At 41.0% G+C, this 140,870-nt stretch overlaps 10 protein-coding genes and 1 non-coding gene across 16 annotated transcripts; 7 read left to right on the forward strand and 4 right to left on the reverse strand.

The window, feature by feature from the left end:
* Nucleotides 1-1,072: 1,072 nt before the first annotated feature.
* On the reverse strand, nucleotides 1,073-7,866 carry star (steroidogenic acute regulatory protein). Its single transcript, XM_084945362.1, has 7 exons — nucleotides 4,019-7,866; nucleotides 3,756-3,863; nucleotides 3,502-3,629; nucleotides 3,238-3,396; nucleotides 2,923-3,107; nucleotides 2,720-2,813; nucleotides 1,073-2,616 (listed from the first exon to the last, which is right to left on the reverse strand). Exons 1-7 carry the CDS (start codon nucleotides 4,191-4,193, stop codon nucleotides 2,497-2,499), a joined length of 969 nt encoding a protein of 322 aa, XP_084801488.1. The 5' UTR covers nucleotides 4,194-7,866; the 3' UTR covers nucleotides 1,073-2,496.
* A 96-nt stretch (nucleotides 7,867-7,962) lies between these two features.
* grk5l (G protein-coupled receptor kinase 5 like) lies at nucleotides 7,963-40,394 on the reverse strand. Its single transcript, XM_084945361.1, has 16 exons — nucleotides 39,848-40,394; nucleotides 22,772-22,867; nucleotides 22,538-22,650; nucleotides 16,063-16,140; nucleotides 14,495-14,592; nucleotides 14,265-14,357; nucleotides 12,569-12,632; nucleotides 12,335-12,475; nucleotides 12,065-12,255; nucleotides 11,869-11,906; nucleotides 11,593-11,682; nucleotides 11,302-11,510; nucleotides 11,079-11,216; nucleotides 10,671-10,808; nucleotides 10,428-10,559; nucleotides 7,963-10,340 (listed from the first exon to the last, which is right to left on the reverse strand). Exons 1-16 carry the CDS (start codon nucleotides 39,897-39,899, stop codon nucleotides 10,257-10,259), a joined length of 1,755 nt encoding a protein of 584 aa, XP_084801487.1. The 5' UTR covers nucleotides 39,900-40,394; the 3' UTR covers nucleotides 7,963-10,256.
* Nucleotides 40,395-42,013: 1,619 nt separating this feature from the next.
* lsm1 (LSM1, U6 small nuclear RNA associated) lies at nucleotides 42,014-44,603 on the reverse strand. Its single transcript, XM_084947400.1, has 4 exons — nucleotides 44,423-44,603; nucleotides 44,204-44,272; nucleotides 43,932-44,047; nucleotides 42,014-42,546 (listed from the first exon to the last, which is right to left on the reverse strand). The coding sequence occupies exons 1-4, from the start codon at nucleotides 44,466-44,468 to the stop codon at nucleotides 42,376-42,378; spliced, it is 402 nt and encodes a 133-aa protein (XP_084803526.1). The 5' UTR covers nucleotides 44,469-44,603; the 3' UTR covers nucleotides 42,014-42,375.
* A 478-nt stretch (nucleotides 44,604-45,081) lies between these two features.
* Nucleotides 45,082-48,457, forward strand: bag4 (BCL2 associated athanogene 4). The gene is made up of 5 exons (XM_084947011.1): nucleotides 45,082-45,370; nucleotides 45,883-46,002; nucleotides 46,175-46,405; nucleotides 46,594-46,863; nucleotides 47,157-48,457. The coding sequence occupies exons 1-5, from the start codon at nucleotides 45,293-45,295 to the stop codon at nucleotides 47,607-47,609; spliced, it is 1,152 nt and encodes a 383-aa protein (XP_084803137.1). The 5' UTR covers nucleotides 45,082-45,292; the 3' UTR covers nucleotides 47,610-48,457.
* Nucleotides 48,458-49,078: 621 nt separating this feature from the next.
* On the forward strand, nucleotides 49,079-52,064 carry LOC146375875 (dual specificity protein phosphatase 26-like). Of its 2 annotated transcripts, XM_084947013.1 has the most exons (4): nucleotides 49,079-49,390; nucleotides 49,488-49,674; nucleotides 50,173-50,384; nucleotides 50,475-52,064. In XM_084947013.1, the coding sequence occupies exons 2-4, from the start codon at nucleotides 49,496-49,498 to the stop codon at nucleotides 50,669-50,671; spliced, it is 588 nt and encodes a 195-aa protein (XP_084803139.1). In that variant the 5' UTR covers nucleotides 49,079-49,390; nucleotides 49,488-49,495; the 3' UTR covers nucleotides 50,672-52,064. The 2 variants fall into 2 exon arrangements, with proteins under 2 accessions (XP_084803139.1, XP_084803138.1); XM_084947012.1 differs by having other exon boundaries at nucleotides 49,079-49,674.
* A 328-nt stretch (nucleotides 52,065-52,392) lies between these two features.
* LOC146375876 (serine protease inhibitor A3K-like) lies at nucleotides 52,393-55,662 on the forward strand. The gene is made up of 6 exons (XM_084947509.1): nucleotides 52,393-52,464; nucleotides 52,905-53,520; nucleotides 53,632-53,699; nucleotides 53,796-53,989; nucleotides 55,172-55,319; nucleotides 55,399-55,662. Exons 2-6 carry the CDS (start codon nucleotides 52,911-52,913, stop codon nucleotides 55,591-55,593), a joined length of 1,215 nt encoding a protein of 404 aa, XP_084803635.1. The 5' UTR covers nucleotides 52,393-52,464; nucleotides 52,905-52,910; the 3' UTR covers nucleotides 55,594-55,662.
* Nucleotides 55,663-56,399: 737 nt separating this feature from the next.
* On the forward strand, nucleotides 56,400-60,943 carry carnmt1 (carnosine N-methyltransferase 1). 2 transcript variants are annotated; one of them, XM_084947329.1, is made up of 8 exons: nucleotides 56,400-56,553; nucleotides 56,903-57,098; nucleotides 58,413-58,582; nucleotides 58,764-58,904; nucleotides 59,017-59,195; nucleotides 59,551-59,664; nucleotides 60,054-60,157; nucleotides 60,250-60,943. In XM_084947329.1, the coding sequence occupies exons 1-8, from the start codon at nucleotides 56,414-56,416 to the stop codon at nucleotides 60,445-60,447; spliced, it is 1,242 nt and encodes a 413-aa protein (XP_084803455.1). In that variant the 5' UTR covers nucleotides 56,400-56,413; the 3' UTR covers nucleotides 60,448-60,943. The 2 variants fall into 2 exon arrangements, with proteins under 2 accessions (XP_084803455.1, XP_084803456.1); XM_084947330.1 differs by having other exon boundaries at nucleotides 58,416-58,582.
* A 2,725-nt stretch (nucleotides 60,944-63,668) lies between these two features.
* LOC146375878 (uncharacterized) lies at nucleotides 63,669-65,214 on the forward strand. Its single transcript, XM_084945161.1, has 2 exons — nucleotides 63,669-64,181; nucleotides 64,415-65,214. Exons 1-2 carry the CDS (start codon nucleotides 63,810-63,812, stop codon nucleotides 64,574-64,576), a joined length of 534 nt encoding a protein of 177 aa, XP_084801287.1. The 5' UTR covers nucleotides 63,669-63,809; the 3' UTR covers nucleotides 64,577-65,214.
* A 1,637-nt stretch (nucleotides 65,215-66,851) lies between these two features.
* On the forward strand, nucleotides 66,852-86,595 carry trpm6 (transient receptor potential cation channel, subfamily M, member 6). Of its 3 annotated transcripts, none has more exons than XM_084945694.1 (40): nucleotides 66,852-66,951; nucleotides 67,763-67,842; nucleotides 68,033-68,071; nucleotides 68,701-68,956; nucleotides 69,196-69,409; nucleotides 69,666-69,790; nucleotides 69,922-70,093; nucleotides 70,189-70,363; nucleotides 71,697-71,820; nucleotides 71,902-71,974; nucleotides 72,108-72,208; nucleotides 72,860-72,994; nucleotides 73,646-73,699; nucleotides 74,011-74,145; nucleotides 74,265-74,390; nucleotides 74,538-74,806; nucleotides 75,800-76,028; nucleotides 77,205-77,357; nucleotides 77,484-77,639; nucleotides 77,766-77,894; nucleotides 77,995-78,246; nucleotides 78,356-78,530; nucleotides 79,392-79,506; nucleotides 79,585-79,781; nucleotides 79,882-80,014; nucleotides 81,210-81,648; nucleotides 81,966-82,623; nucleotides 82,931-83,022; nucleotides 83,193-83,295; nucleotides 83,542-83,588; nucleotides 83,706-83,770; nucleotides 83,867-83,892; nucleotides 84,009-84,059; nucleotides 84,202-84,267; nucleotides 84,375-84,673; nucleotides 84,796-84,878; nucleotides 84,955-85,160; nucleotides 85,262-85,313; nucleotides 85,432-85,544; nucleotides 86,223-86,595. In XM_084945694.1, exons 1-40 carry the CDS (start codon nucleotides 66,934-66,936, stop codon nucleotides 86,315-86,317), a joined length of 6,030 nt encoding a protein of 2,009 aa, XP_084801820.1. In that variant the 5' UTR covers nucleotides 66,852-66,933; the 3' UTR covers nucleotides 86,318-86,595. The 3 variants fall into 3 exon arrangements, with proteins under 3 accessions (XP_084801820.1, XP_084801822.1, XP_084801821.1); XM_084945696.1 differs by having other exon boundaries at nucleotides 68,701-68,890; XM_084945695.1 differs by lacking the exon at nucleotides 66,852-66,951 and adding an exon at nucleotides 67,562-67,618.
* trnal-cag (transfer RNA leucine (anticodon CAG)) lies at nucleotides 76,661-76,743 on the forward strand. The gene has a single exon. It is a non-coding gene; the product is annotated as a tRNA-Leu (tRNA).
* An 86-nt stretch (nucleotides 86,596-86,681) lies between the features above and the next one.
* Nucleotides 86,682-108,980, reverse strand: rorb (RAR-related orphan receptor B). Of its 2 annotated transcripts, none has more exons than XM_084945698.1 (10): nucleotides 108,621-108,980; nucleotides 94,489-94,574; nucleotides 94,237-94,378; nucleotides 93,612-94,043; nucleotides 93,034-93,155; nucleotides 92,511-92,643; nucleotides 92,255-92,362; nucleotides 92,012-92,122; nucleotides 91,653-91,765; nucleotides 86,682-91,398 (listed from the first exon to the last, which is right to left on the reverse strand). In XM_084945698.1, the coding sequence occupies exons 1-10, from the start codon at nucleotides 108,625-108,627 to the stop codon at nucleotides 91,234-91,236; spliced, it is 1,419 nt and encodes a 472-aa protein (XP_084801824.1). In that variant the 5' UTR covers nucleotides 108,628-108,980; the 3' UTR covers nucleotides 86,682-91,233. The 2 variants fall into 2 exon arrangements, with proteins under 2 accessions (XP_084801824.1, XP_084801823.1); XM_084945697.1 differs by lacking the exon at nucleotides 108,621-108,980 and adding an exon at nucleotides 95,159-95,668.
* Between the last annotated feature and the right edge of the window lie 31,890 nt (nucleotides 108,981-140,870).

Genomic DNA, 140,870 nt, shown 5'->3' on the forward strand with positions numbered 1-140,870 from the left:
TCTCTCTTTCTATAAGATGAAAGAATGCGCCTAAAATTCAGACTTCAATTTAGACCATACGAGGGCACACAGATGGAAATTGGTTTGAAAAAAAAATCAAGGCTGTCAGTGCCAAGGAGATATTTTTTTCTTTTTTTTAGTCTTCCTGGTTACACAGCTTATCTGCACTGGATAATTTCCTCTTTCCTATCCAAGAATCCAAGAATTTTTTCTTTTTAGTGAAAGACTATCTCTAAATAGCTACAACTCACATTACATCTACTTACTCTAGCATTTTGAGCAATTTACTGTTTTCAAACAGATGTCAGTCATTACCCCCGGAACATCCTTTGGTATGCGTTAAACAAGCTGCACTTGGGGATGCTATGCTTTAAAAATTTAAGTGCATGCAGTTATATGCAACCAAACTGGACCCCTGGATTTCTCAAAAAGCCCTATGGGGGAATTTGAAAATGGCTCCCATTTGACCTCACACTCTCGACTAAGGCTTTAGTGGCATGACATAACCGCATCATCCCGAGTAGCACAGGTTAATATATTTATTATTAGAAATGGGAAGTCAGACCTATACTCTGCAACTGCCCTGCCAAGAAAATGAGCAGTTACAAAACATTTTGGATCAACTAAAACTACACAGAATAGGCAAAATGTTACACAACTGGCAGTAATGGAGGAGATATTTCCTGTTTGGGCTGAAATCCACTGTTACTTGATCTTGGGGAATGTGCTGCTGGCTCGCATAGGACTGCTAGCTGCTGGACTCCTTACATTTCGGAGTGGCCAAACACCTGCTCGTTCTGGCAAACGCTCAGCCTGAAAACTCATCAAGGGATAGGAAGACATTTTTCATGAGCTACATTCATCACGGGTTTAAAAAGAGCCTCTAAATCCATCCATCGCCTCCCCGTCAAAGAGGAATAATTCTTATCATTATTGCTGTGCTATTTAAAAGAGGAGTTTTAGTTTCATGCTGAGCTTGGTGTTTTACTTGTGTGTGTTTTTTCCGTCACTGGGATTTGAATTTCTGTCATTTTTTAAAAATCTCTGTGATCAAATAAAAAAGTCAAGCAAATGGCACTTAAAGTGTTTAATGTTATCTGTTTTTTCCCAACAGGAAAGAGCAGAGAAATCATTCATCAACAGCATAATAAAAAGCACAAAAACACACACACCAATGATGCTGCTGTCATTTATTCAACACCGCTTTATGTTACAATAGCTCATAGCCAAATACATCTGCAAAATATCAATAAATAAAACAATGAAATAAAAGTGCAATTTCGCAGCAGAGGCACGGGCAATAAATGACTGTTTTCTGCCAAAGTGGGATGATGATGATGATGATGATGATGTATGAATATGTCAGAAAGCATACACTGACTTTTGCAGAAGGTCTTACCAGGACGGGGAGTCGTTGAGGCCAGTGAAATTGTGACATGATTATTATTTTTCTATTTCCTTTTACATTTTTAAATTGTTTTAATATTTATTTTTTTACATGCTTGCTGATGAGTACCTGAATCAGACTTAAAACATTCTGTTCAAGGGGAAATGACTAAATCGTGTTTTCCCAAAAGAGAATTCCAATCTCTGTGACTTTTCAAATTCAACAGATAAATTCTCCAAGCTTGGCCTGATCAAATTTAGAAAAGAAAACAACAAGGAGTGAACAACACCGGAGCCAAAATCCACTAACTGGAGAAGTGGAGATTTTAATCTTTGCATGTGTTACATTTCACTTCATAATCGGATTTGGACCATAAGCTTCTTGTTAAGTTCAGTTGCTGTTGTTAGCAGTCAAATGGCTCTTCGGTTAAGATAGCTGTGGCACATCCAATGTTGTATAGCCTGTATATTAATATTAAGATTAATCTAACAAGCAAACGATCCTGGGAAGAGGCACAAATTCCCTGGAGTTGTAGACCTTTCACCTGGAGCCACAGGTGAAAGGTCCAACCCAGACTCTTAAGATCAGTAATCCACAAACCCAACATTGCAGTTTATAGTGGTGCTGGATATACATTTTAAATGGCATTCAGTTTGTCTTCACTTTGCAGTTTAGTCTTCACTTTGTGATCAGAACTCTTAAAGGTGTTATTATGTGCTCTAAAACCCCCACAATTTTATTATATGACTGTCGCCTGCCTTTAATCAGTAGCATTATATTTACAGGGCACTTGTTTGAGACTGAATCTCTCTGAAGGATTTTAGCCTAGTTGTTTTAAAACACCCAAACAGGGACCTGAGACACTAAAAGCCAAAGGCGACGATTCCTAACCTGATTAAAAACAATGAAAGCACACAGTCTGTAAGACTGGTGTTAGAGACAATCATGGCAGATTTTCTATTTTTTAGGGAAAGAAAAACACACATTTACCGACTGCAGCAGTTTAAGCAGATAAATATGAGTTTTGTTTTGGGTTTTTTCTTTTGTAAATGAGCAGAGGCTACTTTTCTGCCACGTCTCTGGTGCCAAAGCTCAATAGACATCCAGTGTCACCAGGCAGGAGACATCTCCACGGAAACATTGTTAGCCATCCTTTGCCTGAGGTGGCTGGCAAAGTCCACCTGCGTCTGAGCGAGCACTTTGTTTATGATTGTCTTTGGGATCCAGCCCTGCCAATAACAGAGACAAAACCAGTGTCAGTTTGAATCAAATGACGCTTTTACACAAATCTAATACCAGTGAAAGGGAAGATGCAAACTTGATCATTCATACCTTTAGATCTATACTTAGTAACCAGGTGAATTTGGTCTTATTTGGGTCTTCAGCGCAGGGCTTCATAACTATGCAGGTTGGCCCGTTTTCCGCTCTGAGAAATGTAATGATTAACAGACAGTGTCACTTTAAAATAATCTGCACGCAAACAGTCTGTGCATCCATAAAGTAATGCCCCGGACTGATGGCTCCCCATTGCTTACCTGACAACACCCCTCTGCTCAGGCATTTTTGGGTGCTGAGTGGACATTCCTGCCAGGAAGCAGGTGGAGCCTCGCCGCTTGGCACATCGGACACTGACAAAGTCCCTGGGTCCCACCACATTGCCGGGGGTCTCTGCGGATACCTCATGGGTGATCATCGTGTCCTGGCCGATCTTTTGGAGAATCTGGAGAATTCCGAAGTAAAGCATCATTAATTAACATTTCTGGATATATTTGTGTAACATGTTGTAAGTGTACGCTTTTAAAATAGCAGAATAAAAGAAGCAATAACCATTAATTTTTCAACTTTCTTACTTTGACTTCTTTCACATTTGGGTTCCACTCCCCCATTTGCTCCATATTTCCAACTAGCTCTTTGTAAAGATCATCAGGATGTTGCTCCAGCATCACTTCTAGCTTGAACACCTTTCCGACATCAGGTAGCACTTTGCTCAGGACCTTGTCTCCATTCGCCTGCAGAAGAGAGGGAATGGGGACGAGAAGTGTTAAAATGTAAAGTTTCATAGCGGAGCTAATACAAAAACGCTTGACTTTGATGCCAATAATGTATGCACGCACAGCAACAGTTTCAGTGGTCCAGCCGTCCTGCTCGCTGAGGATTCTGATGGCCTTTTGCAGTGCATCTTCACCTTGTTTCAAATAAGACATCTCCTCCTCATTGTAACCCTCTTCTTCAATCTGAGAACCTTAAAACCAAATTGCAATTATCCGAATTATACCTGTTTATGTCTTATTCTATGATTAAAAAAATCTGATCATGCATGACCTTTTCTTTTCGCATTACAGTGACTGAAACAATCACAACAACTCACTGAGAAGAGAGCTTCGACGGTGGACTTGGCTGATCCAGTTACTGGGGCCTGGACCTGCCAGCCTGTACAGCTCATGATGAATGGCCACCATGGCATTCTTCCTCAAACCTGGAAAGCGCAGACAGAAAATACTCCGTCACTGTACCAGAACTTCCAGAAGGATTATCGAACAACATCTGTCTTCATTTTTTCTTTACTCATCAGGCTGGCATGTAGACTGCAACTTGGAATTTGTGGACGAATTTGTGGATTCGTTCACTCACCTGTCATATTCCTCATGTGCCGATAGGAGATGCCAGCACACAGTTTAAAAGTAGCAGGCAGCATTTTCAGTTTCGAAGAGCGCTGAGAAAAAACTGTATAAAGGCAAGAAGATTGCAGAGATTCAAACTCTCTCTGAGCTGTGAATGTTCTAAATGGCCCAGCTCCTGGGTCCATATATATAGGAGCACTGCCCACAAGGCCGCCTTGCTATCACTGTGTAGATAAACACACACACATTTCACTGTACAAATGGCCATGCCACCAAGGTTGCATCGTGCACGCAACAAGAATGCCCCACACAGACGCAGACATTAGTATATCAGTGGTGACACTGGGAAAAAAACAGCCTTTCGTCAGCAATGAAAACACCCAAAAGAGAGGTCAGTGCGAGAGACCCTGAGTGACTCATGCATCCCTTCATGGCCCATTACATGCTAAACACTCTCTGGAATTTGAGGGCAAAAATTTTCCATTCAGTTAGGCTTGTTTCTTCTCCCAGTATGACTGAACCCTGAATGGTACTTGGAAATATAAGTGAGTGAAATGATCAGACATTAACTTTAATGTTGTGCTTGGAGACTTTGGGCTCCCTTTAACAAAAACAACAGCAAAATGTGTTTGAAGATGGCTTTAAATGGACAATGTTCGTAAGACATCTGCTGTAAAGGGTTTTGCTCGTGTTTGAAGTCTCAGAGACCTTAACTGCAAAGGTTTCAGCTATGGATAAATAGGGTGGATTTTCATAAACTGTCTCAGTGGCTATTTCTGAGAATCTTTTTAAGGTTTTTAGGATTTATTGTTGCATATTTTTTTCTACAGAAAACGTTTATCCCACATTTAGCTATGTCACCATGTGGGGCAGCATTGTTCCTTATCAGTGAGCAAATGAAAGGAAGATGCACAGGCCACGGCCCTGTGTTTCTTCACACTCTACGTTACATATTAAATGATTTCCCTTTGGGAATTTTTATTTACGTTAGGGCAAAAGATAAAAAAAAAAAAAACAACTTTTAAGAACAAAAATGGTTGATTTTGCAACAATATGTGCAAAAAGCAAGCATTAAAAGCACATCTATGCACTGAGCTGTAGTTATCCGGAGCAAAAAGTAACCCTAAGGTCGAAGGAAGTACGTAACTGTGGGTGATTCTGCCAAAAATGCATATTCTGAGTGTTTTGACTGTGAAGAAACAGGGAGAGAGTCAAAATGTTTTGTTTTGTTCAAGTGCAAACTGACAGGAAGTATGAATAACAATTTGCTGCTGAGAACTGAACATCCTTAAACATCTTTTTTACATTTACAGTATTTACCACGGCCGATATTCTGACAACAGCTCATACAAAACAGACGTACAGAAGCGTTCCTTATACTAGGAAAACTGACTTTGTATAACATACTTTAGGATTAAACAATAATAAGAGAGCAATAAAATTTTAATGCAAGCAACCAAACTTCACTATGAATCTTTTGCCGCCTGCCCATTACATCACACTTTTCTTGAAAGTTCTTCCTGAAGGCTTGGTTAATCATCAGATGCTGCACCACCATCTGTGAAAAACATATTTTATCAAGCTGCTCACATGTTTTGTGAACCTTGCTTGCTTCTTCCAAGAAAAACCCTGGCTATCTAACAGAAATATTGCCTCAGTGGGCCCCGCACGTCAAGCACATGCTCAGAGTCACGGGAACAGAAAGCTGTCAAGTGAGTTGCAGGTCATCTGATTAGTGAACAGGAATGCATGCAGAAAAAACCCCCTAAAAAAATCACCACTATCGAATAAATAAATTACCAAAAAAGAGCCTTAACCTACAACCTCGTGTCCCTCTGGCTTGATGACAGGAATCATCTATCAGTCCCTTTGGCCTTCTGCAGGGTGACTTCTTTTATTTACCATGGGAACACACACTCCTAGTGTCTTAACCATTTCTGAGCCACAGTGGACACAGTGCAGATTCTAGGCTGGTAAAGGTTAAGACTCTATGTCTTAAACGAAGGTACATTTCTGTAAGTGAAATGGTAAATGGCCTGTATTTGTATAGCGCTTTACTTAGTCCCTAAGGACCCCAAAGCGCTTTACACTACATTCAGTCATTCACACACTGGTGATGGCAAGCTACATTGTAGCCACAGCTGCCCTGGGATGCACTGACAGAGGCAAGCCTGCTGGACACTGGTGCCACCGGGCCCTCTGACCACCACCAGTAGGCAACAGGTGAAGTGTCTTGCCCAAGGATACAACGACCAAGACTGTCCGAGCCGGGGCTCGAACCGGCAACCTTCCGATTACAAGACGAACTGGCAACTGGCACGATCGCCCCAGTGCTCTAGCTTTTGATCCTGGAACAGGGAGTCATTACTAACTGATGAGATGTAATGCAGTTTTAACATTTCGGCTTAATATCCTCAACATTTGTTTGACTTGACACTAGGACAATTTTTTCTTCCTTTTCTTTAACTTTCATATCATATGGATTGAATACTTCTGCATAAATAAAGGTATGTGAGATACATAAAAGGCTATGCGAAAAGATGTTGTGCTCATTACTCAACCTCCAGCATTACATTTCTGTTCTTGTGAATTCACAATACTGAATAAAATCAGGACCAAAGTGGTGAATAACATAAATATGTGACATGTACTGGATGTACAGTTATTCCCCTAATAGTCTTGGAAAAAATAAAGTTTTCATAGAACATTGTTTATCATTATTACTTGCTTTTATTTAGTTTAATCTCTTTATGCTATTTTAACTTGAATTTTGTTCTTCTAAAGTGTCATATAAATAAACCTTACTTACTCAGTGCTTCTATAGGAATTAAGAGGGAAAGTAACAGCCAGGTGCTGCAAATCAATAAACTTGATTAGCTGGGTATCACAAAGTATGTTACAAGGCTACATCTAAGACTCTGCAGTCCTGAGTAAGCATGTTAAAAATGAAGGTTTATTACAGTACAATTAGAGAAAGATTAAACAAGTATGCTTTTGTCTTGTTTTTTCAGAGGGAAGAACACCGTAGTGTGTAGGGATGGTACCTTGCTCAGGGGTACCTCAGGGTAGCCGTTCAGTGGATTCAAACCCCCGACCACTCTACCTACTGAGATCTCAAGAGAGCTGTGTATAAACAGTTGCCTGCAAACCTCAGTGAACTGAAGCAATTCTTTAAAGATTGAGCCAAAATGCCTCCACAGTGGAAAATGGAGGCATCCACAAGGAAATGAAGCTATGATAGAGTGATATTAACACAATGTACGCACTTAAAAACACAAACTCTGGCTATGGATGAGGCCTCATAATGGTTTACAAAATATATTTTTACACATTTTGCCCCTTCATTTTGTACTCACATTTAAACATCTACATGGCCTATGAGAACTTAGTTACTGCACAATGATTCGCTGCATTTATTTGCCTGTAAAATATTACACTATGGGAATGCAATATTGCAGATCATCTGTTTGTAAAGGAAACATTAAAAACAAACCTCAATCAGGGTTGTCAAGCTCATACAGCTGCTTTTATCTTAAGGGGGGCCAGACCATTGAAACTACACGATGAAAGCATAAAATTACAGTCTTTATTATATTTAATATTTTTGTTTATTTACTGTAGACTCACAAATAGTGGAAGAAAAAACAAGAACTTTCCCAGTATTTGATTGTTTACCTGTTAGTTAATTACTGCGCTGGGCAGTCTTAATAACGCACTAAAGCTATAAAAGTTAAAAATCTATGCACTACTTTCCAGAAGTGTCCAGTTGACCAGGTTTGGAGTCTTCGCCTGGCTGATTCTGACCCCTGGCCTTATATTTGACACTGGTGCCCTAAATGACAACATTCTTACAGCATAGTAAAGTTGTACGAATGCAGTATATGTCACAAAAAGAAAAAGTCTTTGCAACCAGCACAGAGCAGGCAGGGAAATAAATAGACAAACTGTAGAGTATTCAAACTATAATACAGAGTTTATTGGGACTTGAAGGACACAGTGGGTTTGGCTTTCACATGCACTCAGCACTTTGCTGTATATCACATTTAAGAAGGAAAATTCCCTCATTGATTCACTCCTCTCCATCCTTTTGCTCCTCCTTCCCTTCACTTCCAACAAACCATGTGAGTTTGTGTGTATTGGTGTTGACACGTTCCCCCAGCGAAGCAAACAGAGCATGACAGTCAGAGAATAAACAAAGTGCTGATATTTGTGTGGGCATTGTCTGAGAGCTCATGCTAACAAGGAGGCACTTCAGTCTGATTCAGATTTTTTTCTTCATATCAAGTACGCAGAGGGGAAAAAAAAAAGGCTTGTGTGAGATTGGTAAGGACGATTAAAAAGTATTGCATGGACCAGCTTTCACTACCTCAAACAGGGAAAATACTACATTCTTAAATTAACAAGAGCCTGAACTCTTTTAACTGGCGGTGCTGCTGCGAGAAGGCCACTTCTATGCGCGGAGATCCTCTGGTGTCTCCCTCTCCTCCTCCTGGCTCTAGCATGACTGAACTGGACTCATTAAGGGAAAAAAAAATATCAAAAGGCAAACCTTTCACATAGCTGTGTGTCCAACTGTAATCGAAGACACAGGGTATCAAGAGGAAGACCCTTTAGATTTGTGAGGCATTTTTGAAGAGCGTGTTGAGGGTAGGTGTAAGAGGGCTAAAACATAACATAACCTGAACAGCAAATGTCTATGCAGCAGTATCTTTTACATGGACAAACAAAAAGGCATAGGGAGAACAAGAACACTTTAGTTTTGGATGTAGAAAAACAAATGTCATGTGACAATATCACGACAATAATGTGCCTTAATGATCAGAGGTAAAACATTTTCATTTGGTAACAAAACAGCATGACATTATTTGAAATTGTGCAACTTGGTCAGGCTGAGTGCATGTGTTCCTCTCCACTCTGTGGGGACTGTGCAGAAAATCTGAGCAAAACCGAACAAAACAAAAACAACAAAAAGAAAAAAAAAAAGAAAAAGAAGTAGAGTTCTGTTTCTGTACAGCAAGTTAATTAGTTTGTCAAACTCCACATAATCTCAACTATAAAGTGACACTGTAAACCGAGGGAGGGGGGGGGGGCGTCTGCGTGTATATGATGGTAACATCAGTGGAATGAGGTATGCAAAAGCGAAAGGGATATAGCTGTCCATACTTACACTTGTCCATGCAATGAAAACACAACACGAGTCTCACAATTCTGAGGGTGCGCGTCGATCTGATTGTGTATGTACTGTATGCATGTATGTGTGCTTTAAGCGGTATGATATGTCTGCAGGCTCATATTTAGAGAAAAAAAAAAGTGTCGAAAAGGGATCACGCATTCTGATCCTCCAGTTGTTTCAAACAACGGCTAAAAAAAACAAAAAAAAAAACAAAAAAAACAAAAAAAAACAAAAAACACTAAACAAAAAACCTTCAATAAAACCCAAAAATTCAACAATGACAACAGTATCACAAAACTAAACCGTAATCTTTGGCCTGAGTGTACGCAAGGCAATGTACATTTATGTGTTGAGGTTGTTGAGGTGATGTGTTCTGAATGTTTAGGAGTGATCTGAGGTATAGCAAGTGAAATGCAGAAAGAAAAAACATGTTAAAGTTGTGCAGATGGCGACGCCTGGGGAGGCGGGGGGGGCTGCCGATAGATGGAGAGATATCAGTACGAGATACAGGCCAGAAAGACAGTACACGACTGAAAGTGACTGGAAAAAAATATAATCTTTTCTTCTTTTTTTGTCTGGAAAAACAAATAAACAAATAAACTAAAAATTCACCAAGACCCCATCTTCGATTCCCTGTGGTGGTCTTTATTATACAGTGGATCCCCTGAATATTAGCTTGTTTTCTATCCTTTTTTTTTTTTGTTTAATTTCATCACTATCAGTGGCTCTGTTCTACAGTCCAACAATCCTGAGGGTAGGTAAGGTTTGTCTAAATATTTCCAAAAGTCTCTGCAACACTGACCATCCTACTTCAAATGCCCAGGACATTAGGGCATGGTCATCCCCCCTCCCCATCCCACCCCTCCCTCCCTCCCACCAAATGGACTGACCATCAAGGCTTTTTAGACCGGCTGTCTCCGGCTGCTGCTCAGGCCCCAGCAGTGGACCAGTCAGCAGGAGGGAAGCCCTCGGTAGCTCCTTCCCTTTGCACGGTGTGTGTGTGTGTGTGTGTGTGTGTGTGTGTGTGTGTGTTCTGTGTTTGTGTGTGTGGGGCGCCCACACAGCCACGATGCCACTAGGGGGCAGAGTTGGACATGGAGTCCACAGAGTTTACGCTGGAAGACTGCACACGGCTGTTGGAAATAGACACCTCTGGGTGCTGCGGCAGAAAAAGAGAGATAGATTTGCGTGGGTTAATCGAAATTGGCTTTGCCTGCTTTCCAAATGCGCCTGTCCGTTCACTTACATGCCTCCTGAAGATCCTGTCCAGCAGGCTGCGTCGAGGTGGCTCTGGCGGCTGGTTCCAGTCCAAATCTGGAGATCTCATCCCATGTGGCCCAAACACATTCAAATCTCTGAAACACTCGGTTTCTATCATCTGGATAAGATGAGAATAAGAAGCAGAAAGAGGAAAACTTGTGAGCTTTCCCAGCAAGTTACGAGAAGCGCACTGAGCGTTTAAAATGCCGTATGACATGAACGCGCTTACCTCATTCTGCCACGGGATGGAAACGCTGCCTGTAGAGAATTTGGAGTAGAAGTCATTGTCTGTTTGGTCCAAATTGACTCCCTTGACTGTGGAGAACTGCTCTATGTCCAAAACATCCTTACAGTACACTGCCCGAGGCTGAGAGAGGGCAATGACCATGAAAAAGATTGGGTTGAAGGGAAAAACAGAAAACAAGTTTATCTTAATAGATAATTTATCATCATGGAATTTTGCTTGCTGTTTCTGATTTTTTATTTTATTTTTTATGCTGGCTATTTTTGAATATTTCCACTGATATAACAAACTTAAAAAATGTCCTTACTGACGCAGGAAGTGTCAGTAAGGATACTTGGTTTTAGCAGTGAGTTTGATTTAAACCTCCAGTGCAGAACAATATCAACAACTCACATCAGGCACAAAGGGAGGCTCCACCATTCCAGCCTCCATCCTCTTGAAGTTGATGTTTTTGAAGAACGAGTGGGCCTTGACGCCTGCTGCTCCATCCGCCTTGCACCCCAGCCTCTGCTTAGGGTCTTTGGTGAGCAGCTGGGTGAAGTAGAAGCAGAGATGAATCACTCAATTGTTCATCATTCATCTCTCGCTATACAAACATCTCTCCATCAAGCCTCACCATTCTACAGATGGCCTTGGCGTCCTCTGTAAACTTGTCGTTGTACTCCTCCTCTTCGTCCTGCACCCTCCTCTCCACTTCCTCCCGTTTCACTCGCTCTTTGCGGGCGCGGAAGGGCGATCGCCCAGCGGTCATCTCGTAAATGAGGCAGCCCAGTCCCCACCAGTCAGGACTCATGGCGTACTTTTCGTTATTTATCACCTCCGGAGCTGTAGACCCAAGGGAGAAACTTAATGAAACTTGCACATTTTACCCTTCTCCTTTAAAAATGTTGACTACAGTGCTTCTTACCCATGTAGCCTACTGTCCCCACTCTGCCTCTAATGAGTTCTCCATCAGGCACTTTGATAGCCAGCCCCAAGTCAGAAATGCGAATGTGTCCTGCAACACAGAGTGTTAGTGAGGTGAGGTGAGGTAGAACTGCTGATGTTATCCACATGTACCTGACAGGATCTTTGTGCACAACTAGCTGGCTGTAATTTATCATAAGGTAAATGTGCAATTTAACATGCAAAATGCTGCATCGCAATATTTACGAATAAGAACTGCTGAAACTTCAAGACTCACCGTTGTCATCTAATAGGATATTCTCAGGTTTCAAATCCCTAAAGATGACACAGCATGCAAGTGTGTTAAAGCATAAAGTATCAGTTCACAACACACATTATTAAACAAAATTTTTAAAAAAACATTAACATTCAAAGGCTTTTCTCCTCTGACTGAATTACACCTTAAAATGCATTTAAGACTGTGTGACATTTACCTGTAGACGATCGATTCCCTGTGCAAATGTTCGAGACCGCAGCAAATTTGAGCAGCGTAAAACTGGACCCTGTCTTTGTCGAAGCCAGGCGTGCCCATGTTGTAGATGTGAAACTTCAGGTCGCCGCCGTTCATGATGGTCAGCACCAGACACAGGGCGTCTTTGGTCTCGTACGCGTACGCTAAGCTCACCTGGTTGAAGACAAGAACACTCATGCAGAAGCCGCAAGGCATCAATGCTGCACTTTATTCCTCTTAATTTTCTACTTACGACAAATCTACTGTTGACTTTCTCCAAAATCTGCTTCTCGTTGAGAGCCATGGACTCTCCTTTCCTCTTCTTTATCCTCTTCTTCTCAAGCTTCTTGCAGGCGTACATCTTCCCTGTTGCTCGAACCTGGCAGGCACATACCTGAGGATTAAAGACACCGTGTTATCTCACATTTCACTGTGAAATGGCAATACTTTTAATGTCAACATCAAAATTTATCTCCGGGTCTCTCACCTCTCCAAATCCCCCCTTTCCCAGCACTCGGTACTGTCTGAACGTGTCCTTAGTGATTGGTTGCCTGGCAAAACACAGGCACAGCAAAACCCATTAAGAGATGTTCATAGTATTGATTAAGACAGGCATTATGTGCAGAACTCAATACCATCCTGAGTCTGTTTCCTGTATTGATGATGGAACCTCTTGTACATAATTTCACTTTCCAGATACGGCTACAATCAAGGCTGCTCCGAAAGCCTGCTGTTTGCTTCCAACTGCTGTTTATTTACATGCCATCTGCATAAAATATTATACTGTTTAGAATGAGGTGTAATTCTATCCAAGTCATTTCTTATCTGGAAAATTATACCTTCTTAACTTTTTAAATTATGGTTGTTGGGGCTGTCATGACATCTGACTTTCATTTCATGATTATCACAGAAAGTTCTAGATATAATATTATTGCAATATCATTGTATTCAATTCATGTCTCATTTTATTCATTGTGAAATGACTTTAAAGAAAAAAAATAACAACCCCAAAACCCAAAAGGTTGGGATTTTGTGCAAAATGTAAATAAAAACAAAATGCCGCCATTTGGAATTCGGATAAAGCCATGTTTTATTCACAACAGAACACAGAAAACCTATTTGATGGTTAAAATGGAGAAAAAAAAAAAAATGGAGCTCGTTTTCAATTTTACTGCAGCAACATATTTTGCAACTAATTAGGTGACGTGGCAACAGGCCAGTAATATGATTGGGTATAAAAAGAGCATCAGTTTCTCAGTAAGTATATATAGGCAGAGGTTCATTTTTTTGATGATGCTGTTCCCTCATCAGACAATATTCCTCTCTAAAAAGTCCAGCAGCTGCTCTACAGGCTGTTGTTAAAAGAAGAGGTGGTGCCACACAGTGGTGAACACGGCCCTGTCCCAACTACATCAACATCAAAAGGAGCCAATAATTTTTCAGTTACATTCAGTTAGAGTTTTTCATTATTTGATATAATTTCTGTGTTCTATTGTGAATAAATTATGGATTCATGGGATTTGCTAATCATTTTGTTTTATTTAGATTTTACACAGGATCCCAACTTTTCCCGAATGGTTGCTGCAAAAATACAAAGTCCATGAGAGGTGATGACACAGTTATTTCCCAGACTATCAAATGTCCATTACTAAAATAATAATGATATTTCGTTTGCAAATATCACAGTTATAGTCAATACAGACTTTGCATAATGCGGACTTTACTTATGTTGGGTTTTTCCTTATTTACATGTTGCTGGAGTCTATGTTTGTCTCTTTTTAGGTTGTTTCTTTGACTCACTGAATCTTTACCACAACGTGATCTGGAGAACAGACAGCGGCTAATTTTTGTTTTAAAACGGTCAAACTCCACGCCAAAAATAATCAGACAAAAGAAGCACTGAATGAATGTGAGCTTATTTACCGTCATACACATCAACTTTTATCTCGACTTTAATTTTAACCTTGCTGTATTTATAGGACAGTGATCTTTCCTAGTCATTTTACAAATAAATGATATGTAATCCATATTATCTTGATTACTGATTATTCCCCACATTCATATCCCTGACTACAACTACTAAATTACATTTTATAAATGTCTGCATTCAGAATTTCAATGCGTTTTTGTTTTTTTTTTTACACAGATGAGAAATGGATATAAGCAAACAAAACCCAGCCAACCTCTCCAGCATCTTCCACTGTAGAAAGCGGTCAAAGTACATGCTGTTCTGGTAGTCTGCAAACGGAGCTCCACTCAGGTAGTCATGGACAGCCCTGGTGCAGCGCAAAAAAATAAAATAAAAAAATCAGTTACCAAAACGCACGTTGTGGGATGAAAATGCAGAGACAAGGCAGAGACAAATTAGAGAGAGTCCTGCAAACAGGTGAGCGTGAATGAATGAGGAACTCACTTGCGGCAGTTGCTGAAGATCTCCTTACATGGACTCAGCTCGAGGTTCTCTCTGCACTGGTCTGCAAAAACCTCCGCTATGTCTACACGCTGAGGTGACTACATCAACACATGTAAACAGTAGCACACATACAGGAATGCGTCACTCTTTATTACACACACTACAAATTAAAGAGGTAACATAAATATGGGCTCAAAATGTGGTCATAAATATTTTGTACTTGTAAAAAAGATTTGTATGTGTAAAAAAGATTTGTGTGTGCGTAAAAAAGATTTGTGTGTGCGTAAAAAAGATTTGTGTGTGGACTTAAAAAAAAAAAACCCTGCAAGTTACAAGTACGAATTTTGACCCTATTTTTCTTCCTTTCATCTGATTGGTCAATGTCATGTCAATCACAAATGTAACAATCCAATCAGAGAACAGATGGGTTTGGCTGTCGGAGGGGCGCTTTTTTGAACTGCAGGTCCTTGAAGGGTGATACAGTTTGAAGCTGGAGGATCTCTATATAAATATCCGATAGCAGCTAGGTCCCCTAACTTTCAGTAGCTGTTGAAAGGAAAAAGTTGTGGTATATCAGTGGTTAGAAATACCATTATTACTTTAGGATTAGTTTAACACAAAGTCAGGGCTGACCCAGGACCATTGCTGTGAGTCACAGTGCGCAGCATAAAAGTCCTTTCACATCAGACGCAGGATGTGCTGCTAATGCTAACTGCTAACTAAAAGCAAAGGATCCAGAATTTGTTACGCTGGCTGCTGGGCTCTGTGGGTTTTTGCAGCAGCTCTACCTGTACTAGATGCACCTGCTCCTTGTCTTTTCTATCTCTGACTTTATGTCCTCTACAAGAGTTTCTGTTTTTTTTGCTGGTTCTTCAAATGTTCAATAAAAACATGTATGCTAATTCATAACGAAGAAAGCTTTGTAATGAAGACTGTCATTTCCAAAACACTGCCCGCCCCCACCCCGCGGTCCGCAGCGCTGTTGAAAAGGCTGTGGAAGTCCCTATATTAAACACGTAGACCTGTGACACAAAAAATCACCAAACTCGGACGACCACAGACTGTTTTCCTTCGTGGTGATGAAGGAAAACGCTGGGTTGGCATGTAAAAGGGCATTTATTCCCTTCAAAGACCTGCAGTTCAAAAAAAGCGCCCCTCCGACAGCCAAACCCATCTGTTCTCTGATTGGATTGTTACATTTGTGATTGACATGACATTGACCAATCAGATGAAAGGAAGAAAAATAGGGTCAAAATTCGTACTTGTAACTTGCAGGGTTTTTTTTTTCTAAGTCCACACACAAATCTTTTTTACGCACACACAAATCTTTTTTACAAGTACAAAATATTTATGACCACATTTTGAGCCCATACATAAACGCCTGATCTAATTGACGATGAAGTAACAATACATTGACTTTTTAATGCGTACACTTGATTACTAAACCCATGCAGGCATCTTGGCGAACTTTAATTCTGCCATCTGCTTACAAAGTTTTCTTTTGAAGCAAAGTGTGAAAAAAAAGAAGGCTCGAAAATTTTTAAAATGCATCAAATGAGGAAACTTACATTTTCTGATAGAAAGGCCTTGATGATCTGGCACCCTCTGCTTTTTCTTTTTTCATCAGGTGTTACCTCATAGTCTTCCTAAACAAGAGAACAACTCAGTGTTGTTAACAAAACTCCTGTTATAGATTTGTGTTACATACTTTTATAGATGTGACAAAAGTACAGGGAGTGCAGAATTATTAGGCAAATGAGTATTTTGTCCACACCATCCTCTGCATGCATGTTGTCTTACTCCAAGCTGTATAGGCTCGAAAGCCTACTACCAATTAAGCATATTAGGTGATGTGCATCTCTGTAATGAGAAGGGGTGTGGTCTAATGACATCAACACCGTATATCAGGTGTGCATAATTATTAGGCAACGTCCTTTCCTTTGGCAAAATGGGTCAAAAGAAGGACTTGACAGGCTCAGAAAAGTCAAAAATAGTGAGATATCTTGCAGAGGGATGCAGCAGTCTCAAAATTGCAAAGCTTCTGAAGCGTGATCATCGAACAATCAAGCGTTTCATTCAAAATAGTCAACAGGGTCGCAAGAAGCGTGTGGAAAAACCAAGGCGCAAAATAACTGCCCATGAACTGAGAAAAGTCAAGCGTGCAGTTGCCAAGATGCCACTTGCCACCAGTTTGGCCATATTTCAGAGCTGCAACATCACTGGAGTGCCCAAAAGCACAAGGTGTGCAATACTCAGAGACATGGCCAAGGTAAGAAAGGCTGAAAGACGACCACCACTGAACAAGACACACAAGCTGAAACGTCAAGACTGGGCCAAGAAATATCTCAAGACTGATTTTTCTAAGGTTTTATGGACTGATGAAATGAGAGTGAGTCTTGATGGGCCAGATGGATGGGCCCGTGGCTGGATTGGTAAAGGGCAGAGAGCTCCAGTCCGACTCAGACGCCAGCAAGGTGGAGGTGGAGTACTGGTTTGGGCTGGTATCATCAAAGATGAGCTTGTGGGGCCTTTTCGGGTTGAGGATGGAGTCAAGCTCAACTCCCAGTCCTACTGCCAGTTTCTGGAAGACACCTTCTTCAAGCAGTGGTACAGGAAGAAGTCTGCATCCTTCAAGAAAAACATGATTTTCATGCAGGACAATGCTCCATCACACGCGTCCAAGTACTCCACAGCGTGGCTGGCAAGAAAGGGTATAAAAGAAGAAAAACTAATGACATGGCCTCCTTGTTCACCTGATCTGAACCCCATTGAGAACCTGTGGTCCATCATCAAATGTGAGATTTACAAGGAGGGAAAACAGTACACCTCTCTGAACAGTGTCTGGGAGGATGTGGTTACTGCTGCACGCAATGTTGATGGTGAACAGATCAAAATGGTGAACAGATCAAAACACTGACAGAATCCATGGATGGCAGGCTTTTGAGTGTCCTTGCAAAGAAAGGTGGCTATATTGGTCGCTGATTTGTTTTTGTTTTGTTTTTGAATGTCAGAAATGTATATTTGTGAATGTGGAGATGTTATATTTGTTTCACTGGTAAAAATAAATCATTGAAATGGGTATATATTTGTTTTTTGTTAAGTTGCCTAATAATTATGCACAGTAATAGTCACCTGCACACACAGATATCCCCCTAAAATAGCTAAAACTAAAAACTACTTCCAAAAACATTCAGCTTTGATATTAATGAGTTTTGTGGGTTCATTGAGAACATGGTTGTTGTTCAATAATAAAATTATTCCTCAAAAATACAACTTGCCTAATAATTCTGCACTCCCTGTATTAACGTGCACTTGATCGTCTGCAGTCTTTGATCCAAGGACAAGTAGTTATTTATCAGTGCCAATTTCAAACAAGGCAACTTATTTAATGAACATTTTCTAAACTATAAACAGTGGCATTTACATCACTTGATCAATTATTGGCTAATTTCAAAGTTCAGATGTAAAAGATGATCTTTAGTTTGTTGTGAAGTTGTGAAACATTTCTTTAGACTTCTATAGATCTCAAATCTACAACAACAGACAGCATTTAGTAATGCAATGATTTATTGGCTGGGGTGTTGTGAAACTGTCTTTCAATCTGACCTTTTATTAATTACTTCACTGACATTTGTAACAGCTTGATTGTTGACTTTCTGTAGCAGCAAACCATGACTACATGTTTTATTAACCACAAAGTCCCAGTGGACTTGGAAGACACCCACTATTCTTTTGCAGTTGTTGAATAACAGAATTTATTGGAATGAAAATAATAACTTCTCCCTTCCAGTCAAGCCAAGTCAAACCGGTTTTTATCTCAAGCATCCCAAATCCCAAATTTACATCGACGAGATCTATAATCTGCACAGGAGATTTGTTTAAAACAAGGAAATAAATTTCCCCTTAAACAAGTGCAGGAGGAAATGATGATAATAGAAAAACTAAACACAACTAAAGTGTTTTATAATCTTTCAACCAGAGAAAGTCAGCTGTGATAAATGACATGTTACTAAAATCCTTTTAAATTACACTGACGATGATTTAGAACTCGGACTAGAAGGCATTCAAACTGGATGCATAACTCCAATAGTGGAATAAAAAAAAGCCCCCCCCCAAAAAACCCAAATGTCTCTCGAATTCTTCCTGCTTTTTTCCTTTGAAAGACGAAACAGCTGCTGTGCGGTTACAGAAACACACACCTCTCACTCTCTGTATATCTGTGTTTCACTGTCACTCTCACATAAACATATGCTGCTCTTGGCTCCGTGTTTGCACACATGCAGCTGATGACACTAACAGGTTGGGTCGTTACGCGGCGGACAAACTGGACTTCTCGCAGGGGCAGTGACATGAAAAGCTCGCTGACGGATTTGGAAGCCGGCACTTTTAACCTCTCAAAAACGGGAGGGGGAGGGCAACATGGCATCCATGCGGCACGCTGGCATGGCTGTTTCTATTAGTGGGCTTTTTCCAACATGGCCCTGTGTTGCCTGGCAACCACACAGTAAACACGGTGGGATTCCTTGAGGTCCTGCAGTGTCACAGTGTGTCACACCAGCGTCACTAGCTTTCCACTACAACACACATCAACGTATATATGATATGCACCGCAGAAGCACACATGAGCTCGAAGCTTAAGGAAAAAACTGGCTTTAAAAAACCACAGCATCACAGACACTACAGAATGAAACACGAAGAAGCCAACACTGTACATAAACATGTAAGATTATGACTAAAAGTCACAGAGAACAAGAGAGAGCGCTGTGATTGCTGCCAAGTGTTGATTAACTGAGGCTTTGTTATCAGAGGTTTCAGAGAAACACACACACACAGTAAATGAGCTGTCTGACTCCCACCGCTTGCTGGAGGAGCAGGAAAAGGGGGGAGGGGGGTTCAGCCAAAGGGGAAAGAAGACGCCTCCTTAACCTTTTGGAAGCAGAGTAGATCCAACACATACAAACACCTTCTCATGATGTAAGAGGAACCATTGGAACCACTTAAGTTGCACACACCGAAAAAACACATGCACAAACACTCCCTCCTCCTTTTGAACCGCCGTGCTGATACTTTCACATGGCTTACACGTTTAAAAAAAAACCCTGCATACATAAAAGAACAACAATTACTGTAAATTGTAGATCACACTAATTACTGCACACTAGATTACACAATAACACTGTCTAGTAAACCTCATACCAGCAATGGACTGCAATGTTGTTTAATCACTTGTAATGCAACCACCTGCCTGGTTGTAAACACCCTCAGACCTGAGTAATTGTCAAATGGGGTGCATAAAGCTGAGTTTGTCACATGGACTGTAGAATTAGCTCCAACACATGCTTGGCTTGAGTGTAAGTGCTTTCCCCCTACACAGAGTGGGGGTGGCATGGAGGGGGTGATGGTCACTTTTAGGGCCGGGCGGTTAAAAGTGGGCAGAAAAGTGGAGAGACGGGGGTGCGCTGGGACTGGAAGGGGCTGGCGAGGGAAACAATGCGTCCTTTCTGCCCGTCACATATCCGCTAAGATATTCTGGGCATAGATAGATAAAGACTTAAATGTGTCATGTGGGAGGTATTTTGTCTAGACGTGGACATGGGGTGGTAGGAGGCAAAAAGCTGGATAGATTGGGGATCTGGATGGTTGAATAATCACTACTCCATTTAATTGTGTCCTCTTGCTGTGTGACCCAGCAACACCGGCGTTTTTGCAGCCTGCGCTCTAATCAAAGTGAGTACACTAAAAAGTTGATGAGTGTGTTTCCAGGACTGCATTTATCCAGCAATAAACACAATTTTTTTTTACTCCAGATACTCGCATCCGAGAACACGCTGCCCATTACATAACTGATCACACGCAGGTTACAATAAAAGGGACCTGTACAACTTAACATTTTTAGTCTTTTTTTTTAGATGAGCCTTTAATTCCATGCAAAAGAAAATAAATAAAGGGTGGCGACCAGAAATAACCATTGATTTTTTGGGCTGAAAGATGAATTAAAAATTATAGGTGATTATTTACTTGTAATGACAATTTGTAAGCACAAATCGTCATTACAAGGTGATATAAAGTCGAAGTGCAAACTACTTCTCTCAAAACGTCACCTATAAAGTAGATGTAATATAATGCCTTTGAAATCCTTTCATGTTTAATAGAGATCTTCTGATCTTCCAGCTGAGCTTGGACATTTTAAAGAAGCTAACAAAATAAAAATGGCTATCCAGCAATACAGAGCTCAAAGCTAGCCACAAGCTAGCAGCCTCAGCATGAGCAAAAGATTAAAGAAGTTACTGGGAAGATTATAGAGACAAGTGAAAAAGGGAAAAAGGTCATTCTCCTGTTATTTGGTGAAGTTAAAAACACACTGGAGAATTATATAAGCAACTGACATTGGTTTTGTTGCACCTGCTTTTGTTTGGTAAGGTAAAATATATCAGGTAAAGGTGGATGTACAACATCTGATTTTTGTTTATTTGTACATCTGTCCAGTAGCAGAGAACTTTACTTTCAGTTGTTTCAGTTTAAGATGATCCTGCAGCAGACCGTGGATTGGGTTATATTGTAAAGTTCAATGATTTCTTCACACTTTCTTCACGATATTGCAATCCGTGCATTTGTAGTTTATGTTTCTGAAAACTTTGTTTTACCTTTACCCATGAAAAGGATGTGACTGATTAGTTTGTCAAATCTAAAATGATCTGAAATGCAGAGACACTTTTCTTATTCTACTCTAATATGAGCTTCCACAAGACTGACTTTTGAGGGCCAGAGTGGATTATTCAAATGTAATTTCATGAAATAACGTAGCGCACTAACATTTTACATTATGCTGTTTATTCAGTTCTGTGCAAATTCACACTTTTGAAAAGTTTAAAACTTCCTGTTTAAGAATCCCTCTAGTAAGCACTCCACTCCTAGAAAACTCAAACAACAAAATCATTATTAACATCGTCTGTAGGTGTCATGATGCATGCTTCTGCCTGGGAAAAAAACAACCAAACAAAACTTGGATTTAACTAGGCAAATAAGTAAGAGCCCTCCATTGGACAACTGGCTACAGGCTGTTTAACCCTAACTGCTGTAGTGAGTAGCTTCTCATTCCTTAAACAGCCTTGTTGGAAGACATGGTATTCCGTGGTCGTGGTAAAGACGTTACACTGTCTCAGAAGGGCTAAATTATTGGTCTGCATCTAGCAAAGAAAACAACTAACAACTGTAACTACTAAAACTGTTTTAATAAGTTTCATTAAAACTTGGTGAACCATCATCTCATAGAAAGAAATGTGGTCGGAAAAAAAAAATCATGATAATTTTGGTGAAATAAAATGACAACAAATCAAAAGCAAAAATCACAGCTATTTCTGACTGTGAAAGTAAAAGTATTTCCACAAGCTCACTGAACTCAAGGGACTGGAACTAAACAACTGTGTAGCCTAAAGAAAACCACTTATGAGTGAGGCTAAATAGACAGAAAGATCGGAGTAACGGAAAAAGGTCACACGGTCTGATGAATGATTCAATGTGATGGGCAAATCACGATGAGATGAACCCATAATGCCTAGTGCCTACCATACTACCCTGTGGGGAGCAGTGTTATGATCTGGGGAAGCACTGCTGCTACACGAGCAAGGTGCTTGTGGGTTCAAACCTGCCAACTAGCTGGAGCCTTTCTGTGTTTATCAGTATTAATGCTTAACATTTTAAAAAAGGGTATAAAAAAAAATATTTCTAGGTGGGATCCTAGTGTTGGAATTCAGATCCCAACTGTATCAATGCAATGACACTGGATGTGTAAGTCAAAGCTTTAAATTGTGTTTCAAAGACACTCTGTGGAGCGGTAAGATGACAAAAACAACAAAAGTACACGTCAGCCCGAAATCCTGTTGCGATCAGGTTCAGTTACAATCACTGCTTGAGGGTTGGTGTGATCTGTCACAAGGAGTTGATGGTTGACTTTTCTATTCCTTAGTTTAAAAAAAAAAAAGATATTTTTAATGCAAATATAAAAAAGAGGTCGATGTAAGTCGTGTGTGCGTGCATGTTTACCATCGCATCCAGCAGCTGGATGCATCGCTGGAGTTTCGGTCTGGTCTCGCAGAAAAGACGGAAGAGAAGTCGTCCGATAGGCTGTTTCTCACAGATGCTGAAATATTCCCTGTCTGCAAAAGAAAAACAAACAAACAAAAAAAACATAAAATGAACACAGACTTTAAATCGCAGCCTTTCCAACAAACAGTCAAACACACTCTCTTTAGATGAAGGAAGTGCACAAACACGTACCGATGCTGTTTCCCAGTTCAGTACACTGGCTTATATGGGGAAAACGAAGGATCTCCTTCCATTTTTTGCTCCTTCCTTTCCTTTTCCCTCCTCCACCTGTGGTGACAGGTAAAACAAGAGGTAAAAATATTCAACTGAAAGAAATTAATAAAGTTGTCCACATTTATTTTCGTCAGTGAGGAGAAAATGAAGGCCCAATGGCTAAAAGAGAGGGGGAAGAGGGGGGTTGTGTGTGGGCTCTCCCCTGAATGAAATCATAGTCTCAGCGTGTATATATAATTCATAGATTACGTCTCACTTCCTCGGTAACGCTCTCCTCTCTCCACTGACTTTCCTGCTCACTTTTCATGTGAGTGGCTTCGCTGGAAGTGGAACAGTGTGTGTGTGTGTGTGTGTTTAATATGAGTGTGTGTGTTTTTGTGTCCACACAGACAGAAAGCCCATTCTGACCGGCTCAGTTCCCATCAGAACCCAGACTGGATTCCACTGCACTGAATAATCATGCATCAGCTTCCTGCAGCTACGTAACGCCATCACGAACAAAAACCACTTAGATCTACATCGCCTACTTAGATTTCTGAAGAAATTTTACTGTGCAGTCATCGACGGAGCTGATTATTTTGCCTCTTAACTTTGACCGCTTTCCCGTTATTCATCAAAGCCATGTCTAAATCACCTTTGGCGTTTTCTCACAGTATCCACCAGATGCGATTAAACGCAACTTTTAACCTCGTACTTCTACCGCAGCCCGCTTTGCCCTTACACCATGTTCGTCTCAAAGTTATTTTTTCTTAATATGTTACGACTGCTCTAATGAAATGACAGGGATTTCCTTTAACCGCTCTGTGCAGTGGAAATTTGCTGCAAGCAGCTCACCCAATGTGAGAGGCATTGAGAGCAATGACAAGCAGACATCTTTAAGTAATAACCCAGGAATGCGAGAGGCCCTACGTCATTGTGGAGGCTCTGAGTGAAAGCTTTTAGCAGTTTTCCCATCAATCCTGCTGCATTACTGTCTCATCCTTTCCTCCTGCTCTGCAGTCTGTTCTGCGTCTCACTGTTGCCTTTGTAATATTATATGATTTACTTGCCAAGAAAATTTAATTGCACTCAACAAGGTGAAGATTAGTCTCAAATTAGCATGTTTTGGTGTGATATTAGACCATAGCTGGGAAACTTTCTTCCCCAGAAAGCCATAAACTGACTAAGATAAAGTAAGCCAACGGTCAAACAAGTGAACCATAGCAGTGCTGACTGCTGAATTACGTTACACATGAATGTTGGTATAGACAGAACATACATATATATACATACATCACTGACTAAGGAAATGTTTACTCTATATTTACTATATGTAATATTTAATCTAACAGCAAATACATTATCTTATACATGAATACATTCATTCATGTTTTTGTCACTCTCTCTGCAAGATCATAAAAGTGTGCTACAATGTCTGATACTGAAATATCCTGCACCCAGAATGGATGTTCTGCTCTATATTAGTGTGCAAAAGTCTTAATCCATGCCTCAGTTCTTTTCCATTTTGCTGGGAAAACAGGAAATAGATGCAGTCATCTGCTGAAACATTTGCAAATATATACGGAAACACAGCATATAATTACCGTACCATTCTTCTTGCCCTTTAGATGGATCAACTGAGGGACAAGATACATCTCTCGGGTCCTGTATGAGGTCTACTCAAATTTTTCACATGACTTTCAGATACTCTCCACGTGCTGGAAGCCTGCTACTTTTTCCCCCTCCGCTTGTCCGGTTTCCTCAGGTTTTTAAGGACACTCTGCACAACATGCTGAGATATGAAGTTTTGAGCTCATAGGTTTTTGGGAACCACTTTGTTGGTGGAAAAATTTATGCCTGTCAGACTGTGTAATCTTTGATAACTTTTAACTATTTTTTGTTGTGAAGCTCTTTGTGATATTTATCTTAAAATGTGCTCTATGAATATTTAAAAAAAACAAAAACGTATTTACTTAATTTACTTACTTTTCACATATTGAACTAAAGAAATGGGAACAAATTATATGTTTTTGTGACAGGCTGCTGATAACAAAGAGTCTAAAGACTCAATTCCAGATTTGTTCTTTGCTAAATTGTCTGTTGTGTGTATGGACAACAGCGTTAGGTACAATTTTACAGCATGAATGATTCATAGGTCAGTGTTAAGTGGCTTAAGAAAAATCATCAGGCTCAAAGACTGGACTAAAAATGATTAACAAACTGGCCAATGTTGAAAGAAACACTTTGAAAGACCTTCACAAAGCCTGGAGAACTATTGCTTAAGACCAGTTTCCACTTTTTAAAAAATTACAACAAAATATGAAGAAATGAGGGGTGGCTCAAGACTTTTGCATGGTACGGGTTATTTTGCCCACATAGTACAAAAGCCTCATTTTACACACTTATGCTTATTATTCACTTACCAAGTATGACCCTCATGTGTCATACTTTCAGGATTACATTGCAACAGCCAGCCATAACCATACATTATACAGGCACAAAGGGATTTAATTAGAGATAATTTCCATCATTACAAGCTGACATAACATTTTTGAACAGATGATTTCACAGCAAAGTATACAAAAGTATTTCAATCCACTTCTTACATATTTGAGTCATAAAAAGTTTTACTGGGTTGTACTGACTCTTATTAGAACTGCAGTATTTTTCTTTTTAGGAGGAGGGGTGTTAAAGATAAGGGACCCTACGTCAGCAAAGCTCACATATTCAGAATGATACTCGTATCACCAAAGACAAACACGAAGCATGAATGTATTAATAACCCGAATAAAAATATCCCCAAAGACAATCATTAACTTCGAGCACCTGCGCCTCATTAACATTACTGTAGACGAAACTATGCTATAAACAGGCGCACTTCCTTATTTGATCGCTTCTGTAAACAGTTCATATGTAAACTTATGCTCCCCACACAAAAATCCAGTGCGTTGCTGTGTGCTCCAGTTTTTGAATCTCCTTTAATGAAAACATGACATCTGCCAAAAAGGCAAAAGAATACAGCGAATGAAGGTCATTGCCCATGGGAGGGACGCCATGCTAAAAATGTATGCACTTGTGCTAGTGTGAGGCATTTGTGGATACAAGCGTCCAACCAAATGGCATAAATTTCCTGTGAAGGGTCAACGCCATGTCAAATAATTGTACCAAACATGGGTGCTCCACCCAGGCATTCAACTTCTACACAATGCTGAGACAACCACAAATAATGCAGTTCCTTCTTTTTCTTTCTGTGTCCTGTTTTCTTTGCCTCTCATTGCTCTCCAAGCCTATTTATTTTTCATTCTCTCTCCCTCCCTGCCTCCCCCCCTTTCCTGCTTTTTGGAACTCCTGGCATCACCTTCTGCTCTTCTGCTGCTTCCCTGTGATCCAGTATCTTTTTCCCTTTTCTTCTGACACACTGCTGAAGATTTCCTGTCATCATCACATCACTGTCACCAAGTTTGCTGCCAGCCAATCACTGACCTCATTTGCTGTTTCAAGTCTATCAACCCCCTTTTGTTTTAGGACTTTTTTTAAGGACGTCTACAGCTCCTTGGCCATAAAAATAGAACAGTGCTATAGATTAGTGGTTTGCCTCCTTTTTGGGCTTTTCTACGTGTGGTCTCTTGTCACGCTGTTCACGTTATTTTTATAACCCCTCGATTTCTCTCATTCATCACTGCAAATAAAGCTGCTCGAAAGCATATTTATAATTTGTCCCACTGTAACATTCGAGGCCCGTGTGGTGCAAAGACCAGAACACAGAGCACACCCAAACACTCCCACAAACATGCAAATATAACGAATCAATTATTCCTCATCTGAATGTAACAACAACAAATAAAGTTCTGTTTAGCCTTAGTGCCCTTTGGCCTCTTTTGTCTGTGGGCTCAAGAAAGCACAGCCTAACAGAGGTTAAAAAAATTGTCTGACACGTTGCTGTTACACAGCTTTACGAAATGTTCTGGCAGGATTTGAGCAAAGTTTACAACAGTATTAGATATACAAAGATGAAAGCAAGTGCTAAGTTTTTGAAATCATGTTTTGAAGAAGAGAAAAACATTCACATGTTTCGTTTTACGTCCAGATTTGTAACTCTAGGTTCCTGTTTAACAAAACTTGGCTCTTAAAAGTATGAATATGCTCGGAAATATCCTCCATAAACCATCTTGTTCACGGCCGTCTGTTTATTTCTTTCGCTATTAAAGCGTTCTCACTCTTATGTGGTCTGTCACTTACACACGAGCTGAAATATGTGCTGTGGCGTGGATTTGCTGCACACAGGAACTTGTCAGTCTAATTTGTTCCATGTGGGCAGTGTGGTCGCCACCCTTTATTTATGCTCATGCTTAGGAGCTCTGACATCATCAAGGCATGTCAAGTAAAGCAAAAAGAAGGTCAGAGATGAAACGTCAACCGTCTGGCGTAACACCAGGGGGTTACCCGAATCCCAAACATCTCTGTGTGTGTGTGTGTGTGTGTGCACGCACAATGTCACTACTGTGACCTCTCTCTAGTGTTGTCCTCATGCTCAATTTAATCAACTCGTGGCAATCCTGCAGGGCCCATCCATCCACACCTTCGAAAACAACCCTGCTTAGATTTGAGGTTATACGCACAAAGTGCTGACACTCAAAAGAACCCAAGCCATTAACATCTAGTGCCTGACACACACACACGTGCACACACATCATCTCTGAGGTCTTGAACACCTCCACTTACAATCTCACTCCAAACATGAAGTTAGATGTGCTGTGGACAACCAGCTGAAACCACATCCTGACTGTCACACTGTGCATCTGGCATATATGCAATAACATCTGCAACAGAATGTGATGTTAAGAGCACGAGCGTGAGCAGAGCCGAGCGCTCTGAATATGTGCTATTTTCTACACCTACACTGTGTAAAAAAGTGTGCAAGATTTGAGTAGGTTTCAGTGACTCTTCACTCTCATCTCCTGGCTGCACTGACCCTCTTTGTTCACAAACAACTCACTATCCCTTTCTGATTATCTAACTCTCGCTTATTCCCACATCACCTCCTTTGTCTGATCTGTTAAATGTCGGCCTCGCGGTTGAGTCATACTGTGGTGGTCAGCGAGTTACAAATACACTGTGGCCGACCAGCACCAGACTATGATGCAAATGCCTTTGTTCCCCTCGGTCCATCCCTCCCGGCACATCCAACCGTTCGGTGATCGAGATTTATTTGCATGAGAGCTCCAGGTAAGGGCCAATGGTCTTGTGCATGCAAAACACAAGTGGTAAACACCCAGCAAGCATATTATTGAAGGAAGACGGGAGCTTTGCATTTGCAAAACATCCTCTTTGTGCTTCTTCGAGCGCTGTAAAGTGATTCGTAGCAATGTACGGGTTTGCTTTATCACGGGAAATGTGATTAAATCGTACTAGATATCTATCTGCTGCAAAGACAGAAGAGGAGCAAAGAGAACAAAAAACATACCTTGGCACACTGCTTTTTTTTTGGGGGGGGGGGCATCACGCCATGTGTGAATGTTGCTCCTATATATGCAGTATAAACAGGAATGTAGACATAAATAAAGATTTAAGGTACTACACTGCATACCAGTTTATTAAAAATATAAGCATATATGCATGCGCATGCCTATCAGGTCAAGCCAGCAGCACTGAAAGCAAACCAAAACAAGATGTGAAAGACTCATTATTGAAGATTTAATCCACATATTAAAAGTGCGTGTGTGTGTGTGTGTATGCCACAGGAAGGCAGGGGAAACACTGCCCAGACCTGAGCAGCAGGGGTGGACTATAGCAGGAAGACGGTCTTTGTTGGTCTGTTCCACCATGATGTCATGTCAGTGCCTCTGTTCTTATTACCATCCTAAATGAGCTCCCGTGTCCACATATATCACAATAATAACAACTGGATGGTCCGCCTGTAACATCTGCTGAAATAAACATTGATGACGTGCACCTTTTTACCTGGCAACACACTCGGCTTCTTTTGGCTGCTGTGAGGGTCACATGTTGAACCGCTTAATGAGGGGTCATAAACTCAAAATCAGTCATAGACAATAAAACAGAGATCTTATCAGCAACAGTATTGGCGTTCTATTCAGCTGTGTCCCAACAACCTAGCGAGCTGTGTGCTGAAAACAACAACCAAATCTAGCTTGACCTAAGGAAGTAGCCGCATTCGACACGCGTTTAAGATTGAGACATAAATTCCAGGTTTAACCTTTTGCCAACAGCTACTTTTGCACAAAGAGTTGAGGGAGAGAAAAAAACACACAACACTGCCCATTTCCCCGTCTTTATGTCCTTGTAAACATTACTGCTATTAATAGAGACCAGCCCAAGGGCAGCAGCAATGTGTTAATACAAACTGAGGTGGTCAAACCAGTCCATGACCTCAGAGCTAGGGCGCTGTGGCAGTTGTCACTAGAGAAGCGGCGCCTGTTAAAGTTCATGTGTTCACGAGCAAAACAGCCACGGTGTAGGAAGACACTCAGTGTCAAAACTTGCATGCAAGGACAGAAATCTGACAAGCGCAGCAGAAGGCAGGGTACATATCCTGTCTGGGAACAGTCAGGTGCCACAAGTTTCCTGTTCTATAAATATATAAAGTATGGAATGTGACGGGGGGGAAAAAGCACGAAAAAACCCTGAAATTATATAACCCACCGTGCTGTCCGATCAAAGGACCACACACAGCGCAGGGCACGCTGGGTAATACTTGCTGTTTGCTCATCCATAAAGATCCAAGAGGACAGAGCATAGTCCACATGAAGCTAGCCGTAACAGGATGCTCCTGTGCTCTGACGAGGTATTATAGCATCTGTTTACCTCGATAAATGTTTTGGTAGTGTGAACAGTGTTGCGATACAGTCCTACATCTCTACGAGGAATGATTTTTAGTTTATTCAGAGTGAAAATCAGCAGTTAAGTGAGCAAACACTGAGGAAAGTGCTTGAAAGGCACAGAGCCGACTCATCAGTGTGATAGAACTCATGGGGCACTGTGGACTGACATTACTGGGTGGGTTCTTTCTTTCCTTCTGCATGAAACACACAGTCTCTTCATAAAGATATTTGTTCCTTGTCCTGCTCCTGTGATGTCCTGCCACGAAAACATGCCTCGATTGGAAAAAAAAGAGTCTTTAAAATCTGCTTTGGCCTTAAATGAGCCAAACTCCTTAATGAACTCTTTCAACCTCATTTATAACTCTCTGGAACTTTACTCAAGATTTATGTTTTTACAATATTATACAAATAAATTAGCTGATTTTACTCTAATGCACTCTAAAGAATCCCCGTGTCATAGGTTCCTATAAATAACAATATGTTATGTATAAAAACAAAGCCACACCTCATTTCTTAATATTTTGCTGCCAAGCAGCCAGATTGTTTTGTATTGTTTTTTAAAGTGGTCTTGAGCAATAGTTCTCCAGGCTTTCATTGGACACTGGATGCCTTTTCACTCCAGTCCTTCTACCTGACCATTTTTGTTTGTTTGTTAAGCCACTGACCTATGAATCATTCAAGCATAAAAAAGGCAACTAACTCAAGGGACGAACCTATGGAAGCCCGTTTCCGCCACTAAATAAAAACAAAACAGCTAGTATCCATGACTCGAAATTTCGAGTTATTTTCTCGAAATTTCGACTTATTAACTCGAAATTTCGAGAAAAGTAACTCGAAATTTCGAGAAATATAACTCAAAATTTCGAGTTACTTTTCTCAAAATTTCGAGTTAGCTCTGCCAATCAAAAATATACGTGAATGAGGTCGCTTTCTTGTTACCCGGAAGCATATGGCGCAGAGGACCGCGCACTCAAAAACGGATCCCAACAAATTGGCGCTTTCGCGAGTACGTTTGCTGATAGTAACACCATGTGTTTCAGCTAATAACACAGGGATTTCATCATTTGTGAAGCCAGGCTGAAAACACTCAGCAATCTGTGCATTCACGACTGGATGTAATACCGGTAGCTTAGCTGTAGCATTTGTAGCTGAGGGCTTCAGCTTCCGGGTAACAAGGAAATGACGTCATTCACGTAGATTACTGATTGGCAGCGCTAACTCGAAATTTTGAGTTGCTTTTCTCAAAATTTTGAGTTAATAAATCGAAATTTCGAGTTAATATGTCGAAATTTCGAGAAAGTAACTCGAAATTTCGAGAAAATAACTCAGAATTTTGAGAAAATAACTCGGAATTTTGAGTTATGGATCCTTTTTTTTTTTTTTAGTGGCGGAAACGGGCTTCCATACGAACCAGTGTTGTGTCCACACATAACAGACAACTTTGCAAAGAACCAGTTTTAAATTGCAGGCACTTTGTTACTAGCAGCCTATACACACATCATTTGCTCCCATGTCTTTAATTTAATCTGGGAAAAATGCCAAAATACTATTTTAACACCAACAAACTGATTCCTAAAAGGCTACTAGTGGGAAACCTGGCATGGTGTACCGTGTGTCCTTAAAAATTATAAAGAAACTGGACAAGTCAAGAAAGAAGTGTTAGCACAGATCCATCTGCTGTTCACTGTTCAGAGACATTGATCAGTGAGTCTCTGCAGCCATCCGTAAAACACAGTGGAGGCTCTGTCATGGTTTGGAGTTGCATTTGGAGATTTTGTCAAAATTGATTAAATTACGAATGTAGAACAGTACTGTTAGATTTTGATCTATCACGCACTCCCATCTGGAAATCATCTGATTGGCAACAGCTTCAGCATGTCAATAATTTCAAACATGCTGCCAATGCAGTAAAAACATGGATCAGTCATGATCGGCCTCCACAGAGCCCGGACCTCAACATCCTCACCGACATCCAAAAACATGTTTTAATAAATCCCTGTGCCTTTTTTTTTTCAATTTTTTTTGGATCCGAAGGCTGGATCAGCACTTTTTTACAGTTGTGTATTTCCTCAAACATAAAAGATCCCTCATTTCTTCTTTATGTTTAATTGTCCTGACATTAAAGGAAATAAACAGCCTCATTTAACATCATGTAGGTTCTGAGTGTGTTTGCATTGACGTATACAGTCTGGCATTTAGCTCTTCATCCAGCAGGAGATATCAGAGAGAAAGGTTCAGAAGTTACTGTATAGATTATTGGATTAATGCACATCAAAAATTCATCAGCTGTTCCATTAAAGCAATATGGCAGCAGTGCAGAGCGCAGGAAGCACATGGAGACACGATGAAACAGTACTTAAGTAATCACCTGTGTGTCTGAGAGGCTTCTGACTGCATTCCTGGAGTACTTTAATGACAAGCGCTTAAAATTCACATTTTTTCCTCCATCCACTTTCACTCGGCTTACCGAGTCTACTTTTACTTTAGAAAATCATCTCCTGTATTTCCCAGAATTCCACTCGACAACCCCTGGAGAACAGGCGTGAACTTGTTGCATCCAGCTGAGTTACGTATACTGTATGTGTGGGTAGAGGCAGCAATAACAATAGAGATAGTAGGAGCCAGAGAGCTGAATTTTTTTCTACTCAAGAAAAAATGAGTCACACTCCTACTCAAAACACAGCGAGCCTTGTGGCGTGTTGTCGGTGGAGATATGGGTATCTCTGCTTCGTCTTTGCTTTATAATCTCAGTGCAAAACTGCTGTTAGAGAATGAAGAGCCAATAAAGGAACCCCTATTCTTGAATTTACAGCCAAAAAAAAAAAATTAAACAGCAAAAACGTTCCAATAATATTAATTGAAATGGTGTGAGCTGTACATGCAGGGTCATATATAATACCCCAAATGTAAATGAAGACATGCCGTGCAAGCAGCTCTGCCAGGCTAACAGTGATCTAACTGTGGGTATGTCTGGGAATTTACAGACAAATGAAAATGAAAAAAACAAATGAAAAATTCCTCCTTTAAAATACCTAATGTATCATATTTGACACATGAGGTTTTGTGAGTTGTTGTGACTACATCATCAGTGTGATTTTCACCCCTTGGAAAAACCTGGATAAACTGAGCAATGCATTTTAAAGTAATAAATTACAAAATAATAATATTAATATGCTGGATGTAGCAAATATTGTATAAATTAAGACTCATATATGCAAATGGATATTTAATTACTTTTAAAATATTGTCACATGGTTTAGTTAATACTCAATTTAAACAATTGTTTTGTGGTTCAGGCTTTAAAGGGTTCAAATCTGCACACCTGGAGGGCAACAAAAAGTTTTCAAAAGATTTCAAAGAGCTCAAAAAATCACAATTCCCAGCCTGGCACGGCACTAAAGAATAACTAGAGTCAGCAGGCTCCATCTTATGAGGACCGAGAATTTTTTCAAGTTATCTGTAATATACTTTTAACAACATTAGCAGTGATCTCACTTCCAGAAAACACATGATGGGATTCAATGGGATAGTCGGGCATTGCCAGTGTGGTCCCATCCATGTCGTATTCAAATGAATCACCTTTTGTTAATAACACCATAAACAGTCCTGCATGTATACGCGATATATTCTTTTCAGGTCCTCTTTTAAAAAAAAAATCTTTTACTTCTTTCCTGTCAGGAGGACCCGATGAGGAAATGAGAGGCTGGTTTCCCTCCAATAAGAGTCTCTACTAAATAAAAGCTGACAGTTTTATTCCTCTGTTCCGTCCTTTCAGACAGGTCCTGAGAGAGGAGTACTCCAGGCAAATGTTTTTGTTTATATGAAAACGGGGCAGAAAGTTTGTGCGTAACAGAGACTACAGAGTCTGCAATATAGTGCTCATACTCAGATTACCATTAGCTGGCAGGTGCAAACAACAAAGATCAGTGTTGTGCATTTGATAGTGGAGGGCGCAGCTCATTTCACTACATTTTGCGAGTTGTAACGACAGCAGCTGGACTTGCTTGGGTTTGCTGTTCTATGGAACGCTGAAGCACCCACCCCCGACATCCCTCCAACCTCTTCTCCCACACACACAACCCTCTGTAAATCTCTTGCAAAGACAATAGGCTAACTGTAACTCTCCTAGCAGCAATGACTAATCAGTTCTTATCAGCCAGTAATCTATGTAGAAATAAAATGTCTTCTTAAGAGAACAACTGCAGCAAAAAAACATAAAAAATGTGTAGGACTGGTTTCAAACGCAATATGCTCCAATCAGAGCTTAGTGCAGGCTGAATCCGGGACTCTGACAAACTTTTGGAGACTTCCAGATATTTAAGACACAGCCATGTTGAGTTAATAATCAAAATAATCAGCGACTGTATATTTAGGGCAATGCAATTTCATACCTGGAATGGTAATTTACACTATATTTTTCTGCTGCTATTATTACTATGCAATATAGTCATTTTTCCTAATATATATATAACAGTTTTTTCCTAACAGCAGTGAATACACACAAATCTCTCTTATATTCTTACGTGTACATATCCTAGATTCCTTTTTTATACCTTTAGATTTATATTGTACAGTCTGACGGCGAGTAAATGCACAGAAATTTCGTTGTGATGTGCACTAAACTGGATGACACTTAAGTGGCTATTCTATATCTATCTACACACGCAGTAAATGCTTATTTTTGGTTTAGTTAAGACGATTGTTCTAATGTTTCTTTTTGTAGATTCATTGAGTAAATCTAAAAAAAAAAGCAATTTTTTTGGTGTATGCCTAAAAATGTCACAAAAGATTAAATAATTATGTAAATAGCTGATAATGGTAAATGGTCTGTTGTGGTCCTAAGGACCCTACAGCGCTTTACACTATACACAATCATCCACCCATTCACACACTGGTGATGGCAAGCTACAGTGTAGCCACAGCCACCCTGGGGCGCACTGACAGAGGCGAGGCTGCCGGACACTGGCCAGTAGGCAGCGGGTGAAGTGTCTTGCCCAAGGACACAACGACCGAGACTGTCGGAGCCGGGGCTCGAACCGGCAACCTTCCGATTACAAGACGAACGCCCAACTCTTGAGCCACGATCGCCCGATAATATCATAACCCTTTTCCTTTCACTCCACCGATTACATATTATTTACTGGCAATTATACAGTAAATTCTAGTGTATTCTAGGGTAATTACCACTGATGATCAGTAGGTAAATACTGAACACTGAAACACTAAGAAAAAAGAAAAGGTATTACTAACTTTAACTATGATGTATTTGTGACTGTGTTTTCTTTGTAATAAGTCATGTATAATTAGGTACTGTGTAAAAAAGGAGGTCCTCTGACAGACGTCCATTCAAATTACAGCTGTAAATATCCAAATTTTGTCCAACCCAAATTTAACTGTGTACTATCTAGGAATGAAAACAGTACTTTCCAATGAACTGCTTTTTTGTTATGTTGTTTTTCATGGTTATACTTCCTTACAAAAACGTTTCAAACATTTACATTTTTGACAAGGGACTTTTTTTTATACTTAGGTTGAAAAATAACATCAGCACATCTGGTAACACTCTTCAGGAAGTTTTGTGTTACCGGCAGTAGGTCCCCGGGACTGTTTCACAATCTACTCAGTAAAGCTGTTTTCACACGTGAAATCTAGAAAATTTGAGGTGAATCATGTTTGTCTACTCACTTATGCACAAGCACGATCTATTTTAACCTGCTTATCAAAGTAGGGTCGTGGGAGGGGGCTGGAGCCTATGCCAGCTGACACTGGGCAAGAGGCACAGTACACCACAATCACACACCAGTCCATCACAGGCCTAACACCGACAAACGACAACACGCTCTCTCACATCCACACCTGCAGCCAATTGAGAATGGCCTGTTAACCTAACAAGCGTGTCTCTCAACAGCGGGAGGAAGCCAGAGTACCCGGAGAACCCACACAGGCATATGGGAGAACATGTAAACTCCACACAGAAAGCTCCCAGCTGGCCGACAGTTTCAAACCAGAAACTGTCTTGGAGAGAGGTGACATTGCTAACCACTGCACCCCTATTCTGCCCTCAACGGCTGCCTTCTCACTACTATAATAACCTGTTTTAGTTATGCGAGGAAGCCGTCTCAGCAGAATGACAAGCGCTTACTAGCCGTGTTTAATGTGCGTTTGCATATGTACATACACCTCGTTTGGGTAATGTTTCGAAAAGTTACCAGTAACCTGAAACTGTGCAATTGCTTGCACTATTATCATGTTCATAACCTTTGCAATAGAACATGCCATCGCCTATTTAACCACAACAAAGTAACTCAGTAAAAAGATGACAATCTACCTAGTGACTAAGCTGAAACTGGACTGTAAAAGTTTTCCGTGGTATTACTTCGCTGTCTTGTCTCAGATGGTGATAGACTGTCCCCTTTTCTATGCAACCAGCATGAACTTGCACCACAGCATGCATGAGATCACACATGAATTTATTGTAAAAGTCAAGTAATGTTGTGGAAAAACTGGGGCTTGTTTTTACTGCAGTTGGGTCGGTAAAGAAATGAGTTTTTCTTCATATTTCAGCTGTAGTTTCTCTGGGTTTACGTAGTAGCTGTTCCTTAGTTATTACCAATGGTAACTTCATAACAATACAAAACATTTACCAGTTCAATTAAGAGGCTACAGAAAGGAGGCTTACTGAGAATTCAGTTCAGTGATGATTAAATAATAAATCCTCGCCTGCTGTATTTCTATCACTTTTAGTCGTCCACAGCACCTCAGCTGCTTTTATTTTTTATATAACGGGAGTTTTACTTATGTAACTACAACATTCAAAAAACGCTGCAGCTCGAATGAGAAAGCCCACAGGCAGCGGAGTGGAATTCTGTCTAGTCGCCCAAACTAAATGCCCGGGCTCTGTTACCACAATTCAAGAAAGGCATCTGGATGCAGCAATGCAGTTTTTCCCCTGCTCTCATTCACTTAAACAACCGATGACGTTCACTCGCCTGGCTTGGAATCTGCGACTGCTGCCAGCAAGAGTTGTGAATGGGGAGGCAGGCAGACAGAGGCTTGTGAACACACACACACACACAATAAGCAAAGGGTCTACTGCACCGATGCTGCTCGCGTCACAGTGGCTAAGTTCAGGTTACATTTAAACAAAGGAATTTGCCCCACACCCCTCATCGGCTATCGCACACATAAATCTACAGTATGTTCTGATATTATACCTGCTCGCTCGCTCTGACTGTATGTCAGCTATATGTATAACATTAAAGGCCACAGTGTAACAGATCCCACTGAAACAAAGAGCCCTGTCAGGCCTAAGTGCCTTTGTTCTTTTTGATCTGTTGTAAAGCCCCAATTTCCTCAGCTGACAAACTCACACAGACATCACAGCTTTTAAGGCCAGCGCACCAGCGTTTCCCCCTGCTGCTCAGACACAGTAAGCAGTGCTGTCGCTGTCAGATGATACTCAGATGACCATCGAAGTGTTTCATTTCACCGCATACTCATCATCCATAAAGTATCTTCCGCAGAGACCGGAGAGGAGCTCTACAGGAAGATGGAGCTCGGATGGCAGTAGCCCACTCAGTTTGTTATGTAACAATCAATTTGATTAAATAGCTTATGGGCTGCATCAAACTGATAGCGTATTATACCATTGAGCTTTATGTAAGACAGCGGTCACTTAACAAAATGGTCCAATATGGTCAGAGCCCCTCTCTTTAAAAAAAAGAAAAAAATTCCTCTTGTGGAAATCAAGTTAGGTTTTTTACTGTGATTAAACGGAGCACTCTTTTGATTAGAAATCCTCCATTTCTAAAGTGTTTCCAATCTTCCAGCTAATTACTAATCTCAAAATTATCTCTGAATACTCATAAGCGACGATGAGCCTTCACCAAACTTGGCGGCAAATGCCAGACCAGCACCGTCAGAGCAGCCATCGCTGACACTGAAGAGTCAAAGAGCAACCAGAGGCTGGCACGAGGCCTGTTTTGCCACTCTTGGCCCGGGGATATCAATAGCTTTCTTATTTCTCCTCTTTTCTCCAACTTGCACAGTTTTACTGATCTGGGAGGTGTGAGGATGCTGGCATAAACAAGCCAAAGACTGCAGTGTAAACTGGGCCTTCCTGTTGTCCGTAGCTGGAGAAGTTTAGACAGAGGATGCTTGCCTCTCAGTTCAGGCATGGCTGGAGATATGCTCGCATAAACAAACAGGAAAAAACACTCTTCACTTTGCTCCACTCGCATTCTCTCGCTGTTGCTAGTGCATGATCTAAAATGAGTCTCTGTGTGTACAGTACTGTGCCTTGCTTAAATGCATGCATGCACAGAAAGCAGCAGCATTAACAGCAGCAGACATGGATGTGCATAGCCTTTGGCACTGCATCACGTAATACAAAACCTCTAATGATTTAGACCATTAGAGGATACAACAAATAATGCAACCTGTGAAACTGTTCAGTGTGTGCACTGCAGCCGGCTCCAATTCAACTGTTGAATCAGTCCCACACAGCTACATTTATAGAGGCATTGATCAAGCTGCTGAGAAAGTCGTGCTTCAGCTATTAACTCAAAGATCCATCTCATCCAATAATTGTATAAGGCCTTATTCTCTCCTCCACACACACACGCACACACAGTCAGGGCAGATGCACACCATTGGAGCAGCTGGGACAAGCGAGATCTGTCATGGGTCATTAACTGCTCTTATTAATTCATGAAGCTTGATTCATTCGGCCCAGTCGTGTTCTGCTGCCATAAAACAAACGTCCAGTCCAACCCACGGGCGAAGGCATTCTTCGTGTGGATTTTGACAGCATGTCGCCATCCTGGTTCATTTTATTACTCTATTAGTGCCTATGAAACACTTCCAGCTCTATGTGCAAGAAGCCCATTTATTTTAAAAACGTGCCAACGTTGTAACACGCGTGGAAGGAGCTGCGAGAGAACCAAAGTCTTTTCCTGCGTCATCTTGCAACTCTGCAGAGGCTTTTGCCACATCAAACTATGAGCTTCCCTGCAACCAGACCTGTGTACACTTGCACTTGTACATACACCGAGTCATTTTAAACTGAAGCAAAAGATTTGATGCATTTACAGAAAGACAGAAAAATGTTGCAACCAGTTCCAAAAAACAAAACAAAAAAAGAATAATCATGACAATAAAGTGGGATGAGTGTGAGTGGTGGTTTTTAAACCCTGCTGATTCCCAAAACAGGTTTGGGATTACTGAGGAGGGTTCAAAGGGCATCCCAAAGGGACCCAGGTACACTCAGGACAAAATGTAATCCGTTTTCATTTTGTTTAAGTTTCTGGACATTACCCAGACTGAATAAGGGAAAAGGCTGGCTATTTCTCTCAGGATTTACCAAAACACTCCCTAATTTTGGCTTATGAGGCGAAACCTAATGAATTTTGTTTTGTAACTTCCCACAGGCCCCAAACCTGAAATAAAAGTGCCCACATGATCCCAACGACCAAAACGGTCAATGCATCACACAGTGCGCGGCGTTTACCTCCAGGCCTTCCTCGTGCCCTCAGCGCAACCCTGTCTTCCTCAGAATGAACTATTAATGACACCGTGCGCCTTCATATTTCAGACCGTGCTGTCGGGCTGCAACTGGCCTTTTCAGACATTTGACTCTTTCTACACAGATAACCAGAGTCCGTCTCTCCGCAGGGGCCCTTTACACAGATTTCAACACCGGTCACGTCATCGGATCACCGTTCAAATGTCAGACAGCCTAAGCTCATTTTATTCCCCCTCTAGAAAGGAGTTATTCCCCGTGTCAGTGTTTGCTCCAGGATGCGTAACGTTGCGAAAGAGCCGCTTTCATATGCACAGACAGCGAAAGCGGATGTGGGAGGCAGACCACCCTCCCATCCTCCCTCCCCTGCCACCCCCGTCCCCCAACATATATATATTTTATATATATAATTTGGGGGGGGGGCATACAATCTGTCAAAATGTGCAAGGATTTTGGTTGACTCGAGTCTATCACTGATTACAAGACGAGCAGTTTCGCGGTGTTCCGTTGATGTTGTCTGCACTGTCTGCACAGCACCCCCCTCCCGATTTTTTTTCTGTTGCATCTTTAGGATTTACCTGCCGTAATGAGCCACACAGTCTGCAGGCTGCCGTCATCCTTACGATTATTTTTTTTTCTGCACAGCTCAAAATATGACAAAAGCAGGCCCGCTTACTATTTGTGTCAACTTACCCTCTCTGGCTTTTAGCAGTACAGTGTTGGCTACTATGTTCTCCAGCTCCATCAAAAAGAAAAAAAAAGAGAAAAAGAAAAAAAAATCCTAAACGTAGAGGTTTCTCGGCACACAAACGTCTGCGGCGAATACAGCGTCCTTCAGCTCTGTGCGATGCGTTTCTTTTTCTTCACTCCTGGTGACTATCCAAGTAAAATTCACTCATATCAAAGTCGTAAAGGATAAAACAGGATGTCATAAATTTGCTTGCAGTGTAAGCTGGGCATGGTTCTTGTTGTGGGCTGGAAGTGCGGCGCTGCATTTCTACTCCAATCCCCCCAAAACCATTCCATGCGTAATTTGGGTAGGAAATCTCCCCGACGCATAAAATAATTATTTCTGGAAGATCCGATGTCTGCAAACCGGGTTCTTTCGGCGGCGGATCCTTAACAAGGGTACACTAGGATACCGCCAGCTTTACCTTACAACAGCAGCAGCAGCAGGGGTTGGCTGAGTGCACGAGAGAGGACATCAGCGGGCCCCCTCCTCCCCTGTTGGTGCGTAATCAAAATAGGCTGGGCCTCTCAGTTAAGCGGCGTCACACAGTGAGCCTCTACCAGAAGTTAGGCCACGGTGTCTGCAAAATAAAAGCACACTACAACTGCCTGGCTCGCTGGAGGAAGCGACACATTTTATAAAATGCTTTTTGTGGATTCTACATTCACATTTTATTTGGTCCCGCACGTTTCACCTCGAGTAGCCATGAATCTCATACCCAAGAGTTTCTACAACTAGTGAGCTTCTTTCCGCCAAAGTGATTCCATTTCTGCCCCAGTAACGCAAGCACAGGTGCTCCGACTGTAGTGGCAGTAAAGATTAAAAGGGTAAGAGGTAAAGTCGCCCTCTGGTGTTCAATTTTAAACTACATACGAGAACTGGTGTGCATAACGTTATGGATCACTTTCGCGAATCAACAAAGCTAAACAAGCATTTAACCTTTGAAAATATATAAATACATAACGACTGAATGCCAGGTGATTGGCCGTTTCGCGAGGAATCCAGTAATTTTGTAAGGTAAGGATTTTCAAAGGATTTATAACAGCAAGGAGCAAATCCACATTTTAGAAGGGCTATCTTTGTAATTAAACTGTAATTCTCTCTAAACATCTCCACAGATGAGCTTCTGGCAAATACACTGCCATTTACTGCTCCAAAATAAACGAAAAAGGCCCATTTTAAATCTCATTTTTACTTAAAATAATAACAAATCTGTCAAAGATTTTAAAGCAATGTCCGACAGGACATTGAATCAGAAATATTATTCAAACCGTTAACTTATACAGCTCTGTTCATTTCTTACAAATGACTCGCTTCTTCATATTTTAAAAAAATTGTTTACATCATCATAAGCGCGCTGTTGCTGTATTATTGTGTTTTTACAACTTTATGAGTGTTTGCTGGTGAAATGGAGGCAGGAGTGTATAACGAAAAAAAAAGATCTAGTGAAGAAATCAGGTCGAGTCAGTCCAAGTGTCCACTGTAGCGTTTGCTTCGAGATTAACGTTACCGACAAACCTTCATGTGGGGTCCTCTGCCCTCCTCCTGAAGACAAGCACTTTACGCTGAAGCTTCACCGGAAACTGCACTTTATATAATAAGACTTGATATGTGGAAACTTTTTTATGGCTTGCAGGCTGTCAGGCTCTGGGTTCATAGTATAAAATAAAACGAAAGGAAGAAAAATACATTAAACTGCCACCGGAAGTGCTTAATCATGTGGCACGAGGATAACTCGTTTAGGAGTGAGTACAATCTCGCGGCTGCCCCGTTTCACAGAAGCCACGATGGATCAGTCAAAACGATTAACAAGCTTATTATTGACCGCTGAAGGCAGATAGGATCGATTTCTCAGTGTGCGGACGGGCTCTCATTTATATAAACAGGACGTGGGGCAGCCTGATGCACCGATATGCCGCCTGCCTAAGTGCAATTACCACAATGAATTATGGCATTTCCCCACATAACAAATGCACAAGTGCCCGGTTTGATGTCACATTGCAGCGGCTTGGTGGTGTCTGTGGCGCCATCATAAAAGAGGGCACCAGGCCCTGATTGACCCAAAGTGACGAGCTCCACATCCCTTTAATGCATGACACCCCTCCCACCCAAGTAGAGCTTCCATCATGAAAAATTAAACTCTTTAATGGGACAAAGCACATAGTCTCCCCCCCTCTCAATAGCAGTTCCACATTATTTAAACATTCACCACATGATGAAAGAATACAAAGTGCTATTGATTCTTAATTGTCAACATAGTGATTTCAGAGAAAAAAAAAAAAAAGATTTTTTTTTAACTTTCTTGACTTCACCCCCCCACTTACAAAACTCAAATTAAATCGATACAGTACATCACAGTAGATTGACTCCGTATAATGGTATGTTCTCCCCACTTAAAAACAAAAAGTCAGGCTCCCATGCGCTCTCAGGTTCAACTTCAAACTTGTCAGTCCAATGCCAACTGAGAAAGAGGCCCACGGCAACTAGGCTGCTAGTATTCATCTAGGTTGTCAGCTTTGGGTATGGACAGGCCTCTGTCCTTCAGGACCTGCATTTTGACTTTCTCTGTCTCCTGTTTGGCTTGCTGCTGCAGCCGCTGCTCCTCCAAGATCTCTTCAATGGAGACTTGCTGCAGCACCGTGTCACAGGGCTTATCCATGTCCTGCAAAGACAAGAGACCGTGTCACATCTTGCACAGGCCTGAAACACTCAGATAATACTACTGAACACATTTTAATTGGAATTACTGGGTGTTCTGTAACTTTGAATTGTTACTAATAAAATACCTGATCAAAAATTTGATTATTGACAAACAATCTGATTACACTAATGAAGCAAACAAGTGTCTTTATCAAACACAAATAATGTGGAAGAATAAAGTGAACCTCTGTGCTAATGATTTCTCCAAAAGCCATTTTCTTTTTCCAGTTAAGGAGGACAGGTTGCACACCTGCCACTTCCTAGAACTAAAGGCATGAAACATCTGCAAATCTTCAAGAATACTGCATGGTTCATGCCAACCATCAATCAAACTGCTTTCCGATAATAAGCAGCATGAACATAAATGCTGTTTATTCATGCTTGACAAACATTTTCTTAAAACTATACATAAATGAATGCGTGCAGAAGATGTCGTATGCTGAGACTATGTGCCTTTTTGTGCATCAATATCATTTCTGATATGACACAGGATTTGATGTCAGCTTACTGTCATCGTTTGCCAGATGCAAGCTCACCAAAAGGCACCAAGTAGTTAATCACTGCCGTTCCATTTACATCAGCATTCCAGAACAGAAATAAATTAACAATCAAATGAACCTAATCATCAGGCAAATGTCACAAAAGGCAGCAACATCTTCTAAAGCGCTGAGAAGCAGATCAGAGTACAGGTGCTGTCGAGCCTCTGCTATGACTGAAGCAGTTTTACATCATGACATGCTGTACTGTTACAGCATGATGTGGATCCCTTTAACAGCAGAGTACTGCTGTCAAGCATTAGGTAGGAATAACAGTAAGAAGAGTTCATGAATCACTTTTGCTCAGTGTACTGGCCTTGAAGGTCCTGTGTCACAGCAGTGTCCCTGTAATGAGTCACCTTGGCTGTTGACGTACATCAGACAAGCATGATTAAGGAGAGTCAGATGTTAAGGATGCATCAGCAGCTTGCACTGTTGCCTCTTAGGAAGGAGTTTCTGAGCCCGCCAGTCTTTCTGGCATCTGTTTGTGCCAGAAAGACTGGCGAGGGTTCTCCGGCTTCCTATCACAGTCCAAAGATAAGCATGTTAGGTTAATCGGTGATTCTAAATTGGCCCACGAATGGCTGCGCGTCTCTCTGTGAGAAAGGCCAGATCTCACTCTGTGTCAACCGGGATAGGCTCCAGCCCGAGGACCCTTAGCCACCATTTATGTCAACCCCTACTCTCACATCTGTATCAATGCAGTGTGTGAAGGACATAAGGAAATGTAAGTAACAATGTCTACTGAGCCTTACTTTGCATCCTTCTGACCATTTCAAAAACCAAAGTGAAAACGAGATTATCTACTTACTATCTCTCCAAGCAGCACCACATTTTCTCCTCTCACGATGAATATTCCTCTGGGGATGTCACCAAACTTTTTTCCCACGTGGATGCGCTCAACTGTCTGGTGAAAAACTAAATTGGCTGGAGGACAAAAGAACCGGGGTAAATAAAGAGCAGAAAAGAAGAGACCCGATCATGGGAATCATAATGACAGATAAACTGAGCCTGCTGTAACCAATGCAGTGACCCGACTCAGAAAAACAATACTAAAGGTGGATATAATTAAAAGAGTTTTACCAAACTGATCAATGCTTCTCAGGTAACCAATCAATGTTCTTCCATCTCGGAGCAGCACCAGGTGCTTCTCTGCGGGATACAAACAAGAGGAGCAAGTTAAATGACAATTTAAACCCGCTCCAGATGATCCAGATTACGTCGGACACGATGCTGCACATCTTGAAACGATTGTTTCTTTTTAAACCAAATCAGCTCCATCAAATCACTCCTCCAACTTACTATCGATGTCGTCAATGAGGCTTGCCGTCCCTGGTACGTAGTTCATCTTGTGGTGCTGCTGCTGCTGCTGCTGCTTATTTGAGTCTTGTATCTGTATATGCCGTCAAGCCATTAATGTTTCAATACATGTTTCTCACAAAATTAGCACAGGAAGCGTCTTTATACACACCAGGGATGAACTTCCTGTAAGCATTTAACCCTTCGTGTTCTGGCGATTCACTACATTTCTAACACGCAGAAACGGCCCTTTAAAAAATACATCTTTAAATAAATATAACTTCAGGCATCGGTGGGTTTTGAAGATTAAAATAGCAGTTAATGTTTTTAAAATGTTATTTTTATGACCTTTCCCCCCATTGGCTAATAACGTCTACTGGCGCGCATGCGTCGGCAAAGATCGTATTTACACAACAATGGTCACAGAGCCGGAACAATTCAAAACGCCGTACATTATGTAAATAAATGTATATTTTTGTTGAAATACGGCCAGAAAATAGACGTTTAACGTCTTAAAATCATATCATAAATTTATAGCTAGTGTAATGAGGGTAGACTCTGGCGTTACTTTCTCCGTCCAAACGTTGGTTGTGCCAGAAAAAATCTGGCGGAGTGAGACCTCTGTAAGTTTAGCAGCGCTCGCTATTAAAGGCGCAGCACGGGGGCGCTCACGTCATTCAGTCGTTTCCCGACTTCAACCGAGGGGTCCGCACTTGTATAGGAAAACGACAACATTGCTGCTGGCGTTTCAGACGACCTGACACATCCGATAAGTAACGCGAGGCTCGCTGCCGATTTGTTTCCCCCCCCACAATGATAGATGACAGGGCGGCTGCCGGTAAGAGCGCTTAGTCCAAGTATCATCATTATCAAATGCAGTCCAATCTGAAACCCGGCTGGCCCTCGACTTGCAACTCGGGAAATAATCACGGGAACTGGAATAACAGTATGGTAAGTAAGTGGACACAGCTCAGACATATTCTCGTGGTATTCACACTCTCTTTTAGTGTCTTTAAACCTTAGAGAAAAGCGTGAATTTGTGGCCGAGGTCATTTTCAGCCAGTTCGCACAAAGCTCTGTCTATGCTAGCTGCGTGGCTAACTGAGCTAACTAGCATTATGTAATAGTAACGGCTAAGGACAGAGTTCAGCTGTTTTCCGGGACTTTTACGTTAATCTTGACGTGACGGCACTGTTAATAAGACTCCACGTGTTTGAAAGAATGAGTCAGTATTTCGTGTCTTTCTTGTGACACGTTGGGCCCTTTTATTTCCGGTTAGTTTTTCTTAAGGATTTTGCATAACTGGTTCCGCAGGCAGATGAATCAATGTCCCTGTTTGCACAGTTATTGTTTGTCCTGGGATTGGTTGTGACGTTGAAGGCGTAGTTTTAAAGTTTTTTGTCATACCAATGTCTACTTGTAAGTACTCTGGTGCCAACCATGCTTTGTGACTGTATTTGCAGGATGCTCCTCAGTATCCAGGCTACCCTCCACACTACTGGTATCCTCAGTCTCATTCCACAGGGCACTATGCAAATACCTATCCCTCTGGATCAGATGTTCAACCACAGTACAATCCACAGGTATGGCTATACAGATGCAGCATAACCAGTACCTCTAACTCTAAGGTTGGGTTAGTGGATTTATACTTACATTTTCATATTAACATCTATCTTGTCAAAGTTGTTGTATCTCTGATGGATTTATACTTTTTATTTTAAATAACTAGTTCCCCTTCTTGTGTCTTTCACATAGGTAATGCCTGGTGGTTATCCAAACGGCCATGGAGTCTACAGTCCAGCGCAGAGTCAGTATTCAACAAGTGGTTTCCACCCATCCAACCCTTTCTACTGTGCTGACCGTCAAAGACCGGCTCCGGGTTCTTATCCTAACCAAGGCTGCCATGCAGAGCAAAGCAGTGGGTCTTCTGGACAGCCTCATTCTCAACACCAACATCATCACTATCCTGGGCCACACTGCCAAGGGGTTGGTGCATTTAAGCGCACACAGTGTTCAAATATAACAATAGTTTAAATAAAGTCTTACAAATGAGGTATATTATACAGTGTAATTTTATTTTTATTTATTTTTTTAATCTAAAAACAGATGCCTTTTTTTAAACACAAAAGAAACTTTTTCTGAATGTGAGACATTTGTCTTATTTCTGCTCTCAGGGTCCTGGATATCCTCCCGGACCGTACCCTCACTACAATGAGAGTGGCCATGCATTGCCTCCAAATCCCCCATACCCAACTGGCCAGTCACTTCATCCCAGCCAGCAGGCTGACGCATGGGGACACTCTGGTCCATATGTACCCTCACAGCAGCCATGGCCGCCGGGGCAACAGCCTCCACAAAACCATTATGGGAATCCAGTCCGTCCACCACATCCTCCAGCGTGGCCAGGAACTGGAACAGGTGCTCCTCCACCGTACCAGCCCAAGGTAAGCATCTTAAGAGATTTTGTTTTGTTTTTTTGTGAAACACAGATGTGCACACAATGTAGTACAACTGTCATGATGAACTGTAAAACTAGAACCGCCATTGCACTTTGTTTTCTGTAATCACGCATCTATTCTGGGTGGATAGCATCTGTTTTGGGGGGGATTAGACTTTCTAAAAATTAAATACCAAATTTTTGCTAAGGTATATTTATTTGAGTCAGTTTACAGCCTGTATCCTTATATTATCAAACATTTTAAACACAATATTTTTAAAAACTCTTGTGTTACTGTAGGACCAACAGCACCAACGCGCCCCACTGGTGGGACCTAAACCGAAGCCAGCACCATCCTCGAATCCCCCCAGTGGTAATCCTACTGAAATAAGTTCTCCTCCACAAATGTATAAAACTGGGAGAGGTGATCCTGCTTCGCAAGCTGAGGCCCCGCCTTCGGTTCCAGCATCAACTCCAAGTCAGGCTGCACCTCAGCCCCTGAGCGATAACCCCAGTCTGGCTAAGGTCCAGCAGGTCATGGCCAGAGTACTGCTGCTTCAGGAAGACGTTGATGAGTTTGTTGGCAAAAAAACAGACAAGAGCTATCGTTGTCTGGAGGAACTGCTTACCAAAGAGCTGCTGGTGCTAGACTCTGTGGAGACTCAGGGACAGGAGAGTGTCCGGCAAGCCCGAAAGGAGGCTGTACAGAGAATCCAGGCCATTCTGGACCAGCTGGAAAAGAAAGCTTTCTGAGCTGGACTTGTTCTGCTTGTGGGTCACTTTGTTTTCATCTTCCTGAGCTTCCATGGACATGTTCAGGTTCTTGTCGTCTTTTGCTGACCAGTGTTGTAGGGATTTTTTTTTCTCCCCACCACCATGTTACTATAGAACACCTGTGAAAGGTGGCATGGACCAAAGAAAAAGACACAGCAGTTACTGGCACGTGGAATTAAACTTTAAAGCCTAATAATGCTGGTATAAAAGGTATGGTGGTATTAGACGTGAAAGCTCATGGTTATCTGCGTCAGCCTCAGTGAGTGACTCTATCAGCTGCAAAAGCAGGAGCGAGTCACTGGAAGATGAACTTGTGTAGTGCCACATTGCAGCTCTCTGTTGTCTCTGACTCATGACGCAGATTATCATCACGCTGTCCCTCAGGAATGTGGGTCAGTTTCAGTCTGATCCAAAGTGTATCAGCTCTTGCACTTCTTTAGCAGGCTGTCGTTTCATCTCACGGTCCCTTTGCATGATCAGGAAATTGTGCTTTCACCTAATAGAGTAAATGCATTTTGTCCATAGCCACGTACCTCTCCATGCCTCCGCCTTTGTAGGTGCAGTGATTTCTTTTGTCTTTTCTTTTTTTTTTTTTTCTCACTCAGTTTAAGCCCTGCATGCACTGTAATGTCAGATAGGCACTTGATACAATCATGATATCTCAGAACTGGGCCTTGAGTGTAGCAGATTAGTGAAAATCCCCCAGAAGATTGCTGTTCCCAATTATTTCATCTTTTTTGATGAAGACCTAGAATCAGACCTACATATGAATGCCATGTGTTTCACTTCACTCACTGATAAAGACTTGATTAAGTATGACTGGACAAGCTGTTCCTTTTCTCCATCTTTGAACATTCAAATATATATAAAACTGAAATCTCTACTTGAACATTTTCAGTCATGTTTTACGCTGAAGGACAAGGTTGGATTAAATGTTTTTCTTTCTGTCCTTTTGATAATGAGGACAAAAATCTATGTTTATATCAAACGGATTTTTGTGTGCGCATCACTGTCCATTATCTTGTGTATGTATGTTTTGTTTTGTTTTTCCCTCCTCAGACATTCTTGATGTGTTTTAGCAAAAAGTGCCATATTTAAGAGGATGGTTTTATATAATTAGGAGAAAAAAAATATAAAAATATCACAAGGTTTGCATGGAAAAGAAAATCATTTTCTGTGTGTTTATTTCCCCTTCTGCTCAAATGCAGCTCGCTGTGTAGTTTTAGATGTAATGCATGTTTCCAACATAGGATGGGGAATTTTGCCTGATAAATGGTGAAAAGATCACAAGTGAAATGTGGGAGGGGGGGGGCAGAAAAATGATTAAATGTCAGTATATTTTTTAACTCTTGATCAAATTAGTTTTTGCCTTGCCTTTACCAAACACACATGAATATCAGACGGTTTAGGTATCAGTCATACAACATTTCTAAATGTTGTTCTGTTTTAAAAATGGGAAGACTGCTTATTTTTCTCAAGTAGAAACTGGTGCTTGGAGGTCACACTGCCTTCAGCTGCAGGCCTGCATTGAGCTCTTTAAATAGACAGCTATTTGGACGCAAAAGCATTAATGTCCGCCCATGAAGGCTCCAAGTGCAGTCTAATTTAATTCAAGGGTCAAATGGCCTGACAACACACAGGACACCCTCCGGTGAGTGAATCTGAGCCAAACAAGCCTGCTCCACTTGAGTCGCTGGTTACAGACGACCAACTGTGGAATAATCTGTTTGCAGTTTTCTTCATCAGCGAAGCTGTAAAAGGTAGTCTCTGCAAACTCTTCCATAACCTTTTCACCTTTTAAACTTTTTGCCTACCCTTAACAAACCATTACAAAAGATAAAATTGCCATGTCGACAGAAAAAGCGATGTCCTATACATCAAAACTTCCTGTGTGGTGGAATGCAGAGCTGCCTCCGCGGAAATTGGAAATTGACCTGAGTTCACCTGGATTAGCTGTGTTTGAGTTGGAAAAACTCTTGTATACTGGCAAAGCCATAATCAGTCATGCAGATGAAGTGTGGCCTAGGCTGTACATTGGTGACCAGTAAGTAACTCCTCTTTATTTCTTTTGATGAACTCTGACATAATCTAACTGCACCTATTCCTCTAGCGTTAGTATTTACTTATATACAGCAGATTCAAATTGAGATTATGACTCTGAGGAAACTTCCTGACTTCTAAATCTCCAAATGTTTTTCTTGTGTTGAGAGAGTCATCTGATACTTTTAGTAAAAATACTCAAATAAATCAATAAAAGTCCTGGATTCACTCCACATACGTGAAAGAGGAGCTGATCATAAATCTGATTCAAATGCAGAATGAGTAACGTGACACTTGTCCTGCTGCGTTCCACAGTGGGAACTTGCATAAACTACAACAACGCCATGTAAGCGTTTGCACTGATGCCTTGGCATGAAAGCACGTCTCGAATGTTCGAACTCGCATGCTTAAAGTGTTTTTCTAAGGATCAGTTTATCACGATGAAATATTGCATACATGCCGTATAACCTACTGTCTGAATACAGAGTGGTGTGTTTTCCAGACACAGTGCAGAGAACCAGGCTGATTTGCACAAGAATCACATCACTCACATCCTGAACGCAGCTCACAGTAATCGTAAGGGACAACCAGATATCTATGAGGGAATGAAGATCACCTACATGGGCGTAGAGGCTCGTGACTCCTGTGACTATGACATGAGTGTCAACTTCCAGGCAGCAGCAGAGTTTATCCATAGAGGTCTGAGCAGAGGAGGTAAGAGGAGAAGGTTAAAAATGATATAAATACAGTTCAAAGGCAAATGGATTTGATGTGTGGAATTGAATCTAATATTTCTCTGTGAAGGCAAAGTGCTGGTCCACTGTCATGTAGGAGTGAGCCGCTCTGCCACCCTGGTCCTGGCTTACCTGATGCTGAAGCAGAACCTCACTCTCGTCGAGGCTATTTGTGCTGTGAAAGAGAGCCGTGGTGTGATTCCTAACCGAGGTTTCCTTCGACAGCTCATCAAACTGGACGAGCAGCTCTTTGGCAAACATCGCTGAAACCCGTCTAACAGCATTACTAGTCACCTTTCACGGGTCCAGAAGATTGATCTTTAATGTCAAGATGATGTGTTGCATGAAAGATTTCTTGCATTTTACTTTGGGGTCTTACAGCATGTGATCCTTTCTTTGGTCTTTATTGTTATGAACGTTAAGATAAAAACATTAAATTTGTACATGTAAATGGACTGATGTTTTACAAGATGTTTAGCAGTCAGCTTAATTTACATAAATATTGTGGAAAAGTTTTGAGCCACCACTGATTTCTTTATATGCCGCTTTCGAGGAACCAAACCTTTTTCGTAATTTTTAAACGTGGTCTTGATCAATAGTTCTGTAGGCTTTCTGAAGCTCTTTCTTTGGACATTGGCCGCTTCTACCTGACCATTTTCAGAGGAATGTGTTGTTGTTGTTGTTTTTTTCTAATGTTGTTAAGCCATTTAACACTGACTCCTGGATCACTTCAGTATAAAAAAGGCACCTAACTCAATGAATGGACCAGTGTGAGAACTAAAGGAGAAGTGCCAGGCCAAAAATACAAAAAGCTATCTACAGCAGATGCAGCATCTGAAAGTCATTGTCCGTGGAAAAAGGAACAAATCCTGACCCGATTTATGTTTTGGGCACTTCAGGTGATCCATCTACTATTCGCTGAAGCCTCATCAGAAATGTTCTCATTGGAAGGCTGAGATCTGTTAAGATGCCATTTTTAATTCTTGCCAAATTACTCAAGAGCTGTACTGAATATCAGTGGCAGCAAGTCTTATGGAATGAATCCAAACTTGAAATTTTGGGTTCAAATTGTTGCCAGTATGTATGAGGAAGGTCAGGAGAGAGGCACACTAGAGAGCTGAGAAAAACGATGGAGTTGCTGTCATGGTTTGGACATTCATTTAGGACAGTGGTGTTGATGATCTTGTCGAAACCAATGAACACAGAAAAGTGACATCAGATTTTGACCCACTATGTAATATCATCTGGACCTCAACTTTATTGAAGCAGTCTGGGATCATCTTGACAGAGAACAGAACAAAGAAGGTCTTTCAAGAAGCATGAAGAGCTATTCCTGAAGACTACTTACAGAAAACGCAAGAAAGCAGCCTAAGACAGTTCAGGCTGTGTTGAAGAGTAAAGGTAGTCATACCGAATATTAGCATTCAAGCTTTGTTAAGCTCTGTTTTTGCCTTATATAGTGTATTAACATGTATTTTTGCATTTGTTTCAATAACTGTTTTCCCGTTTTCCCAACAAAATACTAAGAAATAATGGGCACCTCAAGACCTTTGCACAGTAATGTGGCTCCATGGTGCCTCCTAATGGCCAAATATTAAATGTGTTTTTCAGCACTGCACTGAAATCAATGCCCGTTTTTAACTCGACCAATAGCTGTTGCATAAATAAAGAAATTAACTTTTCAAAAGTGTTTTAGTGTTTCATTGCACAACAGATAAACATTTCTCTCTGACATCAGTGTTGACAGGGTGATATCAAAGTTCAACTGCTATACTGTACAGCACAGCTGGTGATTAGTGATCACCTATGGCATTTTTTGTACCCCTGCATTAACAAACAATGGCTTTTCTGTGCATTTTGTGTAAACTCAATTTGATGCCATGATTACAGGGGAGTCATTGCACAGAACAAATGCAGAGGTTGAGCAAGTAAGAGGCTGAGACAAAGAGCAAACAAAGTCAAAGTTCGGCCTGATCGTCCTCATAAATAGAAGGTCTCCCTCTGTCCAGCTTCACTCTCTGTGGCTGATAATACATACAGTGAGCTCCAACCAGAAGAAGGTAAGCGATATGTTTTTTTAATAGCATGTTTAACTGTCCCACCATCAGATGCACGGTTATCTTTAATATGTAACATCTGTAGACTGTAAGTTGTAACTTTGATTTTAAGCTCTTCTTAATGACGCTGAATATTTGCAGCTAATTATCATGACGTCTATAAACAGATTTAACCAGCCCATACACAAAACAGCCAATTTGGATTTTAATGTAAGTAAATTCTGATAGGCAACATTAGGGATTAAATCTGGCCCCTCTGCTTCAAATGAGTGAGGAGATAAAGAAACACAGAAATTTGTTGGGAATTTAGCAAAAACTGTTGCAGCATAGCGTGTTGGTCAGAAACTCAGTTCACAGTACAAAAGAGCAAAACTGACTGTTTTCAGGAGCAAATATTGCATAACCCACATGAACAAACAATCGATTCTGAACTTTTGTCTCAGTTGACCATGATGCATGCAGCCTTGGCTATCTGGATCTTATCAGCAGTGTTCTGCATGGGTAGAGGCCATCACCATTTGGGCCATGCCAATCAAGACCAAGAAACTGACAGCAGCCTCTCACAGGTGTCCACAGCAAACAAAGAGTTTGCCTTCCGTCTGTACAGAAAGTTAGCAGCTCATCCCGACTTTCAAGGCAAAAACATCTTCTTCTCACCAGTCAGTATTTCTACTGCCTTGGCTGCCTTGTCCGTAGGAGCTCGGGGGGAGACCCACCAGCAGCTTTTCAGTGGTCTAGGTTTCAACAGTTCCCAGCTCATGCAAGCAGATGTAGATCAGTCCTTCCGTACGCTCCTGCAAAACGCAAAGAGTGGTGACACCAGTGAGGGGACTGCCGTGTTCGTGGACAACCGCTTTAAGCCGCAACCCGAGTTCCTGGAGGTGTTGAAGCAGTCCTATTTTGCCGAAGGGTTTAATGTTGACTTCACCCAAGCCACGGAGAGTGTCAATACCATCAACAAGTATGTGGAGACCAAGACCAATGGGAAGATTAACAAGCTGGTTGAGAGCCTGGATGTAACCACAGTCATGTATCTTATCAGCTACATATACTTTAAAGGTAAGAGGTCAACTGAGATGAGATTTGGCTGGTCTCTCTTTTATTCCAAGGTTTAAGTTTGATGTGTCATCTGTAACGTGTGATTTATTTCTGCTTATAACCGCAAAACAGGAAAGTGGGAGACTCCGTTCGATCCTCAGGACACCACAGACGACCATTTCCATGCGGAGAACATTCAGGTTCAAACAGCTGATTCAGAACGGAGATGAGTTGCAATAATTATACATCACTGCGCCTAATTCAGCCTGTTTTCCAATAAACTGTCACATTTCCAGGTTCCAGTCCAGATGATGAATATGGAAGAGGATGTTGATATTTATGATGACAAGCCCATTAACACAACAGTCCTCCACCTCCCCTTCAACGGCACCCACTCCATGCTGCTGATGTTGCCTGATAATATGGCAACGCTGGAGAACGCCATTAGCCCGGGCCATGTCAACAAATGGCTGAAATGGAAGAAGCAGAGGTTGGGTAGAATTTCAAATCATGCTTAATTTCTTGGTTTAGACACGTTCATCATATTTACATATACTTAAATTTTTTAAGATTAAGCATAGAGTAAAAATGAAATGCAGTTTCTAAATGATGATTTCATTTATTAAGTGGAAAAAACTACCGATTCCCACCCATCCCTATGTGAAAACATAATTCCCCTCTAAACCTAATAACTGCTTGGGCCACCCTTGGCAGCACAAGGTGCAGTCAGGCGTTTGCAGGGATTCTGGCCCACTCTCAAACACATTGGATGTTTTTTTTTAAAACATGAAATCCTTACTTCAACTTGACCACTCCAAAACCTTTATGTTGTTTTGTTTTTTTGGAGCCAATCAGAGGTGGATTTGAGTTGGTGTGTTTCAGATGATCGTCTGCTGCATAACTCTTCAGGGTGCAAAACATTGTCCCCCAGACTTTTCTGGTAGAGAGCAGAACTCATGGTTCGACCAATTACAGGAAGTCTCCCAGATGCTGAAACAGGAGAGCAGCTTCAGACCATCACACTGCCACCACCATGTTTCATTGTTGCTATGATATTCTTTTCATGGACACTGTCTTAGTTTTACGCCAGACGTAACAGGACTCAAACCTTCCAAAAACTTCAGCTTTGTCATGTCAGTCCACATACTGAAATACTTGGGGATCATCAAGATTTATTTACTTTTTGGAAAAACTTTGTAACTATTTCCAGACTGATAGGTGTCACTGACTTAGTTTTCCAGCAGTTACTTTAGATGATGTATTGCTTTTTGAGATCTTCACTTTGTCAGACTGTTTTTATTTTAGTGATTTCTTGATTCAACAGGTCTGGCAGTAATCGGGCCTGGGTGTGGCTTATGAAATTGTGTTTAATCGTGTGGTTAATCACAGTAAATTCATGCTTTAACAAGGAGGGGCAGTTTATGACACAGGGGCAGGCAGGTTTGGGTAGCTTTTTTTCTGTTAATAAAAGAAATTATCCGTTAATAACTGCATTTTGCATTCACTCAGGTTATCTTTGTCTGATGTTAAAATTTGTTTGATAATCTGAAACATAGAAGTGTGACAAACATGCAAAAACTAAGAATTCAAGAAGAGTAAAAATACTTTGTCATACCCTGAATATGCTTGCCGGATGAATATCAATACTCTTGATTCTTTTCACAATTTTTAGGAGATACAACATATATGTGCCAAAGTTCTCCATCAAGACTTCCTACAAACTGAACAAAGTGCTGACTGAAATGGGAATGGCAGACATGTTTCGTGATAGTGCAAATCTGACCGGTATTTCAGAGGGGCATAAACTGGCAGTCTCAGAGGTAAGGACAGTGTTATTAAACACACATTTCTCCCTTTTATTCAATCCTCTCACATGTTTCTCACTCCACTGCGCTGTAGGTGGTACACCAAGCCACCCTGGATGTTGATGAGGCTGGAGCCACAGCAGCAGCTGCTACAGGCATCGGTATCATGCCCATGGCCCTCTGGATTTTCCCGGTCTTGAAGTTTAACCGCCCATTTATGGTCATCATCACTGAGCGTAACACAGAAAACATTGTTTTCATGGGAAAGATTATTAACCCAAACATCTGATGGAGGAAATGCTTTGTGTTGTTCCATGGTTGTTGCAGTAAACATAAAATACTCAGAAAAACAAAAACAAAAAACACTCACTTGTCATGTCTCTTCTTTTATGACTGCATGGTTTTAGTATTGTTCTACCTGTTTTTGACAAGTAGAAGATAAAATACAAACAACAGGATTCCCAGCATCAACTTTTCTCAGGGGTAAACAATAATATAGCATGTTTTCAATCATCTTTATTAATAATGATGCGTTATTGTGTGACATGCATAGATTTTGCACTAACACACTTGGAAACCTCTGGGCCAGGCACATGGAAAACCAAAAAAGGCGTGAGATAAAGATGCATACATCTTAAACTATCAAGTCATGCACTATTGCACTTTATGTCAAAAAAGACTGAAAAGACTAAATAGTCATTTCAATATTTCACATTTAATTTGACTGTGAGTACAAATAGCGTTTATTACATGTTATTACATTAAATACATTTTATTTATTCTCTTGAAAGGTGCATGCCAGCAGGGATTAGGCTCTTACCAACAGAGTAAGTTTTCTGAGTTGAGTTCAGAATGCTTTTACTGAGCTGAGTTGCATTATTGTCTCTATTTATTTTATATTTGTATAATATTGTATTTATTTATTGTATTTATGTAAAATAAATTGTTAATTTATAGATTTTTTAAAAACAAAGTAGTGTAGTTTAGTTACCTGACGCTACGTGGCAGCACTGCGCCTCGTAGAGTCTGCTGCGCTGAAAACCAATCTGAAGAAGAAGAAGTTTGCCTCGCTTTGATTGGATGTGAAGGTTTTTTTTTTTTTTCAAGATATGGCTGAAACAACAGGACAAGAAGGAGCTAAAGGTGGACCACATTATATAAAAGAAAGAATAAAATACAGCCCGGAGGAGGAGGCCAGGCTGGAAAGGAAACATTTCTGGAGAATAATTGATGCTTTTAGATATTACAGGTATGAAAAGGTTTTTTGAAATAAAGACAGGCCGCGGGTGTTTTGTGTCAATACATGGCAGTGTTAGCAAATAATAGCATAGAGAAGAACACCAAGTCTAAAGAGAAAAAAAAAAGGCTTACTGATGTGTTTAAACTGTATTTAAACGTTAAATTGCGACACCTACTTTTGAACCAACTCTGCTCGCTGCATTTGACCTCTTTTGATCAGCCCTTTCTGCCTTTCACACTGCTCACAACACACTTAAATACAGTGAAAGAGAAAAAAAAGTGAACCTTGTGCACAGTATGGTTATGGTGATCAGTGTAGCTGGTGAAGCCTGAGTCTCAGCTCTGTGTCTTCCTGCCAGGATCCATGTTCAGGAGCAGGTCAAACGCGCGGAGCGTCAGTTTCAGAGTCTTCCGCAGCACCACCAGGATCTGCTGCCACACGTTTTGTCCAACCTGGCCCGGATCGGCCAGTGTGCGGACCACAACCAGGAGGTGCTGCAGGCCATCGTCCACCACAGCCTCCACATGTTTGAGAACATGGAATACGGAGAGAGGGTATGACTTAAATCTGCTGTATGAACTGTAGTCACAGATCCAGAGCTGGCTATTTCTACTTTTTTTTTTTAAAAAAGAGTTTTGTCTTTTTCCTGTGATTAGTAAGGCGAAAGTGAGGACAACTATGAAAGAGATGAAGAATAGAAAGGCAGTTTGAGCTGGATGACTTACCTTGGGTGGTATAGAGATGTCTGCAGGAGAGGGCAGTGCACTTTTTAACTCAATCGTTTGAGTGAGAGGATGCCTGAGGAATGAAGAAGTCTACTGCTTCTGATTTTCAAGAACAAGCTATGCAGAGCTGTAGCAACTACAGAGAGATAAAGCCGATGAGCCAGGATATTGGAAAGAGTTGTTGAAGCTAGGTGTGAAGAGATGTGATGATCTGTGAGCAGCAGTATGTCTTCACGGTGAGAAAGTGCACTATGGGTACAATGTTTACTTTGAGAGTGATTATGGAGAAGGTCAGAAGGAGTTGCACTGTGTCTTTGTGGATCTGGAGAAAGCATATGATAGGGTGCCAAGATGGGAGCTGTGACGAGTAGCAGACAGGTATGTGAGCCTGGTGCAGGACATGTACGAGGACAGCAAGACAGTAGTGAGGTTGAGTTAATGATGGGTTGGAGTTAGGTGTGCCTTTTCTTGTTTGCAGTGATGATGAATAGATGAGGTCAACCAGAAGTTTCCATGAGTTATGATTTATTGCAGACTTCACTGTGATCTGTAGTGAGAGTAGAGAGCAGGAGGAGGAGAGCCTGGAGAGGTGGAGGTATGCTCTGGAGAAAAGAGGAATGAAAGTCAGTAGAAAAGCAAGGCCAACTACATGTGTGTATGAGAGGGAGTTACCTGGAAAGGTGAATCTGAAAGGAGTGGAGGTAGTGAAGGTGGATAAGTTCAAATACCTGGGGTCAACCATCCAAAGCACTGGAAAGTGCAAAAGATACATGGAGAAGAGAGTGCAGGCGGGGTGGAGTGGGTGGAGATGAGGGTCAGGGGTGATTTGTGACCGTAGAACAGCAGCTTGAGTGAAAAGGAAGGCTTACAAGATGGTAGTGAGTCCTGCTGTTATGTATGGTTTGAGCACGGTGGCACTGACAAAAAGACCGGAGGCCAAGCTGGAGATGTTAAGATTTTCATTGAGTGTGACCAGAATGGATAGGATTCATGGATGTAGTGAAGGAGACCATGCAGATGGTTGGTGTGACAGAGGAGGATGCTTGGAATGGGTTGAGATGGAGGCACATAATCTTCTGTAGTGACCCCTAAAGGGAGCAGATGAAAAAAGACTGTGACTTAATTATGTCTCCATTCTTTTAGCAGGAGGATCCAAGGAAGATTCGTCCATCCTCTACATTTGACATGGACAAACTTAAGTCCACCATAAAACAGTTTGTGAGAGACTGGAGTGAGTCAGGCCAGGCTGAGAGGGACTCCTGCTATAAGCCCATCATCCAAGAGATCCAAAGACTTTTCCCAAGTGATCAATAGTAAGGAGCTTACATGGTAAATTGGACACACACATGCATGCCAATAAAGAGAAAGTCAGTGTTGCTGAATATGTGCATTCAGCTTTTTGTGTGCTATAGTTTCAACATCTTGGTGTGATTATGTGACTTACACAGTTTTTTTCTATGTGATATGTGCATTTTGTGCATTTTATTATATCAGTGATGTGTCTAAGGTGAGCGTGCTGGTTCCGGGTGCTGGGCTTGGCCGTCTAGCCTGGGAGATAGCTCGGCTGGGTTACATGTGCCAGGGAAACGAATGGAGCTTCTTCATGCTCTTCTCCTCAAACTTTGTTCTCAATAGGTAACACTTACACAGAAATGCACAGGCTGAACAGACACCTTAACTAATATTTTCTTTTGCGTCTGTAATCGCTACTCTTACTATCCTTGTCAATCTTCACTGCTCTATTCAGGTGTGAAAATGTGAATGCTCTGACACTCTACCCCTGGATCCACCAGTTTAGCAACAACAAGCGATCCTCTGACCAAACACGACCAATCAGATTCCCTGATGTCAACCCTCAGAGCTTGTCACTAAATGCAGACTTCTCCATGGTAGCAGGGGACTTTGTGGAGGTCTACAATGAGCCAGGTAAATAAAATGTATCTTTAACCTATGAGATATTTCTAAAAAAGGGACCAAACTTTACTCATGTAGGTCGAAAGTATACATTTTTACATCTACAAAAAGCACAATATAATTGACTCAAACTTTTCAATGTGGATGTACTATAAAATATGCTCACTGGTCACTTCATTAGGTACATTTTGCTTCTGCTGGTTTGGATTCCCTTTGCCTTCATAACTGCTTTAGTTCTTGATGGCACAGATTTAACAAGGTGCTGGAAACGATGAATACATCTCACTCATGTCCACCTTAGTAATATTAGTAATAAAAAATGCATAAAAGTATTAATAAAGATTATTATATTGTGTGTTTCTGGCAGAGTCCTGGGACTGTGTGGCTACCTGCTTCTTCATCGACACGGCTCATAATGTGTTGGAGTATGTGGAAACTATCTGGAAGATTCTTAAGCCTGGTGGAGTGTGGATCAACCTGGGTGAGTGTCCGTATTCAAACTATTAATAACTACTGCAGGTCCTCATTAAGCTAAGCTAGTTATAGTTGCTGCATCTTATCATCCCCCCATTAAGGCCCTATTAGATCTTCTTCACTCACTCTGTAATATCTTTTTATAGGGCTGGATTTTGTTCACATTAGTAATTATTTATGTTGACTATTTTTTTTTTGGTTTGTTTAGAAAAAATGAGCCATAATAATAAATAGAGGGGATCTTTATATTTCAGGTTTTTTTTTCTTTTTCAGTTTTAAAACAAAATTGTTTTGATTGAATAGAAAGGAAACACGAGTCTTACTTTCACATGGATGAGATTTTCTCCTCTTAAGTCGGTGAACTTAACAGTGTAAACATTCTTTAATATTTTCAAGGTCCACTGCTGTATCACTTTGAGAACATGGCCAACGAGCTCTCAGTTGAGCTTAGCTACGAAGACATTAGGACAGCGATGGTCAGATTTGGCTTCCACATCGAGGTAACCCGAAGATCTAAATATTACCGCCTCAGCCATACGCTTGTCCGAAGCCTTGCTCGAGAAGTAAAATCAAATTAAACTTCCTCCCGCAGGTGGAGAAGGAGTCAATGCAGACCACCTACACAGAGAACGACCGGTCGATGCTGAGATACGTTTACGACTGTGCCTACTTTGTTGTGCGGAAGCCTGCAGAGCTGCAGTACTTTAACGGTCAAAACGAAGACCAGCTACAAAACTCTCCACCGGCTGCTAAGTCGCCACGCCGAGAGGGTCCCGACAGCCCGACGTGACAAGATGTCCTTTGACAAAACCAAGTGAAAGCATAAGAGCACAATCCTTGGCTGAAATATGACAACAAAGGAAAAGAAACATTTTCCTTTTGGCCAGATATATTTTTAAAAATGTCTGCCCGAATCCACAAGACCTTGAAGTGGCTCAAAATGGGGAATGTAATATGAAGTAAGGTGATGTGATATGAAGTAAAGTGATCTGTACCATCTGAACAAAAGTCAAAATACTGGGTCTGAGATGAATCACTTACCATTGGCTGCTACTTTGTGTTTGTGGTTTGTGTGTCAGCTGCTGGCCACGAAGACCATCATTTTGTTTTCAGGCCCCGTGTGTGCATGTGATAGGAGAATGTGACAGGAGAATGTGATGTGAATGCCTGCTTTTCCTTTTTTCCTTTTTTTTCTTTTATGTGCCAATAACTACATCTAATATTTTTTTATATTGTTTGTTTTGGACTGTCATCACACTTTGAAATAAAGCCGCACATTTTAAAAATGTGATTCTCCAGTTTTACTTAAACACATTTTCAAATACGTTAACACCAACATAACAGAAAAGACGGCAACAGGTCGACGATATCTAGAATCTCTATATACAAGTATCATCTTGTGAATGTTGCCAATAAAAACAAAGGTAGTAGAATTTGAAGAATCATTTTTTAAAATGAAAGTTTGACCTTATTTGAGGTCAAACATAGTTTTAAATAGCTCTATATAGCACTATTTTAACCTTCAGATCAATCTATTGACCTTAAAGGAGAGGTCAGAGGTCAAATGTGACATTCTATTTATAATCTTTATAAAGTGTCCCAAAAAGTTGATTCTGTTTATCTCGGTGTAGTATTTTCAGTGTGAGAAAGGTTTTTGTCATTAATCCAAGTGACTTCTTTAGTTCAGCTGACTGCAGGTTTCCCCAACCTTTAAACAGTACATCTCTATAATGACTGAAATTAGCACCAATGACTAACAATATGGTGCATGCTTTCTATATGTTGACAACACACATGACACTTGTCATGTAAAAGGCTTTTCTGTCAGTTTTCGACCAATAAATCATTGAGCTGACCTTGAAGACGTTGGTGGTTGTAAGCAAGATTTTAATGGATTGTTATCGTCAAAACTTTTTGAGTTATTGTTTTTACAGACAGAATGACACACGCATGCAAACGCTACCAACAACATAACCTCCTTGGCGGACGTAATCAATACTAGTGACCTGGATCCACTGGCATCCATACATGCCCATGGCATACCATTGGCTCCACCATGACAGATGATGTGGTATGCTTCAGGGCTCGTTCTCCATACTTTTCTCAAGATTATAAGTAAATCTTGGTTTCATGTGTCCAGATATTTTTTCCAGAACCACACAGGCTCTTTTAGATGTTTTCTGGCAAAGTCTAATCTGGCCTTCCTGTTCTTGAGTGTAACCAGTGATTTGCATGTTGTATTAAAGTCTTGGTATTTTCCATTCACAAAGGCATCTCTTGATTAGTAGTAGCATTTGACAATGACATTCCTACCTCCTTGACAATGTTCTTCACTAGGATGGATGTTGTGAAGGAAAACATTCTGTGATCAACTTAGTTGTGTTTGGCAGGCTTCCATGTCTGGCCTGTGCGTGTTTTTGTGTTGCTGATTTTAACGCTCATAAAGTGTCTCTCAGAGGTTTATTTCGGTTTGTCAGCCTAATGTACTCTTTCTCTTTGGGCTTTATATTGAGAGTTCCAGTGAACAGCTCCCAAATGCAAGTCCAAAACTTGGAATCACCTCCAGATAATTTATCTCTTTAATTTATCATGTAATAACAAGGGAACCAACCTCACCTTGCCATAAGACTGCATCATAAAAAATTGTCCAATCAGTTTTCAGCCTCTAAAAAATGGAGGACTGTATAAAAACAACAGGCTCTCCTAAATTATTAATGCTGAACTTTTACCAAACCCCGTGAATCTGAAGGCCTGCACTTCAGTCACATCTCAAGTGTTTCAGCTGAAAGATGTTGAAGGACAAAGATCATGAGGTCAAAACAGAGCAGAGATATATGCAAAAAGCACAAATGTTCGGTGACAGTTAAATATCAAATAATTAATAATCTGAAATTAATAATAATAATAATAATAATAATAAACTGAATCAATTATGTTTTTCTTTACGTGACTTGAAATGATGGATACATTTTAGGTGTCTAAATAAGTTACACCAGGCACAGTGCTGATAGTATTTCATAGGCTTGAAGATAGTTACAAATAGAAAGCTATGGATTTTGTTTTTTATATCAGCCTTGCAGACCCAGCTAGGAAAGCAGTGCATTAAGAGAGGTTGTAATGAGAAATGAGACAGAATGTGAGCACATTTAGACCTAATTTGTGTGACTGGTCAATACTTTTTCTCTGCTTACTTGGGAGCTTAGGTTGTTCTTTGCAATCAGTGGTTAGAAATAGGGGTCTGATGTTTAAGGAGTAGCATGGGTCAGATAGCAGGCCAGTGAAAGGCTCTATCCCGTTCGTCACGCTCTTTGAGGTGTGTTCATACTCTTCAAATAAATAAATAAATAAATAAATGAATAAATAATTTTTTTTATTTATACAGCACCTTTCAAGACAGAATCACAAAGTGCTGCACATAAGATTACAAGTCATAAAAAGATTTAAAAAAGAGAAAATAAAACAGGCAAAAAAATGAACCAAATGCAGTTTTAAAAAGGTGAGTTTTGAGTTGTTTTTTAAAAAAACAGCAGTTCTTAATGTTTGGGGGAGAGAGTTCCACAGTCTAGGGGCCACAGTGGCAAAAGCTCTATCACCCTTAGTCCTCCTCTTAGTATTTTTTAAAGCAAGTAAGCCCTGATCAGATGACCTCAAAGACCTGCTAGGGACATAGGGCTGTAGCAGATCAGGTAGGCTGGTGCCAGTCCGTGCACAGCTCTGTAGGTCAAGACCAGGATCTTAAAATTGACTCTAAATTTAACAGGAAGCCAGTGTAACTGAGATAACAACGGTGTCACATGTGAGTACTTGGAGGATTTTGTCAAAAGCTTAGCTTTCCTCACCCGGCGTGGTCTGTGTTTTTGTGTCAGTGCACATATTTTCCTGAGCCCTGATGTACACAAACCAATGAGTATCAGGCAGTGCTGTAAATTGCAGGAAGTAGATGAAAGTTAAGTGATTGGAGACTGTGTGCTCTGGGCGGGGCTAGAAAGCAGTGCTCTATTCTGATTGGTTCTTTGCAATAATTCTACTACCGGTGCTCCTCGTTTCGAGATCGTGCATCACTAAACACGCTCCTGCGCACTTTCTGTGTTATCCAGCAATCACAGGGATTTCAGGTTTTCTGTGCACATCGGTGGCGTACCGGCAGACTGCATGGCAAAGAGGCGCGCCGAGGACACTCTGCTGCACAACTCTCCCTCCAAGAGGTGTTACCGCTCCCTTTGCGCTGTTGACATACAGACGGAGAGCATGGCTCCGTCCGGGGGCGTGAGTCCGCCGTCCCTCCTGGCTTTGCTGGGCACCCGCTGCAGAAAGAGGCCGCAATATTTCGATGAAGAAGAGACCGCTTCTTATCGCAAGACTTCACACTGCGATGCCAGGAAGCGTGCAGTAAATGTTTTGGCGGTGCAGACGTCTGGAAGTTTCCAGGACCGTCGCAGCTCCAGCTCAGTCACGAGCTCCCAGAAACGACCACGAGAGGACAGCGAGGAGCCAGATACCGCTGTTCCCAAATCTAATGATAAAGTAAGTTATTGAGAATATAACAGAAGTCGGGGATGTTCACGGCAGTTTTAGCGACCTTGCAATACAACTGAATTTGGTGTGATTACAGTGCGTGTCCACTAGATGTCACAATTTACACATTCTAGACTTGTTTTTAGTGTACCAGTGAAAAAGGGGACTGGTCAGCAGGTAACAAAATGTTGCCACGTAGTTGCGTTTGGACGTTACATTTCTATCTGTCTGTTCCCTTTCAGGCTGATGAGGACGCAAACACTGAAGACTGCACTTACAACTCCTTCCAGTATTGGAGGGTGCCTTTACCTGAGCTTGACCTTTCACTGCTAGAAGATGCAAGCGACCACTCAAAAGAAAAAGACAAGTCAAAAGCATCTTCTTCTGACGCCATGGAGACTTGAAGATGATTGGTACAGCGAGGCCTATTGAAAGCTGCCTCTTCCCGTTTAAAGCATGGGAACATGATGAGGACAATGTGATGTTCTTCAGCAAATAGAGGCATCAAGAACAGGTTACTTGAAATGCATCAAGGTGAGATGCGATAACCGAAACCTGCCAAGGCTGCCCCTGTAGAGCAATACAGGCTTTATTTATTTTATTTTTTTCCCCTTAAATGGAAAACAGTCTAATGCAAGATTTCACAGACCTAAGTGGAACTTTTTTCAAACTTTTTATAGATCCAGCAGCTTTGTGTGACCAGCATTTAGACAGCCTGATAACAGCAGTGACTGATCTCCCGTGTTCAATGCTGAGTCCTTACTTTGCAAACCTACAGTTGAGTAGGATTATATAAATATGTGTCTAACTAATTAGAGATCTAATTAAAGATGTATGCTTGGTCTGCAGATAATAGTTGCCTTTCAGAACAAATTTGGTCCAGTTGTGTAGGGTTGCACTTTTTAAATTGTGTGACTGAACTGTAGATGTTTGTTGGTTGTACATTTATTTAGTACACATCTGATTGCCAGTTAGAGCTGGTTGTTACATGACTTTGTATTCATTGGCAATAAAAAATATATATTTGTGACTTTTCTTTTAATTGTTTGGTTTTATTTATGGTTTTATCAACAATAATGCTGACCACCCTCTACACCACATACTGGACAGGAAGCGGAGAACCATCTGTAACACATTCATACCACATGTATTCACATTTTATTAGGTCTGAAATATTGTGGCCAAAATGATAATCATGATTATTTGTCACGATTATTCAAAGAGTGACAAAAAAAATGTTTTATTGCACTGTATTGCTTTCACATCTGTTAAGGTTTTTGTGTTAACATTCAGCTGGTCCTCAGCTCTCTTTGCATACCATTTCTGTTTGGTTAACATCAGTTGTGCAGGGAACAGCTGTGGTTGGCGTATCCAGGCAGGTGGTCAGATGCTGCATTATAAAGCACTTTGGTTTTAAATTTAAAACAGTGGACCGGGCATCGGATAATTGTGCAGCCATAGGCTGATGTATGCACAATTACAAGAACTGAGCTGAAAATCAGCTGCAATGGCTCTGATGCAGTGATGAATCTTCAGTTGACTGCTCCCTCAAGAGGCCACCACAGTGAAACATCTGCTTCTATCTGACCCCATCAAGAGCATCCTCTTCTGTCGCACCAACCCTGCATGTGCTCCTTCACTACGTCCATGGATCTTCATGGTCTTCTTATGTCTTGCTGCTCCTCTTTCCACATCCTTTGTCCAATGGAGTGAAAAATCAAAATTTGAAATTTTCTGTAGAAATTGCCATGAGAATGCAAAGAGGAGGGCAGGAGAGGGGTGTAAAACATGACCGAGGCTGTGTCATGTTTTGAGCTGCAGTTTAGCCAATGGTGTTGTGGAGGTTGTCAAAACTAATGCAATTATGAAAGCACAACAGATTTTGATTCACCATATATCACCATTTGGAAAGCATCTGATTGGCAGTGGGTTCATTCTTGCATGATGATAATCTCAAACACATGTCAGTACGGTATAAATATACCTGAAAAGAAACCCACACTGGAACACTGTCTTTCGTGGATTGGCCTCCTTAGACCCCAGACCTCAACAATACTGAAGCAGTGTGGGATCCTGGTGATAGAGAACAGATCAAAAGGCAGAAACACCTAAAGACCAACTTTGAATGTGCTTCAAGAACCCTGAAGAACTGTTTCTGAAGACTACTTGAAGAAATTACAAGAAAGTTTGCCTAAGAGAGTTTGACTTTGTGTGTTTGGACGTTTCAATAAAACTGAACCTGCACCTATTTCTAAATTTCCTAGCTAAATATAAATATTTGAGGGGTAGCTCAAGATTTATCTATCTGACAGACATCTGCCATATATTATTATTGTTATTATTAATATTAATATTATTATTGCAATGGAAAACTTGCTCTTCTGTCCTGCCCAAGTGTACAACCCTGTTTATTTCACTGCCAGGTGTTTTGAGCCTCACTGCCAAGTGTGAAACTTTGCTTGAGTCAGAGCTGATGACGACACTTTAGTATGATTTTTGACTCACCAGTGTCCACTGTCACCAGTCACCACATTCCTTCATGAGAAAAGGGGGGAGACCCTTATTGCCTCAACCATTTCCTAACTGACAACTTAAGGAGGTGAAAAACTCCTAACCGAGCTGGAGGGAGGAGGCCATGAACTCCCCAAGGCTTCCTGGAAACCTGCCCTTTGGACCAGCGACTGATTAAAGGGCGCTCAGTCCTTGTCGGGAGAGTAATGATGAAGCGGAGTGTCTTTGCTAGCCTCGAACATGTTTATAAATGAAGTTTGCAGCCATGGTAAGATATATGCTAATATTATATATATATATATATATATATATATATATATATATATATATATATATATATATATATATATATACTAAGTAGGTCAGCTTATTTCCAACAAGTGTACTTTTTACGAAATGTGAACTTGAACTCATGAGAAATTTGAACAATAGTTCTCTGTTACCGGTTTGCTAACAGTGATATTAGCAGCGCTTAGCGGTGATTTTAAGTTAGATAAAACGAGTAATAGTAATAAACTTTTAATGAACTAGTGTAGTAACATAACACGGGTGTTCATTGTGCATAAAACGTGTTAAACTGTTGGTCCTGCTGCTGCACAATGGGCGGTTTTATTTAGTGCATATAAAACTGTAACAGCTCCATTTCGGCACTGTTTACTTCGCTAACCGTGTAGACTAATCAGAGGAAGAGGATGTGTAGGTCTTTGTATGTGCTCATGTTTCCTGAAAGCAGTTCTCTCCCTGCAGTGAGGCCATTGTTAAATATTCCTGGGAAACATGAAGGAAAGTTTACTGTGAAGGGGAAGGAGGGGCTGAGTGCTGCAGCTCAGGGTTTTGGTGTTTGCATTTCAGCTTTCTGTGATGGGGAGGGATCTACACTTACTACACTGTTTGCTCAGCATGTGATCGACACTAAAATGAGCTTCACTGAGAAGGTCACTGATAAACGCGCTTTTTATTTCAGGACTAATGTGCTTCCACTTCCTAGAATATGAGTCAATAAAGAAGACAATATAGTGCTTAACAGCTCCAGTATCTGTGTGCTGTAAGTAAATATTTTCTGCTTTTCTTTTTTTTAGTCCAGAAAGTGTTGGATTGAGGAAACCTTCTTCAGGAGAGAGTGTGTGAAGTTCATCCCTTCCTCTTGGGATCAGCACAGGTAAACTGGGATCTGATTGCACTGATTAGCTTTTATGATTCTGAGAAGAAACACACAGATTGTAGTATAACATTAACAGCAGCTATTTGAAATAACATTTTTCTGAGAGCAGAACTATTTGGCATGTAGCCCTTACTTCCAGGAATAGCAGCCATGTGGATATTTTGATAACGCTTCCTGTCTCTTTCAGATGTATTCCAGTATGCCACGTTTGCCAAAATTTGATAAGGTATCACTGATGAATTGTGTGCTGAAGATGCTGTCCTACCAAAAGTCTTTCTTATTTTCTTACTACATACTTCTGTATTGTTTTCTCCACCCTCATTCTTTCAGCATTTCATCATGTCCTTTTCTGCCTTTTTTCTCCTACATTTGCACTGCACCGTTATGGGGAAATGGCTGGAAATGTGTGATTTTCATGGTCTGTTAAATGATAACAACAGCCAGACATAGAAATGTGTACTCAAGGGCAAAGGGAGGTGGAGAGGAAGTGTGGGATTTAGAAAATAAATGGAAGAATCACTGAAGGCTGGTTTAAAAAGTCCAGATGGATTTCTTTCATCTTTTAGGGCTTGTCATGCGCCTGCATATTATTATTGCTTATTAACAACCCTGCCTCTATTTTGAGGAGCTAACATGTAGTCAAGTGTCACTGATAATTTTGTTACTGTTTTTTGGCCTCTTCCCTATTATCTAAAAGCAGACTATCAGAAATAGCTACTTAATTTAATTTATTTAAAATCAACAACATTATGCTAAAGTGTTGTAAAAGTATGATTGAAGTTAATCATTCTAAAAAATTAATTACCTTACGATGCTTCTTCCTATGCATCTATGCAATGTCGTTCTATTTGCTAGATGTTGCTGCGGCCGCCTGATAGGGGAACACTCTTGGCAAGACTCCCTTCCTCCATTGTCCCTCTGTCCTGGTCCTGGACAGGATGTGGAAGAGGAGTGGTCCATGGAGCGCCACACCAGGGCCAGTCCCACAAATGCCTATGGCACCGTAGACTTTGAAGATACTGCCACACGTGTCTGTCGAGCCAAGGTCTGTGAGTTTACCAGCTCTGTGCGTGTCTCTAGGCCAAAGGAACATTTTTTCAAAAGTAAAATGGTAAATGTACACACGCTCAAGAGACTGCTTCAAATATAGCAGCAAATGCTTGCACTCTGTTAATAAGACCTAGATTTTGATGGTTGCGTAAAGTTTGCTTTGCTATGATGTAAGCAGGCTTGGTCGCGATGCATGAAAGCAGAGATGCTATCTAATGTAGTGACAAAACAATCGGCTCAGCAGCACCTCAGAAAAGTACAAAGAGCTTCTCAGTTGGAAACACTTTCATGTTTTTCCAGTATGTTCGTGTTGCTGTCGACTCTAAGCCAGAAGCATTACTCCAGCTGATGTTGAGGGAATGGCAGATGGAAAGACCCAAGCTACTGCTGAGTGTCCACGGAGGCTCCGAAAATTTTACCTTGCCACCTAAAGTCAACCAGGCCTTTAGCAAAGGGCTGATCACTGCTGCCCTCAGCACAGGGGCATGGATTTTCACCGATGGCATTAATACAGGTAAGTTTTACAATTTTTTGTGGAGTATTATTTTCTGCCTATCTCCAGTTAGTGACTGGCAGCAATCTCATTACTTACATCTGAAAAAAAACTATGTTGATCTGTGTTCTGTTTCTAGAAGGTTCAGTTTTGGTTAGTTTCTGTTAGGTTACATTTCTGTATGGCGTGCTGTTGTAAAAGTACCCCTTGGATTTTAGTGCTTTTGTTCTTATTGTGTATTTGCTGTGCATTCAGCTACTATTTGCATGCCCTCCAGGTGTGTCTAAATATGTAGGTGATGCAGTTAAATCCTTTGGAAGCCATGACCTGAGGAAGAGAAACACAGTTGGCATCACACCCTGGGGAGTGATTGACAACAACATGGACCTTATAGGCAGAGATGTCAGTACTGAAACTGTGTTTTTGCACGTTACTTCATTCCTCACCACATTTTTTTGATATATGCAGAGTACCATATCCCACTGCGCTGCTTTACTTTGTCTTTGACTCACACTGATTCAACATCGCTTCAGGTTTTCAGGCCTTACCAGCCTCTGGGAAACCCTTTGAGCAAGAGAGCCTGTCTCAATGGTTTCCACTCCCACTTCCTGTTGGTGGATGATGGAACGCTGGGCAAGCATGGCTGTCAGCAAGGCCTCAGGAGGAAGCTGGAGAAGCACATACAACTACAGAAGATACATCCCCGTGGGTGTTTTTGCGCAAAAACTAACAAAAGAAACAAAATAGGAAGCACACAGATTTGACTGAAGTCTTATCATCATCTCTTCTCTTTTTTCCAGGACTGAACCAAGGAGTGCCTGTGGTGTGTGTGGTGGTGGAGGGAGGTCCTTCTGTGGTGTCTACAGTGTTGGACTACGTCAGCACTGTGCCCCCTGTGCCAGTGTTTGTGTTTGAGGGATCAGGCAGGGCTGCTGACCTACTCGCCTTCTTACACAAGCAGACTGCTGTTGACAGGTACAGTACGTAGGTTGGTATAGGCCTGTAGTGGATGCATAGCAGGGTCTTTTTGAGCCAGCTGGTTTAATAAGCAAGCATAATTTATACTTACGGCAAAGTGGAAGTTATAACACCTTCTTCATGAGTATTGGGGCATATTTTAAGGTGAAAAAGAGAAAAACGGGCAAAGGGAGAATCTCCCCTTTACCGTTATATCATTAGAGTGAATAACTGTAAACAGATTTAGCACTTTTTTAATCAATTTGAGCACTCCAAAGTACTTTCCTTACAACAAGCCTCATTCACACTCCAGTAGATGGATCGCAGAGTTCAGTATCTTGCTCAAGGATACTTCAGTGTGAAGGCTAGGGGAGTCAGGGATTGAACCACTGACCTTCCAATTAGCAGATACCTCACACTACTGCCGAGCCGCATATGCCAACTATTTGAAAAGGCAGTTAGACCCCAGCCACATTCTTTGTTTTTTCCTCATCTCAGATGAACCCAAACACACAGTTACTAATATGATCCTGTCCTGCTAACTATATTTGAGTGACGTTTATATTTTAGGAAGGGTTACCCAATAGGTGTATATAAAAACTTGAAGATGATGATGCAATTAATTGATTGTAAAATGAGATAGAAAGTAGAAACTAGATAGCAGTGTCCTCTTAGTGCAAAAAAAGCAAAAGGCTGCTCTGGTAAGCTCATAAATTAGTTTGTTAGACTCTTATTTTGACTCATTTAACATTTACCAAAAAGACACAGGATTACAAATATTAAATTGTTTCAAATGTACAGTATCCTTCCATACATGTACTTAGCCTTTCGCCAATTCAGTCTCATGGGGAGCGGAAGCCTAGCTATCATAGGGTGAGAGGTGGGGTACACCCTGGACAGGTCGCCAGTCTGATGCAGGACTAACATAGAGGAACAGGCAACCATTTGCCCTCATATTCATACCTGTGCGAAATTTAGAATCACCAATTGACACAACTCCACTAATTGCATGTCTTTAGCCTATGGGAGGAAGCCGGAGAACCTGCGCAAACACGGTGAGAACATGACTCCACCTTCTGCGACCTTCTCAGGACCTTCTTGTTGTGAAGCAAAAGCGCTAACATTGTGCTGCCCGGGAGTACACGTTGAACAGCATATTGCAGGCAACAATTTGCGATCACATTCACACCTACTGCCAATTTAGGTGGATGACCTAACAAGCTTTGGACTGTAGGAGGAAGCCAGAGCACCATACAGGGAGAACATGCAATTCCACATGGAAAGGGTCGAGCCGGCCCAAATGTACACTGATTGTGTTTTTATGTTTGTTTGTTTGTTTGTTTGTTTTCAGACCGTTGGAAGCTGACATTAAAGAGAACTTCCTCACCACAATTGGAGATGTGTTTGGAATGGAGAGGACTGAAGCCACTGACCTCTATACTCTCCTGCTGCAGTGTATGGATCATAGACAGTCTGTGAGTAAAGCAGCCTCTGGGGCATGTGTGTGTTGTGACTGAGGACACTGACTACTAAATCAGTGTTTCTTTGAACAACAGATAACCATCTTTGACTCAGAGTCAGATGACCAGATGGCACCAGATGCTGCCATTTTGACCGCTACTCTCAAGGGTACTTGTTTCCTTCTTAATTATCAAACATTTTCTCTCAAGTGACTTTGATTCATTAACGTGGGACTGGAGCGTTTCTCTTAGTAAGTCAGAAAATCTGAGTTATGTTGTATGTTTTGTTGAATCAAAAACAGGCACAAAGGCCAGTCCGTCAGAGCAGCTGAGTATGACTCTGGCGTGGGACAGGGCTGACATTGCACAGAAAGACGTCCTTGTATATGGACAGCATTGGCAGGTGAGAAAGTCAAAAACAAAGGGAGTTGTTAAGAGATATATTCTAAAACACTTCTTCAGCTGAGAATCAGAGAGGAGAAACACACAGTTTTACTTGTTGCTTAGCAAGGGCAGCTCGGAGCTCTCGCACGAGAGTGAGGGCTCAGGGACTCGCAGCTCTGAGACTGCCCTGATCTTTATTTATACATCAGTGGGTGTTTGACATTGGAATGTGGAGGTGTGTGTGTGTGTGTGTGTGTGTGTGTGTGTGTGTGCGTGTGTGTGTCAGAGTGTGACCCCATAAATGACTTCCCTAAACCTGCTGGTCTGGAAAATCCAACAGTTCATCTATATGTAAAAAAGGCACTTAGACTAAAACTGACATAGCTACGTTTATCCTACCGTAAAACAATAAAAGAAGGTACAACCTTTCCCATGCTCCCAGGATGTGGGTGTGAATGCCAGAGCACTCTGGAATGCACACAAAGCCTTTGCAGACTATTAAGGATCGCACATCCTATCACTACCATATGTAAACTTATATTATTAAAAGATTATACTGACTACTAAGTACAATTTTCTATTGACAGGAGTCATTAATGCAAAACTGTAGTGCAATTGTTTTCCATTAAAGAAAAAAAGGAGATATGTAAATTATTTTTTACTTGTGTAGGTGGGCTCCTTGGAGCAAGCCATGCTGGATGCTCTGGTGATGGACCGTGTCAGTTTTGTCAAAATGCTGATTGATAACGGCATGACTATGAGCCGCTTCCTCACAGTCGATCGCCTTGAAGAGCTCTACAACATGGTTACTATAATATCTTAATATATCTGCTTTAAATATTTAAGACACTTCTTTTTTCTTATTTGTTATTCATCATTTTATTAATCAAGGAGAACAGTACAATTAATTCCGTGAAATATATTTTTCAGAAAATAACATTTACTCACTGGAGTACTTTTGATTATCTTGGGGTATTTCCTCTTGCGTTTGGCTTTCACTTTGCTGTGCAAACATACAAAATCCCTTTATGTTTGTTTCTCTTTCTCTTGAATTTCTCTCACAATTCCCATAGCTGCTTTGATCCAAATCTCAGTCACTGTAAGTGTTTTTGCACCAGGATCTCTTGTGTTTTGTGGTCAGTTGCATCCAAAATATTTTCCCAGTAGTTGGTTTAGGATGCTTCTAAAATCACAGAGCTCTTTGCCATACATTCACCCTCAGCTTTCTCTATGTTGTCTTTATATTTGTGTATAAAAGCCTTTTCACTTATTCATAACGCTGGGATAAGTAGTTCCTTAAAGAAACAATTTGATATTTGTGGAGCTGTGATTGCATGTGCATTATGCAGCCGTTAAAAGTAACTAGTAAATTTGGTTTGCTTTGATTTTGCGCTTTGCATTTTCTCTTAACTGTCATTTTCTTTTTTTATATAATTTTACAAAATCCTCCCTGCAGGCACAAGGGCCAACAGCCCGCTTCTTGCACCACCTCGTTGAAGATGCAAAACAGGTGAGTTTTGATATTGAGAGTAGCTGTAGGTGCACGTCTAGCTTCCCTTTCCCTCCCGAAAAAAGCATTGTCAGCATATGTTGCTCCAAGACCTGTTCAGCATTAAAGAGGCCTTTACAGATGTGCAAGTTTCCCATGTGCACTAATGTTCCTCCATAGCATTGCAAATGCCAGCTTTGGAACTGTGCACTGACAGCAACCTGGGTGGTCCCTCACCTTTTCTGTGTTATAAATACTGATTACTGTAGCAGCCACATTTACATGTACACAGTATATGTTTATTTATCGTGTTTGTATGTGTTTGTGGGGAGACATCCCTTCCTGCAGGTTATCGTCTTTCGATCATTGACATGGGCTTGGTGATAGAATATCTCATAGGAGGAGCATACCGCAGCACCTACACACGCAAACAATTCAGAGCTGCGTACAGCCGATTGCACGAAAAAGTGAGCAATGATTGTATTCTTTTTCTTTGCCCGCTGCACCCTGATAAAAGCCATTTAAAAATCCTTTGGTTTAATGACTTTTACAGTTTTCATACAAATGCCTGTTTTGATGCCTGTAGAATGGTAGACGAGACAGTTCAGCCACCTTTTCTAAACTCAGACATGGACTGATGCCAAGCTCTACGAGGAACAGGAGCCTCCAGGACCTGCATTTCTTTAGGACCGCCCAGCCTTACAAACGCAAGGTTGGTTTAGAGTTATTTTTTTAAGATTTAGATTAACAGTTTCTAATTTTTCTATCTGTTTTATGACAAAAAATCTCACATTCCCATCTATTGTTTTTTCATTTCCTTGTCCCTTATTTTTTTCATACATCTAACTTTTTCTTCTAGGAGCAAGATGTGTCACCCAGTACCAGTGGGGAGGTGTCTAGTCCAGGCCTTGATGATGCTCCACTGCTGGTTCCTTTCAACTTCAATGACTTGTTTGTGTGGGCAGTCCTTCAGCAAAGGCAGCAAATGGCACTGTTCCTGTGGCAACATGGAGAAGAAGCGCTGGCACGTGCAACAGTGGCCTGCAAGCTTTACCGCTCCATGGCCTTTGAAGCACGTCAAAGCAGCCTGGATGATAACATTATAGAGCGATTCAAGACGTATTCACTGTGAGTGTCATTGAACTGTATGACTTATTTTAAACAAGCAGTGATCCATTGCTTATTAATAGCAGTGATACACTCTGAAAAAGTGGCACATAATGGAATACCTTTTGAATTTCCATCTAAGCTCTGGTTTTCTCTCTTCTGCTGAAATATGTGATGTCATCGTGTTAAGATTTAAGTAGCTCTCTAAGCCTGTGTTGTGAGTCTAGCAAGGGATTTAAAATGTCTCCAACTTAGTTGAAATAAATCACTCGAGTATAAGACAGTGGCACCAATTTTAAATGAATGCTAATTTATCCAGGACTGACTGCCCAAGCAAATTCAAGGGTATACTGCATGATGCAAAAATAAATCTCCAACAACTCAAAATGTCATCACAGTGACTGCAGGTAACTCTGGTGTCAAAGTGCCTGCGTCTACAGTCGGATAGATTTTGACATATTTGACCTGCATTTAAGGTGCTGTCTAAGAAGAACATTAGGCAGAACTACAGTTTCCCAGTGAACACAGAGACAGAAGCAACACGTTTGACATAATGTGCTCTGGACATACAAATCAAAGATGGAGTTATTTTTATTGAATTAGAATTTCTTGCGGCCTTTGAAGCGTGGTGGAAAGGTTATGCTTTGGGGACTGCCTCGGTCTCACAGCAACTGGGCAGCTTGCAGTCATTGATTCAGCTATGAAGGATATATTAAGGATAAGGTGTGTCTGAAACTTTGGTTTAATTTGAAGCTGACCTTGAATGGAACAGCCTAGGCAATATCCAGACTGGAGTCTCATTGAAATGTTCTTGGAAGATTTGAAATGCAAGAAACCTCCAAACCTTTTATAGCTGTGAAGCACTGTTACCATGCAGTACACTTTTTTCCCCTCAGGACTTCATGTTACTTTGTATATGTGAAGATATGGGTACAATTTTTTTTTTGTTCTTTCATATTTTTATAATTATCACAGAGTTGACATGCACATATCTCTTCTGTCTTTGTGTGTCAGTGAGTTTGGTAAGCTGGCGGTGGATGTGTTAGATTGTGCGTTTCGTCAGAACGAGCAGATGGCCATGAAGCTGTTGACTTATGAGATGGAGGCATGGAGCCACTTCACCTGTCTGCAGATGGCTGTCTCCTCATGTCACAGACCATTCGTCTCACACTCCTGCACCCAGACTCTCCTCACTGATCTCTGGACCGGTCCACTTAACATGAGAAAAAACTCATTCTTGAAGGTAAACCTTGCAGATAAACCAGATAAAATTCATATTTCAGTGTCATTTAATTGCATCACTGCAAAAAGAAAAATAAAGATAGAAGGGTACAGGGTAGGGGTGGGCGATATAGCTTCAAAATTATACAAAAATATTTCAGCAGAATTATAGAAAAAAATAGTGAATATGTCTTATCAGCAATTGCAGCTCACAGGATGCAGCATTTTTAGTCCATGAAGGGCATGTTCCATCTTTCTTTTCCTATTACCTGCTATCATTGATGACTGACTAGCTAATTCAAAGTTTGAATCTCTTGCTACAAGCTGGTAGCAGCAGCAGTATTATAATGTCATAGTGCTGACACAGCATTGTATATAATGACACAGCACAAGTCAAATGTAAGCACAAAACTATCCGAAATTAAGTAGTGCTTATAGCACAACTGCTTAACACTTAAGTTTAACAAAAAAGTAACTTAACCTGTTAACTTGACAGGAGCCTGCACAGTATTGTTGTAAGATTCCACAAAAGCAATTAAATGTGACTGTCTCTGCAAAAGCTTGCCATTATTTCTAATATATTTATTGCAATGTTTCAGTCCTGTTGACCTTCATCAGGTCCCAGATTCTAATTTAGAATCCATTAGTCAGGAAGCCAGGATGGCCGAGCGGTCTAAGGCGCTGCGTTCAGGTCGCAGTCTCCCCTGGAGGCGTGGGTTCGAATCCCACTTCTGACATTGCCTGTTTGCATAATTTCCTTAGGGATAGTATTCTGGATTAAACATATTAGCAATAAATGAGGTAGGGTGCTGCAGTTACATTTAACTGTTGTCGATTTTGAATTAGCATTTTGTCACATAATGAAGTTCTGCCTGGGATTTGATATCTAGGGTCGAACTTAAAGCCATGTTTTTCCACTCCAAAACCACATCGGTAATTTTCATTCATTGTTACATCTTCCTGTCACGTAGAGTGTAGCTAGGGAGCGCTTCAGCCATTATTTGCTGTTTTCTTTTGGTTCACAAATCACCAGGTGCTTTCATCACCCCCATTAAAGCCTGGTTGTGCTAAACGATTGTGTTTTTACCTCAAGTGTTGTTTTATTTTTTTCATAGTTTGCAAAGCAGTATGTTTTGTTGGAGGATGTTTAAGTAGTCAGACATGCTCTCCTTTTTTTTTTTTTTTTTTTTTTTTTTAGATCATTTTGAGCCTTCTTTTGCCTCCTGCCATCCTACTTCTGGAGTTTAAAAGCAAAGCTGAAATGTGTCACGTACCACAGACACACGAGGCAATGCTGTTTGGACTCGACTCAGTCAAGCCAGCACCAGGCACCAAGGGCTCTGATCACATGGTACAGTAGGAGTGCAATACTTTCAAATTTCAACTGGCTAATATCTTACAGTATTTCATAGTATTTCACCTCACTTGTATGGTTTTCTTTTTTTCTTTTTTTTTTTCATTTACTCTACCCATGCAGGGTAGTCGTGATGCAGAGCAAGGACTCTCTTTCCAAGACAAACGTGTTGGTCCTGTGTCAGAAACCATGTCCTCTATAACTGTGCGCTGTGTTTCCTGGATCACAACACTCTATGATTTCTACACAGCTCCTGTTGTCAAGTTTTGGTTTCACACGGTAGGTTTTTTATGTTAGTTAACACACGATAAAACATTTCTCTTTCTCAAAGTGCATCATGCAAATGATTATTATACATTGTTCTCATCCTTCTGTCTGAATGTCTTTTCTCTGATTCAACTGTAGATGTCCTACTTGGCCTTTCTGATGTTATTCTCCTATGTTGTCCTGGTGAAGATGGAGGATCAACCCAGTGTTCAGGAGTGGCTGGTTATAGCATACATCTTGTCAACTGCAGCAGAGAAAACCAGAGAGGTCAGAGGTTCAGTTCTTAGCAGAATATATTAAAAAGTGTTACAGGAGAACATAAAATCACAAGTCAGTAGTAATGTAAGTTTCTATCTTTTGTAATTAGATATTAATGTCTGAGGCAACAAAACTGAGCCAGAAGCTGAAGATTTGGTTCTCAGAATACTGGAACATATCAGATTTCATCGCCATCCTGCTTTTCGTGGCCGGACTGGCAATGCGTTGGCACTCTGATCCCTACCGGACAGCAGGGCGCCTCACATACTGCCTGGACATCATCTTCTGGTTTATCAGGGTGATGGATCTGCTGGCCGTTAATCAGCATGCTGGCCCTTACCTCACCATGATCACTAAGATGGTGTGTACAGACTGCACAGCACTCACTGGAAACATAAAAAGTTGAGAAGTGTGTGTGTGTTTTTTATTTTTTTTATTTTTTAGTAACCTCTCCCTCTCTCTGTGCCCAGACCAGAAACATGTTTTACATTGTGGTGATGATGGCAATAGTGCTGCTGACCTACGGAGTATCCAGGAAGGCTGTCCTGTCACCAGACGAGGAGCCATCATGGAGCCTGGCTCGAGACATAGTCTTCCAGCCCTACTGGATGATCTATGGAGAGGTCTATGCATCAGAGATAGACCGTTAGTGGCCCAATAACACTAGATACTTATTAACCAAAGGGTTTTTTTTTAAGCAGTAGAATTTAACCTTTATGATTTTTGCATTGCCCTGAGTTCTTGGAAATACTGACTCGAAGATTGCTGCAAGGCTAATTTGTCACTTATCCTATTCCACTTGAATTAAGGTCATTCAAACAGTCTTACCTCACAAGGTGAGCTTTGCTTGACTCACCTTTGTATTGCAGTGCTTGTTATTGACTGCAGCTGAAAGGAGTTCTTTGTTTCAGAATTTAGACAACTTCACTTATTACAGGGGCTGATTCTTCGTGCATAAAAAATATGCTGCAAATAACAAAATCACTTAAAATGTAATTGGTATAAATGACTAAGGGAGTTACAGTACATGCAGGTCCTTTTGCTGCTTTTAGTTGAAGGTGTAACTTAGATTGTTCAAAAAATAAAGTTTGGATGCTTCCAAAGAGCTATGTCTGTGTCTTCCATAAGAAGAGCAGTAAACAAATCAGTGCAAGGTCTGTCACACTTTACCCTGTAAACAGTGCCAATTCTCTTACTTTAAGATTTTTTTTAATGTACTCTGCTCCAGCGTGGATTTAGGCGATCTCGGTTGCTTCTGATGTCTCAGACCGACTGAGTGATGTTAAAATCTGAGCTCTGTGTCGGCTGTACCATATGTTGCAAGACTCTGTGCCCTTTTCTTGTCCCTGTAGTTTTCTATGAATCTGGTTCTAATTTAGCATTCATGATGCAGAAGGAGATTCATACCAAGTCTCTGCTAGTTTTTGTATGATGAATAAGAATAAAAAAAACCCAAAAAAACTATTGCACTGTGTGTAAGATCTGCGTATTTTTGTGTGTCAACAGCATGTGAGAAAGATGATTCATGTCCTCCTGCATCCTTTCTTGCACCATTTCTCCAGGCTGTGTATATGTTTGTCCAGTATATCATCATGGTCAACATCCTCATCGCATTTTTCAAGTAAGCATATTGAAAAATCTTAGTTTATAGTAATTGTTTGAGGGGCTACCCTTCAATAAACCAAACTCTTGTTAACAGCAACGTCTACTTTGACATGGCATCAACATCCAACAAGCTGTGGAAGTACAACCGGTACCGCTACATTATGACCTATCAAGTGAGACCGTGGCTGCCACCGCCCCTAAACCTCCTCAGTCACATGGACCTGGGTTTGAGAGCTATTTACAAGAAATTTAGTGGCGACGCTGAGCGGGAAGAGAGAGCCTCTGGACTTAGTAAGTACCACAGCATGTTTTCTGGAAAGGAAGAAAATGGTGATAGTTTAGCAGCTATCTCTACACTTGTCACTTCTTCCATCTCACTTGTTTTTACTAGAGCTCTATCTGGGCCACGAGGATCGCAAGAAGCTGCATGAGTTTGAGGAGAAATGTGTGCAGGCCTATTTTCATGAGAAGAGTGAATGCCCGCTCAGCAGTCAAAAGAACAGGATCAAAGTCACAGCTGAGAGGTAGGACTGCAAACAAGGGGCTTCTCATTTCTTTTGTTTTGTCCGATTATTTAAGATGAGCTACCAGCGCTTGTGTGTTTCTGCTGGATCTGTGTCTTGCTCTCCAACCTGCCATATCACTATGGCTGGAAACTTTGTAGCCTTGTAAATTTGTCTTGTTTGGGAGCCATGCACAGGATCATTGCTTTGATGTAGAGTTCCTTTTGTGTCCGATGCAAGAGCCAATAGATTATTTCTTCTATAACACGAACAATCGCTCTGTCTGTCATCACATTGTTAAGTTTAATATTGATAAGTTTGATAAGTATAATAAATAATGAGGTATACATACTGTGCCAAGATGAAAGCAGTTAACTCATGTAACTAGATTTAAATGAAGTATTAGAGGCGCATTAAGATAAAATATTATTGTTCATTTTCACAATAAAGCCAAACTTTTGAGATTAAACTTATTATTATTTTGAGAATATGTGGAGATTAAAGTTGTCATTTTAAGTCAAACAACTGCGATGGCTGCTGCACCCATTGCAAACATTGCAAATTGCCTTGTGTAGAAGAGTTACTGAAATACCTTGATCAGTTTTCATATCATGTCTTGTGATACAACATAAACCCTCTTTACTGCAAAAGGGTGTAACCATTGATTTTCTTGCATCTGTCATTGCCAGCTGTTTCATTTTTGCATAAATCGGGGCTTAAACTCTGGTTTTTCCTTCTGACCAGATGCAGCTTTCTGCGTTAAAACTGCATTTCTGTGCTTATCACCACACCGTGTTTATGTATTTAAAAATAAATAATTTCCTTGTTACTAAAACCAACTCTGAAGTATGATTTCACTAACTCATCTACACAAGACATTATGTAGAGGGTTTAGCAGCCGTGGCAGTTGTTTGACTTGAAACGATAACTTTAATCTCCATGTTTCAAAGTACTTTTTTAATGTGCCTCCAGTGCTCCTTCTTACAAACAAGTAAGTAGGTAGATTCTTAAATGTTTATTTACTTTGTCTCACATACCAGCTTATATATAGCTTGTGCTTGTATTGTGATCCTACTAACACAGGCTTCCTTTGCCTTTTGTGGTGTGAATTTACAGCTGAACATGTGGCTGTGTTTAGTGTACAAAAAGCATTTAACGTCAGTAAATAAATCGTAAAAACGTCATTCACCATTTTTGCTCATATTTGTTCCATCAGAACAGAAGAGATGTGCATGATGGTGGGGGAGGTTTCAGAGAAGGTCAACTTCATTCAGGATAGCCTGTCAGACTTAGACTCTCAGCTCGGTCATCTCCAGGACCTCTCTGCTCTGGCTGTGGACACCCTCACTCTTCTTTCTGCATCCAACAACCTGCATCAGGAGGAGACACGCCTGGCTCAGTGTCGGCTCATTACAGCATCCCAGCACGCCATCCCTCACAGCTGGACCCTTCCATACAGAAGTGGAGCAGACGGTGATGCGGCTAATATACAACGATTGGTGGCCAAGCCGTATAAAAGTACCCCGCCTTCATTGCTAAAGGGCTACACCTTAGCAGGAAATAGACGGGAATCACAGGAGTGCCATGTAGGAGTTAGGGGAAGCAGGGGAGGAAGATATGGACACACAGAAGAACCAGAAGAAAGGGCAAGAGAGGTGCTTACTGTTGTCTTCTAGTAATGTTGTTTCACAAGAAGGAAAGAGAATGCACTACTCCCTCACACTTAATTGGAAATACAATGTTTTGATCCTTAAACGTTTGTCATGTTAGACTCTTTGAAAGGAGAGGTAGTTGTTGCAAACCTGAACATGGCCTTTAGGGGGAGACAAGCTAAAAGAGATCCATAAAGTATCCATAAAGTCCTTATTTTAATGTGATGTATTCTCTTCACAGCTTTGTGACATTAAAACTAAATAACCACTGACTTAAAGAATTTAAAATACTTTGTTAATCACTTATTTTTTTCCCATAGGATCATCCATGTGAGAATCAGCAGGGAGCTTCTGACCCAGGGTCTTGTGCGTCCCTCTCCCACTTTAACAGTGGAGGATTTTCTTCGGTCAGAGATCAGACACCCTGTGAGTCCTGTGAACCATCCCAGTGTGGGTCTCCTCTTTCTCCCAGAGGCTTGGAGTCACTCCATTTTAAATTCTGGACTTGTGAGCCATATTTGTTTACCAGTCAGGAAGAAACATCCATGGAAGAGGAGGATGAAGTAGAGGAAGAAGGAGAAGAGAAAGAGGAGGAAAAGACACAGGAAGAACCACCTAACATAGACGTGCACCGAGCCTCCAGCAGTGCTTTTCTGTTCGACCCACAAGACATCTCAGAGGGTTTGACAAATCCTGCCTTTTCTTGTGATGATATTCAGCCAACTTCTCGGTCCAGAAATTCCAACCAGTGGAGAAAACCCATAAAATCCCCAAGGTGGGCATGTTTGTCGAGGGACCGTCCGTATGGCTACTGCAGATCTTTGTCATCCAGCATGGAGAATATGACTTTCGCTGGAGCACCCCTCAGCCCAACCAGGGGATCCTTTCCTTCTCTCAATGAATCAATGAACAATGAGAGTTTGCTTGGTAGGAGGGGTTTAAAGAACAATACATCACTAAGATGCAGCAGGAGCCAAGGTATGATAACGCATGGGTTTGAAAATCAAGTTAATCTTTGGACGCTGATGGTTTAAAGCAATGAGTTTGCATGAAGAGCTTTGTGATATGTAGCACATGCAAATCTTAACAATTTTGCAAGTCAGAACCAACAATGTCATAAAAGAACTTTAAGGGTCATTCAGGTCATAAGCAGTCATTTTCTCTGTATCTTGCCCCTGATGAAAATGATCAAAAGGAAATTTTGAAAATCTGTGTGTACCTTGTCTATTTTTTTTATCATGCATTTACACACAATAACAGATAATGTACTTCTGTGTTTCTGCAGAGTGGTCCAAATCATCTGACTTTACTCAGGTCTTGGACAGCAAAGGCAAAAACAAAAAGACCGTGAAGATACGAGAGAGCAATCTAGATTTGGTAATATGAAAAAAGTTGTGCTCCTCATAGCAGAGGATCAGTCAGATGCAAAACATGGCACAAAGTCATAAAACTAAATCCCTGCTATCTTTGTGAATGGGTTTTTCATTTTCGTTTGGTGGTTCTTTACAGAGAAGCTTTTCCATCTCTTTATTTGTTTTGGAAAATAGAGAGCCATGCATTCCCAGTTGTCTGATGTCAGCTGGGGAAGGCGCCGGAGGTTGATAGGAGAACCCACAAGTCGGTCGGCTTCAACCAGCCTCAGTCAGCTCAGTAAGACCTGCATTTAGATAGAGTACATGTTGTATTTGTACCCAGAGCTTTCAGAGAGCATCTGCTAGTATGCATCACTCTGCTTCCTCTGCATGTATGTACAGTAGAACAAGAAGAACGACAAGGGTTGTTTTTTCATATTAAAAGAAACAAAGTTTGATATGTATATGTGCGATGTTTAAATTATCAACCACTTGAAGTTTCTCATGTTTTACTTAAAAACTGTTAATATCAATATTTTTTCAGATTTTGAACAACTGGATTTGCTGCAGAAACAGGTCTTTTTGCATCAGGTAAAGATGTGGTAAAGTGTGGTAACAATATTTTGTAATTTGTGGTAACATTAGCGATAGTAATGCTAAAATAATTAGTGTAAAATATGTCAGTGTTCTTGCTTTGATTACTGGTAGGATGTATGGAGCCCCACGCACTCAGCTTGGAACAGCTGGGCCAGGTCCATGAGCCGCAGGTCTTCGTAAGTCTCCTTTCTTTTTTAGCCTTCCAGATTTACCCTGAATTTATCGAAACTTTTTGCTTAAACGTAACAATGTCTTCTTGATGCCTGTTGCAGAATACAGAGTGGCATTTCAGCTGAAGGTATTTCTGGACGTACAGATTGAATACATTTTCTGTAACATGTGGTCATGTAGTGTCTGTTATAGTGAGATGTATTTGTTTTGTTTTTTAATGCCCTGTAATCTTACCTGCTGCAGCCAAGAACTCCTCATTCCAGTCCACTGACAGTTTGTATCCACACTACTCAGGTATTTACACGATCTGCAGAAAATTATCTAAATTAAATAATAGATCCTGAAAGGATCATCTATTGTGCATCTATTGTTTTTGTGATTTCCCGTACATTAGCTCATCTGTAGTTTTGCCTGTATCGTGCCTGTGTGTTAACAGCTGTGGAGAGAAACAATTTGATGAGACTGGCTCAGACCATCCCTTTCACTCCTGTCTCAATCATGGGTAACTTGCTTGTTTGATTTAGGATTTATTTATTTTTTCATTACTGTTGTTTTACCCCCAAAATCCATTTCTGTGTACTTAATCAAGTTTTTGAACATTCTCTGTAGGAGGTGAAGAGGTGAGCATTTACTCTCTGGAGGAAGTAGCCTCTGATGCTGACCCTGAATCCATCTCAGTCTCTTCCTGGTCATCACGAGGCCTGTCTGCAATCCTTCAGCCCCTCTTGAGCGAAGAAGGCTCTTTGGATGGGGGCCTCCGGCAGGGCCGCCGGGTTCTCTGTACATGGGCAGAACAGGATGTGCTCAGACCCGGTCTGGTATACGTGGTGAAATCTTTCAGACCAGAGGTGGTTCGTGTCTGTAAGAAGTACTTCCATGGTAGCACAGCACTGCAGCTTTGTTTAAGGGTAAATCTTTAAAGTAATCAAGGATTCGTCTACATTTGCTGGTTAGCAAATCTTTTACTTTTCACAGTTTTGAATTGCGTTTCAAGTACTTCTAACACTATGATCAATTTTTGTTTGTGAAGGAGATACAGCAGCAGAGAGCGGCCCAGAAGATGATGCAAGTGTTTAACCAAGTCAAACCTGATGATTTGCACCACTCACCAAGGTCACTATTTTATCTTTCCTATGTGTGTGTGTTAGGTGTGTCCGTGCATTTAATAACTGTCCCTTCTATCCACCAGATTTCTTGACGTGTCACTGGTCCTCTGGCATTCTAATGGTCAGTGGCTGACGATTGAAAGGAACATGTCTGGTGACTTCATGAAATACAACAACAACACGGGAGAAGAGATCACCCCCTGCTGTTCACTGGAAGAAATGCTTCTAGCCTTTTCCCACTGGACCTACGAGTACTCACGCAGAGAGCTGCTGGTGCTCGACATACAAGGCAGATACTTTTACTTTACTTTGCATGTTTGTAGTCGCACACGTGAGATGTTGAGTCTTTTTTTTTTTTTTTTAAATCTGTTCCTTTATTCCTTTTGACAGGAGTGGGAGAGGAGCTGACTGATCCGACAGTCATTATGGCAGAGGACCAGAGGTGCAGTAACCATTTCTGCTATGCGTATAAGTGATATTTATATTCTCTGATTTTAGAAATTCACATTTTATCCCATATGTACTGATGAAAGTCTGCACTCTGACTGACTCTGTTGCAGTGTTAGCAGGGGTGAGATGCTTTTTGGACCTGATAATCTTGGAGATGCTGGCATCAATGGTTTCCTGCAGAAACACTCTTGCAGCACCTGGTGCCACAGAGTAGGTCTAAAAGGTCAGAAACATACAAAACCTTGTCTACTGTTTTTTTCTGATCCAGTGTGTGACATGTGGATTAGCATTTCATTGTATGTACCTGTTTTTGCACATGTGTGCATACATGCCTTTGTATGTCACCTCGGTGTCGTCACTCAGGAGGCCAGCTTGGCTCAGAGAGAAATCCCCAGCAACTTCAAATAAAGACGGCACACACGAACAGCCAGCTAATTAAGCTGCGAGTGTTCGTTTATTTCTATAACAACAGTAGTGTTTGAGGCATGAGGGAGGGCCCGTCTTTGTGCTGAGCGGCCTTTGATTATGTATTAATCATGTCTTTGTGCTGGCGATGTGCTGCTGAGACATTAGCTTTGATTAGCTATTAATTAACGTCTCTGGGTAGACATGATACCGGCATCTAGAGGATAACTGCGCGGAAAGAAACTGTGCTCACAAACAAACAAGCCCAGCAAACAAACACGCAAACACTCAGACACAGTTGTTTTGATATTTCAAAGGTACGTTGTGTTTCCTCTTCCTCTTCTTGTGTCCTCTCCAAGATTTCACCAACAAATCAAACCAAATTATTTATGCTGGATGCGTGGATTTCCTCCCAGGCCTGTCAGTATTCTCTTTCTTGTGGTAATGACTGTGTTATTGGAGCGACATGTCACTAACTGATGTTTCTGTTGTTCAGATTTAAGAAACCATCCGGACAGCTGCGAGAACAGCACTGATGCGGAGCCAACGTCGGGGACAGAAGAGCAAGAAGACGATGAAACCAGGAAGTGACCTTTGACTCAGGAAGTAGGGAAAAGAAAGCATGGGAACTTTTATAGGTGTCTTCCGTAAACACAAGTTCTGCCTCTTCACAAAAGATCCTTGATAATACCAAAGATTTTGCACTAAGGATGTTTATAGATTTTCAGGGTTAATGAAGGAAAAGCGGTAATCAGAAAACTTTATATAAAAAGATAAAAATATAACTTGTTATTTAACTGTATGTGATAGAAAAAACTGTAAAATAAAATGCAGTTTTTGTACTATTTTTAGTTCAGTATATAACTAATAGCTGTATTTTCTCAGGAGACATTATGGATTAATCTGATATATAATATTATGATTTGTATGTGAGTTAGAAAAATGAAGCAGAATCTCACCCATAAAATTTCTTTTTATTTTTTTTCTTCCCACAACAAAATGTCTACAAAAGCGATAAAATATAGAATTTAACAAAAAAAAAATCACTTCAGACCTTCACATTGTATATACATCTCAAAGGAGAACTCACTAAGGCCCCTGCATGGCTCTGAACTTCGACCCAGTCTGATCCATCGTTTATGGGCATGACTCACTTTATTGCAGATGCATGCTTTTACACACACAGTCACTCTTTCGTTCTCGTCTGAAAATGAAGCGTTGGACAGTAGAGCTCGTGGATTTATGGCAGAGTCAGAGTTCAGAGTCAAGCAGAGTCCTCACCAAATGAAAAAGCATAAAATGTAAAAACGGTTCATCAGCGTAATCACATACAGGTTTTTCCTCAGAGTTCCCCTTTTTTGATTGGTTTCTCAAGTAAACTCACACCGTAAAGCATCTACGCCCCACTCTGCCAATCCTTCCACTCCTCGCTAGCTATGGCACTTTGAAAACAAACAAATGTCTCTTTTTTTTGTATTTTTTCTGTTTTTGTCCTTGTTGTTGTTGTTTTGTTAGTCCTGTGTAAAAGAGGTTCTGTAGCCTAAGTACCTTTTAGGTTTTGGTTACAGATTGCTACATTTTGTTTTATTTGCTCTTGCTGGGATGCAAAGACATTCTAAACAATAAATTAACAAATTTTCAACACTACTCCAATTGCACAAATGTGTAATGCATCAAGAAAGTTTACAAAGCATTGGTAGAGCAGAACATCATCTCACATCTCGTTTTCTTCCTCACACGCACACATTCACGCGCACACAGGTTTTTCTCAGGAAAGGGAGAAGAAGGTTTGGATTGTGTTCGACTAAGTGTAGGAAACATTTCAAACTCAGCATGTTTTAAAAAATTGTCTGCGCAATTTGTCCGAGTCACGTCGAAGAGCCGACGACTGCTCGTTTGTGCGCTCCGTGATGTCATTCTGTGTTGATGGAGTGGTAAAGGCGCATGATGCGTTCAGCCCCTCACACTGAACAAACTACTCCATAACATTCAGAATCGATTATTCTCCCACAGCAGGTTCAAGGGTTATCCGATTCAGTAAGGCCAGTTCAGAAAGGGCCGTTCAACGCACACATTCAGAGGTTGAGAACAAAAAACTCCCCAAAACATTTCAAATCCAGCAACAAATTAAAATTGGTCACGTATAAATTAGAGCATTTATTTAAAAATCCTTTCAGTATGTGAAAAAATTGCTTTGAACCGACTAAATTGATGTGGAATTTGCCCACAACCCATTCCCCACCCTGCCAAAAAAAACCAAAACAAAAGAAAAAAATCCTCTCCCACGAAACCCACATTATCATGAGAAGAGAAAACACAATAAGCCCCAAATGTTTCATTGCTCTGAAACATCATGCAAATAGAACAGAACAACAATAGGCTAATAGTAATAGAAGAATAGTAGTCATAATAAGAACAATAATAATAGTAAATAGTAATAAAATAAAAAATAATCTTACAATGCAAACATGACAGTAGTAAATGCCTCCAGTTCTTATTGCTACAGTATCTTACTTACAGTGTTGCGTTGCCACTCGTTCTTGCCGGCACATCCCCACCCCACCTCCCCTTACAGCCCCATCCCAGCCCTCTGATTCACAGTCTAACAAGGGATAATAAAAACGTCACACACAAAAACTTCATAGTCAGAGTTGGAATTCACTGTCCCTGCGGTGTTGTGATGCCGCTTGTGTCACAGCTTACTACTGGACTTCCCTCACTGTCCCAAAAGCAGCAAAAAGAATCAGTAAACATGAGCGTACAGTGGTGAAAAGAGCACACTGATATACAAGTTGTTGTTTTTTTAGTGCTATGTTATTATGATTTTTGCTATATAATCTGGAGTCTAAAGATATTTGGACAGTGAATTCATGCTCTGTACACACACATACACACAGACATACATCTGTCAAAGCCTTGTCTGGGCAGATTTCATTTCTGGCATACACTGGTGGCGTATGCCTTTTTTTAATCCTAAAAAGTTATTCTTTTATAATTAATCTTTTTTTTTGTAAATTTGCAAAAATATTAAACCCTCTTAATGCAAAATCTGAAAAAGAGCTGCTCCCTGAGAGATGCTTTGTAGTGCATCAAGCCTTAATGAGCAAGTGATTGTCTTTTAAAGAGTCACTGGCCTATGATCTGTGGTCGGGTCAGGGGTCGGAGGAAAGATGCTGGACTTTCGGGGAACCTTTAAATAGATGCAGCGTGGAACAGATCAGTATAAGCTGATTTTCTAACGTTAACATTGGTACTTGCTCCCTCATTGTTGTTCTCCACATGGGGGGAAAAAAAAGATGGAAGGATAATAAATGTTAGGCATACCAGCGGGCTTAAGGGGTACATAACTTTGATGGAAAGTCAAAGATTTGGCCGCTGTGCATTTGCAAAAATCAGAAAAGCTTAATGTTTTAAAATTGCCTAAATAACACTAGATCAGAGTCCATTATTCATAGCATTCAAAACTGAGGTAAAAGTGCGATTTTTAGTCGCTAGTCAGTCCAACATGTCTTCAGGTAATGAAAGTATCATCATCATGCGCTAATGTTCTGTCAAGTGTCTCTTTTTTAGGCTCATTTTGAAAGAGAGCTCTTTAGCTGCGCTGCTGAGATTTCACAGCACTTATAACTTTACAGGAGAGATTCACAGAGCATCTTCTAGTTCTAGTGTGTAGAAACCACTGAAACATGTCTACGCAATGAGATTTCAAATTATTCCTTCACCAGAAAAGACCAATTACAACATGCCTGGATAAATACCCAGTGGAGCCAATGTGATTTTTAAAAAGTGGCCAACAAACAACAAAACATAGAAACTAAGACAAAATGTAAGTGCTAAAAATTATGGAATGACTACATAAAAAGCAAAAATTGATTGTCTATCACACTTTCCTTTTTTCAAATTGTTAATGCCATATTGCAGCTTTAAATGGTATTTAGATGATTGGAGGCTATTCTGGATTAATTTATAACTCTAAGTCAATGCTCTCTTACTGAAAACACTGCAGAGTCTGTGGTGGTGGAATGAGTACCGCCGATGGAAATGACTGTTAGGCATAACCATTAAGTGAAATATAGTGCATTTTAGTTAAAACAGCTACCTTGATCTGAACAACTGAAAGCATGACGAGGAGGAAAGGAATAAGATCAGAAAGGCAGTGTGAAAATTATTGCTCTTTAGACAAAGGGTCCTACATATTCACAGCCCACGGGGTCTTTGTCACCCATGGACTGTAATGATTGTGCAAATAGTGATTGTAGGGATGAGGCATACAGCACTCATACATGTTTGAGTGACTGGAAATTTGTGAATCCAATTCAGGTTTGTTTCATTTTTCGTTGCCTTTATTTTGGTGGACAGCTATACATGCCTTCACCGTGATTTCTATCCACTTATATCTGCCAGAATTTTACGGACAGGTCCTAATACATGAGAGATAAAGGTCTGGGTACATGGGGAATTTGGGAAGAGATTTGGGGTTCATTGCAAGGTCCTAGTCTCCGATTAGGTGTGTGTGGCTGATTGTTCGAAAGCAGTCCAGCTTTTATTGGACGTAATTATTGCAGCGAGAAATAAACGATTGATAAGATGGCAAATCTGCCAGATTCTTTTTCTTGCAAAATAGAATATTTCTGTATATATCTCCAGCTTGAAAAGTAGCAGTAACCATTATTATTATTTTTAAATCCTTCATATGCTCTCTTTACATTACTATAGGTTCAGAAGGATGCAGTACCTTCTTTACATATGAACAAAATCCAGACAAGGCTTCTATATATCAACAAACCCAAATTGAATCCCGGTTTTTAGCCAGTGTTGTTTTACAAGTCTCAACTTTACAAATTCTGTACACAAGAAACTATCAAATAAAATAAAAACACGTAGACACGGTATAGTCAGCCACAGTGGACTGCTGTATATTTAAATTAAGACTAACTTATTTTAACAGAACAAGAAGTAATACTGGAATCCGCTCTCCACTAGAAGAATATCTACAATAGCTTCTCTAAATCCACAGTTCCCTCCCCCATCCAGCTTCACCATCTTCACATGGAAAATAATTCAAATGATTTTTTCAAAGTTAAATCATTTTAACTTACCAATTTCTTTTTCTTTTTTTTTGTTTAAAGATTGACAGCTTAAAATTGTTCCTAGATATTTTAAAGTCTGTACATTACTGGTCAGTCAGTTCAGTTCAGGAGAAAGGTGGAAGCCCCGCTCAGGTTGTGGCCTGGGGCACGTTTCATTTGTATATACATTCTTCAGACTGTATCGGTGAACAGAATGGGATAAGTGCTGGACATTCCTAGTATTGTTGGCGGGAACTCTAAGCTGCTAGCAGATGACTCCTCACCCACCAGCTTGAAATGTGCCTGGGGGGACTCGGAAATATGTGGTTGCCACGATGATGACGTAGTCGACATAGCTGCTTTCGTCTCGTTGGATGCGGCTGTCTTACTTTCTTGGTCCTCTGCTGGCGTCATTTGTTGCATGTGGACCACAGGCAGTCACTTGGGCATGGCCATGGCAGAGTTTGGGTCTGGGTTGAAGAGTTCTTTGTAGAGTGGAGGAAACAGGACATTGACTGTTTCTGGGTGGAGTTGCTGGAAGGCCTGAAGCTCTTCAGTGTGGAGTGTGCACAGGGCTGACAACGTTGGGATTCGGCTGATCAGCTGCCGGACAAGAGAGAGAGATGATCAAGGATGAGGAAATTTAAGGAATGACAAAGTGCAGATGAGGACAAGGCTATAAGTCAGTCTTTGTTCTGCTACTTCTGTTGTGTTTTTTCCCATTGAATCACCCGTCCTTCCTACCAAAGGAGATCCTGTCTTCATGTTTGATTTCCCTTTTGGTCTTAGCCTATAGATTCATGCATTTTAGGCCTCTATGCCATTCTAAGTTCTCTCACCATAAGTTCCAGCCCTACCTTGGCCAGTGCATCTTCATCCATGTGGTTCTTCTGCATAATGTGCTGCAGAGAAAAGTAGATCTTCTCCTGGAGCTTTTGAACTTTCCGAGGCTCCATCAGCCACGGTCGATCTGAAAGAAGAATAGACTTTTTTAATGCCGACAGAGTTGATTGAAGGGCAAAATGTAAAATTGATACGGCTGTGAGGCCACTGTATAAAATGTTACGTGGTCAGGACTGATTATGCTGCTTGATACAGAATAATGTAAAGAGAGTCACTACCTTATTTTAAAGTGTTTTTAATTCAAGTCCATGCACATTGCATCCTGCATTATTATAATATTATAATATATTATTATAAGCAGATTCACACTGACCTGTGGAAATTAGTACAGCTGCTGAGAACAGTGCAATCTCCTCCTCTGTTAGCTGCAGTGAGCACATACTCTTCGCAAAGTCAAACACTGCACTCACTAAGTCATCACAACCTTGAAGGGACGCACAGGGAACGGCAGACAGTAAGAAAAAAAAATTAAATTATCTCTCACTTCTTTTTTAATAATATTTGGCTGTACTCCTCGTTCATACCAAGACAAAATGTTTAGCTAGTAATATCTTACCTAGGGCTTTGAACATCTGCATGCCTCCATACTTCCCTTCAAAGAGTACTGTGTTGTTGAGAGGGTTGAATGCCCTGCACATCCGCACCAAGACTACCTCCAAACAACCTGGAGAGAGAGAGTGATAAATTTGAAGTTGATATACTCACTAAAAGCCAACCAGAGTAAGAAGCCACAGTATATTTACTGTCTGCTGACTGACAGTTTGACCTCTGCTTACATAAAGAGATAGGCCTGAACTGCTCACGTGGCTCACCTGACTTTAGAAGAAGGATCTGGTCATTCTGGCACAGTTCCATAAACCCTGAGATGCGCTTGGCGAACTCCACCACGTACTGGATCGCATGGGTGATCTGGATGGCACACTGCTGCCACAGCACGTCACGGGGCTAGAACCAAAGACCCAGGTTATGTTTGTGTACTTTTGTACCTAGTTATTTCATGTGAGGAAATAAAATAAACGACATTTTTATTTCTATGACTGACATGCTCTGTGATTTCAAATGTGTTTCATTTCTATTACTAGTAAAAGAAACCCCACTAACTCAGTAAACTGAGTTTGAATGAAAGTTGAAAGCATTACGGCATTGAAAACTATATATATATATATATATATGTGTGTGTGTTCTTAATCCTTTTCAGTACTTTAATTTAATTAACAGCTACTTCTAATGTAACTAGAAAGGAAAAAAGACCCAAATATAGGGAGAGTATAAGATATAAGGTACTTTGTAATTGTAAATGTCATGTTTCGATAGCGCCATAAAATCAAACCTCACCTTGCTCTGGTACATCTTGACCTCTTCATAGGAATGTGTCTGCCAGGCTAGCTGCTGCAGCTCATCTGTTGTGTACTGACATGTCTCCAAGTGGGACTTGATGATATTTTGAGCAATACGGTCTGGAAAAGAAGATTATTCATTCATGTTGATTATTCACGTATTCTTTCCCTACACAATGTTACTATATATATAGCATATAGGACTATATGGAGTGTGTTAGTTTAGGTACAAGCAGACCTGCACATTAATCTGAAGCATTGTGCACATTGGGTGGCAAGTACTATGGGCAATCTATCGTCCTTTTATATTGCTGTACATTTTCTGCTTGATTTTATATTCTCTAGAATCAGCCTGAAGTGCTTAATCTTAAATAAATCTTAACTTGTGCTAGCAGCCTTAGCTGTGCATACGGTAGTATGACACCTTGTCAGCTGTAAATTTAAGCCTGTCTGATCTCCTCTGCGGCTCTCAGATTAGGACCCTGACTCATGCTGCTGAAAGGACTACTTTGTGAGCAGACATGCAGATTTCCACGTGGCTAAGTCAGGTAGCTTTGAATGATTTTGCTTTCTTACCCAGCTCTCCCATGCTGACATTATTGGGCCCAAGCTGACTCTCCTGGTAGCCTCCATAGCTGAACAGGTTGGGTACTGGCGTCAGGTCGTACACTGGCTCCTGCTTAATGTGCTTCATGCCCGACATGTCCAAACCTGACTGGTCTGGAGACGGCTGGGTGGAATCCATCCCATAGTAACCCCCGGGGACTCCTGCTCCGTTACCATGGCCACCTTTGGGTAGCTCAATGACGTGACCATTGGCATAGGTGCCCCCAATTTCATGGTTAAGGGTGGAAAGTCCGTTGGTTAGGCTGGATGAGTAAACGCGTGCCAGAGCTTCTGCTTCGCCTGTCTGCTGTTGCCGCTGCTCCTGCAGCCGTGCCTGGTGCTTCTGCACCTCTGCATACAGGCTGTCACGCTGCTTCTTGGACATGCGGCCAAACTTGACCGCTTTATGGGGACAAAAAATAAAATGAAGGATGAAAAGAAATTGCTCCACTAGCTCAGACTGCATCAGAGAAGATTGCATATGATCCTATTTTTGGCTGTTCTGCACAGAGAGGGTTGCACATGTATTTGTTTGCATATATTTGCCTGCACACTCATGCACCATAGATATAAATATGTATTTACTGGACCTCACCATCTCTGGACATTCCTAGGGCAAGACATTTCTGCAGGCGGCAGTGTTGGCAACGGTTGCGGTTTGTTCTGTCGATGAGGCAGTTCCTCTGGCGGGGGCAGGAGTAGGAGGCGTTGTTCTGCTGACTACGTCTGAAGAAACCCTGGTTACATGTCAGCAGAGAATACAGGCTTCAGGTACCCGTCGAGCATAGACTATATGATGTTTCTGAGCAAATGAATCAGACTTTGATTCAGCCACATAGAGTCTCACCTTACATCCCTCACATGTAATGACGCCATAGTGGATTCCTGATGATTTGTCTCCGCAGATTTTGCATGGTATAACTTCGATTTGGGCTGTAAGAAAAAAGCGAGAACAAGAAAGACTTGCATTACTAATCAGATGGATACGGCCTAGTTTGGAGTTTCGTGAACACCTTGTTGAGTCATCTCACAGATGTCAGACCTCGGCTGGTGGTCTAATTTGATGGTAAATGTACATAACCCAGTTGGGTGTACGACCTCATTGAGATAACAGTGTGCCTGCATACTGCATTTGTGTCACGTTAACTTCAAATTCACAAGGGCACAGTGACATTTGGGCAATTATTATGTGCTTCTAGGAGTTTTCTAATGAATGGGACACCAAGGACTGCATACACACGGTTACACGCACAAAGTAACAAGATTGTGCATGTGTATTCTTTGTGTTACGCTTAAAGGACAGACCCCTGCGGGTTAGAAAGGTTGCCCATAATGAGAAAACACCAAAGGATCACACTTACTCTTCAACCTTTATCTTTTCTCTCTTTCAAACACACACTCACACGCATATACAAACACATTTGGTCCACCAACTCAAATGCTGTTAGTGTTTAGCAGCCCTTAATCTACATGTGCACTAACTGAACTACGTTTTGTTCATTTTAGGTTTTACTCACTGTGTATAGGCAGCTCCATGTACAGTCACAATCAAAGGCACTGAATATAAACAACAAAAACTATTTCAACACACACGAGCACCTGTCATGGGTGCCTTTGAACTTAGCGTCCATACTGTATGGAAAGTGAAAGCTGCAGTTCCTGTTAAGAGATATGACATAGGTGTAGAGGTAGGCAGGTATGCTGCTGAGATGGCACAGTCTCTATAAAGAGATTAGACAGCCTATCTAATCCTAAATTTTTTCCCGACGAGCTCCTTCCCCTCCTCTGCTGAGCGCTGGCTTAGCCACAGCTGAAATAGCCATTCACATGTAATCTCCTTGCATACTCCCACCTGTGGGAAATCCTGTACATTTTAGGAATCTCCTGAGAAGTTCAGATATAACGTATGTTCGTGTTTGTAAATTTGATTCCTCTCGTGCGTGCCACCAAACCTTTCGTACAACATCGATGGATGTATGTCTAAAGTATGTGTGTGCACACTGAAGGGCAACCTTACAAGTTTTGGATTTGTGTAGTATTAATTTTGTATTTCATTGATCTTGTGTAGGTGCTTTGGTTTGGCAGAGTTGATTGTGGGTATATATATATATATATATATATATATACACATACACATATATGCATGCAAGTGTCTGGCAGAATGAGTTTGCATATCCATACATAATTGGATAATCTCTTGTCAGGATCAATGGAAGCAGTTTTCTGTCTAGCAACTGCGCAGGTACAATCACTTCAATGTAATCCCCCTGCCCTTCAGTGTTACTTCTTGTACGGGGCGACCGTGGCTCAGGGGGTTCGATCCCCGGGCTCTCTGTCCTGGTCGTTGTGTCCTTGGGCAAGACACTTTACCCTACCGCCTACTGGTGTTGGATGGCGCAATATGACAGCCTCGCTTCTGTCAGTCTACCCCAGGGCAGTGTGTGAATGAATAGTGGTATTGTAAAGTGCTTTGGGTGCCTTTAAAAGCGCTATATAAATCCAATCCATTATTATTATCTGTTTCAGGAGCACTAAAAAAAAAAAAGCTTTCAAATGTTTTAAAAATTTCCAGAAAGTGAAACGTTACTCTATGCTTTCTCTCAGTTTTAGGTGTGGAAAGCTGTGGAAAACAGAGCCAGGATTAAACGCTGACATCTGAAATTGCTATAAAAAAAGCAAAAAAAACCCAAACATATTTGCATATTCATAGTAATTTTTTTAACAGGGCATAGGAGTAGATCTACCCAGGTAATTGATTTTTTTCTCTTTAATTAGAATGAAACAGCATCTTTATATATGTATAAATAAATATCTAAATTTATATATTCATTTTTGCCTATCCGCCCCCTGGTGGCCACTGAGAGACATGAAACGTGTTTTACATGCTGCTGTGATCCTGGACTATGTACTCTGATTCAAGCTGTATTGTTACACATATCTCCATAGTTATAACTGATGATGTAAAAGGGCCTTTAATCCCCTTATCTATCCCTAGTAGCTCCTGATCTGTCTCAGGAGACCACCCATGACAGCCCTAGCAACAAAATGACACACTGTTTGAATGTGTGCTTAAGGTATCACAGGTATACTCTGAGTTCTGGTGCAGCCCAAGATGTGACCCATTTCCACCAATTCTCAGCCACCTCGCCAAACTGGGTCACAGAAAGGCACTGGACTGGGATGACACACAGACTACATACACAGAGCTGTCAATGAACGCGGCCTGTGTGCCCCTATTTTTAGTCTGTAAAACAGGTCAGTTGCACCCAGGACATGGCCGGTATCAGCAGACCACATTTTGCGTATAACCAGAAGACAGTACAACAGTGCATCAGCCATGCTTCTAATCATTCTTTGCGCTCGCAATCCTCTTATTCTTTCCGGTTGGCACTGTTAGTCCCATACTTTTAGTCAAACTCTTTGATCAAAATGTTAATCGTGAAGCAAGTTAATCTCCGTGGGTTTAGACAATCTGAATGCATTCAGCCCACACCTGCTGCTGTCTGATGTGGATATACGGCGTTATTATTTCTGTTGATTTCTCAGAACAAGTGCTTTACATTTTTTCCTCGTCCTCTACACTGATTACATTATATCTTGACTGAATTCCTTTTACCCCATGGGAGATTGTATTTGTCTTTGTATCAAATCATTATGCCCAAAAGAGCATGGGCGTGTGGGCATGTGCATTGTTTCTGTGTGTGTTTCAGGGATGGTTTGAGTGAGCATTTCACTTATAAAAAAAAAAGACTCAGAAAGATAAAGTATGTGCACATGTCTGTGTGTGTTTGGTAAATTGTGTGTGTGTGTGAGTGTATGTGTGGGTGTGTGCATTGTTTACTGTGTCTATGTGTGTGTGTTGTGCTCATTGCCAATGGGGACTGACTGTCAGGTAGGATATAGGGAGACGGTCATGACAGCATAGCTGTTGCCAGGGTGACCACCCACTCGCTGCACTCGTCTGGCTGTCACCGCGATGATGTGCTAAGCTGTCACAATCTTAAAGGAAATGATGTCATTGGTGTTTGGAGCCAACTCGGTGTATCATCACCGTTCGTCCTGTCGCCCTCCCTAAGCGGAGGTTTTTTGAATTGTTCACTTAAGGACTCCCACTTCCACATCCAGTCAACAATACAGACTATACTGTAGCTGCAGCAGTGGATTATACATGTAGCAGAATTAAAGACGCGTTTATCTGTTGGCTGTTTAGAAAAAGCTGCGTTCTTATTGTTTTCAAAGTTGGAATGTATGATAATACTTCTTGGGCGTTGGATTTCATGATTTTCCATTACAGAAGCAAACTTAAACCTTAAAAGAAGCGGTGGAAATAAATTTCTAAAGATGAAAGCTTAACATGAACAAGTCTATTGCAGTTCTTCCACTAGCCACTCTTAGAGGAACAAGCCACTCATTTCTGTTTTTGGAGATTGTTTTGCTCCTAGCCACATGCCTTTCTTGAGGGTGGGTGGGACTTTTTTCCAACCGGAGCTGACCCAGTGAGTGACAAGGTCCTCAGCCAGCCGGAGCACGAGCGTTATCCTGAGGTTATTATGTAAGAACGGGACTGCAGCGCTGGCGATTCCTCAGCTAAGAGGAGGATCAGGCCTGCACAATCTCTTGAGGGAGAAAAAGATGGAGCGAACCAACTAGAGATGAATTTCGCTTAAGAATCTGGGAAGGCAAAGATAGTTGCTGTAATGTGAGTCACGCACGTGTGTGAGTGTGTGTTGCTGAGGGTTGTACTGCACCAGCACGTGTGTTGTGATAATTGATTTTTAATGAAGTGAGGATCTCCTGTGAATTTCCTGGGCTGGCCCTTTCCCTAAATAGAGTCCTAATTATCCATATTGCACTACAGGAAAAAAAAAGCAGCAGCCTTGCACCAATATCTTAGCAATACTTATTTCTAAAGCACATAAGTAGCTCACACACAGGGCTTGCTGAGAGTTAATGCACACGTAGATGCACAGAGAATGAAGCGGCTATCTGAAAGGAGCTTGTTTATATTGACAATGTAACAGCAAAGTGAGGCCACTAGGTGTTGCTAGACAAGTCTGAGTTGTGTGTATGTGTGTGCAAGTATGGGTGTGTGTTTCCAAAAGGGCAGAATGGACATGCATGTTTCATTCATTTAGCCTGCAGGATGGGTCTACAAGAGAAACATATTGAAGCAGCACACAATATCACGCAGTTTACAGCGACACAGTGCACACCAGAGACTGGTGTTCACTTTCCTGCCGTAACTTTTGCCAGTGTAAGCCACTTCAGAAATGCAAACATGACTCCTACTGTAGTCCCAGGGGTTGATTTGTTGGGGATGAATGTGGGTGGTATCTCCACTTCATTAAAAAATATGCATAGCTTCTTCCCAGTTAACATGATATCTTCTGGGAAAATGAAGGAGCTCAGCACTTTACCCCCCCACCAACACCCCTCCTTGTTAAATCTGAACAGCTCCGGCGCTGGTCTTAGATGTCTATATACTGTGAATTATGCTATCACTTTTCACCATCCACTCCACTTCAGTCTGTTTGACTTTTTCATTCGTGTGTTCCTCCTCGCTGTAAGTGGCTATGTGACTGGGAAATCATTTCAGTTTCTGTATTTCATGATCTATTTCCATCTCTCAGTGAAACTCTGTCTCCCTGTCTCACAGAACTTAGAGGAACAAGCGGAGGTTTTTCTCCTCTCTCTCCTTCTCTGCCAATGATGAAAAACACTGAGGAAACTTTTTGGTGGCGTGATCACTGAGCGGATTAATGCACACAGCTGGGAATAGTTTATAGCAGTGCTTCTTGGGTTATCTCCCCTGTGTTTCCTGTCATGTTTCCACATCATACTGTCCCATTAAAATCAATGAAACACTGCCACGGCATATGGTTTCAAACGGACCTTTGCGCTCGTGTGTGCTGTCACACTTTCCCTCTTTCCTGTTTTACTGTCTGAAACATTAAAATACACACACACACACGTATATATATATATATATACGTGTGTGTGTGTGTATATATATGTATATATATATATATGTGTATATATACGTATGTGTGTGTGTGTGTGTGTGTGTGTGTGTGTGTGTGTGTGTATATATATGTGTATATATACGTATGTGTGTGTATATATATATATATATACATATATATATATATATACATATATATATATGTATATATATATATATATATATATATATATATGTATATGAAGGACTGATGGACTTTCCGCTCCGTTTTTCAGCCTTGAGTACTTACCACAAATTAATTTTTTAGGAGCCCTGTGGCCCGGCTAGATGCACACACTCCTCAGTCATCGCTGTCTGTATTGTCTATTCTCTCCTTAATCCTGACCTTCGAAGTTTAACAATGCTTAGTGCTGTTTTCGCTGGCTTCTGTTTGTTTCTTTGGGACAAAACATATTTAAGGTTCAATACCCAGCTGGGTCTGCTTTTTCTATTCATTTTAAAATAATGTTTATATCTTAGGTGAAGTTTCACTGATTTTGAGTCAGCTCTGGTGCTTGTAACACTAATTTAGGAACAACTTGCAAAAATCAGAACTGAAACAATTATCCAGCTTCAGCCTTCTAGATGCAAACTGACCTCAGACCTGACCTGAACTAATAAAGATAATGCTGACATGAAACAGCCTCATTAAAATACTGTAAGTTGGCACAGCCGTGCACCGGTCCCTTCTTTTCCACAGTCTGCTGTGCATTGAGTTTTGGTGATAGATATTGTCGCCAAACATGTCTTTGTCCATTTTGTAGTACTTACAGTCATACTGTTGCTGCAAAAGCATACATTAAATACCCCCCGCCTCTGCTTTTCCCATTGGTATATCGTCATCAACCCCCTTCCTGACCTAATACATAGACACACGCATAAAAGTGTCAGAAAAAAACAGTGCCGCTCTCGCCCTCCCCCATGCTGTATGTCAGAGGGCATGAGCTTGTCCAGCTTGCCGTGCGGCCCCAAAGCACTCTGGGTAATTGCTCAGATAGCAGGTCTGGGATCAGCTGCAGTTTGCTCATAGAATATTGTGCCGTGGTGTGATTGGACGCCGCGGAGAGGGAACAGAAGGGGGCCACTGGCTGTAATCCAGAGCATCGATTCACATGCACAGGCATGAACACACACACACACACACACATGCACCCCAACATGCTCCCAGAGACACATTCAGACAGACAGAGACGCACATTGAGACATGCTTGAAAGAACACATTACTGCATACCACTTTCAAAAAAAGCAGACTTTACAGTATGATTTTTATGGTCACACTGCTCCCATCCTAAATCCAATACACGCACAGAAATGCACGCACATGCACGCACATGCACACACACACACACACACACATACACACAGTCTCCCATCCAGTGCAGCATGTGTCCTCAAATAGATAAGAAGGAGACAGAGGTGTGGGAAAAGAATCCACAGGGTAAACTGAACCCCTCTCATGGTCACTGTACACAGGCGTGCACACTCCAACCACCCGGGTGACCTATGAGGCCCTGATAGCCTCTGACCTTTCCTTAAAGACTCAGAAATCAGAGTGGAAGGAACAAGTCCAAGTGTGAGAGGCCTGCATCTGGTCATTACCATTCTAAAATCAGACAGTGATAATATATGCATACACACAGGAAAACACAAGCAAAAAGACTCTTTAGAGTTCAGTCTCTCTCTCTTTTTTCCATTTCATCTCGCACCTTTGCCCTCATGCTAGCAGACACCTATGACGCACACTGAGCTGTGAAACACTGAGCAGTGTTCAAGCTTTGTTTGGGTGAAGCGAGTCGGTGCGAGGAAGAATATGTTTGCACAAACACTGACTAAGAAACCATCGCTTTATTCCTGAGATGAGAAAATAACACTATGTTAGCATCGGCCATTCTTGCTTAACCTCACGCTCCTCCTACTATGGTGTTTCTCTTGAGTCTAATTGTAGATGACAGTGTGCGTGTGTGTGTGTGTCTGAGGGGGAAGGGAGAGAAAAGGTGGCTATCACAGTGTAAGAGAGAAATGGAAAGAGAGGGACATCCATGGAGAGATGGGCAGAAATTGCTCTCACTTCTTACATAAGGCAGAGAAAAATTTTCCCTCAGTTTTGTCAGAGTCGCATCCTTTCTAGTGAGAATCAGTTGACGAGCAGATAAAATCAGGGAAACGGCAGTGTCAAGATGAGAGAGGCTGAATGGACTTTAAAGCATTGACGAGAAGGGGATCACTTAATGTGACTAGCTAACAATTAGAGTACGGAGAAGAGGATGGAAAACCCGTCTGTGGGACTGTTTTAAATTCAGTTAACAAGGCTTACTTCTGCATCTGATACACTTGTACAGCTTTAATACAGCTTTAATAACTGCATACACATATTCGTCCTACTGTTGAGTAGGGGTGAACAGAAGCTAACAGCATTTATTTAAGCATATGCCTTTAATATAAAGTCTCTGCTATTCTAGAAAATGTGATTTTTAACTTCATTAAATAATCTGACCCTTAAAAGAAGGGTGTACATGGTAAGACGTTCTTCCATAAGCTAAAATAAAAATACCTGACATTATGTAAAGAGAGACGATGTGATTTAAAACTATGTTTACCCATTATCTTATTAATAATAATGATCAAACAAAAAATAAATGCTTTCTTAAAGGACCACTCTGGTTTCTGCTCAACATTTCCCAAAGCATTCAACCAAAATGTCCTTTTTTTTTTCAATTTAAATGTTGCAGTGATACCTCCAGCTATTACTTGCTGCTTTTTTTTTCTTTCTCTTTTTGCATAACACCTTCCAAGACCAGAGAGCCAAAGTGTTGAGTTAGAGATTCTTGCCCTGCTGCTTGTGAGTTCATGAAACCCCTGGTAGTGAAACAGGCTGTCAGCTCGAGTGTGAACACGAGCATATGAACGAGTTCTCTTTGAGTTTACGCGTGTACTAAAAAGGTTTCAATGTACTTGTGTTTCAGTGCTTCTGTTTAAGCGAGTGTGTGAGCATGCACATGTGTGCCTATATGTGTGTGTGTCCTCTCCCAGGGATGGCCGCTAATAGCTCGCCTCGGGCAACAATTTAACTCAGCCTAACAAGGTTCTCCCCAAAGTGGCCCCAGGGGCATCTCTCATAGAGGCAAATTGATCACAAAGACTATCACACAACTCAGCTCGGCTCGACCCAGCCTGCTCTGCTCTTTACCTGCTCTCTTTCTCTCGCTCTCTCTCTCTCTTTGTCTCTAGCGGGATGATTTAACAGAATGCGTTATGAACATTAAATCTGAGTTAAGTGAGCAAAAGCAGCAACAGTGGCAGCCGTCTTGGTTTCGGAATTGCATTCTCTTTGTGAATGGCAAGATCCCTCACATCAACAGCAAGTGCTGTGGACACACACACACACACACACATATGTGAGCACTCTCACGCACAGAGTTAAGAGAAGTATCTCATGACTTGGACACAGTAACTGAGAGATAGAGATAGAGAGAGGGAAGAAAGGCAGACCTAATAAGAGTCCCTTCAATGAGATTACAAGCACTAAAACAGGCTAATCTTTGTCATTAAGAAAAGATGCCGCAGTAGGCTAAGTCATATTATAGGCTTGTTGCAGCTTTCTGCAGAGAACACCTTCACAGTATAGGGATATAATGTGCCACTTCCTCTGTCATCTTCACATCTTGTCTATAACTTTGGAGAGCCAGAGTCCACTTTTTGTGCAAAACCTCTTAAAAGTAAGGGCCTTGCAGCACTTCCAAGTAATCAGTGCTGTGCATAATCAAATCATATACGTATATGATTATGCGTAGCGTAGAGGGTAAGCTGACACACACCTTCAGTTTATGGACTAATCTGCTTTGAATGTTAGCTGAAGTCTGATAGGTGGTTAGCAAGCGTGGACTTTGGATACCTCTATAACAGGTACTGCATGTTATTCATTGCTTCAGGCAGCTAGAATGTGCAAGTGCAATGAGAACAGGATAGCTTGTATCTGTGTGAATTTGCACCAGTATGCATGCAAGAAAATTTAGTTTTGCACCCTAACTCACCATTTCATACAAGCACACACTAACTTGCTTAGGCAAACGCACACAAACGTCCACACTTGCACTATTATATAACTCTTAAGTCTCTCTCTCTCTCATACTTGCCCTCTTTTTTTCTTATCTCACTCATTCACTTGCTCATAGTCTCCCTTCTCTCATTCTGTTTGTCTCGCCTTTCGTTTTCTGTGTATTCGCCCTATAGATTCTTAGCTCGATTCATGGTCTTTAAGCAGATAGAAAAAAGGAAACTTCCTAAAAATGAAATGAATTGATTCATAAAGTGACTAAACTTGAATAAATGACCAAACCTCTACATTGTTCTAGAGTAGCGGAAATCAGAATTTACTGTTTTTGTGTGTGTGCAATGCTCACTGACTTTGGACTATCAGTTGGTGCACTCGATGTCCCTCTCCCCAGAACCTGATTTGTTATGATGATATGATAATTCCCGCTTTTGATGTGAGCATATTTTTCCTATAAAAGGAACCCCTCCAATGATATCTTTGTCATATTTTACTGGCTTTCTGTGTTTTAATAAGCGCAGTCACCCTCTTCCCCCGGTTTTTACTTCAGTGTAAATCAGAGGAAAATGTGAATATTGAATATCATTGTGCGTCCACTGAGACACGCTGCCTTCATGGATGAGTAAAACTGACAAAACAGAAGGAGCTGTCAGAGGACTCTATGACTTCAAGGCAGATTTAGAGTTTAGGAGTGGTTCAGGCAGAAATCCCTCCCGGCTAAGATAAAGTGGAGACACAAACTGAAGCGTGCCGAGTAGCCCACGCTTTGTGTGTGGAAAGATTTAAGAAAGAGGGAGAATTGACTGAGGAGGAAAAACAGTTTGCCTAGGCTCCCCTAGACGGCCGCGGAGGGATAAAACCAACACTGGGTGCATGCTGAGCGCATGCAAAACAAACACAGGCTATGATAGTGGCTCAGTGGGACCGCAGAAGTGCTATCCAGGCAGCACACGCACACACAAAGCATGGTGGGATGTTTTAAGTAGATGGCTTGAAAAAAAAATCTAAAGGTCAGGTAAGACACACTAGGTGAAGAGTAGACGGTGAGTCTTGAATGCAAAATGAGTGTGTAAGTGTGTGTGTCGCAACAACACTCTGGTGCCGGTACCCGATTCAGTCAGTGGGGCTGTGTTGAGGGATTAACAGTGTGGCCTGCATGAGCTTGGGGTAATCTCTCCTCTCTTCTTACATAACACTAGACCATTACTCAGCACAAACACACAATAAACAACACAATCAACAACACCGAGCTGGACAACAGACCACACATGCAGTGATAACAGTGCAAAGCAAAGATTCACCCAGGCCGGGTGCACAAAAAGAGGTTTCATGGCGACAATGGAAAGCAGTGATTTGGTGTAAATTAAGTTTTGGGCTCAGTTTCTAAATCAGTACGAATAATGGTAACTTATATTTTCCATGTTGTTACTCATAGTTGGTACTGAAAGTGAAACACAGGCACAACTTAGCGCCACTGATCTTTAACCTTTTACTTTATCCCCCTTAATGGCACATGATACAAATACTGGCAGTTAAATGTAATCACAGTGTAGCTGTGAACATCTGTGTTTATTATTCTGCATCATTTCTATGTATTCACATGAGTCTTCCTGTGTTGTCATCCATGTGCTTGTACATCGGCCTTCTGCTTGTTTGTGCTCAGGAGAAAAACAACAGTAAACACTGAACACTGACAGCCACAACACTTAAAGCACTAAATGGTGGAGGTGCTTCTTTAATAGTTTCTACTGTTATAAAAAAAAGAAATCATAGAAACAAACATGAAAAAATACAAAAAAAAAAGAAAAGATAGAGATGTTTAGACTCCAGTGTAAACTAAAGCCATTTCAGTTGTGTGCCACGGATTTATCTAAACAGACTGCTTCCATTGTCTTTGACTAAAAATTGATCCCGGGATGCTTTCGAACTGGACAAATCAATTCGCAAACGAGTCTCTAAAGCAAAGCAGGATGGGACTAATTCTATTGGCATGAGGCCGTCATGCGTAGTACTGCAGCTGTTTGTGTCAGTGTGCGTTTTCAGAGCTTTCGGATTTTTAATGTGTGCACATGCTGCCTTTCAAGGTAACATAAATAATGCCAGAAATGGAAATGACCATTAATTCTTGTAGATTTGAGATAAATATTTTTAATGACCCCCACACTCCCACCCACACATTATTCTGGATCTCCTGCCATTATCTTACTACTTTATTGTGCTCTCATACTCTTCCACTTCCTGTCATCCCATCTTATCCCACAGTGTTAGGAGAATGAGAGATGGTGATTGGCGCATACTGCTAACAGAGGAGAAGTGGCCCTGCGAGCCCCTCCTCCACTGTTGCTCCCTCCATCGCTGAACTTGTGGACCTGCCTGACCCGGGTGCATTTGGAAGCTCTTAGGCTTATAACAGTAATAAAAAGGATACACATCCACAGGATAATGTAGACTGTGGGGATCACTGAGTAACACAGGAAGCTACTCACTTGCAGAATACATGTCAGTTCATGCTTGTGTGATGCTGTGTATGTTTCCAAGCACGCATATGCTAATCTCACAGAAGGGCTCTGATCTCTTATTGATTATACCATTAATAAATGATTTGGTAGGAGGTTGCTGTTGATTAGCTCAGACATTCTTTAGGTTAAACTAATTTCTGCAAAAAATTACTTTAAAAAATCAAACATTCATTTACAATAACTAAAACGATTCATCCAAATAAATAGGGCATAATTACTTAAATATATTTCATTTATTGTCTTATTATAAAGACGTAAAAACTAAAACTCTGTTGCCACTTAAACACATATATATGGCCACTTGCCACTGTTTCTAATGTCATTTGATGGGTTTTAACGGAACACCTCTTACAGCAGAGCTTCACCACATTGCTGTTGAAAATACAGAGATAATGAGCCTGTTTACAACATCCTACACAGCACTGAGCCAGCTTCGTTTTCAGAGAAGCAGAAAAGGCCTCTTATGATTATATTATATGTTATTTCTCTGGCTTTTCCAGGCCGGGCGATGGCGTGACATCATCTTCGGTCAGGGCTTCAGGAGCTGTGGCTATTGTTAAATGATAATTACCACGGTTCATGAGGGGCCTCTATTTTTTTTAAAACCTTGTGGTTGTGAGCACGTTTCTGTGCAAGGGCAGCCGAGACTCCACACACACAGACGCGCGCACACACAGGTTGGGAGTGGGGGCCGCACGGCCCACACTGATTTAATTCTATCTGACAAAACCCTTTGGGGCGTGCAGAGGGAGAGAGGAAGATGGAGAGCGAGGGAGAAAGAGAGAGATAGACATGGTAAAAAAGGGGTGAGAGAGACGCTTCAGGGGCCTCTTCTGCCAACCATGGCTATTAAGTGAAAGCAGGAGCTTTTGGTATACCCCTCCAAAGCCTCCCATGCACGAGAGTAGTCGCAAGGCCCATTAAAATGTGGATAAAATACAAGGTGTGTGACAGAGGAGTTTGCCATGGGATTGCAGAAAGAGTTTTTTCTTTTTTTTTCTTGCCTAAGGTTTGATGGCCTGGAGTTGAGGCAGCAGATAGCTTTACATCTTTACATGACATGGACACATGAATAGATTGATGTTTGACCTTTTTTCTCTAAGTAATAACTGCAATAAAATAATCCGATTACAGAGTATTGTTGTTTATCGTCATAACTAATAAGCAGGTTAAAATAACGGTAACGCAAGTTTGCTTAATAATTATTCTGACCGAACATACATACAGTGCAAAATATGATAACAATATTGTTCCATGTAAAGAAAAGTAACGAGTATTTTATTTTTAAGCTAAAAGCTATAAGATATAATTTGACAAATCACAGGCCGTGGATTTCTGTGCCATGCCTTTACTTTGAAGGCGACTTTGTACCCTTGGATCAAAATTTTCCAATAATTTCTCACCTCCAATATAGGAACATTCAGGCATCATAAAGGCCACCTCATAAACGAATTAACTTATTTCTGAGGCCAGTAAGAAGCGGTCCGGCCAGTTAAAACAGATTGTCTTATAAATTAGAGTTCAAATCATCCAGCTGAACGAGTGTTGCAACTTTAGCGCCAGCGGTAATTGCACAACGTCGAGAGTAAATAAAGCGAATTCCAAAACACTAAGCTGATAATAATAAGGTTAAATATTAAAGCCTTCGCGCTGGACTTTTAATGAACTGCAAATAGTCATGAAGGAGAAACGAAAAACGCGCATTTTCTGCTGTTAACGGAATTTAAACGTCGAGCAAAAGGCTAAGGGCAAAATGACCTGTGCGCGAGAGTGTCCCTCTGTATCACCGTGCGCGAGACAGGTCTTGCTTATTGCGTGCGCGTGAGTGTCCAGAGGACGGCATTGATAATGAATTTCAACATTCTCAGCGCGGCGCAGAGAGTCGGGAAAATGGGTTAGTGGAGCGCTTGAAAGTGCACATCCCTGAAGCATTCAATAAAGTTTACCATCAGAACATAACGGAATAAAGTTATTTTTTCTCCCTTTTTTCTTCTGCACATGGGCTAATCTAATCCGATCTACCACCCTATCCGCAATTTCCACCGGTGTGGAGTGGAGCTCAAATGATTAAGCTAAATATAATGCGGCACTTTTAATTTCCAATCCCAGACTCCAGTAAAATTTGCAGGAACGCGCGCCTGTTCCACACACACGCTCCTGAGTCAAAACACACACGGAGAGGGATCCAAATAAACTTTACAGACTACTTAAGGTGGCTGTTGAGATTGCAGAGAACCCCAAACACACTGCCTTGAGCTTAACATTGAAAAAAAAGAGACAAATTCAGATTTTCGCCTAAACCTCCCAGAATAAACTTTCAAAGCTAAATGAGTGATAAAAGCTCGCCGTGCCGCGTGTGACTGCGTGTTAAGTGGGAGAAAGTGCGAGCACAGTGGGATGGTCTTACCTCGCATCGTGTCGGTGTTGCTGGAGCTGGTGCTGAGGCTCGCTTCCCAAAGCAGCAGTCATGAAGAAACAAACACTTAAAATAAAAGAAGGGGCTGCGGGTGGTGGTGGTGGTGAAAGATCCTCGGTTAAAAACAACAATGATAGGAGTGTAGATGATGTGCGTCGACGTCCACTGGCTGCCCTGAGTGGAAGCGTCTCTGCGCTAAAAGCATCCCAGAGCGGGGCGCAGGGAGGCGGGCTGAGGTCGGTTGGTGCGTCGGTCTGTGCGCTCTGGTTGTGTGGCCGCTTTTCTCATGATATCTGCGCTCTCACCTCTATGGGAGGGTTTCACTATTTTCTGCGGGCTGAGGGAGGGAAGAGCGTATAGGAGAGCTTTACCCGGCGGCCCGGATTGGACTGGAGCACTTTCCGCTCCTCCCACTCTCTCCTTCTCAGCCTGCAGCCTGGAACCTGCACACACAAACACGCGCACACACATGCACAGCCCGAACCCACTCTTAGTGCGAGACACAGGCAGTCTCCGCGAAGTTTTTAACCTCACCTTCCAATTACAACAATCTTATACGATTTAGGCACTTTTCATCTATACACATAAACAGTTAGTCTTTGATCTGGTCTCGTATTTATAGAGATCTAACATTCTGCCCAGCAAGAATAGATCCACTGGTGCTATTTCGTTTTTACTGATTTAATAAAATCCATAGAAACACACACTAACAAAAACACTTTCTCATTATCGGTTGACTAAAGTAATTTACAAGTCAAGGCTTTATAATTCTGCAGAATCTTTCATATGGCTGCAGAGTAGATTTCATGAATAAAGGTTACTTTTGGCATGCAAAGCAAAAGTTTAAAAAAACATTAAATTTGGTTTAAAAAAAGAAGTACAATTTGCTACTAAATGAGAGATATGCATTTGCCTGATAATGACAAACAATAAAGAAACACGTGATTGCACTTAAGTTTAAACCAAATTCTCAAAAAATTCCTTTAAAAATGTTTAAAAGAATTTCTAAATATGAACACACACACATACACACACACACACACACACACACACACACTGTCCCTATTGAACTATTGAATGGAAGCTTTTCTTTTTCCTTTTTTTAATTTATTGAATTGTTGAAACTTTAACAGTTTTTGCATATGTGCATGGATCACTGCACCCAGCAGGATACTTTGTCACTTCAACCTCTGCAGATGTTCACACTGAATCATAGTGATTGCACTAAATAACACAGCTACGATTCTTATATCAGTTATATTGAAGGTAATTATGTTTAAAACGACGATAAAACATTTTGTTTCTCTCCAGGGTACTCATAGAAAGGTGAAAATAGCTTATGCAACAAAAGAAGTGCAGCTCAAATCACAGTAGGCATCTCAGGTGTCTCGGGGATGATTTTCAGGGTGGGGTGCTGTCCTTCCTCAGAGAATCACTGAAATGCTGAACTGGACAATGAAAGAGAAGGTCTGTGTTCTGTGACCATCGCTGCACTGTGTGTTGACTAAGCAGGTGTATGCTGCAAGGTATTAAAATGTCTGCGTGTGTGATCAAAATTTCAGCCAGGTGCTCTGAATTTCTAATCATGTTGATAACTGCGTTAACTAATTTTGCAGGATTATTTTAAATATGCAAACTTACAATTTAAGATGTTTTTTTTAACCAGCAGGATTTTACTTTGAGGGAAAATTCAAAAGTTCACGACCCAGTCACGACAATCAAAACTTGAGTATCACAATGATGGATTAAATAAATATATCAAGCAGGTGATTGACTGGTTTGTAAAGCCATTGTAGCCAGTGCTTTATACACTTACAAAACACCGGTGTCAGTTGCTTTGTCGTCAGATGGCAAAGCTTTAACACAGTAAAAAGGGTGAAAGAGTGTTAGTAGGACATGAGATAATGCTTCTAAAAACTTTTTATAAAGTCATTTAAGGTAACATATGATGTTTCCTGGTGAATTTTCAACTATAAAGGGATAATTAAGCCATCTGTCTCCTTTTTTATGTTTCAGTGTTTGCCAGCTGATTTACAACCTCAGCACACTCTCAAACTCATAGAGGAAAAACCTGCCCCCCACCCTCCCAAAGCTAATCTTTGACCCTGGACTGACTCATGGTGACCTCTGGTGCTGTGCTTCGTAAAATATTAACAAAATGTGAATAAATGAAATAAAACTAAAAAAAAACCCAAAACAAAACCCAACAACCCAAAATGCCAAGATAATAAAGAAGTGAGTGTCTTTCCACTCAATGCTGAAAAGAGCCACCCTTGTCAGTCACAGTTAGCATCACACTCAGTCATAGGCATCTGCCATCAGAGTGGTTTTCTAAAAGGTAACGCTGTTACTGTCAGTGTGTGCAAGATGGAACGGAGGCAGGTGTGTGTGTGTGTGTGTGTGTGAGAGAGAGAGAGAGGCACTTTCACCCCTGGTCTTTTTTAGCCTCTTTAGCTCTGGCCCTGGGAGAGACACACAGAGAGAGAAACTGCCCCAAGCACATCTCCACTGACCTACATTTCATCTGTCGCTTTTTTCCACTCTTCTTTTTTTTCCATCTCTTATTTCTCCCGTACCAACAGCTCCATAATTGTGATGTAATGACCAAAGCAAGCATGATAAAATCGCAGACTGGTCAGGGTGAAACACTCTAGAAGACAGGCAGACAGGAGAACGAGATGAGGGCAAGATGAGATAGAGAAAGATAGACGGGGCGGGGGAGAGGAGGGTTCAAAAAACGATTGAGGGGGGTGGGGTGTGTGTTAAGAATACAATAAAGGTTTCTCCCCATTTTGTCAATGCAATAAAATGTGTCTTTATGTGATCTGTGTGCTGTGTGGACTTGAATCCATCTGAGGGCTGGGGACTCCATTAAGAAGGATTACCCCTCATTGCCAACCATTCACTGTCCTCCCAAAGCCACAGAGATAGCAGAAAAATGACTTTAAACATGAACATAAACTACGTCGTCTGCCGGGCGAGAAATTGTGAACAAGAACATAAAGGTTGCATTTGATGAGATATAATGGCTGCTCTGCCCATATGGTGGTAAAGAGGGAAGAAGGGAGCAGACCGGGCCATGCCTAAGGGCCGAACTTGGAGAAAGAAGCACTCTCCTCTGAGATGGGATCTCGGGTCCTTCTGCCATTTATGTTTCGCTGTCTGGTTCTGTTGGCTGCAAGATCCCGTTGCTACATCTCTGTCTGTCTGTTCACCCATCTATGGTCCTCCTGCCTTGAAGGATGTCAGGTCGAACTGCTTGGTTGATTGATTGTGGATCTGTTTTGAGATGATCGTGTCTGTCATTATCCTTTCATGCTTGCACCCAGTTGTTTTTTATACTTTTAATGTCTCAGCTTGTCACTGCCATCCTTCTCTGCTAGGATTTGTGGTTTTTAGAGATACATTTCAATAGTTATTAGATGGACTACAATGAAATAACCTCAGAGTAAAGCTGGCATTATGCCTCAATCAGTCGTTACAGCAGAGATACCCTCGAAACAAATAGCACTGCCATCAGCCTCAGCTGTGTTTAGTGCTAATTAGCAAATATTAGCCCTGTAATGCCAAGAGTGTCATATTTTATACATTAGTTTGAGAGACATCAGTGTGATTTGTTACCCTAACCCACTTATATATTTTATTTTGTTTCCTATATGCCAATTGATATTTAATTTATTTTTTAAATGTATTTGTCAGAAGGTTCAATTAATACTCCAGTTTAAAAAAAAAATGTAAATTTTATGGCAATTATTTCATGGTTCAGGCTGTTGGTGGGCTAACATGGTAAACTAACACAGAACGTCGCTTAAGTTCAGCCTCATGGAGCACTTAGCAGCAGATTTCATTCCTGTTTGACTTTTTCAATCTGCATCATTAAAGTAACACGCAAATCCTACTTAAGCTTTTTATACCTCCTTCACAAAATGTCACTAAATGCATCGCAGTGGTTAACCGTCATCAGAGGATTTTAACACGCTGCCTCCTGTGCTGAGGTGATGTTGTCGGTGTCTATGCACACGCGCAACGACACCAAAACAGAGCACATCATGTGTGAACAAGACACCGGTGGAGAAATACGAGAGAAAACGACCAGCCAGGAAACAGCTAGAGGTGATATCCTTCTTTCTGTTAAGGCTGTTCATTCAGTGCTGCCCTTGAATCGACCACTAGGAAGTTAACTTATATATAATTAGATAAGTTTCCTCTTGAAAATAAGAAATTAGGCCACAGGTCTCTGAGGAATCTCCCTCTCAATCTGACGACATGTTCCACACTGCCTCTTATTTTCCCCTGAAACAAGCAGGTGATTTTTTTTTCCCTGTAAAACTATATATGCATGTGCATGTATGAGCATGTGGGTCTGCAGCTTGAGTGAGTGTGCGCAGCTACACTAGCAGTGCACTCCTAAGTGTCTTGTTTTATTATAACACATCCTTCTTTGCAGGGACTCACACAGATACACACATCTGCACTATGTGATCATAAATGTATACTGTCATGCGAGGCTGTTTTGCTGGTGCAAAATAAAGAGCTTGTTCGTTTTTTTTCCCATTAGCCCATGCACGAAATTGTTTCACACATATTTCCTCAGTGTAATGTGACATTGACACATTGACATGTCAAGTGAGAGCTCGGAGAAAAGAGAAGGAAAGCCAAAGGAAAAAGGGAGAGATGAGAGATGGAAGAAGAGGACAGAGAGAGAGGGAGAGATTGAAAATACACTTGAGAAATTTGCCGAGAGATACCACAAGTGACATAGGCAATTTCTGTAGAAAAATTACTTCATCATAATTTCAATCCCAAAAAGAATTGAAAGGAAAGCCCTGAAGGAGGAAGGCCAAGTCACCTTGAGAGGCATTAGGGGAAACGCTTACCCACTGCGCACACAGACACACACACTCCTGCAGACACACACTCTGGATACGGTACAGTACAATTTTGAGTCTTCATGCAAATCTGAAACTTTACGCTCACGTCGTTCTGTAATGAGTTACTCCACTGTTCAGCCACTTTGCCTGCTTCCCTCTTTTTTTTTCTTTTTTAATACTAGTGTTATATATCTGTGTTAAGTGTTCAGAGCCTGTGGTATATCAGCGTTAAAAATATACAACCTATTAGTCTGGCTGCTACTATTACGAGCATCATCTAATCAAAGCTTTATATAGAGCCAGTGGTTCAGACAAACAGTTTCATGTCTCTACCTCACAGTGCCAATCATCTGATTTTAATTGGATTTCTCTATTATCTGTTTTTTTTTCCACACAAAGCCATTAAGATATTAAATCTAGTTTTACTTTGAGTCACTCATTTCCCCCTTCTCTCCTCTATCCTTGTTCCTCTTAATATACATATATATTTAAATATATATTTTTTTTCGTTAGGCATATCGAATATGCCTCTGTAGCCCGAGGCTCTCTCTCAAAATAATTTAGTCGTCGTTGATTTCTCTGGGAGAGCTTAATAAATGTTGACGTTGAAATGGGGAGGAAATTGCAAACGGGGACTGTGTGAGGCTTTCATGTTCAAGGCTACTTGATAGTTATGTTGATTTTCTGAAGCAGTATGTAATGATACAAACCAGCCGAGGATACAGAAACAGCTTTCCAAATCAGCCTCTCCGGTTAATATTCACAGATGGTTTGTGAAAGACGGGTCGGCCTAAAGAGGAACACTCCCCGACATTAGTCTTTATTGAAGAGGACCAAGTCAAATGTGCGTGTCAGATTTTAGCGAGCGTGTGCAAATGACACCTTCCAGAACAATCAAAGATCACGTCGTGTGCTGTTTCATATGTGTGTGTGTGTGTGTGTGTGTGACGCTGCATTATAATCAGATTTCATACCCTTTCTCCTGACATGTCATGCTTTAGTGAATTTGAAGCTTTTCTTTTTCTACCTTGCTCTCATGAGACATCACTGGATTGATTTACAGTAATCCCACTCATCAAAACAAACAGATGTATCTTTTATAACCACCTCATTTTAAACCTTTCCAACTCCTACTCCTTGACCTCTGAACCCTTTCCTGTCTATAGGTGTCCAATCCACGGGGGGCTCTTCCAGAAGACCAATAACGGAGCCCAGAGGGACGCCATCCAGAGATCCTCTTACTGTCTGTCGCACAGGGGCAGCACTAAGCATAATATAATCTGAAGGGGAGGGGGAATGATTATGTGTGTGTGTGTGTATGTGCGCGATGATGTGGTTGGGGTAGGAGTGGGTCTGGCCGGCATGTTTTTAACCCCTCTCTTGCCCACATCCCCATTCCCTCCTGTTAATCTGGAGTCTAGCATGTGGATTAGTGGATACTCTGCAGCACCACTGTTTGACAGAACGCACCGTGTCCCACAGGGTATATACGATTACGTCTTTAAGCAGTTTACATTCATGGCTCTGTGAGAATATTGGAGTTAGCACATTGGCTAATGACATCCTATGCAATCTGAGTGCTGGCACACGCTTCGGGACTGCGGCCTGATGCGTGTGGACGCATTTTGCCGTGTTGTGTTTCAGTGTGGAAAAACAGAAACCGACAATGTGTCTGAATAAGATCATGAACGTTCACAACAGTAGTTGTGATTTTCACCCTTTCCCTTTTTTTCCCCCCTAGTAGTAATAAAGACCAGATAACTCCCTGCCACCACACCCTACCCCCTACCAACATACACGAGTACACACACGCAGCTTCATCATGTTAATACAGTCGTCACCTTTAGCGTTGGGTGGATGATTTGACATCTCTCTTTGTTTGGGCTGAGGTAAAATGAGTCTGTTAGTCTTTTAATCCGCCAGGATTAAGAAACAACAACAATCCCCCATGGAGTGCATCCTGTGTGTGTGCGTTTATGTGTGTGTGACAGGGAGAGTACAGTACAGTGGGCTTCCATGCCTGAATGTTCATCTCTGAATTTTGAATCCTTCATTTAAGATAAAAAACAAATCATATTTGTAAATATTATTTTAAATGGTTTAATGTAGCGGCACAGTATGGTGATGACGGTGATGATGCTGATGATGAGTAGGAGGAGGAGAAGAATGGATGTTGAGGGAGGGGTAAAGGGTAGAAGAGTGTAGGGATTAGTTGATATTTCCCTGGCATTACGCACGCTTTGGCGAACATCTACTTAAGTCCTGCCTTATGCGCCGCTGTCTGGAACACACACACAAAAAGCCCTCTGTCCCATTCACACACACAAAGACTATTAGTACAGTCCAGCTCATCCTCTCAATGCGCAGAAGAAAAGAGAGAAAAACATGTTAAGTCTTTGTCCTCTTCTGTCTGGGCCTATTCAGTCTCTCATTCTGGGAGGAAGAGTAATGGGAAAAAGAGAAAGAAAAAAATTGGAAGGACATAGATGATGAGTTGTCCATTGAGCTTCATGGTTGAGATGGTAAACACTGAGTTACTTCAGTATGGCTTTACTGAATCTCAATGTGTACATGTGTACTGTAACAAAAGGACGACTGCTGCAGCTCAAATGACAGGATTGTGTATATCAAATCACTGATGCTACTGGAAACTTTGAGAGCTTTAACAATAGAACTGTAAGTCATACATGTACACCGCGCTGCAATTTAATAACACATTAATTGAGTTTAAGGTGCAATGGCAAATTTTTGAAAAATGTTATTTTGATTCTAAAGACTAGGAGTCATATTGAAGATGGGCTGGGACAATATCCCAGTGCAGGTTTTGTATCTTTTCAGTGCTGATATCATGGTGATGGTTTAATGTGGTTGGTGTCCATCTCTTGGGATTTTTTCAGTGCTCTCTCCTCTGTTTCTTTTGCTTTACATGCTGTACTTAGCCGTCGCTCTCTCTTTGCTTTAGTGGCTGCCACTTCCAATCTCTCCTCTCCTCCTATCTCTTCTCCCTTTTAACTCATTCTGAATTATCCATAGACGCATCGCTCCCTCGCTCTTCCTCTTTCCCCCCTCTCCATCCCCCTTTTTCCTGTCTGCATCTTTGCTTGCTCGCTGTCTCGCGTGCTCCTCATTCCACCCCCCCTCTCTTCTGAATTTGCTCTCTCACTTTATTGCACCCTTTCACTTTCTACATCCTCTCTCCTTGTCTCCCATCATCCCTCTCCCTCTCTCTCTCTACTCCCCTGCACTTCGCCTCTCTCCCTCTCCCTCTCTCTCTCTCCCCGTTTCCCTATGTCTCTCACTTTGTGTAACTGTAGGATATAGGTCAGCAGGGCGGCTTGGCTGACTCGTGTCTAGACTCAGCCTCAGTCTTGGGGGCATGCAGTCACACAGCGGAGCACATTGACCAGCATAATCACCGCACCACGCTGGAGCTCCATTGACTGCCTCACTGTGGAATGTGTGTTTCCATATCTGTGGAAAAGCACACGGAAACACAAACGCAGGGAAAAAGCTGAGGGGCAAAGTTCTTACAGAGAAGCTTCGTAGCACGCCGGGCATTACTAAAGACATTAATGCCATCTGTGAAGTAGAAGAAGAAGAAAAAAAGCAGAGTGGTAGAAATGTCATTGTAAATGCCATTAGCTGGGAGTTGATATTTACAACAGGGCAAACATGACCACGGGGCGCTCCTTTAAATTGATCTAAAATTTTCAGCTGTGCACAGATGCAAATGTAGCGCTGATGAAAGAGCGTGTTAATGTGGTGTTCTGTGACGTTCTCCTTTGTTGAGTTGGATTGGTGTTAAATCTCCAAAATAATGAATGGAAATAAAATTGGTTACGGTGTGCGTATGGCTGAGTGTCTATGTGAGGGGAAAACACTGCAACTATGTCGGTGTTAGATTGTTTTAAAAAGCAGAAGGGGGTTGTGGGGGAGGCAGCTGTACAGCAGTGGATGCTGCAGGGTGAAACATGCAGCATCCGGGGAAGGGCATGTGTATTACTCATGTTGTAGGTGAGTAAAGCTGTTTACACAGCCACAGCGTTGGGACCTGCCTCTCTTTTGGGATAAAAAGCGAGCCCTCATAATTTAAACTGTTAAATGTAACAGTGAACGTCTGATTTAAAGGTTACATCTAGATTAATGGGTAAGGGTTTGGAAAGCAGTAGTTATGCTCGCGCTTAGGAAAAGTCTCCGGGGAGTGCATTTAAGTCCGTGTCCTCTGAAGTGGTGGAAACACGACTGCATGTGTGTTTGTTAGGGCAGTGATTCATTAAGCTGAGTCTATGTTCCACCCCTCCTCCTCCTCATCCTGCTCTTCCTCTTGCTCAGTCTGTGGTCCAGATGTGACCCCCCCCACCTCCCACCCTTTCTCCCTGGATACCGATTGAGTCCCTCCACCCAGCCCTGCCAGCCCTCTATCTCCCGATGCCAGACCAATGGGGGCGATGGGTGCAGTGGTGGTACAAGCGACACGACTCCACTGAAACATGTTATCCCTCCTCTTCTCAGTTTTTCTTGTAACTTGTAATTTCTTGCTGATTCTCATCATTTTACTTGTGATTATTTTTCAGTCTGCTTGGTAACAATCGTGTCCGTCCTCTGCCACGCTGAAATATTGATAGATGAATGGGATTAAAGGTGCGTGCGTGGGCTGTGCTTGTGCATTGTCAGCATTCATGAGTGTTTGGAGAAACTTAGAGTGGGAGAAAAAGCGAACCTTCACATGGCTTTTTAGAAGACATCTTCAGTCTGTGAAGTAGCTTCATGTTCACCTTACTCCCAGCCCATAAATAATGTTATGCCTCTTGTCTGCGCTGTCTGCCTGCCTTTGGCTCGACCTCACGAGCGTAGCTTTTTGTTTTCGCTCAATCCTGTTTTCCTTTTGTCTCTCATTTAAAAACTTATTAAGTTGCTCGGCGAGTCAATCACAGCCTCTTTCTCCATAATCCCCCTCCCAGCCCCTGTCTGTCATTCTGTCTTTCTTCCTTTATCTCTCAAGTCTTGTGGGTTAAAAGCACGAAAGAGCTTTCGTTTTTCACTAATGAGAAAACCTGCTGGCAACATCAACTCTTGCCTAACATGACAAATACTGGGAGACAGACATGTATACAGTTGCACACGCACGCACACAAACACACTAAAAAAGGGTCATGTACGACAAGATGACACACAAATTGGTTTCTTTCATAAGTGTCATCTTGATAATGATTCACTGTATCCGCTAATTACAGGTCTTTATAACGTGTAGACATCCTCGCTTCAAGATTCTGACATCATTTAGCTTTGGATTTACACACATTTTGTCACACAATGTAAACACATGCATGCATGAATGCACACATCTATATGCATGGGTGCTTGTGCATCTGCCATCGACACATGGGCAGATGATATATATATATATATATATATATATATATATATATATATATATATATATATTGTTTTGTAAATACAAACTCATAAACATTTTCTCTACACACCTAACACAGACCTCATCCTATCACTCTGCAATGATCTTCCACCACCTCACCGCTAAAAAAATATTAAAAATGAAGGACCGACTGTCCGGCGACTTTGCCTTTTCTCTCGTTCCTCTTTCTCTGAGTCTTTTTCAGTACCTCTTGGTGCCAAAACCAATTTCACCCTCTTTCTGTCTGAGAGGGTCGAGATAGGCTGAAATCAATGGATGTGCGACTGGAAATCTCATTATAGGGCATTATGTAGGAGACATGTTGTTGTGATTACTCTGCAATATTACCTTTGCAGGCACATGTAAGAATAGCGGGCTGAAGGACACCAGGGTTAGATCCTTCTCAGCGCAATGTACTCAATCACCTGCATCGTCTTGATACGAGATCAAACAACTTGACTTTCAGAGTATAATATGGGATGCTTTTTTCCCCTCTTTTGGAAACTTGAGTGTTAATGTGTGTGTCTACTACAAGGTTTACCAAAAGGTCACCGATGTCTTCCTGATTCGTTTGTTTTCCTTGCTGAGACCCTCAGCAAGCCTTAAAGTGAAGCCTTAAAGCAACGCTACATATTAAACTGAACTTTAGTCATTTCTTGCTTACCTCATGCATTATAGTGATAGACAGTAAGGATCACTACACACACACTCAGGAGCAATTAAACTGCTCGGTAACTATTCAATAATAATAATAATGATGCGACATTGTGGAAAATTAATTTATTACATTTTTTTGCTAAGAACTGAATAAGAGGATAGATACCATTTATATATTCATGGGGCGATAGTCTGTTAGATTAACTTAACACTGGAAACATGGGGTCTAATGCTCTGCCCAAGGTCATACATTCACGTTATCAGCCAGTGTTGGACCTCAACCTACAAAAACCCAAATGTGTGGTATTCCCAGTTGTTTTCCCCAGCACTGTGATCATCTCTAAATAAAAACATGTCAGACTAGCAGACTCGTGTCTAGCTGCGGTATGGTTTATAGGTATGTGCATTTTTATGTACACTGATATAACAGTATAGCTCTGCGTATCCTCTGCTTCCCCTTCCATTTTTCCATTTCTGTCTTCTCTCTTTCGCTGATGTTGCCTGAAGCAATGCTGTCACTTTCCATCATGTTGTGTTCTAGTAGGTAAAAGTGATGCTACATGGGTGTGTGGTGTGTTGCTATGTATGTTTATTTTTTTCCCAGCTGGGCACAACTATATTATTATCATTTTTAATTTGTTGTTTTGAATTCAACACTGCCTCTCATAGTGAAGTGAAAATGAAAGGTGTCCAACATATGCTGTTTTTTTTCTTTTAAAGAGATTGAGTTGTCAGCTATAGAAGACAAAGTGATAATACATGATCCGGACTATGTTTTACTTTCTATAAAAGCGCATTGATTTCTTCACACTCAGCCCTCACGAGAAAACAACAGCTGTAGACAATCCATAAAGATTGACTCATGAACGAGCCATAAATCCCAGCTATCCACCTTTATCATGTAGAAGAATAAGAACGAAAACACCAGTTGTGCTTTGTAGTGAAACAAAATGCTGCATGTCAGCTATTTATTTATGCAGCCAAACTCAATAATAACACATACTGATGCTGTGCGAAACATTATTAAGAACAGTTTCAATTCCAAACTACAAAAATACAAGTAGAAGAACATTTTCCAAAATCTTAAAGAAGTATGCTGAAGAGGTGAAAACACAAAATCTAGCTATTAACATCATCATGTGTTATTCATCTGTAGTAACCACTGAGATGGTTGGGTACAGTTTTTACTACTGTACATAGTAGTAAAAACTTTAGCCAACATATAATGCAGTTATTTGTAAATCTTATAAAAACATATTTTAATCACAATAACACATTAAAAAAACAGATTAAAAGCTTAAAATGAAACATTTTATTATTTCAGAAAAAAATGTTTCCTCATTTTGTATATGATGGTAGCAGCATGTCTTAGAAAAGCTGTGATGGGGCAACTAAAGGCTAGAAAAATGAGTGGAACTAAAACAGCTGGATTTTGCAACTAAATATAGATTAATTGGCAACTAATCAGTATCATGATTTGGCACAAAAAGAACTATGTAGAGGCAGGAAAGAATTGGGAGTATCACCAGTCTGCAAAAATAAGTTTTGGAATAATGTTCCCCCATGTAAAAATATGACTTTGAATATCTCATCATCTATAGTACATATGATGAAACGATTCAGAGAATCAGAAGAGGAAATCTCTGTGTAAGGACAAAAATCAGACATGATTCTATCATGGGAATCACTGCATGGGCTGAAGAATATTTCCAGAAATCCCTGTCTGTGAACACAGTTGACTGTAGCATCCACAAATTCAGGTTACAACTTGATCCAGAAACATTGCCATCTCGTCTGAGCCAGAGCTCCTTTGTAATATACTGAGACAAACTGGAAAACTTCATGGACATCTCCTCTTCCAGACTGACATCTCATTGTCTGATGAGTCTCAATTTCTGCTGCATTAAGGGTCAAAACTTGAAGTCAACAACATGAAAACATGAGTCCATTCTGCCTTGTATCAAAAGTTCAAACTGGTTTCTTGAACGTGACAACAAGTTCAGTGTATTAATATGGTCACCAAACCTGAACCCAATACAGGACCTTTGGGATGTGGTGGAAAGGGAAAGTCACATCATGGACAAATCTGTGTTAAAATTGTGGATTGAAGCTGTTATGTCAATATGGACCAGAATCTCTGAGCAAAATTTCCAGCACTTCAACTCACAAAACTCAACAAGCTACTAGTAAAACTACATATTATTGGTCAGATAATTGCTGTGGCTAACATCCATCCCATCCATCCATCCATCCATCCATCCAGTATGATTTAACAGAGTGTGCAGTAAGGGCCATTTTTCCCAGCCTTTCTGCTCTCTCATTCGGGGTTGTATGAAACATTAAAGCCAAACTCAGACCATCTATATTTTATACAGCATTTTGCAAACAACAGATGAATTAATAATATCGTGAAAGTGGGCATAACCTCTGCATCAGCGTATCACCATGGCCTATTTCTCTGCTTTTCTGAATGGGGAGTGGGGTTGGTGATGGCTGATGTTTGTGGCGGCCAACCACATATGTGAATATGCGAGTGTAGCTGTGTTGTGTACGTACGCATGTGTCACTTCATCCCAGTCGAGCTGTACGTACGTGTGTGTTCATTTACAGCAGGGTTAGGTGTGCACTCTTGAAGGATTAATGAAAGCTCCGCTGTGCCCCTTCTGTGAAAAACAGCAACACTGATACACTCGCCTGCTCACCATCTCCTCTGTCCCTGACCATTATCACTTCCATAAAGACTTGCTTATATAATATGTCCAACCATTAATGGAAAATAACACTCGGCTCCAACAAAGGACAGAAATGTAATTACTGGTCTGAATAGCAGTGCTGCTCCTTATTCTTACCCAGAGAGAGGGGAAAGAGAGAGACAGACAGAGAGGGACAGAAAAGCAAGGGAAGGCGTGAGAGACCTGACAAGCATTTAGTGAAAGAGAAAATTATGAAGGGACGAGAAGAGTGTGGGTAAAAAGAACAAAGGCGGGAGGAAAGGTTATTGTGGGGAAAGGGTCATTATTAGTTCTTTTGTTGCTCTTCTCTAAATTTCCGTGCCATGTTGATTTGCTGTTGCAGTGTGCCGAGCAGATCTCGCTCTGACTTTTTTGACCTTGATGGCTTCGGGGCAGTAGGCCAATGAGTTGCTTACTGTTCCCCAGCATGAAAGACAAAAAACACATTGTTTGTCAGAGGCTTTGAAAAAGACCAAAAATGATGAATGATTATGTAACCTCTGTCTGGAACCTCCGTGGAACACGTTTGGGCTATAGGTTAAGTTTAGAGAAGGGCTGTGCTCATGTTAAACTTATGGTGACAGTTGCCAAAGCCAAATGTTTAATTGGCTGACATAAGTGAAGAAATTTGCTCCGTGAAAAACAATTCAGTGCCTAATGTTTATCCTTTTATATGACTCCCCATATCCTGTCTATGTTGTATAATATTTGACTTGCATAAATGTATTTCTTTGCTCATCATAAAGTTGTGTTCTCGGGTATCCCGCTCGTTCATGTGACAAGAATACTATCAGGTCAAGACATATCAGGTGTCTTTGTCCTTAATCATGACAGAAGCATGAAACATGCCAAAGACTCTTGAGGGTAAAGACAGACAGCGACTACACGTGTGCTCACATTTGTGCCAACAGGCATGTAGCAAAGACAAAAGCCACTGAAACACTCAGTTACATCTCAAAGCAAGATGGACTGACAGCATTTTCAAGATGGACTTTCCTGCAAGAGAGCAGGTGTGTTTTTGTGTGTGTGTGTGTGCATGTGTTTGCCTTTGTTTATGTACTTACGCATAGAAATTTACTTGCTTCTGTGTGTCCTTTTGGTTCCAAGTCTGTCTGCCTGTGTTTATTTTTGGCCATGCATCTGAATACTTATTATGTTGAACAACAGTTTGCATGGCTGCATTATGAATCATCTGTGTGTCACAAATCACCCCCTGAACACAACTAACCTTCATGGTTCAACTTCTGGGTGAGTTCACGTGTTAGTCAGTGCGCAGATGTGGGTTGCCAACTTGTACGGACCCCCCGTGCATGTATGTTTATGCTGGGGGGGAGATCTTTTGCAGTGGTCTCTGTATATAGACTTTTGGAGAAAAATTAACTGCTGGTTTGCTCTCTGCTCTGTTTGTATGTTTACAATACTGGGGTGATTTTCTGCATGTAGGTGAAATAGATAGATAGATAGATAGATAGATAGATAGATAGATAGTAGGGGTGCAACGATACACAAAATTCACGGTTAGGTTCGATACTTTGGTGTCACGGTTTGATATTTTTTCGATACAAAAAAATGTTCATGCCTTTTTAATTTGTCATTTATTAAAATTATAAATATATATTTTAATATAATATATTTTAGTACAGTTTTTAAATTTAATGTTGCTAAAACAACAAAATAATAATAATAAAAAAATCTATCTGATCGAGAAATCACGCATCTTTGGAAAAGAGTGTTTATTACAGAGAAATGTCTCTTTCCAAAATAAAAGCTATACTATACGCTTCTTCTGGGCTATATTCTCAGCAGCATATTAAACATATCAGGTCTCCATAAGGAGAATCATGTGCTATCGGCTGTCTAAACGACTTGGGTAAAGTTTGTAGCATGCGTGCTTGTTGTTTTTGTCTGCTTCCACTTGTCTTTGCACTAGGATGATGTCAGCGTAAATGTGCAGTCATATTCGTTGTGTTCCCACTAGTGCTGTCAGCGTTAATCTCGTTAAAATTACATTAACGCCATAACGCGGCAAATCTCCGTTAACAAGTTACCGCAGATCGCCCCGTGTGTGGGGCTAGACGGTGTCTAGCCCCACACACAAGCTAACTGCGCTAACACACTAGTTCCCACCAATTGAGCATTGCGCGGCACATCCGACATACTGTTTTACTTTTGTCCATGACGCGCTTACCATCAGGGTCATGCTTCACATGAAAACCAAGATAGTTCAAACGCCAGATCTGAATGAAGGTGGGGGAGGTTCAATTTCGGGTAGCGTTGAGGCAGTTGCCATGTTGCAACGAGCTTAGCTTCTGTCTTGCTAGCTTGCGCTGCGCTCAGTGGATCTGCACTTGACAGTGCAACCCAGGCGGAGTAGTCGAACGCAGATCCACTGCGCGCTCAACACAGACAGCATCGTCAGAAGAAAAGTTAATAAAATAAATAAATAATTTTGTATTGTTCGATACATATGCGTACCAAACCGAAAGCACTGTATCGAACGGTTCAATATCGATACGAGTATTGTTGCACCCCTAATAGATAGATAGATAGTAGGGCTGCCACGATTAGTCGACTAGTCACGATTACGTCGACTATTAAAATCGTCGACGACCAATTTAATAGTCGACACGTCGTTTGAAGCTTTGTAAGATCCCAAAAGACGCAGGAATAAGTAGTAGTATTTAAGAGTGTAATAACGGACTGAAACAGAAGATGGCAGCACTGCATGTACAAGGATGCCAGCTGCCGTTAAACCCCGAAGAAGAAGAAGGTGTGTCCCAGAATTCATAGTGCGGCCGTGCTCAGTTGTCAACAATGGCGGCAGCTAGATAGTTTTTATATTACTCATATTATTCTTTCTGGGTCACAAAATAAATTTTTTAACATATTTTCAGGCGAGAATGTAGCTGTGTAAACCTCAAATATCTGCTCAGTTTATCAAGACACCACATATTTTCAAAAGCGCTCCGACGTTTTGCGCTCCGACTTGGGTAACAGACGTCTCACCAACTCGATAGTTAGCCGGGGTTCAAGGCTCACTAGAGCCTGTGAGAACACCGGACTCCTGGCAAATCGTTTTCAAACCCACCGCTGTCTTTCGCTACTCAGGTTAAACATGTAATATAAGTCACTTAGATAACTTAAAAATGTTATTGTTTGGCTTTTTTTTGGTATTTTATTTATTCCTGAGTAAATCGATTTGGCTGAGATTAAAGTTATAGTTTTTACACAGCTGAATAAACGTCAAGCAGACAACTGATTATCAGAAGTGTGAGATGCGCGAGAATATACTCCGGTGTCCTGTTATATTTTAGATAGCAAGGAGCAGACGGCTGAGTTTATTAAACTCCACCGAAACAATCTGCAAATGTCATTAAAATGTAATAAACTATCCTCTTGTCTTTATTTCTAGTTAGCACATACCTTAAACACTTAAAGCTGTAAGCTAATGATAGTTATATAAGAGCAGATGCATGCTGGTGCAATAAGATGTAGGTTTTACATCCAATGGATGCATGATCTGATTAGTCGACTAATCGCAAAAATAATCGGTGACTAGTCGACTATCAAAATAATTGTTTGTGGCAGCCCTAATAGATAGATAGATAGATAGATAGATAGATAGATAGATAGATAGATGAGAAGTAAACAAACAGCACATTATTTTAGTTAGTGTCACTTTTACATTCAATTAATGTCAACAAAATATTTTCATTTCTCTCTACAGACCCATTGTCCTCCCATTTCCTCATCACTTACTGGGAAGACGAAATGCTGACGATTAAAAATGTAAGCCTCTTTTCTTGAATAATTTATCAGTGAGTGGCATATGTTAAATATGTGTTGAAAGCATACATTAGATTTGTTTTGTATACAAATCAGCTCCAGGCATGCACCCTTAGGGGGGAGATTGTAGCCTGAGAGATTTGGCATATACTGATGGTTGTATTATTTAGATGTGCATAGATTTCTATTCCTATTCCTGCTGTTGCTTTTGTTAACTGCGTCTGATTATACCACCCATTATTTCAAGTGATGGATGGAAAGGAATTTAATATGCGAAGAGTGAAGCTTATTGAGATGTGCACATGATGGGAAAATATGGGGGTTTTTTTTGTCTACACAAACTGCTGGTTTCATATTGTATTACAAAACAAAACAAACAAATAATAAAACAAATATGGTTAGTGCTCTGCCTGCATTCACAGTAAGTAGTACATGTTTACAAGTAGTCATGTCTCAGTTAAACTGTATACAGGGTGAGATAAGGCCAGAGGTGATGTGTTGAATGTCAGAGATCATTCAAGCTGAGAGCTGATATACATTATGACTATCATTTACACATCTGCAAAAGGAGAAATCTACTGTTGAAAGGTTACATGTTCAAAGAAATGACTCCAAGACTATTGGCTTAAAAGACTTTTAATAGGTTTAAAACAATACAAACATATACTCATCGCCTGCTTTGTTAGTTACACTGTGCTAGTACACTGTGCTAGCAAAAGGTTGGACCCGCTTTTGCCTTGAGAACTTCCTTATAATGTTTAAAGGCACAGATACAGATTGAAAAAGGTGCTGAACAAGCACAAGGTGCTCAGAGTCCATAATGACATGCATCACACAGTTGCTGCAGATTTGTTGGCAGTACATCCATGATGTCTTTCGCTGCAATCCAAAGGTCTTCTATTTCACTAAGCCTGTGTGCATTATAGCCTCAGTTTCCTGTTCTTTGCTACAGGAGTGACGCCTGGCATGCGCTTCTGCTGCTGTAGCCCCCTTCCGTGTTTGACATGGCATTCAGAGATGCTCCTCTGCATACCTTTGATATAACAAGTAGTTATGTGACCATCCTTTCTATTCTCCTCTGACTTCTGGCATCAACATGGCATTTTCTCCCAGAGAACTACCGCTAATATGAATTTGTGTCTTTTTCAGACCATCCTTTCTAGAGAAGGTTGTGTGAGAAACTCCCAGCAAATCAGCAGTTTCTGAAACACTCAGATCTGCCTGTCCGGCACAAGCAACCATGCCACGTTCAAAGTCACTAGTATCACCGTTCTTCCCCATTCTGATGCTCAGTTTGAACTTTAGCGGGTCATCTTGATCACGTCAACAAGCCTAAATGCACTGAGTTGCTGCTTTGTAATTAGCTGATTGAGTTGTGTTAATGAGCTGGTGAATTGGTCTTTGAGTGTACATACATAAGATTCAAAAAGAAAAACCTTTTCACGTTTTCAATGCCAAACGTTTTCAATGATATTATCATTGGCCAGAGACACGTAGTGCAATAAGGTATTCAAGACCTGGCCGTTGTCATTACCACATCACAACAGAGAAAGTTAATTATTTTGAGTAAAAGTGGAAACAAAGCAAGTCGGAGCGAAAGTGACAGAATTAAGAGTTATGGGGGAGGGAGAGAGAAGAATGAGAGGCAGAGGGTGGTGGGTGGGGGGGCTGAAGCATCTTACGCTAACACAGATCATGATCATCATGTTGGCAGGATCTAAAAGATTAGACACATCAATAGTTTATGAATCTCCACAGAGTTGTGCTCAATTCCCTCTTCTATAAATTACTAAATAAGGGCATTTACATCACAGCAGCACTGCAAACTTTTTCCTTTTCTCCGCTCTTTCTTTTTATCTTTTTCTAGATGAAACTTGAACACAGTCCATTTGACCCTCATGAACTGAGTAATAAGAGAGACAGAAAGAGGGGGGGAAATACTCCAAAAGTTGTTATTACTGCAGTGAATCACAAAAGAGGGATGTAGAGGACAAGAGAGAAAGAATGAAAGGGAAAAAAAGATGCGGTAAAGATGCGAGCACCTAAAAGACTGACATAATTAATAGATGTGGCCCGCCGATACACATGAATTATGCAACTTTTATATTCAAGAAAATTACAAACACAACCCATTGGGAGAGAATGGAGAGGAATCATTATCTGCAGACTTGAACCTTTGTAAAATGCACCAAATTTTTAATTATTAATCCACATAAACAAATAACACATGAATAAAGAACACAATAAAAAGCCACCCAATCCACAGGAGTTGTGCGAACTTTCTCTGTAACTTTCTGCGCGTGTGGAGAAGTAGATAGCGGAAAGAGGAAGCGAAGGGGAGAATTGGGAGGAAGCGAGTAAAATGATGTGATAATGAGAAAATTTAATTGGCCCAAGCGGATTGCTCAGCTTGTTTTGTATCACCTTCAAACCAGTTACTGAGCTACATATTCAAGTTAAGAACTTACAGTGAAAGTACATATCAAGACAGCAGCACATTGGAGATTTTTGAATGTGAACTACAAGAGGAAAAGATGTTCATTTTTACAAAGAAAATGATCAAATTAACACAAATCAAATCACATTCAGGAGGTAAACTGTTGTCCTGCATCACGTGTTGTTATAGCAAGCAAATAAAAGTGCAGCTGTTACACAGGAGCACACGGACCCAGGCCATGCTACAACTGAAAACAAAAACTGCTCAGAAAAAACACCGAATGTCCTGGTAATTTTCTGTCATTACATGTTTTTTGTTTAAGTGTGTGTTTGTTTTTACAGATGGTAAATGGTAAAATTCTATGTATGATTAAAAAAAACCCAATTTAAAAATAATTAAAATTCCTTCATTTTAAAACTATACATTGTATTTTTGCAGATTTTATTTTCTGTCTGGATGTGTGTCTATTATTATCATTTAAATATAAGATAACAAATTTTAAAGTATTTAATGTGCTTCATTTTCCTTTACCAAGATTAACGCTTCAAATCTGTTCAGCTGTAACTAAGTAAATAACCATTAGATACTGTATAGTAGCTGTGCTACACTGTACAATAGCTACTGATACCTACTAATGATTTTGTCATAGTAGCAGTAGCGTGTCTGAAGCTAACTATCACAAGGTTTTAGCTATCTGTCCAATTATCCATTCCCATGTATGCAAAGTGCTGGCCTTAGATAGATAAAAAGGTCACCTACTGAGAAGCCAGCTCCAGCCACATGTGTCGGCATCTAAATGTCACACTAAGCAGAGCCCTTGACTTTAAGCCTTGAAAATGTTTAAATGAATAAGTTGTAAAAATATGCACTCCCTGGAGAATTATTACAGAAGCTCTTTTCTGTACTTGGCTGCAAGGATGCTTATTTCTGCTGGTTTTGGGCATCCAGAGTCTTTCGGCTGACTGACATATTTGGGTGCGACCGTTAAAAGAACTGCAGTTTTTGTCAGTCCAGCAATTTTTTCCAAATACTGATGGATGGACATCAGGTACTTACAGAAGTAGTTGTGGGATCCCATCTGAGACTTACCAGTCCTGGAGAACCTTACCAGAGTGTGGTGTGGCAGCTTTGCCCTTCCTGTCTTTTATTCGCCTCTGGGAACTTTACACTCCTCCCTACCTTGGAAGGAGTACTGGGAGATGGATGTCTCCATCTCTGGGTGCAGAACAGGATAGAAGATGCAGGGTTTTTTTTCCAAGCCAAACCAGTCAGAAGATTCATTTCATAGATAAACCAGCTGTGAAACTCCTGATAAAGCAAACTGTTTTAAATCACGTCATCGTGGATTGTAATTTTAATTCATTCAAGCTGCGTTTTAAGCTCAGTTAAAAAGAATTGTCCAGTCCGAAGACCCACGTATAGCATGCTCATGAAAACAGGACAGTGAATATGTCAGACTGGCTTAGGGGTGGTGTGGGTGAAGAGAGGGGAGGACAGGAGGACACCCTACGGAAACCACACAGTGATGCCCTGCAGTTGCTATGACTGGAAATGAGCAAGAAATTCAACACACACACACACACACACACACGCAAAGGCCATGGTCACCTTCAACAAAGAGCAGCATACGTTTCACACCAAAAATATCAGTCTGAAATGCTCACACCAGCCGCCAATCAAATGCAGAGCTCTGAAATCTCCATTTGGTGCCCTCCATCTGCTCACCAGCTACTCTACACAACTTCCACTGTCTCTTTTATTTCATATTTATTCTTATTTGATCAAGCTTGACTACATCCATCTTCATCCAAAAACACTGGTTTCCTGGTGTTATTGGTCAATAACACCAGGACAGTGTCCTGTCCTGAGTGTAAACATTTATTCGCAGATAAAGCCAAGCCTGCATGACTGGAGTCTACAGTGAATAAAAATATCTGACATTAGGCACATATTATATGCATTCAAACCATCTATCGTCCTTTTAACTTGTGCAAAAACCACGATGCATTCGATCCCATTCTGTCCTGTAGAGGCTCTTCTTCCATACCTCCTTCTGTTTCTATCCATAAACCATGAAAATGTGTGTTTATTTCTTGCCCCCCCACCAAAAACTGTCCAGGATTCAGTCAGCATGGCAGAGCAGAAGTGGCGTCTCCAGCTTTTTGTCTCTGTGGAGAGCAGGGGTTGTGTGGTTCCTAATTGCTGTGTGCCAAAGAGACCAAAAGAACCAATCAAAAAGGCCAATCTCTAAAGACTAGCCAAAGCTAATTTGTTAGCAACACACCTCCATCTAACTCTTCTTTTTCTTGCTTGGTCTCCCGATCCCAGTCTAGGGTTCATTTCTGTGCCACTGTGGTCATGACCTCTTCCTCCCTTTCTCTCTCTTCCTCTGTGGCTTCACTGGGAGTTCATCTTTGATGCCTCTCTGGTCGTGACCTGGCTCTGAATGATGCGATGATGAGAGCGGTGACAAGAAGAAAAAAGAAAAGCCCTCTCCCTCTGCTTATAAAATTCTGTGTGTTTCTGTATCTTCAGTCACTATCTCGTCCCTGCACGCTGCGCGCTCCTGTGTGTGTTTCTGCATGTGTGTCTGAGCGTATGTGTGTGTTTGTGTATGTGTGTGTGAGGGACACACCTCAGGGAGCGTGAGAGCGGAGCAGCTGTGGTCAGAAAGAGAACACACACGTTAGCTTTGGGTTTCATCGTTGGCCTGTTCAGCGGGGAATCTGGCAGTCTGCTGAGAAGCTGGGAGTAAATGTGTGTATCGGTGATCACATGTCTTGCGAGGTTGTGTGTCCTGTCCTGTTACACGCCTGCTACCTTTTGCTTTGTCACTATCTGCAAGCTCTCTGTCTCGCTGCTCTTCTCTCTCTGAGGATCTACAACTTCAAAAGGCAGCTTTAAAAAGTGTCTGTTTCACACAGTCAACAAAAGCATTGCTGAGAAAACACACACACACGCACACACACATGGATGGACGCACAGTTTTTTCTGAGAACACACCTAGCATACTATCTCAGCAGGACTCAAAGGCCCCAGAGAATAAAGAAACAATCACTCTTTTATATTATAGTGATACTGGCATTTACAGCTGCCAAAGCACGACTTCCTTGAGGCAAGATAAAGGGGAGGTAGTAAAGAAGGAGAGCGTTTTCTTGTGAAAAACTTTATCGTGAGTTGGCGTCTGCGCAGCCAGAAACAGATAAGCCCGCAGGTTTGGCTCAATTGTTCGAGTGAATCCACACGCAAGCTCACAAGCAAGAAGCAGCATGTTTTTTAGGGGGTCTCTTTGATAGCTGCATTAGCTCAAAGTGAGGAAGCCATGCAAATACAGTTGCAGGTCTGAGTGATGCAAGCTCAGAGCAACTCTCCAAACTCCTCGTAAGCAGGTCACAGTTACACGCAGAGAGCAACTAACAGAGGTGATCTGTGGCATGAAACCTCTGATGATGACAGTATTTACTGGTTCCAAAGTTTATATGTGTAAAGGAGAGGAATGGAGATCTGAGCAAGATTGTTTTGTTTTCTAGCGTAACTCAGGAAATGCTACGCCAGTACACAAAAATACCTGAATATATTTTCATCTAAAACATACAATCTGAATGCTTTACATCAACATTAAAAAAAATTCAAAACTGCTCACAAAAAAGGCCATTTGTACAAGTTGTGCATACGCTCCTGTAGTTACGTTTTAAAGCTAAACAATGACTATCAGCTGGGTGTGTGTATGCAGAACGTGCAGAACTAAAATCACTGCAACACCACAACCAGTTGGTTCTGATGCCTAAACTTACAACACAATTGAAAATGAAGGTAACAAGTAAATGAAAGTAAAAGTTAGAAATGATTTAAGATAAATTGGAAATTTGCAAAGTATCCTGTTTTCAGGCAAAATTTTAAAAATGCATGATTTAAAAAGAAAAAAATCAGACGGTCATTTAAGAAAAGACAGTCTGGATGAAAGAAAAAATCTCTGCTGCCCATTAAAACAATTTCTTTGTTGCAGTTCATTTAGTTTATTCAAATCTGGTGGCCAGAAATGACACCAACATAAATATTACCAGTTACATTAGTCTAAATATTTATATCTGTCCAAGCGAGGATTTATATCGCATTCGCAGCATTTTTTACAGTGCAGCGAGTACTTGTTGTTCAGACTGCTGTGATCCTGGATGGACGGATGGTCTGGACTGTTTGAGATTTGTGGAAAAATCTTTAAAGCAGCACTAAGTGCTGCTAAACGTCCCTGTCTGTTGTTTAAAAAGGCCCATCTCTACAGGAGTGCAAAAGCATGCATTGCACTCTCACTTCACTTTAATATTTTGAATTCTTAGATAAAAACAGAAAAACAGATACGTGTAGGTGAAGTGAGCCAAAAACCTCTACTCTATTTCAAAAGGAAATGTCTTGCTCACCTCTACCAATTAGATGATGATTTAAGCTAATAGGCAGGGGTGAGCCGTACAAGCTAGGCAACACAAATATATAATTATAGCTAATTATGTATAAATACTCATGCGTTCATGTTGCAGCTCACCCTGTAAATTCAGGGAACAGCTAGAATCTCCTTTAGCTCTGGATAGAAAAACATGTGCCTTCCTCTTGTGCTGAAGAGCAGACTGTGAGGATATGAATAAAGTAAGGCACTGATAAAAACCTGCCTTTAAAGGAGAGCTACAGTATGCAAGAGATTTTATTACCATGGTTTGACATACAGTTACGGTTAGGGACAGACATTTTGGTGACGCCACAAGTTAAAATGAAACAATCAAGTGCAAACTGTCAGCTTTAATTGCAGCTTTAATTTAACTGCCATAGCTACTGAGCAATTGCATCAAGTTTTAAATCCATCCATTTAAAAAATACTGCTGTGTATTCGTTTTGCAAAAAAATGGATGCTTCGTGTTATTTGACACGAATTTGAGATATGAATATCGGAACAACAACAAAAAAAACCCTCATCAAAGCACAAAGTAGATAATTGGTACCAGTACTGCTTGTGGTAATAGTGTTTCTTTTAATGCCTGGAATCAGAGAGCTTGATCTGACAGCAATAGAGTAGCCTAATGATCCTTTTAAAGGATGATTTGAAGTTGAATCTATTTTAATCTGTTGTCACCTTGGGAGACTAACGCACTGGTTCTGTGTGAACTAATTGGATTTCCAAATGTATACTGAAAAAAGTTTAATTAGATATTCATCACGTGGGAAACTACAATGCAATCATAAACTTAAGTTTCCTCACTGCAGGTACAATTCCTGTTGCACATTAGTCTCCCTGTCCTGTGCAGAAAATCATTTGTTTCATGTCGCTCCACCTTCTTGTATAGGTCAGTAACCTTAGCAGACAACTAAGACTATGACCATGACAATGTTTGGAAACACACTGGATTCATTTTCCATTTTGCTCTGTTCAACTTACCTCACAGTTTGAAAGTGAATACAACCATCACAGAAACGGAGAATCCAGCCTAAGACGTGTTTTACTGCCCATCATTGTCACTTGTTCTCCTCTTTCTAACCCCTGAAGGGAGATCTCCATTGTTTAAGCTCTCAGTAGCAAAAGTGTCCCCACTGAGGTCAGCAGGGGTCAAGACTGACAACACTGACTTTAGCTGCTGGTTGTTTCCCCTTAAGCTCTATTGAGTTTGGTATAAGCTATATCACTCATAGGGAGAGGTAAAACAGTTCAACCTGTTCTCATTCCCAGGGCATCAAATGCTGTCGTTTTGTAAAAGCCGCTGGACGCACAGAGTGTCCTTTGGCGTAGGTGCAGTGATGCACCGGGTTTACGGTAACAGCGAGATGGCTCTCGCTCCTAACTTGTCACTTTGCACCTCAGTTAAACGCACACAGCAAGTATCCTTTTTCAGCTTGCAGGATTAATGCTGAGATTAATGCCGCTTTTATTCACGCTGTAGACGGCGTTTTACTAGATTTCCTCAAAACGGGGTTCTAGTTTGCCGTGTTAGTCGTTGAATAGTATGGCAATTTTTGCTTACAGAGTTTGTTTTTAACTTTTTTAAGTTTTTCATAATTCAATCCAACTTTATGTATTATGTGTTTTATTTAGTTTATATTTTCTGCTATTTTGTGTTATCCATTGTTCTTCACTTATTTACTGTACAGCACTTTGGCCCTGTGCTGGCTATTTTAAAGTCCTTTATAAATAAAGTTGGATTGGATTGGATTCTAATAAATTCAAAAAGCTGCAGTGCTTTTACTCTCATTTGCTCATTAGCTGGCAACCTTTACTGTCTGGAACAAATGCGCAGTAATGAGGGGAAGACAGAGAGAAGCATCGTCACAGTTTTGCCTGGACTGCATGAAGAGCAGGGAACACAGTGCACTTTTGAATAGCTGTTACACTGAAATTTAAGCCTAGGTAAACACTTTATTGTTGAATACAGTAACTTCAGCTCACTTTATTTCACATAGAGGCTGTAGCTTAATTAAGGGTAATATTGTTTGATATAATATTTATCCTAAATCGCTCACAGGTTACCCACAAGCCCACTTTTACTTTTTTTTTTTTTTTTAATGAAAGACTCAACTGGTTTAAAAAAAAAAATCATGAAAATTTTTGCTTCTTTCATCAGCTCACCATCATTTAAGGAACTAAACCCCATGATAATTTTATATATGAACACCTGACTTTTGCTTTAGGACAGGCTGAAAAATGTGAACCCATCCTTCAGAGGCACGCTCTTCCTCCAGATCAATTAAAAGAAATGTGCCTGCTCTCTTCGGTGCTTCATAAATAAACAGCACCACGCTCAATACCACCAGCTTGTTGAGTAATAGTTTGTGTTGCCCTCTCTGGCCTGCAGAATAGCTGTTTAAATGAGATTAGTCTTGACAAGTGAACTTCATCTGGCAATAAAAGCCCCTTTTTATCCGCAAAGCAAACATTAGAGCCGCCCACCGAATGAATACCTAACTCCTGAATTACCATAAGAATAGCTCAGCTGAGTACACTCATAATACTTAAACTAACAGTACAGCACACACACACACTCGTGCGCGCACACACATATGCACCCCGGCCACGCTAATGAGTAGTTTCACTGTTTGAGATCGCTGCCTTGTTAGGGGTGGTGGCCGCAGTAGCAGCGTCGCCGTGACGATGAGCAGGAGGAATGTCGAGAAGCAGACAATATTGTTCTGAAGCGTCCATCCAAAATCCCATCACCCCTTAACCCCCAAATGTTGTCACTCCCAGTGCAAACTTCTTCCAAGACCTCCTCGGGGATGTCAGGACATCTCTGGCTCAGATTGTTATTTTATCTCCAAGAGCTTTTTTAGTTCTAGACTTAAACTTTCAGCTGCTTCTCATCTGCTCCCAGAGCTACTCTGTAGGATGCTGAACTTCTGGCCCTCTACTGCAGACTCCCCTCTAATATATCCATTCCTGTGAATCTGGGTCCTTCAGACTCTCTAGACCCATGAGGAGAATCATAAACCATGTAATGCCAGAAACCCCCCACCACCCACCCCTTTGTCTCCCACCATTGCTCCTCATAGTGGTCCCCCCCCACCACCAAACCCAGGGGACCTCAGGCCCAGGCTGACCAGAGCTGGAGAAGGGTGCAGAAAGCAGGCCGTTGGTTCCCAGGACTGCTGCGCACTTGTCATGTAAATGAAGAAGTCACAACCAATTAGAGTAATTGCAGCGCATCGCCCCGTCTTCAGCAAGGCTACTGAGCTGAGGAGGGGCATGAGAGGGAGGCGGGGAGGGAGGAAAGGACGGGATATGGAGAAGCGAAATATGGGAATGATGTGGAGGAGAACAGGAGTGAGAGATGACGTGATAAACAGAAACAAGAAGAAAAGCACAAAAACATTAGTTGTTTTATATATGTAAATATATATATAAAATATATATATATACTTATTAAGTACATACTTATTAAGTACAGTACTCTAATATTCTGAGAGTAGGGCCATGTAAACCCTGCCTACTACAGTACTATTAATCTTCGCAAGCTGAGTATTCATAAAGACCATCAACTAGATCATTAGCAGTCAGTAGTGTGGTAGTCTGACAACACTGTAATTACATCAATATTTTAATGGTTAAAGAATAATTTCCTAATCATTTTTTACATTTTACTGCTAATATTTCTACTTAGATCTTATAACATTTTACCATAAAAAGATTTACAATTTTTGTAAAGGAGCAGTCTTTCCTCATATGGCTGCACTTTTTAAAAACCTCTTGTTACATTTAATCACAATTTGTAATGAATTCATAGCTGCTATGCACATAAGAAAAGAAATAATGGGCCAGTAAGGACTGTACATTTCTACACAAGTGCATGCAAGTGTGCGTTGTGTGTGTGTGTGTGTGGGGGGGGGGGGGAGAAAGGATGAGTGGGTGTATCACAGCAGGTGGTGGGAGCTAATGGAACCCCCTCTGGCCTATCAAGAGTAGGGGGTGATGGTGTGAGGGAAAGTGTGTGTGTGTGTGTGTTTGTGAGTGATAGAGAAGAATGTGTGTCTGTGCATGTTACGATAATAGTTGTGTATCTTTGCAGCCAGTGCAGCGGCAGAATGAAAAGTCAGGAGGAACTGTTAGTAAGAAACTGATGTTTCTAAATCAAAAAAAGAACCAGATTCACGGGTCCACGTATGAAATAAGCTCTGTTTAACCAGCTTCTCACATCATCATCATTAGGGATGGGTATCGTTTAAGTTTTATCCGATACTGGTGCCAAACCGGTACTTTTGAAACGGTGCCGGTGCTTAAACGGTGCTCAAACCGGTGCTTAAAGAATGGAGAACACACACTTTGTCCAAAAACCTCTCATGTTTAGCTGTTTTTTTGTAAAAAGCTAACAATGTTAGCCTTTTCTGCAGCTATGGGGCATATATGGTATCACTCTTGGCTGGAAGCAGTGCTTAAACAATGGAAAAAACACAAACTTTGTCCAAAAACCTCTCATGTTTAACTGTTTTCCACTTTTTCTTTGGTCATTTTAGCCTTTTTTGCCAGGGTGAAGGGAGTATCTGCCATCAAACAAGAAGACAGCCGCATGTAACTAGGACAGTGTTTGCTAGTTCACCTTACATGCATTAATTTAATAACGTGGTTAGCCTACTCAACGTAAATTACACACGAACAACATTAAGCTACTCACGCAGAGAAGAACGGCTGCTGCTGCCATCATCATCCGTCATCATTTCTGCTACACTGGCAGGGCTAGGGGCCAGGACTCTCCTCTTTGGGTTTTTGGGGGATGTTGCTAATTCCGGGACCGATAACAGGCAACCCACCCGCAGTAGATGTGCACGGTGTGAGGTCTCGCAGCAAGCTATCAAATACGGCGCATTTCTCGGCTTTTAAAAAAAACGCTATGCGTCGTCAGGTGTTTCATCAGATTTGAGGTGTTACCTCCTTTGCACAGTATCACAGTATCAGCTTAAAGCACTTGTTGCAGGCTGCTGAGTTTGCATCTTTTGCTGTGAAGTACAGCCAGACTTTGACCGCTTCACCTTGGGCATTTTTAATCTGTAGCTCTGCTCTAAAAGAACGTACGTACCTGGACCCGCCTACTATCCTCGGAAACGTAAAATGATTGGCTAGAATCTAAAGTGTATCACAGCTCAGGAAAAAAAAAAGCACCGAAATAAAGCACCGAAATGTGCGCTGCTTTTCGGTCTGGTTACTACCGTTTATGTCAGAACCGGTGCTATCATGGCACCGGATACCCATCCCTAATCATCATCATTGCATCATCTTGTTTAGTAGTAAGTGCATGTAACACTTTTCAGTTGCATATTCATATATGAAAGTTATACAAATTAAGGTTCTGGAGTTCAGTTTGGGTTCATGTACCCATATCTAACAAAAGTCTGAATAATGACGTGATATTCTACCCATATATCCATATTGTATTTTTTGAGAATTCAGAGTTTATTAGCTGCACATGGCTCATGTAAATCCTCTGGTCCACTATATCCTGTATGGGATTGAGATCTGGTGACGAGGACATTTGAATTACAGTGAACTCATTGTCATGTTGAAGAAATCATTTTCAGATGATTTGAGCTTTGTGACATGGTGTGTTATCCTGAACAGTTTGACATGAAAGCTGCGGGTCATCAATGAATTCTGAACCTAACGTCTAACAGTCGCAATAGAAATTGAGAGTCACCAGATCTGGCAACGTTTTTTCCAGTTTGAGTTACTGTTGCCGTCCTGTCAGCTCAAAGCAGTTTGGCCATTCTTTTCTGATGTCAGACATGAACAAAGCATTTTTACTCAGAGAACTGCCCCTCACTGGATATTTTATGTTTTTTAGACCATTCTCTGACAAACTTTATGGTGTTGTGGGAAAATCACAGTAGTTTAGCAGTTTCTGAAATACTCAGTCCAGTCTGTCTGGAAACAACAACCATGACAGCTCAGTCATCTGCTTTTTTGAACTTTAGCCGGTTGTCTTCACTACGTCTACATGCATAAATGCACTTAGTTGCTGCCATATGATTGGCTGATTAGATATTTGCAATAATGAGCAGGTGAACCGGTGTGTGTGTGTTAGAACATCATGTTATAGACAACAATAATTTTATCTTCTGTTAACTATCAAGCTGTTAATTGTTCCTTAGTGTGCCTTGTTGTGAGAAAAATTATGGTTGTAGATTTGCAATCATCATTGCTGACAGACAGCACATGCAGGAGTTACATGCATTGCATGTATTCATCCAGAAATATGCATTTGCCCTTTCTGCAGAGCCACGCAATTGCCCCCCAAATGGACCACACAACATGCCCAACAAAGAAATAAAAAAGCGTACATGATTATAAATGTACAATTGAGCTTTCACAGGAGGAATTAATGTTATAGGCATTCAAATGAGCATAAAGAGTGAGAGGGGTTTGTTGAAGATAAAAAGGATTTAGGTGGAAAAGAGTTTGAAGAAAATGGATGAAGAGACAGAGGGGAAAGCAATGGACAAAGAGAGGAAGACAGCTTTTAGGCCTGGGGCTTGAGTCTTCACCTCTGTGGTCAGTCAGCATGTAATTTAATGCCTCTTGTCCATCCATCCTTCCATCAGACCTGTCTGTCTGTGGGCTTCAGCGCTCGAGGCAACCTATACAACTTACAAAAACACACCATAGCTATTAAAGTCAGTGAGTTAGTTTGTGTGTGTGTGCCTCTGTGTGTGTGAATAAAGGCCACTTGTGATGTACATTGAGAGCAGAGGTCTAGACAATGATGTTAAGAGAACGATGCTTCTAGATCTTTTCCTCCCCCAAATTGCCAATGAGAGCATGCTTCTGTAGTTTAAGACATGCACTTAACGGTGAGTACTTATACATAACACATATAAACAAAGCAGGGAAGCCGTACACTAAAAGGTGTAGCCTAAACAAAGAAGTTTTGACCATAAACTTATGAAGATCCTTCATATTTTCTACCTATCTGAAAAAAAAGGAAGCAGTGGTTTCTCGTTTCATCCAGTAAGTGCCGTTGGAGGACCATGAGCATTGTCAAAACTGTGCCCAGTGACAGGGACTAATCAAATGGTTGGTGATTACTCATTTTAGTATCTATCTATCTATCTATCTATCTATCTATCTATCTATCTATCTATCTATATCTATCTATCTATCTATCTATCTATCTATCTATCTATCTATCTATCTATCTATCTATCTATCTATCTATCTATCTATCTATCTATCTATCTTCATCTCTCTCTCTCTCTCTCACCTCTACATGCAGAAAACCACCCCAGTATCTATCTATCTATCTATCTGTATACACATACATATATTTCATATGCATCCAGCCTAGAAGAGCTCACTTAATGTCTATGAGGAAATCAACTCTACGAAATAAGTCCTTCCACCTAATAAATCTATGAAAGGGTTTCAGTGCAAAAATGAAAATGTTTTCCTGTATAGAAAATAAAAAAAATCTTATGAAATAAGATGAAATTTGTGTTTTACTGCAAATTACTCACAGCCACACATGTATTCACATATGCCATATTTGGTGTGTCTCAATCCATTATTTTTTAATGCTGTGTGAATATTCCCACACACCACTTCCTAGCCTCGGTTGTGTGTGTGGGTGTGTGTGCATGCGTGCGTGTGTGTGTGTGCCAGAGGCCTCTCCCAAGGATAAGTAAAGATTCAATATGTCTGCCTCCATTTAAGCACTGAAACATTCATGCCAACCAGCACAGACGGAGACACACACACACACACACACACACACACACACACACACACACACACACACACACACACACACACACACACACACGTGAGTACTGCAACTCTCACTTTGTGTCTGTATTGTGGTCAGCTTAGGAAACTGCACAAAAGTC

This window comes from Perissodus microlepis, chromosome 12 (assembly GCF_051167445.1).
Source record: "Perissodus microlepis isolate ML-2025 ecotype Zambia chromosome 12, ASM5116744v1, whole genome shotgun sequence".
Classification (NCBI taxonomy): Eukaryota; Metazoa; Chordata; class Actinopteri; order Cichliformes; family Cichlidae; genus Perissodus; species Perissodus microlepis.

What these genes read in the sequence shown, in the direction of transcription:
- bag4 (XM_084947011.1), top strand. Translation starts at nt 45,293, where the DNA reads ATGCAGTCCAATCTGAAACCCGGCTGGCCCTCGACTTGCAACTCGGGA. An exon ending in GGAACTGGAATAACAGTATG is followed by an intron (nt 45,371 to 45,882) that starts GTAAGTAAGTGG and finishes CTGTATTTGCAG; the next exon opens with GATGCTCCTCAGTATCCAGG. An exon ending in AACCACAGTACAATCCACAG is followed by an intron (nt 46,003 to 46,174) that starts GTATGGCTATAC and finishes TCTTTCACATAG; the next exon opens with GTAATGCCTGGTGGTTATCC.
- LOC146375875 (XM_084947012.1), top strand. Translation starts at nt 49,478, where the DNA reads ATGTCGACAGAAAAAGCGATGTCCTATACATCAAAACTTCCTGTGTGG. An exon ending in AGGCTGTACATTGGTGACCA is followed by an intron (nt 49,675 to 50,172) that starts GTAAGTAACTCC and finishes TGTGTTTTCCAG; the next exon opens with ACACAGTGCAGAGAACCAGG. An exon ending in TAGAGGTCTGAGCAGAGGAG is followed by an intron (nt 50,385 to 50,474) that starts GTAAGAGGAGAA and finishes TTCTCTGTGAAG; the next exon opens with GCAAAGTGCTGGTCCACTGT.
- lsm1 (XM_084947400.1), bottom strand. Translation starts at nt 44,468, where the DNA reads ATGAACTACGTACCAGGGACGGCAAGCCTCATTGACGACATCGATA. An exon ending in GAGAAGCATTGATCAGTTTG is followed by an intron (nt 44,048 to 44,203) that starts GTAAAACTCTTT and finishes TTTGTCCTCCAG; the next exon opens with CCAATTTAGTTTTTCACCAG. An exon ending in TGGTGCTGCTTGGAGAGATA is followed by an intron (nt 42,547 to 43,931) that starts GTAAGTAGATAA and finishes TTGTCTTTGCAG; the next exon opens with GACATGGATAAGCCCTGTGA.
- trpm6 (XM_084945694.1), top strand. An exon ending in ATTTTTTCAAAAGTAAAATG is followed by an intron (nt 68,957 to 69,195) that starts GTAAATGTACAC and finishes ATGTTTTTCCAG; the next exon opens with TATGTTCGTGTTGCTGTCGA. An exon ending in CCACAGAGTAGGTCTAAAAG is followed by an intron (nt 85,545 to 86,222) that starts GTCAGAAACATA and finishes TCTGTTGTTCAG; the next exon opens with ATTTAAGAAACCATCCGGAC.
- star (XM_084945362.1), bottom strand. Translation starts at nt 4,193, where the DNA reads ATGGACCCAGGAGCTGGGCCATTTAGAACATTCACAGCTCAGAGAGAG. An exon ending in CCGTCGAAGCTCTCTTCTCA is followed by an intron (nt 3,630 to 3,755) that starts GTGAGTTGTTGT and finishes TTTGGTTTTAAG; the next exon opens with GTTCTCAGATTGAAGAAGAG. An exon ending in TACTAAGTATAGATCTAAAG is followed by an intron (nt 2,617 to 2,719) that starts GTATGAATGATC and finishes TGTTATTGGCAG; the next exon opens with GGCTGGATCCCAAAGACAAT.
- LOC146375876 (XM_084947509.1), top strand. Translation starts at nt 52,911, where the DNA reads ATGATGCATGCAGCCTTGGCTATCTGGATCTTATCAGCAGTGTTCTGC. An exon ending in TCCATGCGGAGAACATTCAG is followed by an intron (nt 53,700 to 53,795) that starts GTTCAAACAGCT and finishes TCACATTTCCAG; the next exon opens with GTTCCAGTCCAGATGATGAA. An exon ending in ATAAACTGGCAGTCTCAGAG is followed by an intron (nt 55,320 to 55,398) that starts GTAAGGACAGTG and finishes ACTGCGCTGTAG; the next exon opens with GTGGTACACCAAGCCACCCT.
- LOC146375878 (XM_084945161.1), top strand. Translation starts at nt 63,810, where the DNA reads ATGGCAAAGAGGCGCGCCGAGGACACTCTGCTGCACAACTCTCCCTCC. An exon ending in TTCCCAAATCTAATGATAAA is followed by an intron (nt 64,182 to 64,414) that starts GTAAGTTATTGA and finishes GTTCCCTTTCAG; the next exon opens with GCTGATGAGGACGCAAACAC.
- grk5l (XM_084945361.1), bottom strand. Translation starts at nt 39,899, where the DNA reads ATGGAGCTGGAGAACATAGTAGCCAACACTGTACTGCTAAAAGCCAGA. An exon ending in AAGTCAACAGTAGATTTGTC is followed by an intron (nt 12,256 to 12,334) that starts GTAAGTAGAAAA and finishes GTCTTCAACCAG; the next exon opens with GTGAGCTTAGCGTACGCGTA. An exon ending in CCATCCCGTGGCAGAATGAG is followed by an intron (nt 10,560 to 10,670) that starts GTAAGCGCGTTC and finishes CATCTTATCCAG; the next exon opens with ATGATAGAAACCGAGTGTTT.
- rorb (XM_084945697.1), bottom strand. An exon ending in TTACATGTGAGGGATGTAAG is followed by an intron (nt 94,379 to 94,488) that starts GTGAGACTCTAT and finishes ACATGTAACCAG; the next exon opens with GGTTTCTTCAGACGTAGTCA. An exon ending in GATCCTTCTTCTAAAGTCAG is followed by an intron (nt 92,363 to 92,510) that starts GTGAGCCACGTG and finishes CTCTCTCTCCAG; the next exon opens with GTTGTTTGGAGGTAGTCTTG.
- carnmt1 (XM_084947329.1), top strand. Translation starts at nt 56,414, where the DNA reads ATGGCTGAAACAACAGGACAAGAAGGAGCTAAAGGTGGACCACATTAT. An exon ending in TCAAACTTTGTTCTCAATAG is followed by an intron (nt 58,905 to 59,016) that starts GTAACACTTACA and finishes TGCTCTATTCAG; the next exon opens with GTGTGAAAATGTGAATGCTC. An exon ending in GGAGGTCTACAATGAGCCAG is followed by an intron (nt 59,196 to 59,550) that starts GTAAATAAAATG and finishes TGTTTCTGGCAG; the next exon opens with AGTCCTGGGACTGTGTGGCT.